The sequence below is a fragment of the Xyrauchen texanus genome, chromosome 29 (assembly GCF_025860055.1).
Source record: "Xyrauchen texanus isolate HMW12.3.18 chromosome 29, RBS_HiC_50CHRs, whole genome shotgun sequence".
Taxonomy (NCBI): Eukaryota; Metazoa; Chordata; class Actinopteri; order Cypriniformes; family Catostomidae; genus Xyrauchen; species Xyrauchen texanus.
In genome coordinates, this window is record NC_068304.1 from 26,269,159 (window position 1) to 26,398,910 (window position 129,752).

The 129,752-nt window shown below is 39.2% G+C and overlaps 3 protein-coding genes and 2 pseudogenes across 3 annotated transcripts; 3 read left to right on the top strand and 2 right to left on the bottom strand.

Moving 5' to 3' along the window:
• Window positions 1-25,249: 25,249 nt before the first annotated feature.
• lmo2 (LIM domain only 2 (rhombotin-like 1)) lies at window positions 25,250-27,642 on the bottom strand. Its single transcript, XM_052097561.1, has 3 exons — window positions 27,146-27,642; window positions 25,879-26,094; window positions 25,250-25,757 (listed from the first exon to the last, which is right to left on the bottom strand). Exons 1-3 carry the CDS (start codon window positions 27,184-27,186, stop codon window positions 25,535-25,537), a joined length of 480 nt encoding a protein of 159 aa, XP_051953521.1. The 5' UTR covers window positions 27,187-27,642; the 3' UTR covers window positions 25,250-25,534.
• Window positions 27,643-38,836: 11,194 nt separating this feature from the next.
• LOC127623289 (caprin-1-like) lies at window positions 38,837-53,627 on the top strand. Its single transcript, XM_052097682.1, has 18 exons — window positions 38,837-38,980; window positions 39,693-39,872; window positions 41,390-41,452; window positions 42,326-42,412; window positions 44,054-44,292; window positions 46,396-46,478; window positions 47,816-47,965; window positions 48,056-48,108; window positions 48,497-48,580; window positions 48,718-48,885; window positions 48,967-49,075; window positions 49,189-49,250; window positions 49,708-49,818; window positions 50,342-50,461; window positions 50,682-50,835; window positions 51,286-51,486; window positions 51,602-51,708; window positions 53,095-53,627. Exons 2-18 carry the CDS (start codon window positions 39,693-39,695, stop codon window positions 53,179-53,181), a joined length of 2,058 nt encoding a protein of 685 aa, XP_051953642.1. The 5' UTR covers window positions 38,837-38,980; the 3' UTR covers window positions 53,182-53,627.
• A 1,009-nt stretch (window positions 53,628-54,636) lies between these two features.
• Window positions 54,637-68,693, top strand: LOC127623035 (RNA cytidine acetyltransferase-like; annotated as a pseudogene).
• Window positions 68,694-69,284: 591 nt separating this feature from the next.
• si:dkey-10o6.2 (uncharacterized protein LOC100124608 homolog) lies at window positions 69,285-81,164 on the top strand. The gene is made up of 7 exons (XM_052097030.1): window positions 69,285-69,589; window positions 69,687-69,811; window positions 69,907-69,973; window positions 78,418-78,571; window positions 78,682-78,824; window positions 78,978-79,088; window positions 79,419-81,164. Exons 1-7 carry the CDS (start codon window positions 69,437-69,439, stop codon window positions 79,593-79,595), a joined length of 930 nt encoding a protein of 309 aa, XP_051952990.1. The 5' UTR covers window positions 69,285-69,436; the 3' UTR covers window positions 79,596-81,164.
• Window positions 80,394-90,082, bottom strand: LOC127623036 (nucleobindin-2-like; annotated as a pseudogene).
• Between the last annotated feature and the right edge of the window lie 39,670 nt (window positions 90,083-129,752).

Sequence of the window (129,752 nt, forward strand, 5' to 3'; positions counted from 1 at the left end):
CACCTTAAGTGTGGAAGGGAGAGACCAGCAGAGAAGCGATCTTGAAGAAACTCCAGAACTGAAGCCACCGGGCAGTTAACTGGATCTAATTCATGTTCTCTACACCAAGTGGAGAACACATTCCACTTGAGGCCATATAATCTCCTAGTAGACGGAGCCCTAGAGCTAAGTATGGTTTCAACCACCCCCGCTGATAGACCAGCATTTAGGTACTGAACCCCCTCAGGGGCCAGACCCACAGTTTCCACAGCTCTGGACGAGGGTGGAAGACTGTGCCCCCCGCCTGAGACAACAGATCCCTCCTCAGAGGAATCTGCCATGGCGGAGCTATCAGGAGTGAAATTATGTCTGAGAACCATACTGGGCCGGCCACATGGGGGCAACCAGAAGTAGACTGATGCCCTCTTGGCGGACCCTTTCCAGGACTCCCGGGAGCAGAGCGATCGGGGAAATGCGTACAGGCGAAGCCTCGGCCAAGCCTGTACCATGGCGTCCAACCCCAGTGGGGCTGGATGTGAGAGGGAGAACCAAAGTGGACAGTGGGACGTCTCTCGAGACGCGAATAGATCCACTTCTGATGGTCCAAATTTGTCCCATATCAACTTCACCACCTCTGGATGAAGTCTCCATTCCCGGGCCTCAGCCCCTGCCTCGACAGGATGTCTGCTCCCTGATTCTGAACCCCGGAATATACATGCTCTGATAGACAGTATTTTCCCTTGGGACCAAAGAATTATCTGATGCTCCAGTCTGCACAGAGGGCGCGATCTGAGTCCTCCTTGTCGGTTCAGATAAGCTACCACTGATGTATTGTCCGAGCGTACTAGGACATGGTAACCTTTGATGTCTGGAAGGAAGCTCCTCAGAGCCCTGAACACAGCCAACATCTCTAGACAGTTTATGTGCCAAGAATGATGATGGTCCTGCCACAGACCCCTGGCAAAGCGGCCGTCCATGACCGCGCCCCAGCCAGTGAGGGAGGCGTCTGTCGAAGCGGTTTTCCGGTGACATGGCGCTCCCAACACTGGCTCTAGGGACAGGAACCAAGGTTTCTTCCATATTAGCAGAGAACGAAGGCATCTGCGCGTTACTCTGATTATACTGAAATGGATTCCCCTTGGGGAAAACACCTTGGCTTTCAGCCACCACTGGAGGGGCCTCATGTGTAGAAGGCCGAAAGGTATCAAGTTGGATGCCGCTGCCATGAGGCCCAGCAGTCTTTGAAACTGCTTTACAGTGATGGCCTGGCCTAGTTTTAACCCGGACACCATCGCAAGAACGGACTCGATACGTGCAGGAGACATGCGTGCCTGCATCGTAACCGAGTCCCACACAACACCCAGAAGCGTTGTGCACTGGGATGGTTGTAACACACTCTTTTGTGTTGAGTCTCAACCCCAAACTTCGAATATGGCCAAGGGCGACATCTCGATGCCGAACCGCCATTTCTCGAGACTGGGCCAGAATGAGCCAGTCATCGATAAAATTCAGTATCGCGGATGCCCTGAAGTCTCAGAGGAGCAGGAGCTGCATCCATACATTTGGTGAATGTGCGGGGAGAGAGTGCTAGGCCGAGCGGAAGAACCCGATATTGGTAAGCTTCAGCCCAAAGCGAACCTCAGGAACCTCCTGTGACATGGAAGGATGGGTACATGAAAATAGGCGTCTTTTAGATCTATCGTGACAAACCAGTCCTCGGATCTGATCTGACTCACGATGACAGGAATGGTAAGCATTTTGAACCTGAACCTCCTCAAAGGCCGGTTCAAAACTCTGAGATCTAAAATCGGCCTCAACCCCCATCCTTTTTTTTTTTTTTTTTTTTTTTTTTTTGGAACTATAAAGTACCGGCTGTAAAGACCGGACTCCCTGTCTGAATGAGGAACACATTCTATGGCCTCCTTCAGCAGCAGAGATTGCACTTCTTGTTCCATCACCTGAGCCTGCTCCGGAACCACTGTAGTCTGCACCACCCCAGAGAATTTGGGGGGGGCGGTGCCCGAACTGCAGTTTGTACCCTGATTTTATTATATGCAGGACCCATGCAGATATGTTGGGAAGACCTCTTTCCTGAAGCTTCAACTAAGGGAACCAGCCTCTCGAGGCTGGTCTCGGGTGTTTTTCAAGCACTGTTCTCGACTTCCTGAAGCGAAAGACCGGCAGGATTTAGTCGATACGGTTTCTGTGACCACCACTGATGCTTGTTTTTTATTTTTTGACACGAACGTCACGGTGTGCGTTCGCTGGAAATTGATGTGGCCCAAAGCGTCAGAGACGGCGGGAACCGACACCCGATTTCCTGAGGACTCGCTGCGAGAGCAACCTCGGTTGCTCTGCAGCGTGAGGGACAGCCCTCCGAGGTTCTACCACCTCGGTAGGACCTCTTTCCTGAAGCTTCAACTAAGGGAACCAGCCTCTCGAGGCTGGTCTCGGTGTTTTTTGAGCACTGTTCCCGACTTCCTGAAGCGGAAACCGGCAGGATTTAGTCGATCACGGTTCTTGTGACCACAATTGATGCTTGTTGTTTTTATTTATTTATTTTTTTATTTATGTATTTTTTTTTTTTGACACGAACGTTCAGCTATGCGTTCAGCTGGAAATTGATGTGGCCCGAGCGTCAGAGACGGCGGAAACCAACACCGATTGTGTCGCGGCCATGTAAGCCCTACTTATTAAAGCAGATGTATCTCTGCAGGGCTTACTAGGCAGCACCGGGTTTAGCCCATATACCGTGCCCCAAAACATCATCTGTAATCAAACACTGGGGCTGGAGATACGGGACGAATCGCGGTTTACCCCACGATCTCGTTGTAGATATCTTTGTGGAGATCGGGAAAAGCGGCAAACCCGGCGCTGAGTTTGTGATCTGTGCCGCAGGAAGCGCGCGTCTAATTGCTTTCAACTTGCGTTCCCTGCTCATTTTGTGGCCAGCTGATATTCAGTCTGGCCACGGCACGCGTCACAACCTCAATCAGCTCCTCATAAGCTTGGCCAAAAACTGGCGTGCTTGGCTCACGGTCGATCCGCATCGATGCTGAGCATATCCACTTCCTCGGAAGCAGTGAGCTCAAGCAAGGGGACCTGATCATGGGCAGAAGAAGCGCGACGCGGGCTTCTGCACCACTCACAGTAGGCTCGGGATCCTCAAGCGAAGAATGAGAACGTGCGCAGCAGTCTCATTCTCATCTGCAAAATCCGCTGCGAACCCCGCGATTTCAATCGCCGCTGCCTCAACAGACGCGGGACCAAAACCGTGGGGAACGCGAGCCTGACCGTGCTCATCGAAGCACGCCAACCGGAGCGCAGCACTCTCATGGGTAGTGCTTCACAACTTTCACAGGCAGATCCCTCGAGAGCTGCCTGTGCGTGCTGTGCTCCCAAACAGTTCACACATAAAGCGTGCGTGTCCCTACCCGTAATGAAACGAGGGCAGGAGTGCACGCACTTCTTGAACTGTTCGGTGGCCATAATATTTTTAAATCAGACAAACAACACCAAATAAGACAAACAATTTCAACATAGAGCGCTTGCTGAAGAGCGAAAGCTAATGTGTATGTGTACCGGCGTCACTTTTATGCATCACATGTTACGTCATGACGCAACACCAATCAAGATTGGAATAGTTTCATTCATAATTCAGAGGCGCACGCTAAGGAGCGTTCCCCAAAGAGTCGTTTTCAACGACGCAGTGCGAGTTCCCTCGGAAGGGAACATTGTTTAAACCCTTTACAATAAAGATCTGTAAAGTTATTTGGATTTTTACAAAATTATCTTTAAAATACAGTGTCCTGATAAAGGGAGTTATGCATATCCCTTAACACAGCTATGATCCTTCATTCAAGTGGTCCCTTTAAATCGACACATTACAAAACACAATTTTAATCTTGACTTGGAATGTGGAGGTGTATGAGAGGGAGTCTCAGAGATCTGAAATTGAATTCACATGAGATGGGGACACTCTGCACTGGTCATCTGATGCACTGATCGAATTAAGCAAGCACTAAAAAGGGAGTGCAAAGGACTAGTGGTTGTACTGATCCTTAATTGAATAAGAAAAATACAAGAGAAATTTGCAATATTACCATCTTCTGAGCACTGAAAAACAAAACACCCCACAGCAAAAATAAAAGAAATATAAACACATTTAAAAAAAAAAAAAAAAAGCTTTAAAAAGTAATATTATCATTTAGTTTTAAATTTGAATAATCCATGTATTTAAATTCATAAATTGTTTTTGGACTCCAACCAGAGATGGGGTACTACCAACCAACTACATGCTACTGGAGAACCATAAACCTCTCTGATTCCAGGTCTAAGATTATAGCGCTCAAGATGTCTGGTACATTTACAATTTGTCGTTTTTACACTTGTGCTTCAATAATTTCTCAAACCAAGCAGCATGAAAACAAAATTACCAATAGCTGATCATAAAAGTATGATGAACTGTAATTAGTTTGGATGCAATGTGCGGTTTGCTCAGTGGCTTGAGATTTGAATGACAGAGAGACAAGACAAGAGAAATATGGTGCTAATAAGACTGTTAGTTAGCTTTATCTTCGGGCTGAAGCAGGGGGTCCCTTCTTAGGGTGATCCAATCCCTGTATGTCCAAAGCGATGTCACCAATCTTGTTTTTGATATTCATGGACAGGATATCGAGGCGTAGTCGGGGTGGGGAAGGAGTGCAGTTTGGTGGGCTGGGGATCTCATCGCTGCTTTTTGCAGATGATGTAGTCTTCATGTCATCTTCAGCTCTCACTGGATTGCTTGGCACTCTAGTGTGAAGCGGCTGGGATGAGGATTAGCACCTCTAAATCTGAGGCCAAGGTTCTCAGCAGGAAACCAATGGAGTGCGTACTCCGGGTAGGGAAGGAGGTATTGCCCCAAGTGAAGGAGTTCAAGTACATCGGGGTCTTGTTCAGGAGTGAGGGGACAATGGAGCGGGAGTGGTATTGCACTCGCTCTGTCGCACTGTTGTCACGAAAAGAGAGCTGAGCCGGAAGGCAAAGCTCTTGATCTACCGGTCTATTTTCGTTCCTACCCTCACCTATGGTCATGAAGGCTGGGTCATAACCGAAAGAACTAGGTCGCGAGTACAAGCAGCCAAATGAGCTTCCTCAGAAGGGTGGCGGGCTTCTCCCTTAGAGTTAGGGTGAGGAGCTCAGTCATCCGTGAGGAGCTCGGAGTAGAGAGCCCCAAAACACCTCAGATCTTTGAGAAAAGGCCAATGAGAATTGGCGAGTGGAATTTGCATGCCACTCCCCCGGACATACGAGATCGCGTGGCTATCACGCCGGTCTGCCACCACTCATTCAGCCCTTGGACAGACATCATGTTTTTGCGGGCTGGAGTCCACCTACAGCAGGTGTCCAGACATATCAAGGTCAACACAAACGCTTCCAAGTTGGGCTGGGGCACCATGTGCAACGGGCACGCAGCCTCTGGCTCCTGGACAGGACCATGGCTGTGTTGGCATATTAACTGCCTTGAGTTGCTGGCTGTACTGCTCGCCCAGCGGAGGCTACCGCCATTGATCTGGGGCAAGTTTGAGTTGGTCTGGTCTGACAGCATAGCAACAGTAGCGTATAAAATCGGCAAGGCGGTGTATGTCCTCAACGCATGTAGCAACTCGCCCGCCATCTCCTCCTCTGAGTCAGCAGCAGCTGAGGTTTCTGCCACTCACATCCCGGGCAGCCTCGACGCCACAGTGGACGCGCTGTCACGGCATCACCTACCCTGATGCCCCAGCTGAATCCAATATTCTGTTGAGAGAAAACATAGAAAGAAAAGGCCGTGGCTGGCGTGGCTTGCTCCCATGCTAGTCACATCACTCACAAACGTCTTGTGGGGCATTAGGGGAGGTTACGTGGACATTAGGGGAGACTGATGCACCTGCTGTTATGCACATATCAGCTTGATTGCACCTGCATCGGCAGTTCACTTAACACGTTTCAGATATTATTGTGTTTTTCTATAGGGACCACTAGTGTCACTACATCGACACAATGTCGAGTGAATGACAGAAGGGGAATGTCTCAGTTACTGTCGTAATCTCCGTTCCCTGATAGAGGTAACGAGACGTTGTGTCCCTCTTGCCACAACGCTGTACTAGCCGATGAAATGGACGGGACCTTGTCTCGGCTCATCAAAACAAAACCTGAATGAAAGTGGGCATTCCAGCTCCTTTTATTCCCATATGTCCGGGCATGCAAATTCCACTCGCCAATTCTCATTGGCCTTTTCTCAAAGATCTGAGGTGTTTTGGGGCTCTCAATAGTGACCCCTAGTGTCATTACATCAACACAACATCTCGTTCCCTCTATCAGGGAATGGAGGTTATGACAGTCAGGTTAAATTTTTTTTTAAATACACATCATTTTAAAAACAAGCCCAGAGTAATTATGGGATCTTAAATGAGTAGAGAAATCCATGACAATGTGACACAAAGCTTTTGTACATTTTATACAGATGCTTGTCTATCTACAAGGCTCCAACACACCATTCCTCCCCAGTAATACAATAGCAAGTGCAGAGGTCAACTTTAAATTTCCTCTAACTTTTAAGACTTCATTGAAGTCCACCTTGTTCAAAAACAGAATATTGTCTTTTTGCCATCAGGATTGAACGTTTCTGCATATTGGCCATGGGCTGCAGTAAAATAAAGAAAAAATTTAAATAAAAACATAAGTACATAAGCATAAGCATGTCAGCACAGATAAGTTGCATGAAAAACAAACATCTCTCACCTGACATGTAAATTGTGTGTGACAAGTACAATTCATTACAAGCAACATGAACCAATAGAGAACACTATTTATTTATTTGAAATAAAATCCAAATCTTGTACTTTATCCATGAGAATCCTTGGGGAGTTCTGGTTTTCCAGTTTGAGGCCTGAAGCTTCAGCTTCAGTGTTACCTGTAAAGAATTCAAGTATCCAGGGTTGGCCTGTGGGTTTGTGGGGCCCTTGTTGAAATTAACTTTAAATCATCCATAGAAGGTTGGGAGGGTTACTTTTGAAATGTATTCCACGACAGATAACAGAATACATGCTGTAAAATGTAATTCCATTAGATTACTCAAGGTCAGTAACATATTCTATATATTTTGGATTACGTCTTCAGCACTGGTATATTTTTTCACTTGTTTTGACTATAGTAAGACAAAATGCACATGTTAAAAATACGTTCTCTGAAAAAACTAAATATCTTATGCAGTGTTGTTTCTAAAACAAGATAAATTAAATTGATCATGTTTTAAGGATTTGTTTTTATATTTTTACAGGAAAACAATACAAAAATGATCAACAATATGATTTTTGCCCTTATATCAAAGGTCTTACTAGATAAAAAGAAATAATGATCCAAAGTGAATTTTGTTGATAAAAATATGATCATAACCTGGTAACATGTGCATGATAAATGGCTAGAAATAGCATTTTAGCTTAGTGTAAAGCTGACAATTTACACAAGGTATATTACTATTTCTTCTGCTCCAAATTTATTTCAAACTTACTTCTCTGTCTGTAGTGGGCTAAAGCACATAACTGTTAATCAGAAGGTCACTGGGTTTTTTTTCTTTTTTGCTGAGTTTATTTAGAGTATATAGATAGATTCTAATTTAACTGGTTTTAACTGACTAATCTCACACACATGAAAGTTATTTTAAAGGGATAGTTCACCCAAAAATGGTGAAGAAATAAAGTCACACACACCTGTGATTTCATGAGGGTGAATAAATAATGAGAGAATACAATTTTTTGAGTGAAATATCCCTTTAAAGGTTAAAATCAGGTAGATTTCTTTTTAAGTTGACTTCCTGTGTTACATTTTTACAGAGAAGCACACATCATACTGTTTTTCAAACACCAGAGTAAGAGTTTTACTGTTGTTCATCTGGACGCTTAGCATGTTTTTCATAAAGAGTCCATTTCATGTTCTCTGTTTCTCACAGCATTTTTTTTCAGGTGGTTCATCAGTACTGACCGTTGGGACTGAGGTCATATTGAAGTAGGAACAGAGGACCTTCTCAATCTGTAATTATCTGGAATGTCCCACCAGAGACAAGACTGTGGCTCTTTCATACACTAATGAAAGTCATACTCCCTGTCTTCTTAACATGGACAGGACACTTGTTAAACTAGTCTCCATTCGACAGGATGTAGAGGGTAAGACAGTGGGGTTGACACATCAGGTTCAACTCATATTTAACTTTAACCATCATTTGTGCACAGATATGAACACATCATTCTTAATTCATTCTTCTTCATTCGTCATTTGTATCATAATTCCAGAGACAAATATTAGGCTTCAGGAAGAGGTGAACAGCACATATTACTTTCAAGGGAGTGGTAATTTGGTCTAAATTTGCTTTGATAAGATCACATAATGTAAGATAATGGAGCATCCAGGCTTTTGCCTGAATTCGAGAGTTCTACACATTGAAGAACATATAGAAGAGACAAAGAATCATTTATGATGCTTGAATCACAATATTATAGAGTACTTTGAAAAACAATATTTTTTATTGTTGATTTGATTTATTTGATTGAATTGTTAGGCCTTAAATAATGCTCTCCTGAGTTTAAATGTCTCTTGAGTCAGGAGTGATATTTACTGTCATCATGAACTGTTTTGTTAAAAATTAATTTTTATTGCTTGGTGGTTGATTCAAAGAAAAATTCTAGTTAATATCCAGAAAGCCACATGATTCAGGCTTTAGGTACCGGTTCAAGTGTTGAAGACAATAATCCCTCACAACCATTTTTTACTTTATGCCTTGGGCTCACGCACCCTGCCCACAGACGGCTTATTGAATTACAGCTAATATCTCAATTGATGTCATATGGAAGGAGAAACTTATTCAGCCAAGCCTCCTGGCTCTCAACTGAATGCTTTCACTTTGATTTGGATGAAAAGAAAGAAAGTTTGCCTTGATTTCCAGCTGTTGTGCTGTGATCTTAAACTCTCTTATCCAGGCCTTGACTGTAGAAGACAGTAACTGTCATATTTTGTTTATTGTATTGTATTCTGGCCTATGGTTTATGATTGCAAGAATAAACAATTAATTTATGATTGCGATACTTGTAAGCGAAGCTCAATTTTTTCAAATATTGTATCATTAGGTTCTTTAAGGGGTCAATGTAAAAAAAGATTTTGTCAGATAATCTCAAAAATCTTCAAAATGCACTTAAGTCACTTATATCTACTGTAAGTGAACTGTTTTTATTCAAGGCAAAATTATTAAATAACATGACTTAATCAATTTAATTAAATTAAGTTCAGTCAATTTGACTCTCAAAATAAATGTAAGGTTTTATTTTGGATGTGACAAGTTGTTAGGTTTGGTTTTGGACTTGATCTTATGCTGATGCTGCTGTGAAGCTTTGCTACTGCAAGAACATACACAAACATGCTGTGTTGAGTAAATAAGACACACGGTTAGACATACATAAAATCGCAGTGAAGTAGATCTAGACAGGTGGTGCTAGGGAGAAGGAGGGTTTCATAGAAGAACTCGTAGTGCGCTTCAGTGACACTGGCTTACCTGCAAACAACTGAGGCAATTTAAATGTTAGATACCTTGGACCATGTGAGCCAAATTTCTCAACAGATTACATTTCAACGGAACAATCATCTTGGCCGTAGCATATGCAAGCTGATTGACTAACAAAAAAACATTTTCAATGGACCTGTCAACGTGTTATATGGTTTCATGACTAATCTTCATTTTTATTTTGAATCATATACACCAACATAACATTTGTTTTAGGTTTAGATCAGGTAGAAAGAGATTCTTATGGTAACAATTGGATATTTACTTTGTAAAATGTAATTAATAGTACCTGGATAAAGCAAAACCTGACCGCCTTATACTTCCCCTGAGTCTTACTATATATTGAGCTATAGACACTTTCTGTGGAGTCTGCTAAGAGTGTAAAGAAGAAGGCTACATGGGGTCTGTCATCTTGACAAAGAGGAAAATTACTGTGGCACAACTAAACTTTTCATGTATTCGTTTGCCAGAGCAAAGAAGGATTATGGGCTATAACAGCTAGCTAAGCTTGTCCTCACCATGAAGACATAATACCAAGGATGTAATGAAGTTTAGAATTCAGAATTATTCTGTTCAGTCTCCCTTCAGTTTTGTCAATATATAATGGCTAAAATGAGTACTGTACAGCTAAATGGTTTCTATTGTGTTGAGAAAAATGTCTTATTTTTGTTATCGGACTCATAGACCAATGTGGGTATTTCTGTGTGTTGTCACAAGAACATGTTTTATGAACACTGACAGCTCTAAATAAACGCATCTCTCTGCTCTTATTTGTGGGGATGATAAAAGATGGAATTTATCATCATGTTAGAATTTATGTTTCAGATTTATTTTAAAGCTTTTTTACAATGTGATTAAGAATTCAAAACTACATAGAATATGTTCTCGCTGAATATTTATTTTAGAGGCTGGCTTTCCATTTCTTTTTAATAGTAGTAATGTATGGTCCTAAAGAGACCTCAAGTCAATTTTAATAGCTCAATAGTATGATTGAAATATCCATTTGATTTTTCATAAATAAATGAGAAATGAAAACTGATTGTAAAAATGTCAACTTTATAACTTGCTTCAACTGTCAATGCATCAAGTTCTCAAATACTAATCTCTAATTGGTGAACATAATGTAGGATGTGGAGTGTCCTACACTCTGGCCAGTTGTTTATTTTGAATTATGTATTTATTTTCCTTCTAATACAAAATCTTATGTTTGACCCCAAACAGAAACAACATTACTAGAATAGATACCAGTCACATTTCTGAAAATTGTGTGCCTACAGAGTGCTACATATTTCACAATCTGTGACTTTTCCTTCTATGGCATCAAGCCTTGTTTCAGAGCATTTAATTTAAGAACATTTTCAAAGTCTACATAAAAAGACAAATCTAAAACCATCACAGGCTCCCTTCAAAAAGATGCCAAGACCCCTCTGAAGGCCAACCATTTCAGAGCACAAACTAGTGCTGCTTTGACTTGATGGAAAGCAGTCCTATGATGAGAAGGCAATTACTGAGAGAAACTTGATCAACAAAGATAGTGTATCCAAACTGTTGCCATTTCTCATCACCTACCTGAATAAGAAAAGTCCCAGGCATCCCAGCATGTGTGCATGTTTTGATGGCAATGCAAAATGTGTTGGTTTTCAGTCTAATACTTTCTGCATCCTCAGTCCAATTATTGTTACAATGCAGGGCCCTTAAGTACTTCAAAGAATACATTACACTGTTTTATGGAATTAGTACTGTATATTAGGTTTTAATTGGTTCTAAAGAATTTTCTTTTATATTTGTGCATTTTGAAATCACTCAGATATTGGTTTAAAAGGACATAAGCAGGCTGAGCATACATGTTAGTTCTCATGTATTCTTTTGAATATCAATACTTGTGAGTATGGCACACATGAGCTTTTCCCCAAAGATAATAGATTTATAGAGATAGTTTACCAAAAAACATTCTGTCATCATTTACTCATCCTCATATTATACCAAACCCATGACTTTACTTTTTCAGAGAAACACAAAAGCATTTTTTTATTTCCGATAGTTTTTTTTCTTTTCTTTTTTCTATAACAGTGAACGGTGACTGATGCTAACATTCTGTCTAACACCTACTTTTGTAGTCATACACGTTTGTAACAACATGAGGGTGAGTAAATGATGGCAGAATTGTCATTTTTGCATGAATTACCCCTTTAAGATGGCTCTCTATGCATCTGTAAGTGTTCTCTATATGCAATTAACAAACACTGCACATTTTTGATGGACATAAAGGTTAGAGTATAATTACAATGAGACCACAATTGTCATCAACTATATTCTCAAATTATAACGGAATTCTCAATGTGAACGGCATTATTGGGGGTGTATGTTTTGTACAGCAGGTTAATAGATCTCATAAGTTCATGTCAGTTCACTTAACAATGTTTAATGTCCACATAAGTGAGATGCTTTTTTTTCTTTATAAATAGAGTTTCCAGGTACGGCACAGGACCCATCTTTATGATGGTAGCCAATGAAAGGAACAGTGGTACGTGCCTTCATGCTAGGGTCTTCTCCTTGGGCAAGAGAGATCAACCCTCAATCCTCCCTTGCTAGGGTTACAGTTATAAAGGTTTTTCCATCATTCTGTCAGGACCTGGAGTATAATAGATCCTTATTATCCCATTTCTGTTATAAGAAATAATAAAAGGAAGGACCCATTTGCAGTGAGTTGCGACCCGTGTTGGTGGAGGAAGAGGTCCTTGTTCCTGAGAAATGTGGTTTACTGCGGCTTCCATTATTTCAGCACAGCACTTTGGCTCCTACTTCACCTAGGCAGGAGGTTTGGCTCAATCCAATCAATCAGCTGGAAATACTCTATGATAGCTGAACATCAAATCTCTTTCAGATTCACAGTAGGTGTTGGCTAAGTGCCAATCAAGTAAATTGAGCATCTTGTTGCTTATTTTGCTTGAGAATGTCATCCCTGTATCCAGCATAATCTGCTGGAGATCTGCAGCACTGTGCATCCCTTGTTTTTGGGCTCCAAGGTGTGTGGGGAGTAGAGATGATGAAACTGAAAACTCAAAACATGGCTACAAAACACACCTCAAAAAAGTTTCTTAGACCTGGATACTGAAAATACCTCAGAAAATAGATGTGCTCCTGCGCCGAGTAATGATGACTGGCCAAAATGTATGCTTTCCCCTTTTGCTACACAAAAGGGTATTGCAGGAATAGCAGGAAAAGTGAACAAACTATGATCTGGACAAATTCTTGTGGAATGCAGTAAAAAGGCCAATGCTGAAAATCTATTACATGACAGCATGTTAGCTGGAGTACAAATATAGAAATTTCCTCATCCAACTTTGAACTACAGTAAAGGAGTACTAGAGAGTTGGATGATGTTGATGAAGAAGAAATAATGCATGAGCTCAAGACTCAATGAATAATGAGAAGAGCAAACAAATAAAACTAGTACCTATATTCTAATTATGTATATTCTATAATTCTAATTGTATATCTAAGTTTCCAGTGGACCTATTTGTACCCAACCCTCTGCTGTGTTTCAATTGTCAAAGTACTGACATGGGTCTAATGGCTGCAACAACAAACATACCTGTTGTAACTTTGGGGAGGAAGGCCACAACAAAGGGAGTTGTGAAAACCCATCTAAATGTTGTAATTGCTATGGTGACCATTCAGTTGCATCAAAACAATGGCCCATTTGGATCAAAGAATAGAAAACACAGAAGATCAGAAAATACAGAAGATCAGATGTACTAAGAGAATCAGTTACCTCAAAGCAAAATAAAGGTGGCTGCTGTCCCTGTTTTTACATTGAATAAAGCCTTCGTCTCTGTTGCAAAAAAAGCTGTGAGAACAATAGATTGCCAGACAGATATCACCTGGATGCATATAGATAAACCCCAAACTGTTAATTATAGTAATATTTCCTCAAAGACAATGAATACAGGAACTCAGAGTGAAACTCTTCTAAATTACATTCATTCCAGTCAGAGTTTAATAACAGAGAACCAAAAGGCAAATACAAATTATAGAAAGGTAAGGTCTTCACAATCAAATGTATCCCAAGATGAAAATTCGAAGACAAGACAAACTAAAGATGTGGAAATGAAAGAGAGCGAACAGTATAGTAGAAGTCCATCTCATATAGGCAGAACTTGGACAACTGTTCATATTCTTCCTAATAGGTAATGGAAAATTGTATCAGTCAATGGAACTGTCGTGGTGTCAGGGCTAATTTTTCGGAGCTGCAGCATTTAACTTCAATCATGAATCCTCTAGCCATATGTCTTCATGAAAAACAATTACTATCAGACTCTACTCTCTCTTTTAAAAAATTTAAAACGATATATATATTCGGTCCCAATGACATGCAGGCTTCTGGTGGTACAAACATTTTAATAAGAATTGATGTGATCCATAATCATATAAATATTAATAACAACAACCTACAGGTGACAGCAGTCGACTGACTTTGCAGAAAACCATTACAGTCATTTCTATTTATATTCCTCCAAATACAAATTTGACACAAATGGACCTAGATCACCTTTTTGCTCAGCTCCCATCTCCCTTTATTCTCAAGGGAGATTTTAATAGTCATAACATTATGTTGGGCTGTAATCACTGTAACAAAAAAGGAAGGAAATACAGAAGATCAGATGTACTAAGAGAATCAGTTACCTCAAAGCAAAAATAAAGGTGGCTGCTGTCCCTGTTTTTTCTTTGAATAAAACCTTCACATCTGTTGCAAAAAAAAAGCTGTGAGAACAATAGATTGCCAGACAGATATCACCTGGATGCATAAAGATAAACCCCAAACTGTTAATTATAGTAATATTCCCTCAAAGATGAAAAATACAGGAACTCAGAGCGAAACTCTTCTAAATGAAATTAATTCCGGTCAGAGTTCAATAACCAAAAGGCAAATAAAAATAATAGAAAGGTAAGCTCTTCACAATCAAATGTATCCCAAGATGAAAATTCAAAGACAAGACAAACTAAAGATGTGGAAATGAAAGAGAGTGAACACCATAGTAGAAGTCCACCTCCTAAAGGCAGAACTAGGACAACTGTTCATATTCTTCCTAATAGGTAATGGAAAATTGTATCAGTCAATGGAACTGTCGTGGTGTCAGGGCTAATTTTACAGAGCTGCAGCATTTAACTTCAATCATGAATCCTCTAGCCATATGTCTTCAAGAAACACAATTACTATCAGACTCTGCTCTCTCTTTTAAAATGTTTAATACTTTCGGTCCCAATGACATGCAGGCTTCTGGTGGTACAACCATTTTAATAAGAAATTATGTGATCCATAGTCATATAAATATTAATAGCAACCTACAGGTGACAGCTCTGCGACTGACTTTGTAGAAAACCACTACAGTCATTTCTATTTACATTCCTCCAAATTCAAATTTGACAAACATGGACCTAGATCACCTTGTTGCTCAGCTCCCATCTCCTTTATTCTCATGGGAGATTTTAATAGACATAACATTCTGTGGGGCAGTAATAAATGTACCGGTAATACAAAATGAAAGAAGATTGAAGATTTTATAGATAACCATACATTATGTATTTTAAATAATGAATTGAATACCTATTTACATCCAGGACATGGAACATACTCTGCAATCAACCTAACATTATGTCAGCCTGAAATCTTTTTTAGACCTATCATGGAAAGTTACATGACCTCTGTGGAAGTGACCATTTCCCAATCAATGTAACAATCAAAGGAAAATTGGAAGAAACAAACACATAGAAATACATACAAAGATGACAAATTAAAAAAGCAAATTGGTAGCAGTTTCAAACCCTCTGTTATGAGAGACTTCACGGTTTCCAGAAGACAGTCCAGATGCTATGCAGAAATTCACTAAAATACTTATATCTATAGCTAATGATACAGTCCCAAGAACATCTTTAAATGTAAGACATAGATGACTTCCATGGTTTGATGATAAATGTAAGGAAACTATAAACGAGAGGAAAATAGCATAAAGACTTTTCTTTAGACATCCATCAACTGAAAATCTTATCAAACGCAAGATAAGTTGAGCACATGCAAGAATTATTATAAATGAAGTCAAAGGAAGGCTGGAGAAGATTTGTTTCCAGCATGACAACAAGCATACTCCATCAAACAAAATATGGAACCTGATACGGAAAATGAAGGGAAAAAACTTCTCTCTTGGGAGCCCCAAACACCTCAGACCTTTGAGAAAAGGTCAATGAGAATTGGCAAGTGATGGAGTGAATGAGACGTTGTGTCGATGTAGTGACACTAGGGGTTGTTCTTAGGATCCCCGTACACCTCAGATCTTTGAGAAAAGGCCAATGAGAATTGGCGAGTGGAATTGCATGCCACTCCCCCGGATATATGGGTATAAACGAGCTGGCTTGCAACCATTCATTCAGGTTTTGTGCCGAGACAGGGTCCCAGACATTTCAGCGGGTAGTACAGCATTGTGGCAAGGGGGACACAACATCTCATTCCCTCCATCAGGGAACGAAGATTACGACAGTAACCGAGATATTCCCTATCTGTCACTCACTCGACGTTGTGTCAATGCAGTGAAACTAGGGGTCCCTATGCAAAACGCCACAACAGCTGAACTGTGTTATGTGGACTGACGATGCAGGCGCAAGCAGGCTACTGCGTGTAATAGCAGATGCACTCTGACTGCATGTAGCCTCCCCCAATGCCCCCAAAAATGTTGTGTAGTTCCCCACTATACAACATTTGGGGGTGGAAGAGACATATCTAGTATGGGAGCAGCCCGCACCAGCCGAGCCATTTTCTCTCTTTATTTTCTCTCCACAGAATACTTTTCCGGCTGGGGCCTTTTAAAGCTCAGAGAAGGTGTTATTTTCCTTTCCTATTCTTTCTATACTGTGGAAGATACATCACAGGGGGTTACCGGGGTAACCGGCACCTGTGGAGCACCTACTCCAGTACAGGGCATGCTAGCACATGTACTGGGTCTGACTATTAATTCTTCCACCAAATTGTGAGCCAGAGGGCTAGGGTGGAAGGACATCCAGGGTTCATGGGTTTGTGAACTCACATTTGGGGAAGGAGCACACGTCTTTACCTAATGTAGGGGAAAGGCGCTATACGCATTCGATACACCTGGCCAGCTGACCGTATTAACCAACCTTAACTGTTCATACCTGAGAAAACACAGGACGAAACCGGCTCAACCCGGAGATTGTAAAATCTTGCAAAGGTATCTGGTGTTGCCCAGCCTGCTGCCCTGCAGATGTCGGCTAGATTGGGCAGTGCCCACGAGGATGCCACACTTCTTGTAGAATGTGCTCAAATTCCCAAAGGGTCGGGCACGGCCTGGTATGCCAAAGTGATGGCATCCACGATCTAGTGGGCAAGCCTCTGTTTGGAGACAGCGTTCCCTTTCCGCTGTCCACCAAAGCAGACAAAGAGCTGCTCAGAGTGCCTAAAGCTCTGCATGCGGTCCAAGTAGATGTGCAAAGCAGGCACTGGACACAGCAACAACAAGACTGGCTCTGTCTCCTCCCGGGGCAGCGCTTGCAAGCTCACCACCTGATCCCTGAAGGGCACATAGCCCGCTCGGGGTCTCAGAATTACGTGAGAGTCTTCCGGACTGAACTCCAGGCAAGTATCACTGACAGAAAATGCCTGTAGGTCCACGAACCTCTTGATGGACGTGAGAGTGGTCAGTGCTATCCAATAGCAATTAACTTCTTAGAGGTTAATGGGCAGACTCTTTAGAGTAAAAATAGCAAACACCTAATCTATCCTACATAACAAGAACTTGGGTGTACCTTAAGGAAGTATTCTATCAGTAACTCTATTTAGTATTAAAATAGATAGCATTGCAAAAGTCACTGGTTCTGATGTTCATTGTAGTTTATATGTAGATGATATCTGCATTTGCTACAGAAGCAAGTACATGAATACTATTGAGCAAAAAATCCAACTGAAGATAAACAAAATACAGTCCTGGTCAACACAAAATGGTTTCAAGTTCTCACAAACAAAAACTTTCTGTATGCATTTCTGTCAGCTTCGTTTGTTGCACAATGAACCAGAGTTGTTTATGGATGGAGTCCCCATTAAAGTTGTTAAAGAGAACAGGTTTCTTGGTATCACCTTTGACAGAAAATGGTCTTTTATTCCTCATATTAAATTACTGAAAAATAAATGTTTTAAAGCTATGAATGTTTTAAAGGTTTTATCCAATACTAAATGGGGAGCAGACAGTTGAACTCTTGTGAACTTGTACAGAACCATGATTTGCTCAAAACTGGACTATGGAAATATCATTCATGGATTAGCTAGGAAATCATTTATACAACTTTTGGATACTGTACATCACCAAGGTATACAACTGGCTTTGGGAGCCAACAGAACATCACCAGTCCAAAGTTTATATGCAGAAGCCAATGAACCTTACTTGGGAATCAGATGCCAAAAGTTGGCCTTACAATATGCAAACAAACTTAAAACAAATAAAGAAAATCCAACCTATCCAGCAGTTTTTTCAATTCAGCATTCAACAATATATGAAAGAAGCTACGTACATCCGTCCAATTGGCCTATGTATAAAAACACATCAGGAGAATTTTAAAGTGTATTTTGGAACAGACACATTTTTGCAAAATTCCTCCATGGGATCTCAAAAATCCCCAAATCCATCTGGATTTAACAAGAAAACAAAAAAATCAAAAACACATCTGAATGATTATCATCAACAATTTCTGAATATAAGAGCATTGTTCCCACAACATATCCCAATATACACAGATGGATCTCAATCTGGATATCAAGTGGCAGCAGCTTTTACAACAAATAGTTGTGTCAGGGTCTCCGCATCCCTGACCAAAGTTCCCCCAGAAATTGTTTTTTAATAATAACTGATTCAAAATCATGTCTTGAAGCATTGGAATCTATAAAAAAACAATCACCCAACAAATGTGAAGATTTTAATCAAATTGTCATCTCTTGAATCAAATAATTTTTGTATTATTCTCTGCTGGGTACCTGGTCACTCAGGAAGAAAAAGGTAATGAACAAGTGGCCAGAGCTGCCAGAGAAGCACTATCTACTGACCCAGTAAAATGCTCTATACCTTTCACAGATCTAAAACCGACATTAAATGTTTACATTAAAAAGTCGGCAGTCGGAATAGGATCAGTGTTTAAACAACATATTACGTGAAATAAATCTTGTTGCTGGGACAAGATATGCATTCCCTTTTAATAATCACTATGATCAAGTAATTTACACATGATGCCGGATAGGAGATACAAGACTCAAACACAAATTTTTACTATCAGGAGAAAATTCACCAAAGTGTTCATCTAGTCAGCATCCACTATACATTAAACATATTTTACTGGACTGTAATACTTCTACACATTTGAGGAACTTGTATTATTCTGTTGATATTTTTGAAAAGGTTTTTAACCCTGTGAAATAAAATTTAGTTTTAAGGTTTTTAGAAAAAATGAATCTTAAACACCTTATTTAGCTCTATTCTTGAATAACTAAACCTGGCTCTCACCATGAATATAGCCATAGAATCTGGCATGGCGTAAAACAATTTAAAAAAAAAATAGAGTTTGAAACATTGAATAAATATCTAAAATAAAGTGCAAAGTTGAGTGTTTATAGATGTCACTTAATCACAGCTTTGTGGTGTCACACAATTGCACCACTGAGAATGGCACATCCTCCTCAACGTTTGCTCCAGATTTATTTTAAGAGGTGGTTTGTTAACTGTAAATCATAATAGATGAGGAAAATAAGGCTATAAAGTTAAGAGCACTGATTGTGTAGACAATTGCATATTGTGCAAAATGTGGCAAGCTTACAAACAGAAGAACACAATCCATGCATACTCTGGTATCACACAAGCTATGGATACACAGTGAAGTAAGAAAGTTGTGGTAGAGATGGCAGATGGAATAGATAATGCATTGTAAAATAACTGCCTGGATAATGAAAACCATTTCTTCCCTGTGTTGGCCAGGGTTTGGTTTATTGATGGTTTATCATCCATCTGTTGATCCAGTTCCATTTTCCCTAACCATTGACCTATGGCAATTTTCTCACAGAACATTTACCCTGTCATTATAGGCTTTTCTGGAATGTTTGAAAGTCACGTAAAATCATTTTGTTACTTAATCTACATATGCAAAATGATACCCAAGTGCTTGCCAGACAAAAATAATTGCTGCAAATAACAAATCTATGGATCACAATGGGCACATCAATACGTACTTTTAAAAGACTATGTGACAGCACCTTTGAACAAAGCATTGTCAGTCCCATAATGAACTGCACATGTAGATTTTCTTTGTACTGTATGTTACATTTTCCATGCACCGATTTGTAAGTTCCACTGCTATCTATTTCATGCTGTCTTCTACAATGTAGATACTTTAGACAGAGATTTGTTCTCAGTTTTGACATTTTCTAAGCGCAGTCATTCTTTATATTTAATCTGGGGACCACAGAGTCTTCTTCTTTATGCAAAACAGCACCCTGATTAATCACAAAAATCCATAAGTATGAGATCAAACATGCTTTTAAGTTCATAATCATTTGGAACTATTTCACTCTTCATACTTAATATTGTACATTACCACATAGAAGGACAGACTCTTCAATCAGCAGCTAAGACCTGATAGAAATTCAAGCTTTAGGCAGCTGGACTCCAGACCCAGTCTTTTTTGACTGTGCCTGTGAGTCTTACTAATATGTAAGACTTTGTAGGTTTTATACTCTAAAAGGAATAGTTTACCCAAAAATGATTTACATTAATGAGTTTTTAAAAAATGATTTATTCACCCTCATGCCATCCCAGGTGTGTATGACTTTCTTCTGCAGACCACAAACAAACAATACATTTTGGGTGGGAACAGACCAAAATGTTACTCCTTTTTACCATACAATTTGATATCAGCAGTCTCCTTGGCTATCATGATTTCAAGATTGATTACACATCCTGGTACCATCTAGCGCTCTGTGCATGCTTCAAGCACTAGGAAGTGTAATGAAGCTTGAAATCATGATCGTGCCATGAGAGTGCAATGGATAAATGTACAGTGAAAAAGAAGTTACATTTTGTACCGATTGGATCACTTCAGAAGTCATGGGTTAAACCTCTGAAGTCTTATGGATTACTTTTATGCTGCCTTTAAGTGTTTCTAGGAGCTTAACATTTTGGTCACCATTAACTTGCATTGTGTGGACCAACAGATCTGAAATATTATTTTAATAATCTTTGTTTGTGTTCTGCTGAAGAAAGAAAGTCATACACGTCTGGGATGGCATTAGAGTGAGAAAATGATGGGAGGATTATCATTTTGAGTGAACCTTTTCTTTAAGTGTCAAGTCCAACAGGACTGAAAATCTTTTTAAAGTCTCAAATGTTCATGTGCGGGCATTTAAGACCTTAAAGCTTCACATCAGGCAGTGCCTTACACAAGAAGCTCCAGTTGTGGGACAGTCCAATCCAGAAACATTCACATATGGGGAGCATTTCATAATAAATTACAACTCCAGAAACATGTGTAAAAGCCATTGATGGAATGGAAGAAGATTTATGTCCCATAGTAAAGCTGAATCAGCATCTCTCCTAATAAATTCTCTCATACACAGTAGTTTTATACAGTACTTTCATGGTACTGATATAATTATAGTATGTGCTATACACAGTTATACGTTCATATACTTTAATCTAATGTGACCAAATGTCACGAACCCCGCTCCCTCGCTCCGCCCCCTCGAGCTTCCACACTCGTTCCGCCCCCTCGAGCTCGCACGCTCTTTTTGCTCGCTCGAGCCCTCACGCCCACTTTGCTCCTACTCGCTCACATGCTCGTAGGCAATCTCCCTTCCTCGAGTTTACCCCTTAGCTTGCCAGCTCCCCTTGTTCCCCTGTCTTTTGCTCCCTCTAGTCCCGTCTCGCTGATCCTGTTTACCTCGGCTTTGACCCTCGCTCCCCTCTACTACTCTCCCGGATTTGCCCCCTTTACTCTCTCCGATTCCCCGGCTTCGACCTCTCGCTCCCCTTGACTACTCTTCACTGGATTTGCCCCTTGATTGTACTTTTGCCTGCCTGCAATAAAACGCAGTTTGACTTACATTGTGACTGTCTCTTCTTGTGCGGGTTACACCAAAACGAATGTGTGGATGTCTTGATGAAGATTTAAGGCAATGATGATTACGTTTGTTCTGTAATTGTTCAGATGTTTATATATATATATATATATCAATTGTTTTGTTTAGCCCTCTGCTGGACACATGTGATGAGCAGACCTTGAGCTATTGCGGATTTGGTCATATAACTCAAACAAGAAACAGAAGAGTGATTCAAAACTTTTCAGCCATTATGTTGCATATATAATTTAAATCATGTGTTCAGGATGTGGTCTCCTGGTTGTGGATTGTGAATTTATGATAGTTTAATATTTTTTTATTTTATAAAACGACAGATCTTGTGGCACAGAGAGGATGTGGAAACAAAAATTGTTATCAGATATGGGTATGTTAAATTCATGGCAAATTAAGTGATTGAAGAGGTTTAAATTCCACAGCTTTGCAGAGAAATATATAAAAATTCTGTTGTTTTGATAAATACAGCAACAATATTTACTGAGGACAATTTTCGGTTATATGTATACAGTATATGCTGCTCATGCTTGTTGTCCAGTGAATATTTATCAAGGTTGGTTCGTTTTCAAAAGTCAATTTCTGTATAGGCACATACCTTAAAGTTTTGACTACAAAACAACAACAAAAAAGCTATTGAAAATTTCTACCGTTATTGCCCAGAATAAAAGATCCAGTTAATTTATGACATTTTATGACAACTTGCTCCACAAAATATGGGGTAAGTTGTCACAATGGAACCTGCTATTAAATAACCCATAGTTGGTTTTCCAGATACATTTTAAAAGTATAAATATGAAAAAGGAACTAATGAAACAAAAATTATGTATAAGGTAACATTAAAATGTATATATGTTAAAAATATTTTGGACAACTTGCCCCCAACCTAACATCTAAAAAGAAAAGAAATAAATCCTGAGAATATAATCTACCTTTCAGTTAAAACTGCCTTCCTTGTATAGTCGAGCCCTGACTGAATGTTTTTAATGCCTTCAGTCTTTACCCAGCCGCTATGGAAAAAATATGATGAAATTAGAATTTTAGTTTGGAGGACAACTATACCGCCCAAGGTATATTTCTATAACAATTAGTCACTCTGTCTCCCTAGCATGAATGTGCACTTTTTGGGATATTTGGCGCCCTCCCCTGTTTATAAACACCAAGGATCAGAAGCTCCACAGAAAACATTAACAAAACATAACATTTAACAAAAACAGCCTGCAACAGATTCATGAATGAGTGGAGACACATAGCAGAGATGGGACAACAAACAAAACGTTGGCTGGAGTTGAGGTGCTCAGAGTGACCAAGACAGGTTGCTGAAGGGCAGCATTCATTGCTGTTCTGTTAGGACTGGCTGAACACTGACTTCTGGAAAAGCTCAGCACCAGAACTCTTTTAAAGCTGGACAGTGGGATGGAAAACACGTAACAGTTTCTACTTCTGTTTTGAACCTGTGGCTTTTCGACATGTATCTGTGTCGTGACAAGGCTGGTCACATTTTCCCCACAAAACAGGTCTCTTAAAATCCTGTGACCCCAGCAAGGTAAAAGGTGCCTACGGTGGTGTTTCTTCAATTATGGGCACTTTTAGCACTTTTGGACTTCATGCTCCTACTAGTTTAGTATGAGGGGAAAAATAGAAAAAGTCCTGTCATAGCTTGCAAAACTTTTATTTATTTATTTATTGTCTAATTAACGTTTCAATCAGGACTTATAAATATATCTTTAAAATTGTCAAAGAGTGTGGGCCTACACACTCTTATGGCAAAATCATAATGATTCATCCTTTTTTTAAATTTGGCTAATTTGTATGTACCGTATTAATTCATACGAATGAACTCGTGCAAAATCATACAAAACAGCCAACTCATAAAATATGTAAACATTTTCATGAGACTGAGTTGGTCTGGGCCTAAGGCCGCATCATTTCAAATATTATTATTATAATTTTTATTTTGGTAGTGACTTTGTCACTGTATGATTCATACGAATAACCTTATTCTTAAACTGCTGTCTTTTAATTTTGAGCTGATCGAGCTACATGACTGAATGTAAATGAGGACATTCTCTCTTTATCATCCAGCCTTAATCTGGCTTTGATTAGATAGTATCTGACCAGTTCTTCTCATGTCTGCCTTTGAATTAGGAAGAGCATCTGTGATGCTGGAGTTTACTTCTTTAAACTGACTTCAGCTTCAAATTTAATGTCTTCAAATCTGCCTCGAGTCACATGTGGTCAAATGTGAAAAACAATGTTGTATAAAAAAAAAGGTGTTGAAGGTCAAAAGCTGCACTTACCATCGGACGCTTGTTTTTCATCACTCAGCCTAATGATTTTATTAACTTGGGACTCCAGCTGTTTCTCAAATCAAAACATGGAACATGCATTTCATTGTTAAAATGCTTTGTCAGATAACCTAAAAATGTGTGGTAATATATAAATGGTTTATATACCTGTTATATCACAATAACAGATTGTATTATCAAAATATTATTAAATATGAGGTTAGACATTAACATCAGATCAGATCAGGTAAAAAATAGCTCTTAATATTAAAACAATGACCATTATAGAGTACCGTTTATTTGGACCATGAAACTTATGATTGAGACTTCCTTATAGTGCTTTGTGATTACTCAGACTCCATCTTTTTAATTGTTTTGGGGCTTTTATTTCATGAACCCAGGACACATGCATTTCTTAATTGTATATTTTTAATCAGACCAAGGTAGAAAAATAGCATTTATTGCATTTATTATTTACTTAAGTTATTGCTGTTATTATGTTGTTGCTGATGTTATCAGTAAGTGAGTATCTTTCCCTTTAAAGGGTAACTAAACCCTAAACCAACTTTTTTTAGTTAATGATCTGTAAGCATGGGGCTTTATTAGTACTGGTCATTGATTCAAGTAATTTTTTTGACATTTGTGTATAAAGTGTTTTAATTCTACAATATATGGTGTTAAAAACGTCTGAGTGCTGCCCTCTTCAGGTTGAACGGTGGCTACTGCAGTTGAATTTTCCTATTGGCTGTTGCGGTACTTCGTGACGTAAGCGGTGACAGCTGGCGTAAGCAGGTTCCAGCTCACCACGCCAGATTCATGTACATGTCGTCTTGCGACCGTGTGAGGAATAATAATAACATAGAGTCTGACAGCAGCTGTCAATTAATCCGTCACTACGAGTCTCAGGTGCCCCCACCCCCGCTCAGCCCCGCACTCGGTTCGTTCCCTCTATCCCCGCATTAGCACATCCTGCATTTTCAAATATTTCTAGTGGGTGGAGTCAGACTCTGAGCAGGTGTTTAGTTACCCTTTAAGTATGTAAGGTGTGATTCTGCCTGACTGCCTCACATCAATTTGTTTTTGAAAGAAACAAAAAACATGAGTAAATTAGTTGAACACTAAGAACTCTAAGAAATTGTGCTACTTCACAAAAATACCACTTTTTTTATAAAGTTCAAATCTAACTTTCAACTTACACGACTAAAAGGGCAACACCACCCCCCCCCCCCCCACCCCACCCCACCCCACCCCCAGATTTAAAAAGTAAACAAATAAGAAGTATTATATAATTCATAAAATATTCATGGTGGTTGCTGGTGGCAATGTTTTTCCATGTTAGATTAAAAATAATTTAGACCAAAAAATAAGAAGAAAAATATATAATTCATAAAATGTTCATGGTGGTTGCTCCTTAAGCCAGAGAGATATCCCCCCTCCCCATTGTTTTGAGTAAAAATATGAATAGATTGAATAAATGGTTTGTTGCAGATGCTAAAAGATTGTTTATGATTTAGGAGAAAACTACACCATGCTTCCATTAAGTTTGGTCCACTCGAAAATGTCCTGCTCACACACAATGTCCGAATTGATGAGCAGGTAGCGATCTCCTACACAGAAGTGTTTCTGACAGGCAGCACATTTGAAGCATTCCAGGTGGTACACTTTGTCTCGGACACGCATGGTCATTTCAAAGGCCCGGATCCTCTTTTCGCAAGAAGCGCAGAGCCCATCCTGACCAAACAGTCTGCAGAGAAGAAAAATATAAATTGAGTTGTGAAATATAAAAGGGGTATTAGTCAAATTGTATTAAAAATGATTTAATGATGAAGTTCATAATGTTATCAATCTCTTTGTGTCAGTCTCACCTGAGGTAGTCTCTCCTGCACAGCTTCCTGCCAAGTTTGTAGTACAGCCTGCGGCCCACCTCCCCTAAGCGGCAGCCGCAGAGGTCACAGCTCAGGCAGTCCTCGTGCCAGTACTGCTCTATAGCCTTGAGGAAGAAACGGTCCCCGATGCTCTGCTGACAGCCGCCACACGTCAGCAAAGATGGGGGCATCTGAAGCACCTCGTCAACTGGTTCCCTGCAATTTAGCATTTGGTTACAATGTGTTTTCAGTGCGCTACACCTTTTTGAACAACAGACAGCACTACTACATGCTTTATTGGGGAGACAAAAAAAACTCATCCTGCTCCTTATTCCATTCTTCTAAAATTGATGCTGATAAACGAATGGGCTTGTTTTTATTTTATTTCATATATTGATTTGGATATATGGCATACATTTCCCAAGGGAAAAAGAAAAGTGCGGTTGGCAAATGAAGCCAATGCACAGAGTTCATTTTAAATTAAGACTAAACTTAAAAAAGTCATAATGCTACTAGATGTCTAATCACAGTTTATTGGTCTTCGCTGTGTCTGTTTAAAGGGATATTTCTCCCAAATTCTCTCTTTATTTACTCATCCTTATGACTTCCTTTCTTTTGCTGAAAGGAAGTCATAAGTTTTAACACAAATTAAGATTTTTAGGAGAAAATCTCAGCTCTGAAGGTCCATTCAATGAAACTCCAAAAAGCATATAAAGGCAGCATACAAGTAATCCATATGAGACCAATCATTATATCCTTGACTTTAGAAGCATTTTAACAGGATTGAATGAGAAAAAGATAAATATTTAAGTCCTTTTTTACAGTAAATCTCCACATCCACTTTCATCTTCTTCTGTTTTTGGCAAATCGTACTCTTCGTGCATCGCTTGGCATGCAGGGAGGAAAAATTATAGTAGAAAAGGACTTAAATCTTGAGAATGTCTTCAGAAGACATGGATTAAACCACTGGAGTCATATTCATTAATTTTATGCTGCCTTTATGTCCTTTTTGGAGCTTCAAAGTTCTGGCCACCATTCACTTGCACTAAATGGATCAACAGAGCTGAGATATTCTTATAAAATCTTAATTTGTGTTCAGCAAAAGAAGAAAAGTCATACACTTCTGGGAACTATACCTTTAGTCACAAGAGAGCACTGCACACATGCAGTCCGCATATTGTGTCTGTCTAATTGTTGTCTCCTACAATCAAACAAAATAAATAAAGCCAAACACAAGTAAATAATAGATATACAACAGCGTACTTACTCGTTCGTTTCCAACGTCTTCCTCTCAATTGTAGATGCCATATTAAATAAGTCGTTCAGGGATTATTCCCGCATCTGATATGCGCACTTAGTCGTCAAATATGCCCCACATTCGCCGTCTGTGGTGCTTACAACTGAAATAACATCAGTTTTCTGCAAAATTAACTGCGTTAAAAAAGCAATTCAAGCGTGCGCAAAAATGCACCTGCCTTTTGGTATACTGAAGACGTCAAAATTTGTTTCGCCAAATTCCAAGCATGCTCGTCGTCCAAGTACACAGAATGTGGCTTCTTTACGTTACATTATATTTCTGTCTCCGTGCACTGAGTCCTCATATTATATGTTGTTTATAAATGATAAGTGGTGACAGGCAGATGTTCCCCAACCACGTTGTATAATTAGTAGCTACTCCAGAGCACAGAGCATCTGCATAATAAATATAGTCAGAATTTACATCAAGCAATGTATCTCCACAACACGACGTCACTGTAAGGGTTGCTGTCTGTGGTCCTGTTATTGTAAGGCACCAGGTATTTTTATATGGCCCTGCCCCCTCAGTTTCTGCTTTCTTTTCTGACTTCCTGCTCACGACCGCTCAACAATGACAGGAAATAGCGCTCCTAGATGCCGCTAGTCGCCAGTCAGTTATAAAACCCGGGGAATCGTCGTGACTCAAAGGGTCACGAGCACAGTGATAAACTCTTCATATCAAATAGGCTACGTACTCGAGGTCGAACTAATGAGAACTAATGAACTGTCCAAGCAATAAAGATATAGGCCTATGGGAACAACTTAATAGCTGCAAACTATTAACAGAGCGCTAATGGATGCATTGAAAACATATTAAAGGACACACTGCATCAAAATAACATCACAGTTGATTAATGCAAAAATAATTATTTCACGTGAGCTCAGGAAGTGGCCAAACAGAATTATTGTCTTCTTTAATTTAGTAAATTAGTTGTCTGCTTAGGTGATTGTAAAAACGTAATAGATAGCGCCTATTTTCTTGTAAATCACAAATAAATCATCTGGCAAATACAGTGAGGTCAAAATGTACATTTAAAATTCTTCTGTTTTACAAAAATCTTCATAACCTATTTTCAAAGGTTTTATTTTTATGGAAAAACAAATTAATTTCAGATGTATGTAGTAGATTTGATATGTCCCTTTCGCATGCACTGGAGCTGGCATGAACTTTACAAGTGTGTGCCAAACCTGATGATCCATGTTATCCCAGCACGAATTTATATTGTTCCAAGAGCATCTTGTGCTTCAAAAAAAGCAAGGAAATCTAACCTGTTGTACAAAGGAGTCAGCAAGGTCAATGTCACAAAATTGACCAAGAAGTAGTGCAGAATCTTATACATGTCTTCTTCATTTCACACAATACTGTTTCTTTTATATATATGAGATTTTTTTGCTTAATTCCAAGTTTTTGAAGAAAACAAATCCATAAGTCTCAGACTTGACCCCAATGAATGTAAATTGAGAGATGGACCAAACTGCTGCATGGTATCATACCTCACTGAATGAGAACGTTGATTTTGGATTTATGCACCACCCCACATCACAGTTGACAGCAGCAATGCATTTAACAACTATTGTAAAGTCATAGTTGTACTGAAAGCACATTGTACTTATCATGCAGCTAACAAGGACAGAAAATGGCCCCTTTGAACCGTTTACCCCTGATCTATCAGCTCACACCCATCTATGCTTGATGTCATTGGAGAAAACTCCTCTTATCTCCTTCCAGAGCTTGAGGAGTGTCAACTACAGTACTGGCGCTGGCGATAAAACACTGCTTAACTGTGGCAGAGGCTTTAAGGACACTGAATGGGACCCAAAATTCATCATGGCAATGCTTATAGTGATCCAACTCATATTGGAGCCAAAAGGTGGCTGCATCTATGTTAATCTGGCCCTGGAGCACAATAACCTTTTGAGGTCAATGATTGCCTTTTAGCAAGGATTTCACTATTCACAATTGGAGCAGCTGAAGCAAACTACATTTCATCCTAATATGTAAATGACCAGTTGAGAGTGGAAAAAACATATTTTGAGTGACCACATTTTTTATGTAATTTTGTTCATAATTTAAGATGCAGAATGTATACAATTGTATTAATTCACTTACAGCTTCAATGTTATTTTTTCTTTTAAATATTAAAATAAAACAAAAGAGAACCAGTCAGGAGAGCATCAGTTTTCATAGTTCCTGTGGCTCAACTGGTAGACTAGAGCACTGACTTTAAAACACATAGAGGTCATGGATTCGACTAACAGATTACATGTGTACTGATGAAATATATCTAAGCTGCTTTGGATAAATGCATCTGCCAAGTGAATACATATAAAATCATCTTCACTGATAACACTTCACAGCTAGATGGTAATTTCTTGTTCACTTTGTTGAAAAAAGAATACTCACTCACAAATCAAATTGTTATTACTATTTTATTGTTGTGTTTTAACATAACTGATACATTTCGTTGTGTGCTCCAGCAGTTTGTTCAGTACAGTTAGAACTGCATGTGTAAGGCATCCAACTGTTTCCTGTGGATTGGACACAGCAAACCCAGAGGATGTACAGCAAATTATCACATATGAACCTTAGCAGAGAGTGGTATGAGCCACGTTGGCTTCCTACTTGTTTCACTTGATCACCCTGCTGGACTCTGATTGGTTGGATGACTCCAGATGGCCCCCTTTGATAGGAGAATGGCTTTTGAGACAGTGCCACGGAAACCACAGATTGTCAGCTCAACTATTTGGCAGGAAAACCTTTCTTAACCCAGCATAGGTTTCCTTCAAAAATGGTTATGGACAGCTTGTGACATTTAACCACAACTAGCTGTTATTGAAAAATGATATGGGTCTTATGTATCATGTGTCATACTGGCATTAATATTGCCTCCATTCCAATGGTAAAAATATATGAAACCTGTGTCGTAAGATAGTGCAAAATGATTCTGTTTTTCTTCAGAGAGAATTACTTCTGCAATTAGTAAAACTAAACTAACTGAACAAGTTTCTGTTGAGGAGTGATACATTCTGTAAAGAGATTTACAGAGGTTTTCTGATAAAATTAGAAGTAAATTAATTCCAAGCTTCCTGTAATGAGATTGAAATAGTACGGCACTTGAGGGTATGGCTTAGGGTTAGTAATGATGATAAATAACTATTAGTAAGAATTAGGGGAACATTTAAGAATCAACCACTGAAAAACCCTTCCTGGTTGACCAGTAATCGGAATATCAGGGGGAAAGCATGCAGTTATGGTGGTCCCTAAATGTCTATTACGGATATGACCAGTAACATTTTCAAATGAAATGCGAAATTATTTGATTTAAAATGGCACATTTTCCAGAGAAAGCCACAGAAACTATCCCTAATGAACCTCAGGGCTTACAAGATCCATCTTGTTAATCAGATTAGAATTTTTTAATTACTTACAATTATGTAATATCAGTTAGAACAATACTCATATTTATGAGTATTGTTAGAAACAATAGAAATATTTAAAAATATTTAATGTAGACTGCTTTGTACTTCAACTTAAATTTGATGACATTTGAGACATACAGGGTATCTGCAGCACATAAAGGTAGAAAAACATCTAAAACCTTCTACTTAATATCTAAAGATTATAAACGCTAATATGAAAGTAATTCTGTTCATCTGAAACTATGGACCCTTTCAACATTTCCAGGTTTGGAATGTAGAAGTAGCGCCATCTTTGATTTTATTTTTAATGGGAAAGACACAGAGACTGTGACGGATCGACTTACCATCTCTTCAATGGCATGAACCGTATAATACAATGCTGTAGCCTATAAAGCTCCTAGATAATATCAGATTTTCCACAACTCACATTGTCTGGAGTTCTTTGCATACTGAATGTTCTTGGACAAATATTTTATCAATATTTTGTCTGCAGAATGATCAAAAACACGTTAAACTGCAGTACAGCCCATTGAAGAGACTGTAAATCAATCCCTCATGGCCTAGTTGTCATTCCTTTTAAAAATCAAGATCAAGATCAGATGGCGCTAGCATGAATAAGGTCTATCCACTGATCATATATATATATACATATATATATATATATATATATATATATATATATCCTTTTTCCTGAATGCAGAAGTGTTCCACGTTTTGAATGTTTTCAGTTTTCAGTCTCCAGTGTATTCACTTGCATCGGTATATATTCTTAGTGGATAATGTAATGTTTAAAGTGTTACATTTGTAAAAGTTGACAAAAAACATGCCGATATTCGCCATCTACACACCTCACCTGAGTGTGTAGATGACATGAAGCGATGGTCAGGGGTTAGTTACGTTGATATCGTTAATTATTTTGAGGTGTTATGACAGCCAACAAAGGCACAAGTTGAACCTGAAATTCATTTTTACGCCAGGTAACACTTAAATGGTTGTTGTTCTCCTCTGGATCGCTCATTTTGGTAGTTTTTACTTGGTGTCTGGAGACCAGAAATACAAAAAAGGCCATTAGAATCATCATGGCGGCCCCCGTAGTTGTTGGTCTGAAAAACTGTGGATAGCAGTGTAAACTTCTATAGCGTTGAAAGGGATACACTAGCGAATATTATTTTTGCATTTCCATTTGCTCCAACAACAACAACAAAAACAAAAACCACTGATTAATTTCCATGACTTTCCAAAAGAGGAAGAAAATAGAGAGACATGTAGAGACATTAATACAATATATAAAAAAAGTTTGCTAGATGTAGCCTGCAAAATTAAGGCAGAAATGCATCATCACAGTCTGAGAAAAGGGTCTATTCTCTTCTCATTGTGTCTGTCATATGAATGATTATAACTGCTACTTATAGTATCATGAAACAAAATCTGTCCGTGTCTAAAAGGTAACAGTCCAGCTGGGAAAGTCTTGTTAGAGTCTTATTTTCTAAGGATAGGGTTAGATTAAAAGGTAGAGTTAAAGTTAGGAATGTGTGGACAAGTAATCGATTAATCGAATACTCATTCAGCTTTAAAATTTGACTAGTAAAAACACTACTTGAGCATTTTCATTTTTCTTTGTGCCTTTGCTTACCATGGGCAACAATGAAACTCCTCTCACGTAAATATTGCCATTACAACTCAAAGTTCAAAAGTTGATGGTTGAACTTAAATTCTAAAAGTAATCGATTGTTCTTTTTTTTATGTACTTGAATACAAAATTACTGTAAATACCCATCCCTAGTTAAGGTTGTGGTTAGGTGTAGGGTTTTTTTTTTCTGTGGTAGTCCAAATCCAACACAAAAAACACAGTGTATGTTGCTTGCGAGTCTTGCAAGACTTTGCCCAGCCAGATGGTTACCTTTTAGACATGATCCTAAGTTCTCAAAGCATTTTTAAATGTTGCCTTGAACACTTTGTTAAATAGGAAATGCCATTCCATTGACTGTTCGCTTACCATTGAACATGCATGGAAAAATTGTGACACATCTGTAGACCTTGTCTTACTGTATATGTTGGATCAACATGATCACATGGGGACATGTTCTATTTTATTTATGGTCCAAGCGGTGTTGTGGTCTACTAGAGAAGTGATCCATCAAGCAGCAATCAGAGTAAGGCCTATTTTCCTGTAAGGAGAGGGTCTGTTTGAATTGTTGACTCTCTGATAGCATACAGTACTCTGTAACAGGAGTCTGCTGCTTCCTTTCTAATCTCAGCTTTAACTATTGTTTGCTTTCTGAGCAGCTTGTGTGAACACTGTTGTGTGGACTTATTCATACATTGTTGTGACTGTTTTTTTTTTCCTTATTCTTTTTGCTATATTCATTGTAAACTTAAGATGATATGTGATTAAAGGAGAATCCACTCTACAGCACATTGTTTTACTGTATTAAAGGACTTTAAATGTTTATGTGGAGGACTGCCCATGAGTTACCAGAACAAGAAGCGGAAATTAGTCACTCGTTGAAAGGGAGCTTCACCCCCCTGTGGGATATTCCTCTAATCAGTATTATTCTTGAAAGAAAACACCCTTTCAATAGAACATTGCTATCAAAGAGCAGAGCAACCATGTTAAATGCTTCCTGTATTTGTCAAACAAAACCTAATGCTTCTCACTGCATTAAAGGGATAGTTCACCCAAAAAGGAAAATTATCTCAACATCACCCTCATGCTATCCCAGATGTGTTTGACATTCTTTCTCCTGCTGAACTCAGACAAAGGTTTTTAGAAGAGTATCTCAGCTCTGTAGGTCCATACATTGCAAGTAAATGGTGTGCCAGCCCTTCTAAGTGCTCTTCTCTACTAAGAGTTCTTCTTCTTTAGTTTTTGCGATTCACATTCTTTGTGCATATCGCCACCTACTGGGCGTGGAGAAAAAGTAATAGCAAAAAAGGACTTTAATATTTGTCTGTTTGTCACCCACACCTATCATATCACTTCTGAAGATATGGATTTAAAGGTGCACTCAGTAACTTTTTGTTTGTTTCATCTTGGACTTACAGTGACACCTAATGGTGTGGATGAAGCATCATTCAAAATCAAAAGTTTTCAGTTACAGATGCCATTGTAGAAATTCACAATTTACAATCAGCCATGATGAATTTAATCCATGATTGAAAGTGTCTAATAACTAAATGGTTACTTCCATACCTTGGTACCTTCCATAAGCAATAACATAATATGGGTTCAACACCAAAATACCTAATCTTGTGTTTCTTGTGTAGATGCAAATTGATAGGTGGGTGGACAGAAATTTGGAGTTAAAGGAATAGTCAACTCAAAAATGAAAGTTCTCTAATCATTTACTCACCCTTGTGCCATCCCAAATGTGCATGACTTTCTTTCTTCAGCAGAACACAAACAAAGATTTTTAGAAGAATATCTCAGCTCTGTAGGTCCATACAATGCAAATGAATGTTGACCAGAACTTTAAATCTCCAAAAATCACATAAAGTCAGTATAAAAATAACTCCATATGACTCCAGTGGGTAAATACATATCTTCTGAAGCAATATGATAAGTGTGGATGAGAAACAGATCAATATTTAAGTTGTAAGTATGATGAATGCTTTTGTCCCCCCAAAAAAAGAGGAATGTGGAAGTAAAATTGAAATGGACATTTATAGGAAAAAATGACTTAAATATTTATGTTGCTCACCCACACCATATTGTATATATCATATTGCCTCATGAGATATGGACTTAACCACTGGAGTCGTATGGGACTTACAATTGGATAGATGTTTTATGCTGACTTTATGTGATTTTTGCAGATTCAAATTTATGGTCACCATTGGCTTGCATTGAAAATAAGACCTACAGAGCTGAAATATTCTGGGATGGCATAAGGGTGAATAAATTATGAGAGAATGTACTTTTTTGAATCTACTATTCTTTGAATCACTCTGCTGCCATCTGCTGACCGATTGCGTGTTTTATAAATTCAAAATGATTTGTTTTGGGCGTTTAAATTTAAAATAAATGCACCAATAAATGAACATTGAAGTTTAAGTAATTACAATAAATAATGTCTAAAAATATTAGTACTAAATAATGTGGGCAAAAAATAAATAAATAAAGATGAATAAAACAATAACAACTTAACAGGTCATGCAATAGTAGCCTATACTGTTGAACTAATTTAAATAGCACAGTCTAGAAAGCAAGTTAATTTTGGAAAATATTATAATACAATAAATCAAAACACAGTACTACAATGCTGTACAAAATCACTGAAATATATTATCTCTTCATCTTAATATTCTGTATCTTTTGTTTTCATGTATTTTCATATCAGAGCCTTCTACCAAGCTTACTAAAATGTTATTAATAATAATAATAAAAAGAGGCATAAACGGGGCGGTCACGTTCACATTCCAGTGGTGGTTGAAAGCGAGGAGATGTCTATGGAGGAGATGCTTGAGGACCCGGAATGAGCTTCTTTTGTGAGAAAATTGCTCGTCACTTAATGAATTGACCCCCTGTCCGCTAATCTACAAAATGTTTTTACACTAAAAAAATCCTTTTGGAGTGAACTATGTGTGGAGTTATACTACGATAAAATTGTTGTTTATAAGAGAAGACACGGATAATTATGCGACAGGTAGGTGTTGGTTTATGGCTTTCCCTATCCATTTGTATGGTATCCGCAAACGTTGATTTACTGTCGTAACACTAGTTGACCGTTACGCTCTCTCACGGAAAAAAATCTCTGGCATAAAACCAGCAAGTTGGTTTCACACGGCACGCGTTCAGTGGCAAATTAAAAGAGTGAAATATCTCTTGCCTGTTGAACGACCATATAACAACTTTGACTCTTTCTTATGCGTCGCTTACGCTGTGTTTAATTTTAGTCGCACAGTTTTTGTTATTATCGAGTCAAGGCCGTAACCAGGATTTTTCAAATACCGAGGTTAAAAAAAAAAAAAAAAAAACACTTGAGAAATAAGTTTGGCTGACAACATATTTATTTTCAATAACAACATGTGCAAACTGTGCACCGTGCGTGTGTGTGTGCGTGTGTGAGCGTGTATTTATCACTTTGTGGGGACCAAATATCCCCATAAGGATAGTAAAACCCGAAATTTTTGACCTTGTGGGGACATTTTGTCGGTCCCCATGAGGAAAACAGCTTATAAATCATACTAAATTATGTTTTTTGAAAATGTAAAAATGCAGAAAGTTTTCTGTGAGGGTTAGGTTTAGGGGTAGGGTTAGGTTTAGGGTATAGAATATAAAGTTTGTACAGTATAAAAACCATTATGTCTATGGAAAGTCCCCATAAAACATGGAAACACAACATGTGTGTGTGTGTGTGTGTGTGTGTTTTCCTGTATCTGGGTGTGAACTGTTGAACTATAACCTATAGGTAGTTGTCGCTTCTTGTGCAACCTCTGAAATGGTGGAGATACATTTGTAGTGTACACTACATTATATTATATAATATACACTCACCTAAAGGATTATTAGGAACACCTGTTCAATTTCTCATTAATGCAATTATCTAATCAACCAATCACATGGCAGTTGCTTCAATGCATTTAGGGGTGTGGTCCTGGTCAAGACAATCTCCTGAACTCCAAACTGAATGTCAGAATGGGAAAGAAAGGTGATTTAAGCAATTTTGAGCGTGGTTGTTGGTGCCAGACGGGCCGGTCTGAGTATTTCACAATCTGCTCAGTTACTGGGATTTTCACGCACAACCATTTCTAGGGTTGACAAAGAATGGTGTGAAAAGGGAAAAACATCCAGTATGCGGCAGTCCTGTGGGCGAAAATGCCTTGTTGATGCTAGAGGTCAGAGGAGAATGGGCCGGCTGATTCAAGCTGATAGAAGAGCAACTTTGCCTGAAATAACCACTCATTACAACCGAGGTATGCAGCAAAGCATTTGTGAAGGCACAACCTTGAGGCGGATGGGCTACAACAGCAGAAGACCCCACCGGGTACCACTCATCTCCACTACAAATAGGAAAAAGAGGCTACAATTTGCAAGAGCTCACCAAAATTGGACAGTTGAAGACTGGAAAAATGTTGCCTGGTCTGATGAGTCTCGATTTCTGTTGAGACATTCAGATGGTAGAGTCAGAATTTGGCGTAAACAGAATGAAAACATGGATCCATCATGCCTTGTTACCACTGTGCAAGCTGGTGGTGGTGGTGTAATGGTGTGGGGGATGTTTTCTTGGCACACTTTAGGCCCCTTAGTGCCAATTGGGCATCGCTTAAATGCCACGGCCTACCTGAGCATTGTTTCTGACCATGTCCATCCCTTTATGGCCACCATGTACCCATCCTCTGATGGCTACTTCCAGCAGGATAATGCACCATGTCACAAAGCTCGAATCATTTCAAATTGGTTTCTTGAACATGACAATGAGTTCACTGTACTAAAATGGCCCCCACAGTCACCAGATCTCAACCCAATAGAGCATCTTTGGGATGTGGTGGAACGGGAGCTTCGTGCCCTGGATGTGCATCCCACAAATCTCCATCAACTGCAAGATGCTATCGTATCAATATGGGCCAACATTTCTAAAGAATGCTTTCAGCACCTTGTTGAATCAATGCCACGTAGAATTAAGGCAGTTCTGAAGGCGAAAGGGGGTCAAACACAGTATTAGTATGGTGTTCCTAATAATCCTTTAGGTGAGTGTACTATATTAGTGTGTATCCTCTGAAATGGACTTGCGTTCTCACCACTAACTGTTATTGACAGAAAAATATTTCCATTATCAGTTCAGTTGACTCAACTGTTGGTTGATACAACACCTGTACTGCAATGCATACATACAATAAAGAATAGCGTTTTTCCAGTCCCTAAATCCATCCCTCTGGAATGTGGTGTTTGACCCTTTCTGACTGTTGAACAGTATACACACACAACAATATGCTGCATCCTCAGATGGAGAGTACCGTAGCCAGGGGTATTTATTTTCCCACTCCACACTATACTTCAACCTTCACTTTTCCCAAATTGCCTTTGGGGATATATATACTGGTCCCTGCTCCATTTGTTTTGAAGGATGCACTGCCTCTCCTCATCAGAGTAGTGGCTTCTGCATTTATATATTGCAGGGTCATTGGCTGCAAAGCTTGAAACGTCTGACACAGTGAGTGTCACATCTTGACTGTCTTGGGAGGGCCCTTCATCTATTATTTCCCTCTTTTCTCCTTCTAACTCTTTCTCCTCCTCAACTGCCTGAATTCTCTCTCCTGTCTCCTACATTAACATTTACGCATTTGGCAGACACTTTTATCAAAAGCGACTTACAGAGCACTTATTACAGGGACAATCCCCCCGGAGCAACCTGGAGTTTATTGCCTTGCTAAAGGACACAATGGTGGTGGCTGTGGGGATCGAACCAGATCGACCTTCTGATTACCAGTTTACCAGTTATGTGCTTTAGACCACTACACCACCACCTATTATTATTATAATACTGGCAATAACTGACCATAATATCATTAAACAATAGGCTATGTTTGGGCCATGCTTATTAAAAGGATAATATCCATCACTTCACAATTATCCATATAATATTTAGCTTAATTGTCAGTGCAGATTAGCTATATAGCTGCAACTCCACTGGATTTCAGCATTTCAGTAGGATATAGGTTTGAATCTCATTGGTAGCCCTATTGTATCTCATATTGTAGGCTATTTGCTGCATAACCATTAACTTCTTCACCTTCCCTCCTTCTCTTTGTCTGCTCATCTTCTGCTGGCTTTCCAAACGATAATTTAGTTTGTTGCAGCTTTTCATTTTTGGTCATTTGAATGAAAATCACAGGGATAAATTAACATGGCGTCAAGTTTATTTTGAACAATGGATTTGTGGGTATAGAAGTTTATGTGAGCTGTGCGAGACACTGCGTTGCGTTCTTTAATTGGTTTAGAAAACACTCTATAGAAATGTTTAGAAATACAGCCGACTACTTTCGTTTTGACATGACAGCGGTATCTGCAAGTATGTGTCACGTGACGGTCCGTTGATGCAAGGATAATTGTCTCGTCGGTTATTTTCACTTCACAATGAAACGACACTTCAAGAAAAAAATACCGAGGACATGACCTCGGTGTCCTAAATGGTAGTTACGGCCATGAGTGTACATAAATGTCAGTGGGTCACAGGCAAAATTATGGGCGTCTATAAACGGGGCCCTTCCTTAGTATAAACCCTTTCCTTGCCTTTCAGTCGCTCTCAATTGTCGGTGAGGCCGGCGGGGCGGATCCCATAGTAAATTGAAAAATAAAATAGAAAGCAACATAATCAACGCTTCGAATTATTTACCACCTAACTGATTATTTTTTTTCCCCCTTGTGGATATATTGCGCATAAAGGTGAGCACGTGTACTTCATCCAAATCACTAATGTCAGTGTTGAATTGTCTGGATTCGGTGATTAAATGGACTGTTTCTGCCTGTAATGCGGACAATGTGTTTTCCATGACAATTTTCTGCTCTTCTCATCTGTGGAAAAACATTTAATCTTCTAATGTGTAGAGGTTGTAAATATAATGCTTTTAGCTGGCAATGACGGAGCAGTACTGCTGTGAATTATCAGGCAAAATCTAGACTATGAAGTTGGTCATAAAGTGTAATTGCAGGAATAGAAATCTGTCATTTCTTTTTCCCAAAACAAACAAACATTTGGACACCTATAATTTATTTTGTTACCAACTAAAATTGAGTAACCAGTAGGTCGACAGAAAGGTTCTTTTGATTTCTCGCCAAATCTCTCGCCCAAACGGCAAATTGTCGCTTCTGAAATCTGATATGATCGAATATGAAACCATCTTCTTTCAAAGCTCCAGTCGTGTCACAAGCAACCTACGTTACACATGTTCTGGTCCGAGTTGTGGTGATCTTCTCACTGCCATTCAGACAGTCTTTTCAGCATTTTCATATGGACCCTTAACGTAATTTTGGACTGAGCACTGTTGACCTCAAATGGCCGTATCTTTGTGTGACAACGCAGTACTGATTTTAAGACGTTATCTTACCACTACTGTGTTATTATTTACTATAAATCCTGTTATTGACCCTTGATCAGATGCCTTCGGCAACAATTTGCACCAGGACTGTGAAGTCTGCCAGCCCGGACTTGGGATCCGCTCCCGGATCAATGAACCAAATCACAGCCTGCAACCAGCTGACTGGAACCCAATCGGAAGCCATGAAGCAGGTGCTGGTGGTTCTTGAAAAGAAAGTCCGCAATATGGAGAAGAAAAAGGTACCAATTCGTCTTTTCTAGATTGTACTACTATTTATAAACATAATAGCTGAATTGGTATCACCTAACATTGCCACATGAATGGACAGTTAAAGTACATTGTAACTGTCCTAAGAGGTCCAAATGTCCCAAGTAACTATTCCACTTATTCAGATATTTTTTTTTTTATATTCAATCATTGCTCATGCAACTCTCCAATAATGGTACATCTTCGCAACATGACAGATTCTGTTATTTGTATAACAGACTGCATTAATACACACCACACACTGACGCAAGTTTTCACATTTAATATGTAATCGACGTAAATGAATGTAGTGTGAACTTTGAACGTATACATCTCGTGTGTAATCGCCAACTTTTCACTAGAGAAAATCCTCTCGAAACGCTGCCAGCAAGGCCAGCTATAAAAAAAAAAAACCGCGACACTATGATTTTGTTTGAGACCTTTTGAACGGAACGTATTTGAATGAACTACCATTTAACGTCTACTTTAAATCGTTTATAAAATAAAATTTGAGTCACTGATGTTCTGTGTCAAACACCGATGCTAACCGGTTAGCATTCCGTTTCAACACAAGCTAACCCATGATGTATTTGAGCTAACCGGAAAACCTTTGAAGTTATTTCAGTTCTCTCGACAATTTTGTTTGCATATTTCTTGTTTACATATGCTAGTAGCTCGTTGTGACACGATATGAATTCCACGTTATTCCTTAAAGCCTTTTGTCAGTTACTGTTATCACGAAGAGCTTCACGCGCACATTTAGATGAAACAAACATGGCGACTTAAAAGAGGCTTGGCAGGGTAAAAACGGGGATATTGCCGGTGTTGTGTCGAAGTTCGTTTCCCCATTTATTGTTTCCCTTAGTGCCGTTAAATATTGAGTGAACAGTCTGTTCCTCCTGTTTAATATTTAACGGCAGTACGGGGAACACTAACCGGGGAAACATAGGGGTTGTGTCGAAGTCTGTTTCCCCTTTGTCCAAGTCGGTTCCCCCCATGATCCTGATGGGTATTATCTGCCTGACAAGATGTGCTACCAAGGTTTTTAATACTTTTCATGCTGTTGTAGCAAATACCGACAGGTTTTAATTAATCCGTCAATATTCCATTTTTTGAATAATTCACGATTTGTTAGAACTTGGTCTCTTTCCAACTGACCCTTGACATAAGATAATCCTCATAATTCAACCACATGCCTTTTTGGAACAAAGTCCTCTGTTTTTTGTTCTTTTATCATAATGAACAGAACATTTGTTCCAACATTGCAAATTGGGTTATGAAGAGACACCCTTTCATATCCCATCTTTTCTCTCAAACAAAATTATGCTGATTTAATGGCTTGGATAGATACTTTAACTCAGAACTGTTCTTGTGGTGACTACATTAGCAGTGTTTTGAGAATGGGAAAGGAGTACATTTAAACTGTCAAATTACTTTGTAATAATCTAGTGCTAATTTTAATTATTCATTTCAATGTATTTACCTTCACTTCATACTTGTATGTCTTCAGAGCAAGCTTGATGAGTACCAGGCAAGGAACAGCAAAGGAGAACGCCTCAACCTGGACCAGCTGGTGGGAAAACTGTCTTTATTTTTTTAATTTAATATTCTATTATATAAATGCCCAAAAATGAAAATTATTATTTACTTACCCTCATACCATTCCAGATGTTTATGAATTTCTTTCTTCTGCTAAACACAAAGATTTTTAGAAGTACATCTAAGCTCTGTTGGTCCATAAAACGCAAGTGAATGGTGACCAGCATTTTAAAGCTCCACAAAGTATATAAAGGCAGCATAAATTTAATCATTACGATGCAGTGGTTTGTTGTAAATTATACGATTGGTATGGGTGAGAAACAGATAAATGTTGAAGTCTCTTTTTTTTTTTTGTTTTTACTATAAATTTTCACTTTTACTAGCACTCATAAGCACTCTTGCCTCAGAGTTCTTTTGTTTTTGGTGATTCACATTCTTTGTGCATTCTTCTGCAGAACACAAACACGTATTTTTGGAAGAATATATCCACTCTGTAGGTCCATGCAATGCAAGTGAATGTTGAACAGAACATTTGAAGCTCCAAAAATCACACAAAGGTAGCATAAAATTAATCCATACAACTCCAATGGTTAAATGCGTATGTCTTCTAAAGTAATATCATTGGTGTGGGTGTCCTTTTTGCTACAAATCTCAGTTTTCACTTCCATACTGGAATGGCATGAGGGTCAGTAAATCATGAGAGCATGAACTATTCCTTTATTATTCTTCAGTATTATTATAATTTTTTGACTATCTAGCGATCTGTCTATATTTCAAGACAAAATTGAAATGGCTTATACTATTATAATGGTGTTGAGTTGCTAGACAAAATGCTAATGGTATTTTACTGTTTAGAACTGGTTACCTTTTTCCCTCTAAAATATCTCCCATTACATAATCAATTTAGGAAGCCCTGTCTAAGTTCCAGGAAGTAACCAATAATCTTGAGTTTGCACGAGAGCTGCAGAAGAGCTTTTTGGCTTTGGGTCAAGAAGTGAGTATATGAAAATTGGATTTGCTATTTTCTTGCTTGAGGTGCCACATTTATATATGCATGTTATATTGTTGAGAACATTGTAGAGTTCCAAAGCTGAGTTTTGACATGAGTGTGAGGTAGGGCTGCACAATTAATCGAAAAACAAATCGCGATTACTGCTGCCACGATCATGTAATCATGAAAACTGAGAGTGTTCAATTTAAGTCTGCTCCTGTTGCGTCAATGGTTTCTATTTACTACATGTTTTCGCAGCAGTTAAGTATTCTTACCAATCGCTTAACATGTCCGATGAGCAATGAAGCGGCAATGGCCAATCAGAGCTGCTTCGATTAGTCCTCCAGCCTATCAGTACAGACAACTGATCCTAATGCACAAGTTTTAAACAGTCTGAATGCCCAGATGCTTGCTTTTATGTTCTTGCTCTGTTCGCGCAGCACACGAAAATGAATACTGAAGTAACATCACCTGACACTTGAAAAGAAGCTGTAGAACAAGAGTGAAAAGGACTTCGTAAATATTTTGGAATCATTGCATATTGCACCGGTCGCTTTGAACGTTGATGTTAAATACACTGCAAATGAGCATTGTGTGAAAACTAAAACAATCCTGTTCTAATTAAGGCAAGACACGGTGTAAATAATGTATTTATTATGCTGATTAGACAGCTTTGTTTTTAATGAGGGGATTCGCGAGAGTGCAGATCTTTGTGCGGATTGAGCGTCACTGAGCGTGGTTCGAAATGCAGGTCTCAAACAGTGTTAAACTGCAGTGAGTGACAGCAGTAATTGTAAAGGGAGACTTTGTCACGTTGCTCGATTTCTGTGTACAATTTATTAAAAATTTAATAAACAGTTTTTTGTCACGTTATTAAGTAGGCCAATGTGAATTTGATTTTTTCAAAATAGCAATAAAATAATTCAGCTTAACTGTTCTAAGTGTGTTTTGGAGGTGTAGCAAACATAAATAATATGGCATGAATAGCATATTTCAGGAATCACCGCCATTGTTATTGCGTCTGATCTTATAAGACCCATTTGCCACGCAGCTGGTATTGGTAGATTTAACATTTTCGCAAATCACAAACTCTGATCGCAAATTACTTTTTAATTTCCAAAGTGCAACCACTGAGGCCGAAAATTATCTAACGATGATCTTGCATGAACAAGATCACCATTAAAGATCTAACGGGATGAATGGTCCCCTGACTAGCCACCTAAGGGCTTACTGAACACAGAAACTTGGTTGATTTAAATCAGCTGTTAATAAGTTTGAATATTGATTATGACATTTACTGTACGTGGACTAATAATTGAAGCAGTATTTTGGCAATAATTCAATTTATTCTATACCATAGATATCAGTTTACAATAATTTTAATTTGTCTTACCTTAACAAACATTATTACAATATAAAAGACAATATCATGCTTAAAAGAAACTGGAGCGCAGCTCATATCCACCATTAAAATCTGCTATTCTGAAGAACCACACGTTTGCTTGCTTTGTGACATGAACATTTTTAATCGACATTAATAATCACGATTGCAATAATCGACAATTATGATTTTTGCTATAATCGTGCAGCCCTAGTGTGAGGTGCCTGTAGGATCAGTGTGATGGGAATTTTTGCATTGGACAGATCCAAAAGACTGTTAAGAAAGCAGCGCGACGGGAACAGCTCCAGCGAGAAGAGGTGGAGCAGAAAAGGCTAAAGAGGGTTCTGAAGCTGCAGTTCCTCCTTTACCGACTTGGAGATGAGAATGTGCGGCAGGAGCTATTGCAAGGAGCCAAAAGTCCCTCACTGCTGACTGAGAGTGACCTTACTGCCCTGGATGAGTTTAACAAGCTGGTGGGGCCTGAATATGACCAAACCATCAGGTAAAGTAGGCTACGCTGATGCATATTAACTGCTTCAGTGTTTGTGGAAGTGGGCAATTTTTATGGTGTTAATTTACTTTGCTTTTAACATAAGTGTCAGTGTTTTCAAACTGTAACCTGAAGCATGGCACCGTGTTTCCCAACCTTTTTTCTTCCACGGAACACTTTTTATGACAAATTAAACGGCACACACATAGGCTAACCATCGTTAATATTTTTCCTTTTCAAGAACTTGTCCATGTTTTCTGTCTGTCTTAGTAGAGTGTTTACTTGTAATGGTTGAAATGTGGCTATGCAAAAAAACAAAAAACAAGTCCCATACAGTGCTTGCATTAGACTTTCTCATCATCCATCATTTTGACAGACAGGGTTGTAAAAATTCCATCATAATCTATTACTCGTCATTTTAATAATACATTTAATAGCTTTTATTTTCATTCACATATTAATTTTTAATCATGAACTTAAAGGACGTGCATATAGCAGATTATGCTATTTATTTATTTATGAAGAGGAATAGATGAACAACAGAGACGCCACACGAAGCAGATTAATGTTTTTTTCCCCGGAGTGACAGCGGAGGCCACTAAAACACGACATATGAACAACGCAATATTACAAAAAACAAATATGATTAAAATATGAACAAAACACGTAAAAACTGAACTGAACAGAACTCAATCGACAACTCAAACCTTCCTTCTGGTCCGCATCTGCTTAAACTGTGTGCTCACCTGTGTGGAATCAAACGCATCAAGGGAGAATGAGGCAATTGTCATTAGATTTTGCATCTTTGCCTCGGACAGACGACTTCTCGTGTTAGTTCATTTGGTTCTAGGTGGTATTTGGGAGGCCAGCAGGGGGTGCTCACCCTACGGTTTGTGTGGGTCCTAATGCCCCAGTATAGTGACGGGGACACTATACTGTAAAAAAAGCACTGTCTTCGGATGGGACTCCAAACCGAGGTCCTGACTCTCTGTGGTCATTAAAAATCCCTAGGGCACTTTCTCGTAAAGAGTAGGGGTTTAACCCCGGTGTCCTAGCCAAATTCCCCCATTGGCCCCTATCTATCATGGCCTCCTAATAATCTCCATCCCTGAATTGGCTACATCACTCTACCATCTCCTCTCCACCAATAGCTGGTGTGTGGTGGGCGTTCTGGCGCACTATGGCTGCCGTCGCATCATCCAGGTGGATGCTGCACACTGGTGGTGGTTGAGGAGATTCCCCCTATACTATGTAAAGCGCTTTGAGTTTGAGAAAAGCGCTATATAAATGTTTGTTGTTGTTGTTGTTGTTGTTCTGGAGGCTGAACCCTACGTCAAGCACCGCATTGCCCTCCACATGTCAAGAGTTTCAGAAAGCATCACAGAGGGGCAATTTTATGAGTTTGCCACGTAAAAAAGCAGGAGGTATGCACAATAAACTTTGAAAACATGTATGTGTACATGTACAAAACATGTACATTGCTTTTATAGCAGAAAGTATTAAAAGGACTCGTTTAGGTTTATGCATTTTCTTTGTGAATTTAAATTATTTCAATAACTGGGGTCTCTGATATTCGTAAACGATAAGGTCATATTTAATAAAAAAAAAATTTATTTAAAAGAAATTAGATATTCAATGTCTCCACAAATTTGGACACTTAAGACCCTTAATGTGTATAAATATCAGTCACTTTTGCACATTAATCATTGCTCTTCACAATCACAAAAGTGATTATGGTTTCAAATCAGTGAATTTCTCAGAAAGGTGAGGAGTTTGAATCCCTGAAATGTTTTTCTTTTTTTCTTCATGCATTTATTTATTTTGTGGAATTTTGTAATTTTCCACGCCACACCTAACAATCTTTCACGGCACACTAGTGTGCCGCAGGCACAGTGGTTGGGAAACACTGGCCTAGCAGATGGTTTCATGATATTGGTATTAGCATTCATTTGGATCTCCATCAAAATAAATTTGAGAGAAGTTGTGGTCTCAACATTGATCGTGCATGCTTTTTAAATTTACCAAACCTGCATTCATTTTTGGGTGAACTAACTCCTTTAATTGATTTTGGATTTGTACGGTGTATTCATGAAGGAATGCTCTTCTCTCACACAGGTTGACTGACCAGTATCAGGAAGCATCACAGCACTTATGGGAACTCTTGGAGGGGAAGGACAAGCCTGTAGCAGGAACAACATGTATGTCAATTGACTTAGAGAGTCTGACAGTTCATGAAAACTACTATACATGAGGATGTTTAAAATGTTTTAATGAAAGGGTTCTAGATAGAAATCGTAATAGAATTCTTGACGTAGACATGTCAGTGACTGACAACTCCATCAGTGATATCTGACAAATGCCTGAGATGGGATCAGCTTTTTGCTGGTGTTAAAAGTATGCTGTTGTTCAATCATCTTTTTCAAAATGTTAACGAGTGTCTTCGGGTTCCAATTGCAAGTCTGATACATTTATATTTATGCATTTGGCAGACGCTTTTATCCAAAGCGACTTACAGTGCTCTTATTACAGGGACAATCCCCCCGGAGCAACCTAGAATTAAGTGCCTTGCTCAAGGGCACAATGGTGGTGGTCTTGGGGTTCGAACCAGCGACCTTCTGATTAACAGCCCTGCGCTTTAGCCACTATGCCACCACCACTCAATTTTGGAAATTATATAATTAGAAATGTACGCATGCATTGTTGTAAGTTTCCAAAAGCATTGTGTTGATTTAGAATGTTGCATGTAGGTTGGGGGTGTTTGAAGGCAATCGTGTTTAATTTTAGAAAGGTTTTACCTCATGATATTGATATGGGAAAGGTTGGCATACACTGTGATGTTCTGCTATGAGGCTAAATGGTGGAGGCCTTTCCTGACTCAGCAGTGGGTGGAGTGGCAAGATCCATGTACTCTGCCTTCCAAATCTGAATTGTTCTTGCAGCTGTGGGTTGGGTGACTCTCCAAGGAGACACTGCCTTGGATAGTTAAAAAAAAAAAAAAATCACTCTTGATGATAATAAATATGTATTGATGAAGATCTTTTTAAATGCGTTTATGAAATGTATTTAGATCCTCATCAAAATTTTGGTTTGCTAAAATATTTTGAAATTATAATTGGCGCGTGCTTGCCTTCTGTTATCCTTTTTGAGTGATGACGTGAATGCTTTGAAATGATTTGTCAAAACGGACAGTTTTAAGTGACCGTACCTTAGCTCCCAGCATTCAGTGCTTTCCTCCCATGGTATTCAGCCGGGGATCAAGTGGCTCATGGCATATAAATACATCTATTGGCTATTCACCAGCTGGGCTGTTATATGGTGGATGGTAGCTGCTAGCTAAATTATAGTTAACCACACACAAATAAGTTTAGAATTTTTTTTATTTTTTTTCTCTCTGTCTCTGGCAGAACTAAACACTAGCCAGTTTTGGAACCTAAAACCTGCAAATGAGAATTATGAAGAGATGGTGTTATAATCTTGGATAACTTAGTAGACCGGTCATTAGAAGTCTAATTGGATTTCTTGCCTCATCTCCCAGATAAAGCACTGAATGAGACATTGGAGCGGGTTCTGCAGAGTGGCTACTTTGATAGAGTGCCATCTCATCAAAATGGAGTTTGTGCAGAAGTGTCTGAAGTCGAATCCGCAGTTGAAGTGTCTGAAGCGGAGGAGCACCCTGCAGACACTGGTATAATGTGTTCCCTCTCATTTCATATTACATATGTGATTTTGTATTATTCTGAAACTGTAATCAACTGATTGTTTTGTCTCCTAACAGAGGTTGAAATTATGGAAGAGTACGCAGAACCCATTGCGATTGAGTCAACAGAGGTGAGACATGTTTTAAATGTGTTAAATATGGACCTTGCGAAATGCAGGCTTAAAAAGGGGTCACAAGGACTCAAGTTTTGAAAATTAACTCAAAAATGAGTTAATTCTACTATAAAAAAAAAATGACTTTCTGTCAGCTGTCCAAAAATAGTCATTTCAATTAAGGAAGAATAACTCATTCTAAACTTGGGTTACCAGAAACTTTGCTTGTACAGATTCATTCTAAGGGTCAGAGAGATAATGGTGGCGCAAAAACTTTAACATCATAAATGGGACCTCAGGAACAAAATAACAAATAATGTCATGACCATAATAAGCACACCCAAGTTCGGTTTCCTCAACTTTACCCATCTTATTCTTTTGTTTTAAGTTGGATTATTTTCTTCAGTTTGTAAATAGGCAGTTAATTTCAGAGAGCCCCATCAAGAGTGGATACAAGGAGCAAGAAGAGGAATGGATTGCTGAAACGGAGGTAACCAACTCTATAAACCATCTGAGGTTTACTTAACCATTTATGTGGCATCAAGTTTCATAATTTGTTAGTATGGATTAGTGTGTAATTGCTTTTTTTCCGCAAAAGCATTGATCAGCTACTTTGGTCTGTGACAGGTGGTTAACTCCATGCAGCAGCCAGTTCTGATGGCTCCCTCTCCTGTTGTCCCAGAGCCCCACCCACTGACCATGGTGACTCCCACACCCCCTTCAGACCCTGTGGTTAGAAAGCAGGTGGTTCAGGATCTCATGGCACAGATGCAAGGACCATACAACTTCATGCAGGTGGGCTTTTTGAAAATGTGTTTAATTTGACAATAGACATATAATATGTTTATACATTTGAAGTGCATTACTCATTCACAGGAATCCATGCTTGATTTTGATGGCCAGTCTCTTGATCCGGCTATTGTTATGGCACAACCTATGAAGCCAGGGGCAAGTATGGATGTCCTTTCAATGGTGGGTCAAACATGTAAGTTCATACTATTCACATGGTCTTTCTTTTTTAAATGTGTTATGGTTTAAGCATTTCAGTAATTGTCCTTAACTGCTGGATTGTTTTTAATTGGATTGATCAAACTATAGCTCACCCAGAATCTCATCTAGTGCTGCCTCCAGCAGTTGCCATTCAACCTGAACCCCCACAAGTAAGTGTAGTTAATTTGTTCTGGATGAAAGTCAGTGGTGAAGAACATCATCTGCTTTCACTGATGGACAACCAATAACATTAGTGTACTGAGCTGGTCTAAAATGAAAGGTGAAATCATTAAAGGGATAGTTCACCCAAAAATTAAAATTTTCATGTACTCACCCACATACTGTTCCAAAACATTGACATTCTTCTGTGGAACACAAAAGGACATGTTAGACAAAATGACAGTCTCAGTCACCATTCATTTTCATTGTGTGGAAAAAAGATGCCATGAAAGTGAATGGTGACTGAGACTGACATCCCTAACATCTTCCCAGCTACATGGGTTTGGAACAACTAGATTGTTATAAAATGATGACAGAACTTTCATTTTTGGTTGTACTATCCCTTTAAATTATTGTTTTATAATGATAATTTATATAGGAATATTTGCACATATATTTTCTCCCCAGATCCCCATGGTCACTCCACCACCCGAAACCTTCTCCACTCCACCACCAATGTACCAGTCCTATCACACAGCTGATACTCAACCACAGACAGACTCCATTGATGCTATTCAGGCAAGATGTCAATCCTCTGTATCACTTTGATTTCAATGAATCCTGCTTGGACGTATTTTTTAATTGCACAATGTTTTGTCATGGTCCAATGTTTCTACAAAGCAGTGCTGACAGCTTTGGTTTATGTGTAGGGTTATCAATGTTACTTAAAAGCTTATTTACGCATGTTAAGTCAAGCATTTGTCTATGAAAACGGCAATCGCATGAATATACACATACTGACTTGTTATATATGTTTGAGTGTGAAACGGTAGTAGCGAGGCTAGTTTTCTGTTTTAGTTTCCGATTAGGATAGGGCAAGCCTTCATGAAATTCATTAATATTAACAGAGTGATGCATTCCAGTGGTTCTGTTCAGTTCTCAATGCATTGTTTGGTTTGTTTTTCAGACCATTGTTGAACACACTTAAATGTGTGTCAAGTATGCAGTGTACATTAGCAGTAGTTTTTAGCATCAAAAGAACTTTGACATTTGTCAAAATGTGAAAATAAACTTTTTGTAAATTTGTGTGTTTTTTGTGTAGGCTTGCATGCCCCTGACAGAGCACTCCCCTTCACAGACGCAGGTGTTCAAGTCCAGCTCTAAACCCCTGCATGGCAGTGGCATCAATGTCAACGCAGCCCCATTCCAGTCCATGCAAGCGGTAATGTGCCTCAATAACCTTTTTCTTTTTTTTTTTTTGCTATGAAAAGCTTCATATGGGGCATACCATGAAAACATCATCTTTAGCTTCTAAACAGAATGGGTGTCATGTTGATTTACAGTGAAAGACTTGTTGAATGTGTTATTAAAAACTTTTTCCATAATTTGTGTCATGGAACATTTAAAACCATTTTCATTTTTCTTCAATCCATTCTTCACAGGTGTTCAACCTCAATGTGCCTGTCCCACCATCTAATGAAACTGACTCAATGAAGCAGGCCAGCCAGTACCAGAATGGCTATAACCAGGGTTATAATAGCCAGTTGCAGCACACTGTGGAGCAAACAGACTTGCCACCGGAGCAGCTCCAGTCTGGTGAGAATCTTCAGAATCCCTCTGTTCATTCTTTAATACTCTCCATATAATCCTGTAAAAAAAAATGATCCTTTCCCATACACCCCCACACAGTTCTTCTTAAATGTATAGTTCACCAGAAAATGTGTTATTTACTCAACCACCCTCATGTTTTCCAGACCTGGATTATTATTTTTCCTTCCAACATAAAAGGGGATTTTAGGCAGAAAGAGAGCCTTCGTCACAATTTACTTTCATTGCATCTTTTTTTCTGTGCATTGGAAGTTTATGATGACTTATGCTTATGACTTAACATTCTGCCCAACATCTCTTTTTGTGGTCCACGGACAACAAAGTCATAGGTTTAGGACAACATTAGTGTGACAATGCATTTTCATTTTTAGGCGAGCTATTTCTGTTAAGGTTGGGGTTTGAATCAGACTTTCAGCTGTGTTCCTTCTGACTTAACAGTGGTTGGTGCCTTCCATTCTCAAGAACAGTCACTCCCAAACTCCACTGGCCACCAGCCCATTTCCCAGCAGCCGAATGGCCAGGGCAACGGGTTCGGCCACCATACTCAGTCATTCAACAGCAGAGCTATGTCTCGTGGTGGCCCTCGAAACTCACGTGGTATGATCAATGGCTACAGAGGACCATCCAATGGTTTCAGAGGTACAAGACAACACTGTGATGTACTTTAGATTTTGTAGTTGTCCCATGGGTTTGAAAGGGAGGATCATTAAAATGGTTAATGGATGAATCATAAGAGATTTCCAATATATTCAAGGGGGATATGATGGTTATCGGCCACCCTTCTCCAACTCTGCAAACCCTGGATATGGACAATCCCAGTTCAGTACTCCACGAGATTATTCCAACAGCAACTACCAACGGGTAAGCCATGAACACAGTACTTGTAGTTGTGTGTTATAATATATATATTTTTGACATGAGTGTTTATGGACGTGACTGTTGGGAGTAATGCTGGCTAGTGAGAATAATAAGCAATTGGGCTGGACGATATACTGCGTGTGTGCGTGCAGTGGCGAGAGAAAGTATGTAAACTCTTTGAATTAGCCAGTTTTCTGCATTAATTGGTTATAAAATGTGATCTCATCTTCATCAGTCACAAGTATAGACAATCAATGTACTTAAGCTAATAAGCCATTCTGTAGAGGATTTACTTCAATGTTTAGGGTTATTGTCCTGCTGAATCACACAACCTCTACTGAGCTTCAGCTGGCACACAGCCACCATGACATTATTCTGTAGGATATCTTGATAAACTTGAATTCATTTTTCCCTCAATGATTGCAAGTGGTCCAGGCCCCGACACAACAAAGCAGCCCCAAATCCTGATGCTCTCTCCACCGCACTTCAATATTGGGATGTTTTCATGTCGGTACTGTATATGGTGCCCTTTTTATGCCATATATGGTGCTGTGTTCTTCCCAAACAATTCAACCTTAAGTTTCATCAGTTCACAAAACATTTTCCCAGTAGCATTGTAGAGTGCCAAGGTGGTCTTTGGCAAACTTCAGGCATGCGGCTTTCTTCATGGTGTCCTAGACACCATGCCTGTTTAATGTTTTCCATATTGTAGACTCGTAAACAGATGTTAACCAGTTTCAATAATTCATTAGCTGTCACTCTAGGGATTTTTATTAAAAAAATGTTTACCTCCATTGAGCATTCTGCGATGTGCCCTTTGAGTGATCTTGGCTGGACGGCCACTTCTAGGGAGAGTAGACACAGTACTAAATCATCTCCTTTTATAGACAATTTGACTAACTGTGGACAGATTAATATCTAAGCTTTTTGAAATTACTTTGTAACTCTAGCATTTTTTTAAAGCAACAATTCTAGGGAATAGGTCTTCTGAGATCTGAGGCATCTAGATCGAGGCATCTAGATCAGCAGATGCTTCTTTGAATAGCAAACTCTAAATGTATGAGTGGTTTTTATGAGTCAAACTAGCTCTAACCCACACCTTTAACCTTGTTTCATTAATTGAAAATTAAAATTAGTTTTTGTTGATATCATTAGCCTAGGGGTCATAATAGCCAAATTAAAAGCACATTAAAATCATGAGATATTCCTTGTGTACTTAAATATCACTAACAAAATTATTGTGAACATTCAGTAGGAAGGAGTCTAGACGTTATGCATGACATCTGTACTATCCCAGTACCTACTCAAAATACTGATGAGAGTTCCGAGATACCTTTTAATGTTCAAAAGAGGTGTTTCTCCTTAATGGTTCTGTTCGCCTTTCTACAGGATGGATACCAACAGAACCATAAACGTGGTGCTGGACAAGGTTCTCGAGGGGCCCCTCGAGGAAATGCTCCAGCCATGCGGTCTTAAGCCTTGTAAACTGACCTTACATCCTGGAACACACTGAACATTGAAATACTGAAGTGCATATCCCAGCTCTTTTGCTCCCTGGAATTGATCATCAATTGATCCCTACACTGACACGTTAAAGAGAAAATAGTTCACTGATTCTTAAAGCAAACTGAAAACTGTGTCAAGATTTTAAAGCTACCCTGTGTTTTTTACAGATTCCTGTAAACTTGAAATATTTCACAAATTTATTTTTTGTACAAAATAAAGCTCAAGTACCTTCCACAGCTGGTCCAATACTGGGAGTTCTCCTTTTGCCCCACTTATTTTTTTCTTTCTTTTTTCACGCATCAACTAATTTGGGTTCTGAAAAGGTTTTTTCTTTTGGTATATTTTAAAGATTTTCTCACACCCTTAATTTGTAAAGTGATGTTGCTTCATGAGTTTCAATAAAGATGTTGAATTACTCTTTGCTGCTGCAGTTCTTCTGCTTCAGTTTTAAGTTCTGCTGCAATAGAATGGTTCTCATCTTAAAGCCATCAGTAACACATTATATTTGCTTTTCTTCTAATGAGTTTGAGGCTTGTGTTTTGATTTTTCATACTTCATGTCTGACCTAAAGTACCTCCCATGAGAAGCAGCTTGTACAGGCTTGTTCTAAAGCTCCATTACATGGAAATAAATTCAGGGGAATTATCTATTTTGATTATCAGACACCTGACAAATGTGCTAATGAAAGGACATTTAAAGTAAATTAAGTGGGGAATTCAAGAAGTGCCCAACTCAATGAAAATGTAACCGGAGAGTATTTTTGTTTTTTAATTCTTCTTTTTCTCGATGTGTGATCACGATTTTATTGTCACTTGTTTAATTACACAATTTTAGGAAGTTGTGAAAAATGTATAGGGAGGAGGATTTCGAAAAATGAATGAATGCCATGAATAAATGAAACAGTTTAATCAATTAACTTCATAACTGCAGTAAACCTAAGCTAAATCAATAATTGGTGTGACCACTGTATGCCTTCAACACAGTATTACATGTTCTAGAGCTGAGAAATATTTCTAAAAAAATTAATTTCTTCAGATTTTTAATTTGTAGGTGAGCTTTCCTTTTAAGATTGACTCCCAGCCTGACCAGCTAAAAAAAAGTTTCCAAAACACTGGTCGACCCCCACAGCAGGGTTTACATTTCTAAATGTCTTGATTCTAATTCATACACTTAACTTAATGGCACAGACCTTTTTTTATATACATTTAAGATCATGATTATTACACAAAAACGAGGAACACCATCAGAGTCAGATATGTGCTTGCCCTAATATCACTTGGATTTTTTATTGCCTAAACGTCATTCTGAATGAACAGGCGATATCACAGACAACAGTATATATGTGTCGGGGGTCCTTCTTCCGAGGCGTTCCCACGTGAATGTATGAGCGTGATTATGTATTGTAAATTAGATGGTTTTATTTCAGTCCATGTCACAAATTTCATAAGTAAATCGGGTTTTAATTGCTGTCCTTGTTTCACTAATTGTGGTGACAGGGTAAAGCGTTAAAGACATGGCAACTTTTCGGAAGAAGGTGGACAATCGCATTCGTGTCCAAATAGAAAACGGTGTCGCACTACAACATGTTTGTACACTATGTTTGTTATAGTTGGTGATCGTGGACGAGATCAGGTAATGCATAATATAATTGTTACACTGTGCGATTTTTGCTGAACCAGACCTAATCGTCATTGCTGCACTGTGAATCCAGGTTGTCATTCTGCATCACATGCTGTCAAAGCTACAGTTCGAGCCCGGCCATCAGTCTTATGGTGCTACAAAAAGGAGCTGGGCTTTAGCAGGTATGATTACGCTATGAGAACACTTCAGCTCTCCAATTTTATTTTTCATGGACCCCTCTGATGACAGATCCTTTCCCATCTGACTAAACCGTCAACTCATAAAATTGCCAGTTAGGTTAGTTTTGAGGACCATTCACTGTAGACCAATGTTTCCCATTAGATTTTTTTCAGCAGCGGTGCTGTTGTGTCTATTCCGACTGCTTTTCTGGAGCCTGCCCCACTTCACGGGCACGCACACAGTAACGCTCTGTTTCCTCTAAATGGCAATGAAAACTCGGAAAATTCGTTCAAAGGCTTCAACTTGTTCAGCTGTTGGGGAAATCACGTTGATGGCACCATAGACTCATTGATTAAACTCAATGGCTTTCAAACCACATCGTTGCCAAACGTGTGTATTGCCACAGTTAGTGTTTTTACAGCCGTGGCCAAAAGTATTGGCAGTGACATACATTTTGTGTTTTGCAAAGTTTGCTGCTTCAGTATTTGTAGATATTTTTTTTTTTTTCACATGTTTCTATGTTATACTGGAAAACAATGATGAGCATTTCACGAGTTTTAAAGGCTTTTATTGGCAAAAACATTCAATTAACATTCAAACGGGTCAATATTTACAGTGTTGACCCTTGTTCTTCATAACCTCTGCAATTCGCTCTGGCATGCTGGATATCAGCTTCTGGGCCAAATCCTGACTGATGGCGATCCATTCTTGCCTTATTAGTGCTCAGAGTTTATCACATTTTGTGGGCTTCTGCTTGTCCACTTGCTTTTTGAGGATTAATCCACAGAACCACTGGTTCTTTATGGGATTAAGATCTGGGGAGTTGCCGAGTCAGGGTTCAAACATTTCAATGTAATGATCTCCGAACCACTTCATTATTACTCTTGCCTTGTGACATGGTGCTTCATCATGCTGGAAAATGCACGGATCATCAATAAATTGCTCCTGGATCGTTGGGAGAAGTTGCTCTTGCAGGACGTTTTGATACCATTCTTTATTCATGGCAGTGTTTTTGGGCAGAATTGTGAGAGAGCCCACTCCCTTGGCTGAAAAGCAACCCCCCCCTCCCCTCCCCTCCCCTCCACACATGAATGGTCTCAGGATGCTTCACTGTTGGCACGACACAGGACTCGTGGTAGCTTTCACCTTTTCTTCACCGGACTATCGATTTTCCAGATGTCCCAAACAGTCGGAAGGGGGCTTCATCAGAGAAAATATCTTTGCACCAGTCTTCTGCTGTCCAATCCTTGTACTTCCTACAGAATTTCAGTCTGTCCGTGATGTTTTTCTTGGAGAGAAGTGGCTTCTTTGCTGCCTTCTTGACACCAGGCCATTGTCCAAAAATCTTTGCTTCACTGTGCATGCAGATGCACTCACACCAACCTGCTGCCAATATCTCTGCTCTGCACTGGTGGTGACATGATTCCGTAGCCGAGTCCTCAGGAAGAGACGGTCCTTGCGCTTACTGCACACTCTGGGATGTCCTAAAGCCTTCTTCACTGCAGTTGAAGCTCTCTCCTTGAATTTCTTGATGATCCGGTAAATGGTTCTATTAGGTCCAATATTCTTTGCAGCAATTTCCCTGCATGTGAGGCCATTTTGATGCAAAGCGATGATGGCTGCACGTCTTTCTTTAGAGGTAACCATTGCTAACAAGAACACAATGATTGGAAGCACTTCTTCCCTCCTTTTATAGCAATCAGTCTGCTCTTATAATCCAATCAGAATGATAGAGTGATTTCACCTGACTAGTACTCATTCACATTTCCAGGTGCTGCTGATATTATTAGTGAAATGAGTTAGCAGGACATTTTGTGCCAGGGCCAAAAAACAGTGAAAGTTGGGTTTTTTGCGATAGTTAATTTTTTTGGCCAATGAAGCTTTTTGCAATTATTTAAAATGCATCCGATCACTCTGCAAAATAATCTAGAAACAATGTGAATCAACACCACAACAACTGAAGCAGAAAACTTTGCAAAACACAAAATTGATGTCACTGCCAATACTTCTGGCCACGGCTGTACACAACTCATGTAATTTAACACATTGATGGTCATTTGAGTTCATTTTCTTGGTCTGCTTGAAATTACAATCAGTATGGGTAGAATATTCTACAGTGTCAGCTGCTCACAAAATGGTTACATATTAAAAAATAAATAAATAAATATTTTGTCATTATTACATTTAACTAACTCGTGCAATCCATATTAACGCATGTTGGTCAAAGAATAGATTAAGACAGGGGTGTCAATCTCAATTTCAGCCTGAGCCACATCAGGGTTTATTTGTACGCTCAAAGCAAAGGTCATGGAAATTCATTGGTCAAAAATTGTGGGAAATATTGTGTGTAAACAAAGATGTTATTTTACAGTAATCGAAAGAAGAGGATGCGCAGCTGCAGAAAAAGATCAAATCAGGCACCTTGAATCTAAAACAGGATGATCCCTTCGAGCTCTTTGTTGCTGCAAACAACATCCGCTACTGTTACTACAATGAAACCCACAAGATCCAGGGAAACACATACGGCATGTGTGTTTTGCAGGTAACAACAGTGACAAACTACTCAAAGATGACCGTCTTATTACTCTAAACTTTATTGCGGATGTTAGGGCTGCCCCATGATAGACAACCAAACGTTAGTCGATGAGAAGGGTCTTGGTCAACCAAGTTTTGATTTGTCAGTTTGTCGCAGGAAAAAAAACTCATCAGGAAACCGACACAATAAAGTAAGACACCTTGATTTCAAACTTTGAACTTTATTTATTTTAACTAAAAGTTTAAATGAAATTGAAAATAAAGAAGCACAATTAAAACTTATGTTGTTCAACAATTTGAAAGATGGTCTTTACAACAGTTGTGAAGGGTAACATCTCTCTGGCAAAGAACCAAATTCATCTGTGCATTCTCTACCTGCCGGGTGTTTAATTGTGTGGGAAAATATATTGTGTGTGTGAATAAATTAGTTTTGTTCCCTCCTTCTCGAGATATATATAAGAAACCACCTTTCCATGTGTGTACCACGAGACTACACGCCTCCATATCAGCACGTCATACACGTGCATAGACGGCTTTTCTGTCATCTGTTCTTATTAATATAATAAACTGTTTCTTTAAGCCTGTGTCTGTGTCTACAAGCAAATCATTGTTAAAAAATTTGATAGTAATAGCCTAATAATAATTGAATACATGTGAAAACTAGACAAATATTGTCTTGACATTCTCAAAGGCATCAGCTATTGATGACCACTCTGACTATCGCCGATAGCCGAGATCATCGTCTGTCAGCACAACCCTAATGTGCATTTGTCTTTATAAATTAACAAAATGTTCAGACAGTCTCCTTGCTGGTTTTTCCTACACATTCAGAATCATTACCACTTTTGCCAGTGTCACTGCCTGCGTTTGCTTGTAAATTTTATATTTTAAAGGTTCATTATTATGGTGTAGTATTTCTCTGTAATGTAGAACAGTGTTAGCAATGTTACTTATAACATTCTTTCTCAGCCCTGGAACCCAAACCATTTTCTGATGCCCCCCAAAATATATATATTTAAGTAATTCAATTAATATTATAAACATGCGACGACCTGTCGACTAATGACTACTAGTCCGCTAAGAAAATCTTAAGTTGGGGGCAGCCCTAGCGGAAGTTCATCTCGCTTTCTTCCTGTTTTAGGAATTTGAAGCACTCACTCCTAACCTCTTAGTTCGAACCATTGAGACAGTGGAAGGTGGAGGCATTGTGGTCATTCTGCTGAGGACTATGAACTCACTGAAACAGCTGTACACAATGACAATGGTAAACATCCCCTTTAATGCTTGTTAAACAAATATGAATCTGCAAATCTGTGTAAACACAAAGCATAATTATGTAAGTGTTACTGTTGTCTTGTTCTCTTTCAGGATGTTCGTTCTCGCTATCGGACAGAGGCTCACCAGGATGTTGTTGGAAGGTTCAACGAAAGGTTGGTTTTGTTATGACAAATGATAAAACATACATTCAGAAGATAATTAATTAAAAGGAACATTCCGGGTTCAATAAAAGTTAAGCCCAATCGGCAGCATTTGAGGCATAATATTTATTACAATGAAAATTTATTTTGAATCGTCCCTCCTTTTCCTTCTTTTTTTATTTATTTCTCCCAATTTAGAATGCACAATTCCCACAACTTTAGTAGGTCCTCGAGGTGGTGCTGTTACATCAATCCAGGTGGAGGACAAGTCTCCGCTTCTTTGACCATCAATCTGCGCATCTTATCACGTGGCTCATTGTGCATGATACCATGGACACTCCGCATGTGGAGGCTCATGCTACCCTCCGCGATCCACGCACAAATTACCACGTGCCCCATTGAGAGCAAAAACATCCAATCGTTACCACTAGGAGGTCACCCCACGTGACTCTACCCTCCCTAGCAACTGGGCCAATTTGGTTGCTTAGGAGACCTGGCTGGGATCACTCAGCACACCCTGGATTCAAACTCGCGACTCCAGGGGTGGTAGTCAGCGTCAATATTAACTGAGCTACCCAGGCCAACCATCCCTCCTTTTCTTTAAAGCTGCACTATGTTAGATTTTTTTGGATAAAAATGAACAAATTGCCATTATTGATTAAGTACATAAAAAATCAGTATTCAAAACAATGTCCTTACCTTACCCCGATTTACTACAATAAGCTTATAAAAATAATTCGTATTTTGAGCTGTCGGGTCGGATTTGGCATGAAATCGCTGGTTTATATCCTATTTGCATCATGACGTCATGTCCGTAAACACAGGAAAGAAGTGTGGGCTGTCACATGTTCTGGCTGAGGACGCTGTTCAGTTAAGTCAGTCACAATCACACAGTTCAGGATGGCATCGCTGCAGTCTAGATGGATGTTTACCTGTTATCTGTTTGGGCGAAGTTGTTAACCTGCTATAATGCTTGGAATTGGATACAGTATGTTGTCTGGTAGGGGTAATGCTTTTATAAATCGGACATTACTCATGTGTTTACCGATCACGATCCGTTGTCAGGGGAAGTTACTGTACATGTTTACTAATACATATGACTTCTGAAATTGACTTGTACAAAATATATACATGTTTAAAAAATAATATTTTATCCCGATTATTGCTCATTTAATGTTTTTAGTTAGTGTTATTAGGCTAACTGTTTCTCTTGCTTTATCAACTTACATTTTTTTGTTTACGTCTTTTGACAAAAAAAATTTAAAATAGTATTTCGTCATGTTACAGTCATACATTTTAGTCCGTCTTCATGCTTTAGAGATGTATTAAATTTCCGTGAAAGGATATTACATTGTGTGTGGTGAGTTTAAGTTCACATGTTAATTTGTTTTTTGTGCAGATGTAAGTTCCATAAATGTTGTGAATATATTGATGAATCTCATGTATAAATAGGATGTGTTTGAATAAAATGAGTTATTTTACCCTTTTTAAAGCAGTTTGTGTTGCCGGTGTTAGCGTGTTAACTCAAAGCTCAAGTGGAGACATGACAAACACACTATATAAAGCTTCTAATATATTTTTCTATTTACAGATTATCAAGATGTTTCTTCTGTTTATATCTTGCACTATTAAAATATTTTGCAGTATAATTTTTATCGTCATATTTTCGTCAACAGTATGCTTTAATAAAATAATGTAATTATCTTCATGATGCGCCTTTTTCGTCTCATCTTAGTTATCGTTGACAAAATCAAAAAACCTTTCGTCAAGTTACGTTTTTAGCATTGATTTCGTTGACAAGATAACTAATGTAAAAATAATGAAGTCTTACATTGAACTTGAATCAGCAGTCTCAAGAGTTTCACCTCTAAAATTGGTAGTACAATACAAACAATAATAGTCGATAAAACACTTGAATGATCATATTAAAATATACTTGTAACTGGTGGTGATTCAGGAGAGTCCCCTGTTCTCTATGTAAAAGTGCATTGAGTGTAGTGTCAGAAAAGTTTACTATTCATTCATTCAAAATATGTAAATATGAATGTTGTTTATCTGTATAATTTTAACATGTTTCATCGTATAACATAATTATATCAACATGAAAATAGCACATTATAACTCTGATTATCTTCCAGTCATGATCACACAGGTGTTGTCCAGTTAACCTCAAATCATAAGGTTTGTCTAAGCACAATGGACATAATGTATTCTTCCACAAATTGCTTGCAGTTTAAAATGTCAACCACCGATGTCGCTAGGGAGCACAAAGTTACGTAGTGCAGCTTAAAAAAAAAAAAAAAAAAAGTACAAATCGAGGTAACAATGAGGCACTTACAATGGGGCCAATTTTTTAAAGGCAGAAATTTTAAGCTTATTATTTTATTAAAGCACTTTATTTGAGCTGTAAAGTTGTTTAAATTGTAATTTTTACAGTCATTTTAAGGGTTTTAGGGTTTGTTGACATTACACGGTCATTGTAACAATGTTGTAAAATTGGCTATAACTTTATAGAGAAAAAGTTAGTATGTGTTTTTATTCAACTAAAATCATGTTAACATGCATATTGTTTATGTCTTGTGGCTATATCTTTGAAAAAGTGAGTATTTTAACTTAAAAAAATTGGCCCCCATTCAATTCCATTGTAAATGTCTCACTGGAACCTCGATTTTCTTTTTTTTTTTAAAGAAAAGGAGATGCAAGTCTAAATACTTTTGAGGTAATCGACATTATGCCACAAATGCTGTTGACTGATCTTAAATTGTATTGAACCCAGAATATTCCTTTTAAAAGACATTTATTTGAAAACACGTATTTTACGTGCATCAATCCCATTTTTGATTCTGATAAAAATGTCATGCTTTTTTATTTTTTTTAATGAATTTTACATGAAGCCGTTTTGTTCCAAGCTTTGTTCTGAGCAATACGTGGGATTATTTCTGGATTATTAGGCTTTTCTTACTGTGACCAATACCAGTCTTGAGTTAAAGCTTGCTATATCCTATTTCTGCTTCAGCTTTCCAATAATTGTTTAGACAGTTGCTTGACATTTTTGTAGAAATGCCTTTTAATATTGTTTCCCAGATTCCTCCTGTCTCTCTCCTCCTGTAAGACATGTGTTGTTATTGATGACCAACTCAACATTCTGCCAATCTCCAGTCACATTACCAACGTCAAACCTCTCCCTCCTAAAACACAGGCAAGACTTGTCTAGAATCTAATAACATCCTATTTGATCAATAGCTCCATTCTTAATCTGTGTATTTGCTAACAGGATGATGGGCCGTCCCCACGGATACAAGAGCTGAAGGACCTAAAGGGGTCTTTACAAGACACACAGCCGGTTGGTGTTCTAGTGGACAGCTGCAAAACTATGGACCAGGTATAACTAAAATAACAGATAGAAACCTAGATGTTTTGTGTGGCACCATATTACATTTTTTGACAAATTCTTTGTATTTGTATTTAGGCCAAAGCGGTGCTGAAGTTCATTGAGGCCATTTCAGAGAAGACCTTACGCAGCACTGTAGCTCTCACTGCTGCCCGTGGTCGAGGCAAGTCTGCTGCGCTGGGATTGGCTATAGCCGGAGCTGTTGCATTTGGGTATGTAGTGGAGTGAATGCTATCCATGCACATACTTGTTACATATCCTTCCTTCCTTAATAAATGTTTAGTCAATAATTTTACTGAATTCTTAATAAACTAATAAATTGCTAATTGAATTGAGTTCTCTTTCTCTTCTCAGCTATTCAAATATTTTCGTCACATCACCTAGCCTGGAAAATCTGCATACACTATTCGAGTTCATATTTAATGGTTTTGACACCCTTCAGTCTCAGGTAATCGTCATCATTATTATTCTCATATCAGGGTTACTCACCACCTTAAGTAGATACTATTTGGTATAGGGCTGTCTATTGATAACAATTTCAGATCAAATAAATTACATGACACCATTAATCACAGACTTCTCACTTACCATACAGTCTAGCTGATCCCACAAATGCTCAATGGGTTCCAGATCCATAACACTCTTTTCTAATGATCTGTTCTCCAATGTCTGTTTCTTTGCCCGCTCTAACCTTTTCTTTTTGTTTTTCGGTTTCAAAAGTGGATTTTTCTTTGCAATTCTTCCCATAAGGCCTGAGTCTTCTCTTACTGTTGTACATGAAACTGGTGTTGAGGCAGTAGAATTCAATGAAGCTGTCAGCTGAGGAAATGGGAGACGTCTATTTCTCAAACTAGAGACTCTGATATACTTATCCTCTTGTTTAGTTGTACATCTGTTCTTCCACATCTCTTTCTGTCCTAGTTAGAGCCAGTTGTCCTTTGTCTTTGAAGACAGTAGTGCACACCTTTGTATGAAATCTTCAGTTTTTTGGCAATTTCAAGCATTGTATAGCATATGCCAGTCTACTGCATATTGTGGCAACTCAAAAACACAGACAATGTTAAGATTAATTTAACTTACCAGATAGCTTTCAACTGTGTTTGATATAATGGCATGTGATTTTTTTTTTTTAGTACCAAATTAGCAATTTAGCATGATTACTCAAGAATACAGTGTTGGAGTGATGGCTGCTGCCTAGATTTGATCAAAAATGACTTTTTTCAAATAGTGATGGTGCTGTTTCTTACATCAGTCATGTCCTGACTATACTTTGTGATCAGTTGAATGTAGTTGAACTTTGGTGAATTAAAGTACCAATTTCCTTCCGAAACAGCAAAATCTGTACATTATTCCAAACATCTGGCCACCAGTGTACATTTAAAATCTGTTTGTGTTAGCTTTCTTTAATCCTTTATTCCAGTTACTATGTGAATCGAGACACATTGTTCTGTTACCACAAAGCCTCTGAGGCTTTTCTTCAGCGCCTAATGGCGCTCTACGTTGCATCGCACTATAAGGTAAATGTACTGGAGTATCTAGTGTATTGGACCATTACATTATGTCTTAAAGGGATAGTTCACCAAAAAATTCAAATTCTCTCATAATTTACTCACTCTCTTGCAGAACACAAACTTAGTTTGTTTTAGAAGAACATCTCAGCTCTTTAGGTCTGTACAGTGTAAGTTTTGGTCACCATTCACTTGTATTAATTTGACCAACAATGCTGAGGTATTCTTCTATAAATATTAATATGCAAAAAAAAAAAAAGGTCATGGGATGGCATGAGGGTGAGTTAATGATGAGAGAATTTTCATTTTTGAGTGAACTAATCCTTGAACCTCCTGACATCAAACCTGCATCAGTTTAATTTTTTTATTCTTCCTCTTCAGAACTTGCCCAATGACCTTCAGATGCTCCGGCTCATCATCTCTTCTATCTGCTGCCCCCTGTTCCACCCAAACAGAACACTCTCCCTGAAGTCTTGGCAGTTGTGCAGGTATTGCCACAGATCACTTAATTCTGATACTTGTGAATCTGAGTTTAAGTTGTTGTTATTGAAAACCTCTGGATTGTGAAAGAAGTTTGAACCTGTATTTTCACTTGCAGGTGTGTCTGGAAGGAGAGATCTCCCACCAGTCCATCATCAGCAGCTTGTCCAGAGGGAAGAAAGATTCTGGTGATCACTATTCGAACACTTGGTCACTAGAGTCACACTTAAATTCTTTTACATTTTAATGCATTTGAGATTTTTTTTTTTCTTTATTTTTTTCTAAATATTATTATTATTATTATTATTATTATTATTATTATTATATTTTCTTTTTTCTAAGCAAGTGGCATCTGCAAACAAATGTTACTTGACCTTTTGTTTTTGTATTATTTTAGCTTTCTGAGCCATTTTGCTATTAGTTTTATCCAATTGGTCCCAAGTTGTTTTTTAGTGGTTGTGGTTGTAGTGGTTTTATCCAATTGGTCCCCTTCAAGACCAAACAGGGCTCGACAATAAGGACTGCCCGATGGCCTGGGGCCAGTGTGAGAAAGATTCGGGCCAGTTGCTAGAACTGTCACTTGCCCGATCGGGCCAGAGCTGCATTTATAACAGTAGTGCAAGCAAACAACAAGTGAGAGAGCACAACAATTACACTGAGCGAACAAAGTCTTCTAACCGAGGAGCGAGCGTGAGTATATTTATCTCGCAAAGACGGGCAAATGCATAATATACTGGACGCACCAAGACACAGTCGCATGCACACACAAGATTGTGCAGACACAGAGCGCACTCTCCTAGCACTGTCCTCGCTCTTTTCCAAATGTCTTAGCAGCAGCTATTACCAATGTGTAGAAACCCACTTATTGAATTTCGTAGTGGGATTTAACGTCTTGTGCAACATTTTAAGTATCCCGGCACATTCTGTGTCACAGTGTGCAAAATTGGGTGAGAATTAGTAATCCAGACATTGGAACACAAGAAATAAACAGTTTCTTCTATAGGACTGAAAATTCATGTCTCTCCGTGCATGTGTTTCATCATCATCTCTCTCAGTGCAATGTTGTCTGTTTAACATGCATGTGTGTCTCGTAAAGGGACAGAGCGCTAGTGGCAGAGGATGAATCTCAGTTGCCTCCGCGTACAAAACCATCAATTCACGCATCTTATCACGTGGCTTATTGAACGAGTTACTATGGAGACATTGCATGGGCCACCACACGCGCTATTCTCCACGGCATCCACGCACAACACAACACACGCCCCACCGAGACCGAGAACCACACATTATAGTGAAAATGAGGAGGTTATCCCATGTGACTCTCCCCTTCCTAGCAACCGGGCCAATTTGATTCCTTAGGAGACCTGGCTGGAGTCACTCAGCACACCCTGGATTTGAACTCGTGACTTCATGGGTGGTTGTCAGCGTCTTTACTCGCTGAGATACCAGGCCCCTGGGGGACATTGTATTAAAAACATAAGATATATACACAAAATATTTATCTCCAGACATATTTATCTCCAGACATATAAAGCCATGATAGTAAAAACAGCTATTTGTCATTTTTGTGTTGGGCCAGTGAAACTTTTGTCAGGGCCAGTAAAAATCAGAAGCACTGGCCCAACTGGGCCAGTAGAAAGAATTCTTAGTGTTGAGCCCTGCAGGTGTCAGCAGAGTAACTCCTGGTGTAGTTCATCACATGAATAATGGACATGTTCCACTAAAGGCCTTTTCACACCAAACACGAATTTGTGCCACGATAACTTGGCGCAATGACTATTTTGGAAAGAAACAATGAATTCCTAATGATTGAAAACCAGAAAATGTCCATATACTTTAAGTTTTAAAAGTTTGCAAAATGCCCAAATACACCACACAAGAGAGTCTATTAGAAATGATTTTGTGATGCTCTTTTGATTTGCATTTAGTTTCAAGACCCAGATTTTCTGGGGACAGGGTTGTCCGTATCGCAGTGAATCCTGAGTATCAGGGGTAAATGTCTTACTTCAATTCCTCTGATTATATAAAAGCTCAATTAATGTATAGTGAAAAGCTTAAATGTGCAAGTTGCTGCATTATTGCATTGTTTGAATAGCTATGGCATTGCACATACATGATCTATTGTTTTGGTTTGCAGATGGGTTACGGCAGCTGTGCGTTACAACTGCTGCAGCAATACTTTGAGGGACAGTTTCCTCTTTTGGATGAGAAAGAACAGACAACAGCCAGCACGATCACATCCGTGAGCAGTGAGGTAACAGTCTTTAATAAGCATCCCTTTTGGTTCAGTTCAGTGTTAAGCTCTTATTAAATAAGCTGATTTATGAAGCTGTTTTTGATTTAATCGTTACAAATTTGTAATGATCAACCCCAAACTGATGTGCTTTTGTTGCGATCCTTTTTTTACAAAACTGGAACTAAATTAGCCCTCTCAATCAGCAATGCACAGAATATAGTAAAGGGGAGTCAGTTGTAATATGCGCCATTTCAAAAGAGTATTGAGATTATTGCAAGGAGTGTTCAGTAAGGATTATTTTTGATCCATGTGTATGTACAGACTGTCAGTCTCCTGGAGGAGGTGGTGTCACCCAGGAAAGATCTGCCACCGTTGCTGTTGAAGCTGAATGAGAGGAGAGCCGAAAGGCTGGACTACCTAGGGGTGTCATATGGTCTTACTCCTCAGCTGCTCAAGTGAGTTTCAGATTTACAGGGATATGCACAAATGGCCTACAACACTATTCCGAGGCATATACTTAACTATTTAATCTCCCTGCTTTCCAAAGGGCTGGATTTGTGCCGGTGTATTTAAGACAGACTCCGGTAAGGATGCAGCTTTATTTTTAAGTATGGTCCTGGACTGTTGATCTTTTTGTAATAAAGATGGTATAATGGGGAATGTATTCTTGTATTGTGATTCCTAGAATGACCTGACAGGGGAGTACTCATGCGTTATGCTGAAGGAGCTGAATACTGAAGAGTCAACAGAGCAAGGCCAGTGGCTATCTGCCTTCTGGAAAGGGGAGTATTCCCACTCTCTCGCATTCATCCTGCTGCAAGCAAGAACACATACACAGTCTCTAAATTCAGATTTGTTGTAAGTTATATTTTTGCCACTTTTTGCCTTAGATAGCACCTTAGATTAGATAGTGGAGGGGTAATGGGATTGGGATAAGACCTTGTGCCAGTACTTAAACTTGGGTTGAGAAAAGAAAAGGACAGTGCAAAACAAGGGATGTACAGTAGAGGTCTTCTCAGGTCCTAAGATCTGTACCCGACCCGAATCATTTCTTACCCGAACTCGACGAGTATAAATACATTTTTAAAATTGAAAAACCTGACCCGAGACAGACCCGATAAAATTGGAGCCGAATCTGACCCAACGGCAATTGTTTTCTAACCCGAATGGACCCGATATTTGCAAAGCCTGCACACACCAGTATCCAGGAGGGTCTGGTCATTTAAACATAAGCGCGGATTGACAGACAACAGAGAAAAAGTGAGATAATAACATCATAGAATTATTAATATGTATTTTTTTTTAAATAATAAAATATTGGTAAATGTCCGAAATGAGTAATGGAACGTTTTTTTTTTTTTTTTAAGAATTTTGGTCTTCTCTGGTCCATTCAGTAAAAGCATATTTATTTAAAATTACTCGAGACCCGAAGGCTACTAATATCAGTCCCGACCCTTGTCCGAGGTACTCGTCAGAGTTTTGGACCTGAACCCGTGTGGCGTCAGACCTCAGGTTTTCAGATCCAAGTGGACCCGCGAAGATTTCTAATGTACACTGAGTAAAATAAATGGCGATAGGGTGATCAAAATCATCACTTTGATCTGGTGTCTACGAAATATTTCAAATATGAAATATTTTTGATATTACATCTAATACCATCTAATATGATTACTAATAGATTGCTATTATTTTATTATGTGTGAAGAACTAGACTGACATCAAATTGTTGCCTTTTAATTATACAATTTAGCAATCATTATACAAACATTTTTAACTGCAGAATATTTGGACAAATCAGCATCAACTATTCTAGAGTAATTAAAAAAAAAAAACATAAAATGCTAACTCAGCCATGCTTTTAAATTCACTGTTTGATTTAAAATGTTTCATCACCAAATTGCTTGTGGATCGTTGGGAGAAGTTTCTCTTGCAGGAATAGTTTTGATACCACTTTTAATTCATTCTTTATTTTATCCATTCACTCACCTTTTCTTCTCCAGCCTATCGATTTTCCAGATGTCCCAAACAGTCGGAAGGGGGCTTCAGAGAAAATAACTTTGCACCAGTCTTCTGCGGTCCAATCCTTCTACATCCTGCTGAATTCAAACAAGAACACAATGATTGGAAGCACTTCTTCCCTTCTTTTATAGCAATAAGTCTGCTCTTATAATCCATTCAGAATGATAGACCTTACTAGTACTCCTTCACACTTTCACGGGTGCTGCTGATATGATTAGTAAAATGATGTTAGCTGGTCATTTTGTGCCAGGGCCAAAAAACTGAGTTTGCAATTATTTTAAATGCATCTGATCACCCTGCAGAATAATCTAGAAACAATGTGAATCAACACCACAACAACTGAAGCAGAAAACTTTGCGAAACAAAATTGATGTCACTGCCAATACTTTTGGCCACGGCTGTACACAACTCATGTAATTTAACACATTGATGGTCATTTGAGTTCATTTTCTTGGTCTGCTTGAAATTACAATCAGTAGGAGTAGAATACTCTACAGTGTCAGCTGCTCACAAAATGGTTACATATTTATAAAACATTTTTAGCAAACAGGGACAGATCAAATATTACGGGAAAACCCGCCACAGCAATAATCAGATTCTCCTCCATTTTTTTCTTCTTCGGAACTGTTTAGTGGGAACCAATGTTTACACGGGTGTGTTCTCCGCCGAACAGCGTCAAAGCTCATTACCATAATGTTGCCCACACTTGAACCTTCCTCTGACTTCCCGCCGTCGACAGACTTCCGGTCGATTTGACGCCACATCTATCACTAGATAAATATTTAACCTACATTGCTCAACCTGGACGTTTTGCAGTCTCTTGAGAATATAACTCAGTATGGAGATTTCTATACTCGATTTTGAGGTTTACGAACTAGGAAAGAGCCATGTATCTGCTGATAAATTGGAAAAGCTAAGTACGGGACTGAGAACTGCATTCACCGAGATGGGATTTGTTTATCTGAAAAACACTGGAATAGATCAGGAAGAGGTTTGTAGTTTTCAACATGCCCGTAACCGATACGCTTTAACAATACTTCAGCAGTCTGCATACTGGCTTATTTTTTTTTCTTCACTCTGTTTTATAGGTGGACAAAGTCATGAGCATTTCAAAGAAGTTCTTCTGTTTGCCTGAAGATATGAAAAGGCCTTTCAGCAGAGGCAATTTCTCCTGTAATGTTAATCACGGCTGGGTTTCAGTAGAAACGGAAAGGCATGTCAATCTCTAATAAACACAGCATTACTGTTATACTCACGAATGAAGGAAGGAAAAGCATGCCAATGTTCTAATCTTGTGTCATTTCACAGTTTGAATCCCCGACGTCCTGGTGATTTAAAGGAAGCCTTTAATACAACAACTTTGAGAATGGATATCGTAAATGACAATTTCTCATTCATCTCCTGTCTGTCTGTCTGAATCTTACATGGATAGCTTGACTAAATAGCCCTACTATGTGCTAACCGTGTTACTGTTTTACAAGCATGATCATAATTACATGCGCACAACTATTGTTGAGCTGTGGTGTTTACCCACCTGTCACAATTGTTAAACTTAAAAAATAAATAAATAATCTGGTTTAAGATATGGTAATTGTAGTAATCATAAACGGATCATTATACTGTCAGCAAAGAAGTCTAAATATATGGGCTACAGTGCAGTCCGAAAACCACCTTGGCAATATAAATAATAGTTGAATGATAAACTTAAAGACAAAACATGGACATGTCTGTAAACGATCTCTCTCCCGCACCACCGCCCGAAATCGGCCTTTATCCCTCTCGGACTCAGTGGCTTAATCAGCCTGATAAGGGACCGGGTGTGTAATCACGATACGGCCCCGCCCTTTCACAGTCCTCCCTTTTTTTTTTTTTATGTATTTTTTGTATTTTTTTACAATTGTACATTTTATAATTGCATATACAAAAAGGCAATACAATATAAGAAAAATAAATAAAAACAGAAAAAACATTAAATAAATAATAAAAAAATTAATAATATTTGCTCTAGTTCACGGCTCATACAAAAATGTTATCATTTTACTTTAAAAAAGAAGAACATTTCTTATTCGTGAGCAAATTTAAAGATTTAACCAAGTACTCCACATCAACTAAGAACTCGGTGAGCCTGGGTAGCATTTTAAGATACCTCTGCTTGTGCAAATAAAATTTTGCTACAAGAATAAAAAAATTAACAATTCAAACTAATGCTTTATTCTTGTGTTCAAAATAACAGATAATATCTTAAATTTAAAACAATTTTTTTATCAATTGTAGAAAAACAATAAATACTCAATTCACACCAAAACTTCGTATAAAAATAATGTCTTTGTTAAACCATTTTTCCTAAAAAATCTATCTGTTTTTAATCTTAATGTCCATATTTCAAAGAATCGTTCTGTGGGGAGAAAAGTTGTGGTTGTAAACCACCTTCCAAGTTAACAATGCCTGTTGATGGAATTTAGCCAATTTTATAGGTATTTTCCCAAAAGAATAATTACATCTCAATAAGAACGAGAGGCCTCCATAATTTTCTATTAAATATATTATTGGGGATAAAATACCACATAGAGTCATTAACAGTCAAACATCTCTTCAGCCAATTGATTTTAAATGTGTTATTAATGTCAACAAAATTTAGAACTTCGAGCCCTCCCTCATGTCTTTTATTTGCCAACATTTTTTTCTTTAATTTGTGGGATTTATTCTTCCATATAAAATCAAGGAACATTTTATCAAGTTTTTGGGAAGTGTTGCTGTCAATATACACTCACCTAAAGGATTATTAGGAACACCATGCTAATACTGTGTTTGACCCCCTTTCGCCTTCAGAACTGCCTTAATTCTACGTGGCATTGATTCAACAAGGTGCTGAAAGCATTCTTTAGAAATGTTGGCCCATATTGATACGATAGCATCTTGCAGTTGATGGAGATTTGTGGGATGCACATCCAGGGCACGAAGCTCCCGTTCCACACATCCCAAAGATGCTCTATTGGTTTGAGATCTGGTGACTGTGGGGGACATTTTAGTACAGTGAACTCATTGTCATGTTCAAGAAACCAATTTGAAATGATTCGAGATTTGTGACATGGTGCATTATCCTGCTGGAAGTAGCCATCAGAGGATGGGTACATGGTGGCCATAAAGGGATGGACATGGTCAGAAACAATGCTCAGGTAGGCTGTGGCATTTAAACGATGCCCAATTGGCACTAAGGGGCCTAAAGTGTGCCAAGAAAACATCCCCCACACCATTACACCACCACCACCAGCCTGTACAGTGGTAACAAGGCATGATGGATCCATGTTCTCATTCTGTTTACGCCAAATTCTGACTCTACCATCTGAATGTCTCAACAGAAATCGAGACTCATCAGACCAGGCAACATTTTTCTAGTCTTCAACTGTCCAATTTTGGTGAGCTCTTGCAAATTGTAGCCTCTTTTTCCTAATTGTAGTGGAGATGAGTGGTACCCGGTGGGGTCTTCTGCTGTTGTAGCCCATCCGCCTCAAGGTTTTGCGTGTCGTGGCTTCACAAATGCTTTGCTGCATACCTCAGTTGTAACGAGTGGTTATTTCAGTCAAAGTTGCTCTTCTATCAGCTTGAATCAGTCGGCCCATTCTCCTCTGACCTCTAGCATCAACAAGGCATTTTCGCCCACAGGACTGCCGCATACTGGATGTTTTTCCCTTTTCACACCATTCTTTGTCAACCCTAGAAATGGTTGTGTGTGAAAATCCCAGTAACTGAGCAGATTGTGAAATACTCAGACCGGCCCGTCTGGCACCAACAACCATGCCACGCTCAAAATTGCTTAAATCACCTTTCTTTCCCATTCTGACATTCAGTTTGGAGTTCAGGAGATTGTCTTGACCAGGACCACACCCCTAAATGCATTGAAGCAACTGCCATGTGATTGGTTGATTAGATAATTGCATTAATGAGAAATTGAACAGGTGTTCCTAATAATCCTTTAGGTGAGTGTATAAGGATAGGGAGGGGTAAACAAATCTAGATAAACCTTCTGCTTTTGAAAATAAAAAATCTCTTTGAAGCCAATTATTACATTTATTCTTAGTTTTAACTAATTGTGGTGAAAAATTCAAGTGCTGTCTGCTCATTATATTTTTGGTTATCTGAATCCCCAGATACTTCACTTCACTTCTAATTGGTATGCAATTGAATTGGGTTTCTGAGGTATTATATAAACAAAATATTTCACATTTAGATAAATTGAGTCTAAGTCCGGATGCATTTGAAAAAGAGTTGATTGTATGTAACACCGGTTCTATTTGCTCTTTATCTTTCAGAAACAAAGTTGTGTCATCTGCTAATTGTGAGATACAAAACTCTCTATTAAATATATTAATACCTTCAAAGCTACTTTTATGCAAGATATCAATAGACAAAGATTCTACTACAAATAAAAATAAAAGAGGGCTTAGCGGGCAACCCTGACGTATTCCACGACAAGTAGGGAACCTTGATGACGTACCAGAGTTCAAAATTATACTACTATCAATGTTTTTGCATAACATCTGAACAATATGAATAAATTTAGTAGGAAAACCAAAAGCAGCTAATGATTTTAAAAGGAACTGGTGCTCCACAGTGTCAAAAGCCTTATAAAAATCCAGGAATATTATAATAGCTTCTGAATCAATTTCGTCCCTGTAATCAATAAGATCCAAACCCAGACGGATATTACAGCTAATATGATGTCCCTTCGTGAAACCAGTTTGTGTTTCACTAATGACATTGTGTATTATTTGTTTTAATCTTTTGGTGTATATGGAAGCAAATAGTTTATAATCAAAATTCAGCATAGTAATCGGTCGCCAATTATCGATCAAGGAAGCATCTTTATCTGGTTTAGGGATAAGAGAAATCACTCCCTGTTTCATTGTTGGAGTCATTGCACCATTCTCTATGCATTCCTGAACCATTAATAGAAAAGGTTTCTCTAACAGTTCCCAAAACTGCATAAAAAATTCAAAAGTTTAGCCATCAGAACCAGGCGATTATTTTATTTATTTTTTTCCTTTTTTTCATTGACTTCATCGCATCTTTAATTTCTTGTAAAGTTAGGGGAGCTTCACACAATAATTTAAAGTCATCACTTAAATTTGGTATAAAGTCCTTAAGTTGTTGCAAATATTGCTCAGAAAGGTTTGCCTGATGACTAGAAGAATATAATATATTTTTTTTAAAACTAGTCACATAATTTTCTATCTCTTTGAGGTTTTTTATATTGAACCATTCATTTGCAGCATTGAAATATTTTTTTCTTTTGAAATTCCTTTTTCAAGTGAGAAGAAAAAGCTTGAATTTTTTTCTCCTTCCTCAATCCATTTCGCTCTTGATCTCACAAATGCTCCTTTAACAGTTTCAATATATAACTGGTCTAATTCTAACTGCAATACTTTTAAGTGATTGACTTCCTCTACAGAAAGCTTCTCTTTTTTAATTAAAGAATTAAATCTGCCTAGCAAGTTAGCTTCTCTATTCGCTTTAATCCGTTTAATAACTTTAGATCTATGTATAGTCAACTTTCTGGCTTTAAATTTAAAATATTCCCATTTACTGCTATGTTAAGAAAGCTCATTATCTATAAAAATCTCACCGATTAATCCCTTAATTTGGTCATTAAACGTCTTATCATTTAGGATATTATTATTAATTTTCCAATATCCACGGAGGGAACTCTTACCTTGTTCTGTTCGCAAATTTAACTCAATCAGCAAATGATCAGAGAATGGTGCATATTGATGAATAACGTCAGCCACATATTGCACTTTCGAATGAGAAATCAAAAAGAAGTCTATTCTTGATTTACGTGTAAGTAAATTATTACACCAAGTGTATTCCTTCGCACCTGGATTATAATAACGCCATGCATCTGTTACTTCTAAGTTGTCACCCAAATCAGAAATAAGATTGATGTTAGAGCCCATCCTGGGAGGGTATCTATCAATAATGTTACTATATACCTCATTGAAGTCCCCAGCTATAATAAGAAAAGCCTGCTGGTATTTAACTTTAAGGTTCATAGCCCTTAAGTTCTTAAATTTTGGCCCGCAAAAATAAAAACAAAGTCTTATTGGCAGAACTTAAATTGTGACCATATATATTACATATTATGAATGAAGCATTTTCCAGTTTGACGAAAAGAATAACAAATCTCCCTTCAGTAGAAGCAATCGAATCGAGATTACTTTGAACTTTTTGACTAATGTAAGCACACCAGCAGAGTGACTGGAGCCGTGACTAAAATAAGCACCATCCCCCCACTGAGTTCTCCAAAATCTAACATCCCTTTTACAGGAATGAGTTTCTTGTAGTAATTTCAAGTCAGCATTTGTTCTTCTGCAATATAAAAATAAGGCTTTCCTTTTCATAGAGTCTCTTATGCCGTGAGTATTTAGCGAAATAATATTCAAAGAATGAAACTCAAATTCTTGCATTGTAGGAAATAAAAAATTAAAAAAAGCTTAAACAGTGATCAGAACAGGATAAATTCTAAACTAAGGAACGTAGTAAGAATTAAGCTTACCTCTATAAGAACAAACAAACAAAGAGGTGGTTAAAGCTAAATATAACCTTAATAAATTGACAAAAGTGCATAGATATATCTGGGCCTAACTTGCAAGTGGAGGCACATATACATCTTAGGCATCACAAGATACAGAATATTCCTACTGCCCCATGAAAGACAGCTTCTTTAATATTCACCTTCAAGTTTATTCTTCTTCTCCTCAAGGGACTCAAGTCTTTGACCCTTTATAAAAGCATGGGGCCCCTTCCAAGAAGTTTTCTTTCCTTCGTCACGTGCCTTCTTAACTTGCGGCCAAAGTTTGGCTCTTGCATCCAAATCCCGTTTAATCAGTGCCTCCTTGATGCGAATTTTGTTTGTCCCTTAAGTACCTGGAGTCCTTCGCTGCTCGCCACACCATGTCTCTGTAAAATCGCAAATTGAAACGCAAGATGATGTTCCGTGGTGATCCATCAGATCTTCTCTGTCCCAGTCGGTGAACAACGTCAATTAGATCATTCAGCCTGTCTTGAATATCAGCGACCACTTTTGCTATAATATTAATTGTAACATCTCTCACATTTTCTCCATCGCGCTCAGCAAGACCTTGTAGCTTAAGGTTCCATCTGCGTGAATATCTGTATTTCTTCTAGGCTTTCTTTCAAATAGTTGTTTTCACCCAGCAGTCCCTTAACATCCTTTTCCAGCTGTTCGATCTTATTGGAATGCGCCTTGACATCGTTACTTATCTGGGATACCTTCTACAGTTTGTCTATTTTATCACAAGATGTTGCAGTTGTCTTGTCGATAGACATTATCTTCTCGTGCGTTTCGTCGAGCTTAGCAGTTCGCTTCTGGATCGCACCATAAAGTGTAGATAATGTGACATCATCTTTGCTTCTAGCTCCGACAAGATTTTTTGAAGGAGTAGAGCAAGCAGGTGTTGCAAAAACAACTTCATTGGCTCCAATATCTGTTTCCAGATTGATGTTCTCTGAGCCGGCCACTTCCATCTGCAACTTGCTATCTTCATCCACGAGGTGACCGGCTAAGATGACACGTTCTTCCTTTTTTTGCCCATTATTGTAGATCAGTGAGCCAAGTATTTGCCAAAAACAAATCTTCTCAACACAGTTATTTACTTATATCCTAAAGACTAGTTTCTTTATTTCAGTCTTTTAGCTTTAACCTCCTCGGGGTTTAGCACACCACTAAAACACTACCATTCACTCCGCCGCCATCTTGGCTCCTTCCTCACTTGTTCTCTCAGGCTGGAGAGCCCCCGGCACGGAGGAGGGGCGTTGCCTGGGGAGGGGCGTGCCTTTTGCTCCGTCTGCCGGCAAGTCATCCCCTTCTACCTGGACGAGGGAGGGGACAAGGGGAGGGAAACAGAAATATTAAATAGGCGGGGTAGTTTCTGTAACAGTGAGCTCCGCATTGGCCTTTTCCCTCTCGTTTAAATTTTACAGTGTTTTTTTGGAGGGTAATACACTGTTACAGGAAGTACCCCCCTATTTAATATTTCTGTAGTGAGAGAGAGAGAGAGAAAGATTGGGAGAAAAAAAAAAAAACTTACTTGCCGGTTCTCTGATACACCGTCGCATGGTCCCCGATCACTCCTCAACACTCTCAGGCGAACGAAAAATGCTCCTACCCGGGCGGACAGGAGTCAGACTGGGGGATGGCAGGGCTCTCCTCCGCCCCTGGCAGCCGCTCCAACGCCCCAGGCGGTCGGGGAGTCCAGTCCCCACTCGCCTCGCGGACGGCGGCCGTTCACCGCGTCCGGGCCGTCGGGCTACTCCCTCCCCCGGCGGAAGGCAGCGGCGCTCCCCCGGGTGGACAGCAGTATCGAGGACTAAGCGACGGGCATTCCTCCTCCTTCCCGGATTTCGGCACCAGTGTAACGTAGTTCAATGGAAAGGAGGCGGCGAGAACCGGCTTGGCAATATAAATAATATTTTAACGATAAACTTAAAGCAAAAGACAAACACACACATGACGGACATGTCCGTAAACGATCTCTCTCTCCCGCACCACCGCCAGCAATCGGCCTTTATCCCTCTAGGAGGCTTAATTAGCCTGATAAGGGACCGGGTGTGTATAATCACGACCCGCCCTCCGCCCTGCCACAATTATGTTTACTTTTCTAATCTAATAAACACATTTTAGTTATAAATTATTTCAAAGCATTATTTGGTGCAACTAAAAGATTTCTTAGTATTTGGCATGCATCTCTTTTGCTTCAATGGCAGCATTCACTCGAGCTGTATTCTGATGATACATGTTATCCTGGCATCTTTTTTTAGCAATCCAAAGAGCATCATGTGTACCTTAATGCAAGTAATTCTGATCTTTTGTACAAACAAAAGTATTTGTATAAACTCTGTCAGTGTCACACGTGTTGAGAAATGAATTCTGCTTGATGTTAAATACTTATTAATTTTATGTCATAACTTTTCTACTGTTTTTAACCGTTGAAAATCCATAGTTTACTTCCAGGTTAAAAATAAATAAATCTTAAAGTGACCCAAAAAGGAAAATTCTCTTATCATTTACTCACCCTCATGCATCCTAGAGGTGTTTGACTTTCTTTATTCAGAACAACACAAATGAAGATTTTTAGAAAATATCTCTGCTCTGTAGGTTCATACAATGCAAGTGAATTGTGATCAGACCTTTATGTAAAAAACACATAAAGGAAAAATAAGTAATCCATATCTTTAGAAGTGATTATAATAGTTTAAGACCTTTTATCAACTAAATCTCCACTTTAACTTTCACTTTCAGGTGTGAATGTGAAACTAAATGAGCACCACATGGGACTTTCAGATGTAAAAGTGAAAGTGGAGAATTAGAGTAAAAAAGGACTTCAATTTTGATTCTGTTCACCCACAGCTATTATTTTGCTTCTAAATATTTGGATTTAACCGCTGGAGTCATATGGATATGTTTCATTTGTTCTGATCACCATTCACTTGCATTTTATAGACCTACAGAGCTGAGATATTCTTCTAAAAATCCTTGTGTTCTGCTAAAGAAAGCCACAAATATGGGATGGCCTGAGGGTGAGTAAATGTAGAGAGAATTTTCATTTTTGAGTGAACTATCAACTTGAATTTGATCATCAGTTTTCTCAGACTTTTGGAACTATATATTTGAAAATGCTTCTGAATTCTGATTATTTTATATATGCACTTTCTCTTGTTGTAGCACAATGGGAGGATACTTTCAGAAAGCTTTACATTTGTGATCGTAAACCTATCTCTCTACACACTCAATTTGCTTAGAACTGGCCCTCAGAAGGAGTTGATGATTTCCGAGCTGTCCAATCGTCCTTTTTTCTACGCTGTAAGGAACTCTCTCTCAGAGTGCTGAGAGTGATGGCTATCAGTTTGGGTCTGGATCCAGAGGTCTTCCTCAATGCACATAAGTATATTGGAAGTAAGTAAAATGAAATGCACTTCCTCATAGTGACCCTAAGTTTGTATGTTAATAATTCCCCTTTTTTCCTTTGTCTTTAACAAGACTTGTATAATGTGGGCTCTTTAAAGGTGAAAATGCAAATGGCACCACACTACGGTCGTTGTACTACCCCCAGGTGAAGTCTGTGAAGGACGGTCAGTTGCGCTGTGGTGAACATTCGGACTACGGTAGTATCACTCTGGTCTTCCAAAGCCCTGAAGGTGGACTGCAGGTGAGTTGTACCAGTATAGGAAATGAGGAAAAAAGTGCTTTTTTGCGTGAATTGTCACAGAGAAATACAGTAAGCTCAGTTACCATATACTGCATGTCTCTCTCTCTCTCTCTCTCTCTCTCTGTCTCTCTCTCTCTCTGTGTTGTACTCCAGGTTCTTAACCGGAATGGAGAGTATATTTCAGCGCCATGCATTCCTGGAGCAGTTCTAATAAACATAGCAGACCTGATGCAAAGATGGACTAGTGATGTCTATGTGTCTGCCGTAAGTGTCACAGCTGTTATATGGCATTTCATTTAATTAATCAACAGTTACATCTCTGCAGAAGAAAAATTGGCTTTTCCCCAATCAGTGGGCATTGAGATTCCCTTCTTTCATTGGTTAATTTAGAAACTTCCATCCTGGTTTGGAAACGCCCACTGATTTCTACACTGAGATTCCCTACTTTCATTGGATAGTTTAGAAACGCCTATCCCTGTTTGAAAAGGCCCACAGATTTGAAAACACCCATTACGGTTATGCAGAGGCCTACCTATACTTGAATTCATCAGGACATTTGTTGATTCTTTTCTTACCTCTTGCTTGCTCCCTCAGGTTCATAGGGTTTTACTGCCACCTGATGGTGACACCAACACACGTCAGTCTTTGGCCTTCTTTGTACAGCCTGATGATGAGGCCATTATTTCTTGCTGTGATGGATCAGACAAATATTCTCCAGTGAAGTCAGTTGATTACCTGTTGTCTAGGTTTAAGGATTCTTATAGCAAATAAACCAAAAAAGATCATGTCTCATGATGTTATGGTTTAAATGAAAATTGTTTTCATATTTAGGAAACAATAGGATTTTATATGTGTATGTTTAAACAAAATGGCATTTATGTTGTAATGTTATCCAGAGCACACAATTGGTGAAGCTTAGATCATTTAATCATTTTAAAGAAATGTAAAGCACAATCATTCACGCATTAAATCTGAAAGAAAAGTCAAACCAAATTGTCTCATATACACACTATTTTGCTTGGCTTACATAGTTAGGAGTCACATCTGATTAATTTGTATTATTATTATTATTATTAAATCAGCTTAAATTAAAGGTAGCACAACAAATAATTGTATGATGAATGAATACTTGACAATTCAATAATATATAATTATTGTTTTGCATTACAGTATTGATAATGACACTTTTTTAATTACAGCAATGAATATAACATCACAGCACAAACAATTGTAATAATGGTCTTTTTAACCCACATGTGGTGTTTGGGTCATTTTTGACCCATTTTGATTTTGTTTATTCTTTAATAAAAATGTAATTCTTTGTCTGAGTGATACAAGACTTGGTGACTTTTCCTCCACTAGCTATCTAAACACACACACAAGAATCTAGACGAATGAATTGGAAATAATAAAATACAGAGATTTTGTTTTTTTATTTGTCAAATAAAAATCAATAAATCAAACACAATGCAGACCACATAATGATAGGGTGAGACTCTAAAACATCCACTATGCAGAAAACACACCCACACACACACATACAGGTTTGTTTGACTATATTAGTGATCTCTAATTGGCTTCCATTGACTTCATATCATACTCTACCACTAAACCTAAACACAACCATCACACAAGCATGTGCACATCATTAGATTTGAAGATCACCATCATCTGACCCATTTAAGAGCTTTTATTTGTTTTAGTTTTTTTTTTATAAATGTAGAGAAATCTGTTTATATACACCGATCAGCCACAACATTAAAACCAGCTGCCTAACATTGTGTCCCCCTCGTGCTGCCAAAACAGCACCTGCATATCAGAATAGCATTCTGAGATTATATTTTTCTCACCACAATTGTACAGTGGTTATCTGAGTTACCATAGACTTTGTCAGTTCTAACAAGTCTGATCATTCTCTGTTGGCAAGGCATTTCCATCCACAGAACTGCCACTCACTGGATGTTTATTTTATTTTTTTGCACCATTCAGAGTCAATTCTAGAGACTATTGTGTGTGAAGAAAGTTTAAATGTTGTGGCTGATCTGTGTAAAGAGACTGAATGGCAGCCTGAGAAAATAATAGTTTTGAGATTTAACTTAAGCATTCAATTTGTTTTATATCTTTATGTATATAGTCTAATACTGCATCGGCAATGTACACTTAAGTTGTTCTTGCCAATAAAGCTTGATATGAATTGAATCAAAAGTCCACTGTAAAATGGCAGAAGATTTTAATTACAGCATGTCCACTGATTTTGTGTCTGATAAACTCTATCTGCAAAAAAACTTAACACTTAACTTTCTGTTTATGCTAGAATTTTGACGTTTGAAATAAATGACAGGTAACAAAATAATTACTCTGTCTTTTCTTTGTAACACAATAGATTTTGACTACGACATCATGGTCATGTTTTACTGCATATTGGAGTAACATTGCAAAATCTGACACTTCAACCCAAGTAGCTTAGAAAAAAGGCTACAATTTGACAAATAATAGTTTTTTTTATAATGTCTAAATATATATTCAATGCATAACAGTGATAATATCTAGAATTTAATTTTGTATGTTCGCTTATAGAGATTAGCCAATGCATAGAGCACTGAAGCCATCTACTGAACATGTAATTGTTTTTTTTTTATTCCAGTGGATGTCTGAGACCCCCAATGCATGACAAATTGTGAAGTTTTGACACTTTCAATTTGCTGAAATGAGGGTTTATATTTAAGTGAATATGACATACAATGTGCTTATTTGTATGAAAATGAATGGTGTAATTTAGAGATAAATAAGGTCTAAATATCATAAAATCACTCCCATAATGCACAACTTTAATGTTTTTACTTTAGTAAAATTTGCATTTTACATATCTTTAAAAAAATATTAGTATTATTTTAAAGTAAAATTACACATGTTCGAGTAATTTCTGACCTGCGAACACCACGAGTGTGACTCCTAAACAAAAAGGGGTCCTAAAATGTTTAATTTTGGGCCTGCAAGTTATTGTATGCTAGTTTCTATTTCTTTGTTCTTTCTTTTCTTTCTCATCTCACACTCTCCTACCCTCTGTAACTAAATTTTCTGAGCATTAAACTGTTCCTGCTGTCTCTCCAGCTCTTCTCTCTGTTTCAGCAGATCATTGGTCTCCTGGTTAAGGTCGTTCTCCTTCCGAATGCTCCTCAAACTCTCTCAACTCTTCTTCATTGTAGACTGGATTCTGATCTAGAATATCAAGAGGAAGCAGACAAAATACATTTTTGGTAGAATATATATATATATTTTTTATAGAATTTACATTCAAGGAAACAAAGTAAAAGAAAAATAACCTCCCATCCATCTGGTTCTAGAAATTATTGCAGCCATAAATTCATCTAATGATACAAGCCCGTCTCTGTCAGTGTCAACCTATGAACAGACCATACAAAGAAATAATAATGTGACGCAGTGAACCACTATAGCCATTATAGCATTAGTAATACTGTACATTTTCAATCGAAGAACTGAATGCTCTACTATGATGCCCCCACCTCATTCATTGCATTCTCTCATCCATAGTCTCTCCTCCTCCATTTCCACCATGTTGTCCTCATGTGTAGGGTCATAGATCTTCTCTATCTGAAAAGGTTTAGAAAAAACATCTGGTTTATCTCCATCACATGTGTGTGTCAGAGTACATAATTATCATAGCTACAAATTGAAATGTTAATGCAAAACTCTTTTTAAACAGTGCCTCAAGCTCTTGCTCATCAAAGTAGCTATCTCCATTGTTGGCTGTGAAAGCAAACAGATGTCACAGTGATATCATCTCCAGCTGGTGAACAAAATTAAGCAATGTTCAGAACAGAATGGTTCTCGTATCTCACCATGCAGATTGAAGAATATCTTTGGGTAAAAGTCATTGTGATCCAAACCATCAGCCTCTTCCCAGACCTCTATTAATTGGTCTCGACTGCCCCATTGACACTGACATTGACCAAACCATCAACAATAACAGCTTAATGCACATTTCATTTTAGATTTTATGGTTTAAAATTTTAATTATTCAAACCTTACTGCAATTACACTAGCAATATTTTAACATGGCAAAACAAACATGTAGGAATTGCAATGTACACTGTTTACCAGTGTACTTAATGTAAAGTATGTTGTTTGCCTGTAATTGAAAGAATTTCCTACTAAAAAATATTTACATTTATGCATTTGGCAAATGTTTTATGTAAAGCGACTTACAGTGCATTCAAGTTATACTCTATTCCCATTCTTACTGGGAATCAAACTGTGATTTTGTAGACCTGGGTACAAATTGGCAAGCATCCACTAAATAGCTCACACTAGAGTACATCATTAGTTTACAGTGTGAGTGATTTTGGGATGATCTGCTTTTTAACCCTCATCTCTTCGTAGTGTTCCCCTTCTTTCTTGAGTGATTCCTCGTCAAGCTTCTTAAGGTATTCCCTCCGTTTGTGCTCCTTCTTCATCTCGTACCTCTTGAAATCTGTGTGACTTTCCTTGTCATAGTTTTCCAGGTCATTATTGGCCTCGGATTAAGCAAATTAGAGAACAAACAAAGATGAAAATGTAAATGCGAGACCAGTGAAACCAACAAAAAGTCAAATTTGGAGCCTAACGATTTAATGAGGTGATCCAAATCTTCCACCTCGAATGTATGCGGATTCATGTGATTCAGATGCTAAAACTGTTTCAGAAGGGCTTGGTGGTCCACTATCATACATTGGGGGAAATTAAGTACATCAGATTTTTTATATATTTGTTTCTTGACTATGCAGCAGGCCAGGGTTACGGGTACACTACATATCCAAAAGTAAGTGGACACCCCCTTCTAATGAACAGGTTTGGCTAGGCCCCTTAATTACAGACGCATCTTCGGAAAGGCTGCGGAATATAATGACATTCTAGAGAACTGTTCCAATTTTGTTGCAAATGTTTGGGTAAGGCCTTTTTTGGTCCCAGCCTTGCAATGCACCTGTGCACAAAGCAAGCTGTAAAAACAAATGTTTTACTGGTGTGGAAACCTTGACTTGGCTTCACAAAACCCAGACCTGAACCCCACGGATCACCTTTAGAATGAAATGGAGCACCCACTGCGAGCCAGGCCCTATTGCCTAACATGGGACCAAATCCTTGCAACCACGGTTCACCATGTAGACTCTGCATTGCAGAGCAAAGCTTTCCCAGACAAGTGGAAGCTGTTTGGAAGAACTAACTCCCAATTAATGCCAATGGTTTTAAAATTAAATGCTCAGCAATTACATATGGCTGTGATGTTTCTGTGTCAACACACATTTGGCCATATAGTGTATATAAAATAAATTGTGATATTAAGGCTTTGACGAATGAGTCTCTCAGACACAAAAGGGCATTTCACAATACAATTTTGTGCAAATATGAACCACGAGCCAATGACAAAAAACACATTTCCTGTAAAGCGTTATTTTTGTGATAACTTTCTCCATTCATGTCTTGTTGGCTTTAATTAGGGTGCGCAGTCTGTTCACCTCCGCCTCTTTAGCTCGTCAAGCTTAGTTTGCACTTGATGGCTGACAAAGTCTAACTCTTAGCCAGCTTCCTTTGCTGTTTTGCCAAAAAAGGGATGAGAAGTAAACAATGGAGTGTTAACATAATCTGATTTCACATCTAAAAAATAAGATTGGGAAATAAGGTGCTGTACTTCCTTGATGTCATCATTGTCTGTGTTTTGAAGTTTCTCTCTGAAATGTTGATCCTTTTCCAGAAAGGCAATAACCTCGCTGAGATATCGGTCATAGTGCAGTCCGGTGTCCTAAACAAATTCAAATGAGATGTATGCATTGAAGTGATGAATGAGACTAGAGCAACCACATCTTTTGAAACATACATGATTTTTAAACAGATTGAACAATCAGAACCAGTCTGGATTGGCACTTCTTTTAAGCCACTTAACACAAACGCAGCTTATTGTAACAGTCACTATTAGTATTACTCTATTACTCTATCCATCTCCAATCTTTCTAATGCTTTCATACAAGCAAGATTACAAATTCTTAAATTGAATAGCACAACTGGTAGTTATCACAGCTATCAAATTACTTACTGCACTTTTAGGTCGGTTCAATGACAAGCCCAAAGACACAGCATCAAGCAGCAGTGTGACAGACCTTTTTGTCCCCACATCTATATAAAGACAACAACACCATTGGTGTCAATATGGGTGGAATTACGGCATCAGCCTGTTTGCTTATGGGATAGCTACATTATCTTAATTCTATGAAATATATAGATATAATCATATCTAGAATTGTATTATTTTATCCTTGGATATTACATTTAATATAAAATAAACAAAAGATAAATAATCTACATTATCTAAACATAAAGCAATCACTCGTATTCCATTCATGACATTTCAAAAACAACATGGTTTATTTCTTCTTAAAAAAATAGTTTACCCAAAAATAAAAAAATTCTCTCATCATTTACTCACCTTCATACCAGCCTAGTCTTTCTTTCTTCTGTTGAACACAAACAAACATTTTTAGGACTTTTAAAAAAGGACTTACATATTGATCGGTTTCTCATCCACACCTATCATATTGCTTCTGAAGCCAAGGATTTAATCACTGAAGTTGTATGTATTACTTTTATGCTGCCTTTCTTTGCTTTTTTGGAAAAGCAAAACTTACATTGTTTGGACCAACAGAGATATTTTTCTAAATTTGTTTTGTTTGTGTTCAGCAGAAGAAAGAAAGTCATACACATCTGGGATGGCATGAGGATGAGTAAATGAGAGAATTTGTTTTTTTGGGGGTGAACTATCCCTTTAAAGCGAACTCCCTCCAAGTTATGTGACGTCAAAAGCATGCATAGGATAAACCAGCGGTCAGTCAGAGGCTTGTCAAATCCCTCTGCAACATTCAAGACAGTCTTTAATTACTGAGCTCAGTGGTTGAGGCTCAGGGTTACTGACCAGAAGGTCAGGGGTTCAAGCCCCAGCACCACCAAGATGCCACTGTTGGGCCCTTGAGCAAGGCACTTAACTCCAGGTTGCCCTGGGGGGATTGTACCTGTAATAAGTGCACTGTAAGTCGCTTTGGATAAAAGCGTCTGCCAAATGCATAAATGTAAATGTAATTAGGTTTTAGAATTTTGTGTTAAGTTCAGGGCTGGACTGGGAAGAGAAATCTGCCATTCCACCCCTGATCGGCCCCAAAGTGCGTCGGCCCACCGGGAAAATGCCAGGTATGCCAGATTACCCGTACAGCCCTGGTTAAGATTGTAAAAATAATTAAAAATGTTGCACTGAATAACATGTATTTTTGATTTCTTTTACCCCCGTAAAAAATAGATTATTCCCAAATATGGTTGTAATAAAGTCATGATAAAGTCAGTTGTTAAATGAAATACGGTGGACATTGTCAGGAGCAATATTAGAGCACTTGAATTTAGGTACCCTGAAAGTACTGTTTACAAACTTACCCTAGCTGTCCTCGGCTCACTCAAGCATCACAGAGAGATTATCGCGGTGACAGTTCTGCACCCCTAATGAGTGCTAAAGAGTTCCTCAATGCCTACAAACCTGCCTACTGCGGTGTAAAAATACGCCCCTCGCATGGATGATTGGATAAATCATCTCACTTTCTCATTTGAGGTTTGCATGTTGGTCTGTCATTGGACTTTACTCTGTCTGTAAAAGGTTCGCAGGGTAACTTGTGTGAGGTTTGTTACGTTGATATCATTAACTACTTTGAGTTGTTATGACAGCCAACAATTGCACAAGTTGAGCCTGAAATAAATTTTTACTCCAAATAACACTGGCTGTTGTTTTTCATCTGGATAGCTCATTTTGGTAGTTTTTACATTGTGTCTAAAGACCAGAAACAGAAAACAGGCAATTAGAATCATCATGGCACCACCCAGTGGTTCCTCAGGAAATCTGTGGATATTTAAGGCCTTTTTAAAAACAAATATCTTTTTATTATAAATCTCCACAATCTTCTTCTTTAGTTTTTTTGGCGTTTCACATTCTTTGTGCATTTCGTCACCTACTGGTCAAAGGTGGAGATTGATAGTTTTATAGATTTATAACTTCAATATTACTCTGTTTCTCACCCACACTTATCATATTGCTTCAGAAGATGGATTTAACCAATGGAGTCTTATAGATTACTTTTACTGCCTTCAGGGCCGTTTCTGACCATTTTGGAGCCCTAGGTGAGATTGCCATTGTAGCAATAATGGTGGTGGATGCAGCGGTTCATTAACGCGGTGACCCTGCCACGAGCGTTATAAAGATGGCTGAAAGTGGATTGACTGGCTAGAAAGACTTTGGCAACTGCCTTTATATGATTTTTGAAGATTCAAAGTTCTGGCCACCATTCATTTGCATGGACCAACAGAGCTGCGATATTCTTCTAAAACCTTAATTTGTGTTCTATAGAAGAAAAAAAGTCATACACATCTGGCAGGGCTAGACTGGTAATCTGGCAAACCGGGCATTTTCCCAGTAGGCCGACGCACTTTGTGGCCGAGCAGGGGTGGACTGGCCATCGGGAGAACCGAGCGGGCCTGTGGGTTGGCCGCGAAACGGGCCGAATAGGCCATCGCGTTATGCAGAACTGACCATAAAACCGCTCCGCGATATGCAGAAAAGGACAGCGAACTTTTGGGCCAGTTACTATGTAAAATCCAAGTCCAGCCCTGATATCTGGTATAGCTAGAGTGTGAGTAAATGAGAGAATTTTCATTTTGGGGTGAACTATCATTTTAAGAGGCTCAGAATCCACCAAATGCCAGGGTCATTTGAATCAAATACACTTTTTTGTTCATTTTAAAATGTGTTTGGTATAAATTGTGAAGAGTCAGTTTAGTGTAATAGAATTCAAGCTTAAAAATTTGAGGTATGAAGCACCAATAGTCTTTTTTTATCAACAAAAATGTAATTACATGAGCCTTTTACACTCTAGTCTTTACACTAGTTTAAAATTGAATCATTGTAGTAAAGATAATAAAAGGTTCATGGAACTCTTTAATTAAAGCAAATTGTTTGAGATGCTATTAGATAGGCTACGTACAGGTTGCACACCATCAAAAACAATAATAGCACTCATTATGTTTATAAATATGGGGAGTTGATCATAACCTTAATTACGGACTAGCTACTCATCTGATGTTTTGAAACATTTCAGAAATAAACTCTTATCTATCACTTTACAATGTATATATGTTGCCACTAGATGACAGTGAAACTCCACCAATAGAATACCAGAGCCTTGCATAACAAATTATGCGATATTACAGTAAAGGTGATGTGAAGCGATTTTTTTTTTTTTAAATGAACTGGCAAGCAGAAAATGCCTCATTCCCTGAAAGATGAAATATGTGCAATAAAATATCACACCTGTCACTGTCTGTGACAGCGCTAGTATTCCTGTTAAATGAGGAATTTGTTTTTGGACGGTTGTCAGTGTTGGAGCCATTTTACGTTTGAAGTTTATTAGTGTAATGTTTTTTGTTGTCCACTGGGTTGCATTGTTGGAACGTATCCAAGGATACAAGGAGCATCTGGGTAATGGAAGTCAGGTGCCTTGGTGATTAGGGCGGCATTCCATATATCCCCTTCCCTTGCAAACCTCACTCAGTCTCAAGGACTCGGATGTACGTCACTGCTTATGTTGCGCGAGTGCCACTACTGGCAGAAGATGTGCAGTGGGGTTAGCTGGAACACCCTTAATGATTGATAACTTGGAGCACATTGAAGGCTGATGTCAATTTGTGGTATATATATATTTTATGTGATTTTTACACCTGAGAAAACAATATTTTCTGAGATTGATTTCAGAGGCTTCATATATAAATCTTGTATGTTTCATTTTTTTCATTAGAATGAATTGTTAGAAAAGATTAATCAAGATTTACACAAACCAAAATGTTAACATAAGGTAGCCATCGCAATTGGGCTAATTGCGGTTGAGTGTTGGGTCACTAGGCTGTGCGACGGCTCACCAAAAATGAGCCAGCTCTGGCGCAGTAATGGTTGCCAGATTTTGCTGGATTTTGATGTGCGGACTTAGGCTGATTTGGGCTGAGACATGGCATGTTTAGCCACAAAGGGCCTGACTATGGACCATAAGTGATGGCCTCATTTTGGGTGAGATGTGGCTATACAGACCTGGACATTTTAGGTTGCGTGCTGGGAGGGGAATTAACTAGGTTGACTTAATAAAATGATAATAATTAATCTTAAGATCAGTTGCAAAGCCCTTTTACCTGTCAATTTTATGTTATTTATTGTATTTCATTATTATTTTAATTCCTATTATTTGTTTATTTTTTAGCTTTTTCACCACATTCTCCTTTTTCCTTCTTAACTTTGGTGATTTCATCATGGAGGTTGTTTGTTTCTTAAATTTTCTTAATTTTCTTTAATCCGTTAAATTGAACTACATTTAGTAATTAATTAATTCATATAATCAAACAAGCTTAAAGTGGTTAAGGGAACTGTGGTTTTGAGAAATAAAAAAACACCATCTCTACTGTGAGTTTCAAGACATGCGCACTAGCTGCGACATCTAGTGAGGACACTTGGCAAGCTTTTGGAGCTGCTAGATTAACCGCCAGAACAGCAGAAGAAAGTCTCGGTTATGTTCGTAACCTCGGTTCCCTGAGTTCCCTGCTTATTAACGCATATGGGAGTGCCTTCATACACAATCTATCTGAAACCTCTCTATAATAATGCCAATATTTTAATATTGGCTTTGGCGTTTGAGCCCCACCTGTTTTGGCGCGAAACTGACCGCTATAAAAACAGATGCACAGACACCATTTCCTCAGAATTTCTGACTGAGAACAAGGATTCGCTCATGTCTCTCATGTCTCAAGAACTCAGAGTTTTGTAGTGCGTCTCAGGGAACCGAGGTTACGTACGTAACCAAGACATTCCCTTACGACTCAGTTAACTTGACATTGCATATTAACGCTGGCTTATAAAATGGTGTTCATGACTGAATGCGTCAGTTCTGGCGCATGTAGAGCGCCCTGTTCAGGGGCCACACATGCAGGTTCCACAGCTGGGGCTGGGGATGCCAGATTGTGCCCCGTGCCTGAGAGAGGAGATCACTCCTCAGTGGTATTTCCCATGGGTTGGGCCATTTTGGTGCAACTAATAACACCATTTTCTTGTCCTCTCGGACTTTGTATATGACGGAGTGGATCAGGCATATTGGAGGAAGCGCATATTTGCGTTTCGCTGGCCGTTTGTGTGCCATTGTATCCATTCTCAATGGGGCTTGGGACTTCGAATACTAAAGGGACAGTGGGTATTCTCCACTGAGGCAAATAGGTTGATTTCTGCTTTGCCAAATATTTCCCAAATCCTCAACACCTTTTGAGGATGAAGTCTCCAATAGCCCGGTATCACCCCTTGGCATGACAGTAGGTCCGCGCAGTAATTTAGGCGGCCTGGGACATATGTCCCTCTCAGGGAGAAGAGATGACGCTCGCTCCATAGGAGGAGGTGCCGTGTTAATCTCAACAGTGGCAGTGAATTAATTCCACCTTGGCGGTTTATATATTGCACAACTGTCATGATGTCTGAGCGAACCAGGACGTGACAGTTTGCTATTTCTGACTGAAAAGCCGATAGTTCCAGGCGATTGATATTCCACACCCTCCTCGGACCTGTCCAGGTGCCGAAACCACCCCCCCAACCTGTGTTGGAAGCATTCGTAGTCACCACTTTCCACCTGATAATTTGCCCCAGCGTGACACCTTGCTGGTAAAATGCAGGAGCTGTCCATGGTACCTATGCAGCTATACAGCGGTGGGATATAGTGATGAGCATGCACCCTTGGCGCCAAGCATGTTGTGGCACACGGCGCTTCAGCCAGCACTGAAGAGGTCTCATGTGTTAGAGACCTAATGGGCTGACGGCTGATGCTGTCATATAATTGAAATTAGGTATTTAATTGAATTTAATTGAAATTAGGTATTTTTCAAGTTCTTTCATAAAAACAGGAAAGAGTGGTTTAGCATTTAGATTTATGAATGTGGAACTTGGTGAGTAATAAGATCAGATTAATTACATAAAATTTACCTTTTTTAGATTGATCATAATCAGCAAAGTCTAGTACCACATCCTTCCAATAAAACGTCTCGGGTTACATGTGTAACCCTTGTTCCCTGAAAAAGGCGGAACGAGATGTTGCGCTGCTAAGCGCTACGGGGAACAGCTTTCGCTGTGAGCCGAGCTGAATAATGTGTGGAACACGTCAATGAACATTGACCGGAATTTATAGCCTCGGCTGATGTAATCATTAGATGCACCTAAGGCCAGGCTATAAATGGATACGTCACCAGGTGTCGTCAGATACTTCTTTTTGAAGAGCAGTCCTGGGACGTCCCAGTGTGGCAAAGCAGCGCAACATCTCGTTCCGCCTTTTTCAGGGAACAAGGGTTACACATGTAACCCGAGACGTTCCCTTTACAAAAGGCTTCACTATGATGTTGCGCTGCTAAGCGCTACGGGAACGCAATACCCACGCCGCCGCACTTGGGGCTGTCCGGACCCCTATGGTTGTGCAGTTTACTCACAAAAACGCGAGAGGTCTCAGACATGAGCTTGAGATGTCGACTCAAGGGCATAAGAACCCGGAGTAGCATAAACATCAAAAACAATTAATTTTTTGATGAATGTGTGCGGAGAGGACCAGTCTGCCACATCACAAACCTGTTCAGGCATGAGCTGAGATGTCGACTCAAGGGCATAAGAGCCCAGAGTAGCAAAGCATCTAACCCACAAGGTTCGATGAATGTGTGCGAAGAGAACCCTATCGCAACACAAACTTGTCATAAAAACTGATGAATGTGAGCGGAGAGGACCAGCCTGCCGCATCACAAACTTGTTCAGGCATGAGCTGAGATGTCGACTCAAGGGCATAAGAGCCCAGAGTAGCAAAGCATCTAACCCATAAAGTTCGATGAATGTGTGCAAAGAGAACCCTATCGCAACACAAACTTGTCATAAAAACTGATGAATGTGAGCGGAGAGGACCAGCCTGCCGCATCACAAACTTGTTCAGGCATGAGCTGAGATGTCGACTCAAGGGCATAAGAGCCCAGAGTAGCAAAGCATCTAACCCATAAAGTTCGATGAATGTGTGCGAAGAGAAACCTATCGCAACAGACTTGTCATAAAAACTGATGAATGTGAGCGGAGAGGACCAGCCTGCCGCATCACAAACTTGTTCAGGCATGAGCCGAGATGTCGACTCAAGGGCATAAGAGCCCAGAGTAGCAAAGCATCTAACCCATAAAGTTCGATGAATGTGTGCGAAGAGAACCCTATCGCAACACAAACTTGTCATAAAAACTGATGAATGTGAGCGGAGAGGACCAGCCTGCCGCATCACAAACTTGTTTAGGCATGGGCTGAGATGTCGACTCAAGGACATAAGAGTCCGGAATAGCAAAGCATCTAACCCATAAAATGTGATTAGTGTGTGCGGAGAGTGCCAACCTGCCGCACCACAAACTTGTTCGGTGTCAACTCAAGGGCGTAAGAGCCAAGAGTGGCAAGAACATCCAAACTATAAAAGTTTAATGAATGTGCGCGGAGAGGACCAACCTGCCGCACCACAAACTTGCTGCAGAGGGAGACCTCTAGCCAAGGCTTTAGAGGAGGAGAGCCCTCTGGAAGAGTGCGCCCTAAAACCTACTGGCGAACCTTGAACGCGCACCTCGTAGGCCCGGGCAGTAAGGTCCCTCACCCAAAGTGACAACCCGGTCACGGCTTCAAAGTGAAGAACTGCTGCCCTGACTTTACGCCACTAGCAAATGCGGTGGACATAATTCTGAAGGGCACAGACTGGGCAAAGTCTGAGTTGTCTTTAGCTGCTCCGGCATTACAAACGGCAGGGAGCAGAAGGCTTAGAGAATGACTGGCCAAGGGTCGAGAAAGGCACCTTGGGCAGGTAGTCAGGGTGAGGGTGCAAAGAATGCTCTTGGTCCTACCTGGGGCAACTCAAAACAGGCCGGCAAAGAGACAGAGCCTGTAGGTACCCAAGTCTCCTTAGAGACGTAATTGCCATATGAAAAACCATCTTGAGAGTCAGAAGTCTACCAAACGCTGACTCTAGAGGTTTTAAAAAGGGGGGTCTTACCCTATGAAGAGGTCCTAGCAAGGATGCCTCTTAGAGGGCACCCCGCCCACCAAGGCGTGGCAAGCCGAAGTGGGAGCCACATAGAACCTGGCAGTGGTGAGGCAAGTGCCCGCTGACAGTTCTTTCCACAGAAAATCCAGAACTGAAGCAAACTGGCAGTTAGCTGGTTCTGTAATTTGAACTTATTAGAAGGAAACGCATGCAGGAGCATTTGTGCCATGTATGCGCCACCACGATCAGCACCCCCGAGGGGGGCTGGGTGACTCGGGGAGAAGTAGAGGAGACATTACGCTATCAACAGAGGCTGAAGAGGTCCTCTTCTGCCCTGTAAAATCTACCCAGATCAGTTCCAAGGGAGGGAGCCCTAGCACTTGAAATGGTCTCGATAACTTCAGGAGAAAGCCCTGTGAACCTCAGTTGGTACCCTACAGGGGCCAAGCATGAAAGGTTTCATAATTCGGGCCGGGGATGAATATGTCCCCGAGCCTGAGAAAGAAGGTCCTACCTGTTCGAATCGCCCAAGGCTGAGCCATCGAGGAGAGATATTAACTCCGAGAACCATATCCTGTTCAGCCAGCGCAGCCATTAATAGGAGGCAAGACCCTTGCTGGTGAACATTGCCAAGACTCCGGGAGCAGAGAAACCGGGAAAGAAATGCATACAGACGCATTCTGGGTCATGTATGTGTCTTAACGTCCAGACCCAAGGGGCTGGGTGATTTCAGGGGAAGTAGAGGAGACATTGCGCTATTCATAGAGGTGAAGAGGTCCTCTTCTGCCCTAAGATCTCACCCAAACTTGTTCCAAGTGGAAAAAGCCCGGCATTTAAAAAGGTCTCGATAACCTCAGGAGAGAGCCCTGTGTTCCTCAGTTGGTACCCTTAGGGGCCAAACATGAAAGATTCCACAATTTGGGGCAGGGATGAAATATTGCCCTGTGCCTGAGACAGAAGATCCTTCCTGTTCGGCATCGCCAAAGGCGAGCCGTCGAGGGAAGAGATTAGCTCCGAGAACCAAGCCCTGTTCGGCCAGCGCGGTGCTATCAGTAAGAGGCAAAAGCCCTTGCTGGCGAACTCTGGGCAACTACTACCTTAGGGTGGAGTTCTTAACTCCCCCGTTGGTATTTTCTGTCTGGACTGTAAATCTGCTCCCATATACGGGCATCCAGGGATATAACTGACTTGAGTGACAGGAGCTTGCCCTGGGCCCTAAGGAGAACCCAACGTGTCAGAAATACAACTGACAAGAACGTGGGTCTCCTTGATGATTTATGTAAGAGGCTACCGCTGCATTGTCCACCCGCACCAAGACATGGCAGCCTCAGGAGGAGGTATTTCAGGGCCAGAAATATAGCCATCAACCCGAGACAGTGACTGTGACAACCGAGCTGACGACCCTCCTATCCCCTTAAGCTGGACGACCACTTAAGGACGCTACCCCGCCCATCAGGGAGGCGTCTGTCTTTAGCAGCCTGCGACAACAAGACGCACCTAGAGTGGGACCCAAGGCAGAAAAGCGGGGTCTGAACCACATAGAAAGGGAACGAAGCCTGAGGCACGTAACCCTATTTAGCCTAGGGGTTTTGGCCCTTGGAAGAATCCCCTGGCTTTTGGCCACAACAAAAACGGTCTCATGAGTAGAAGGTCCAGAGGGATCACTGTGGACGCATTCGCCCTGAGACCTGGAAATCATTGATACTGATAACAGTGCAACCTTGACCTAGCCTGACTTTGCTCAGGGTGATCTAAATGGACTCAATCCTAGCGGGAGACAGTTGTGCCCGCATTGAGATTGAACTCCATACGATGCCCCGATAGACAGTGTTCTGAGTGGGAGAGAGGACGCTTTTCTTGGCGTTGAGCCTCAACCCCAGAGAAACAGATGAGCTAAGACGATGTCCCTGTGCTGAACTGCCAGTTCCTGGAACTGCGCTAGGATCAGCCAGTCGTCTACATAATTCAGAATGCAGATGCCCCGAGTCGCAAGGAGCCAGCTACATCATGCATTGTGAATGTGCGGGTAAAAATGGCTAGGCTGAGTGAAAGAACCTGACCCTGGAAGACTTCAGCCCTGGAAGTGAACCTCAGGAACTTTCCATGTTGTGGCAGAACTTCTAAATGAAGTATAGAAGTGCGTCATAAGATCGATGGTGACCAGCCAAACGAGTTGTAGGGCTTGAGACATGACCGTCTTGACAGGCATCATCTTGGACTTGAACACCCACGGGTAGTTCAAGCTTTAAGATCTAAGCCAGACGCCACCCCTCACCCTCCATGGGTAACGGGAAGTATTTAGTGTAATAACCTAACTCTCTCTCTGGAAGGGGAACACATACCATGGCCCCTTTAACCAGGAGAATGAGTTTTTGTTTTTACAAAAAAGAAATCCGGTTTACGGTAGTGAGAACACGCCGTTGAAACACGGAAAAACGGCGAGTGAATTAAATCCTGACGCCCTTATAAGACCCACAAAAAGAATATATCTGGCAGGAGTTTCCACGCTGCCAGGATCTCTGAGATGGGTATTATATTTAACACTTCCTGTTGAGGGGTTGTCGGGTGTTTTGCGTACTGAATAAGATGTAGGAACAGCGAAAACACCCAATTTTGATGGAAGCCTCTGCAACCCGAAACACCAAGAGGTGGCGGGAATGGGGGGCTTCGAGGGGGTACCGGGAGGGGTGAAGTGAAACACGCGCCCCGTCCCGAGGGGAGCTACCCCCTAATCTAGGTGCAAGACCGTCAGGGTTTTCTCTTGGGTCTTGCTTCGGGGCTGGCGAGGGCGGCAAGACTGTCCCCAATCCCTGGGAGGAGGAGCACGACTCGCCACGCTTTGTTTTTGAGCCTCCCTTCAGTCAGGACCGAGGCGGGTCTGCGGCTTGCTCGTCAAGCGCAGAACCCACACTCAGGTCATCCAGGGGGTCAGCCTGGTACGCCTGTAAAACAGCATAGTGTGCAGAGCAGCACCAGCCTGACCTACTGCTTGATAAGCCCTTCCCACTAAAGTGGAGGTTGTCCTACAAGGCTTTGAGGGGAGAGAGGGCTTCCTAAGTGACGATGCCGAGCCCGGCAGAGATAGCCCATAGCGTCTCTTGACCGGCGGCATCACTGAATACCGCCGTGCCTCAGCACCCACGATAGTCAAATATAATGACGTCGAGGGTATGCGAACATGGGAAGGATATATATATATATATATCCTTCCCATGTTCTGATTTATATATATATATATATATATATATTATATATATATATATATATATATATATAAAATATTCTTTATTTTTTTGGGGGTTCTCCATGAGCTGAAAAAGCTCTTCATGGAGGTTATCAAAGAAGGGAAGGGACCCATGAGGCGTTCCCTTTCTTAGACTGGAAGATAAAATATATCCCCTAATTTGGAGCATTTGGGGGTCTCTTTTTCGCGTGGCCAGACCAATCTGGCAACCGCACGAGTAACAACATCGAGCAATTCCTCCGTAGATTTTTTATCGCGGACGGAAAGCTCGGAGGCGGGAAGAGAATAGCGATCCACCTCATGATCCGAGAAGCGTCGAGATCATGTGAAGAAACAGCTGGGTTTGGGGAGAGAGTGAGAGAAAGGGATCAACCTGTCTCTTGCTCCTCAGCCAAAACCATGCAAGAGCCCCACGAACGATCTTCTTTTCGAGAGTGCTGACTCCCGGAAGCAAGCGAGGCGAGCACGACGCACTCTGCCTGTTAAAGCAAATCGCAGTGCTCGCGCCCACCCTGCTGCAACGCGGACATGCGTGCTCCCAAACAAACAGCAAAAACTGATGTGTGTCGTCTTCAGCTATAGAGCGAGAAGAGGGGAACATGCACCGTTTGCGGCTTTCAGTCATTCTCTCTTTTTTTAGAAATATATATATATATATATAATATTTTCTAAACAGAAGAGAAAAAGAGAACAAAGAACAAAGTTCACTGCACACTGTCTAACTGATTCTAACTCCTAACAGAGGAAAGAAAGTTTTGACAGGGTGTGTGAAACACACAGAAACAGAATCGCTCTGAAAAAAGAGTTTCTGACGACACCTGGTGACGTGTCCATTTATAGCCTGGCCTCAGGTGCATCTAATGATTACATCAGCCGAGGCTATAAATTCCGGTCAATGTTCATTGACGTGTTCCACACATTATTCAGCTCGGCTCACAGCGAAAGCTGTTCCCCGTAGCGCTTAGCAGCGCAACATCGTAGTGAAGCCTTTTGTAAAGGGAACACACATTCATTATACATTTAATTCCTAATAAATCCTAAAACATCTTGCCAGAACATTTTAGTAAAGGGACAATACCAAAAAAGATGAACTACAGTTTCGTCAGAGTTGAGACAGAAAGAGCAACTGGAGGAAAATAATTTTTGAACTTTTTCCACTGACATTGGTGCCATTATATGATTGATTTACATGACGTCATCCAGCTTGACATTACGCTTTCTCCAAAGGTAGAGCCAGTTGTGAACTCTGCTCAAATGAACAAAATGAATTAAATAAACATTTGTTCATTTTGCTAAACGAGATTCAACTATCCAAGTCAGTCTGGAGAACTGATTTAGTATTTTATACGTGTAATTCATTTTGATAACTTTGTAGACATCTGTTTTCACTTTGATATTAAGGGATTTTTCCCTGTTAATTATTGTCATAAAAACATATTTAATCTACTTTGATTCTGTGCTGTAAGACATGAAAACATCTTAGGAAGATGAATACTTTATCATTTATAGTCACTGTACCATTTGTAACGGACAATATTGTCTTTCATGTCACCTATTTTGGACTGGCAGGGGGTCTGAAAGAAACTGTCTGGAGAATAATGTCAAAACTAATGACGAATCAACCAACTGTTGAAGCAAATTAACTGGCTTGGAGTGAATGGAAAGTATGGTTTTGAACCACTTGCCATTAAAGATGTTGTCCTTGGTAAGTTTTAATTGTGTATCATAGTGTTAATTCATTTTCATCATTATAGGAATCACATTTACACTTTCTTGCTGAGAGTTAGATGAATAGATTGATAACACTGTCATGTCAATATGCTAGATATGAAGCTGGAACTAGGAGATGGTTAACTTAGTACAGTGTAAAATAATAATACATTTATAAATAATAATAATAAAAACAATTTAGTAATGAAAAATAACCAATAAGAGTATTCGTAAAGAAAAGTATAAGGTATATCAATAAAATAAAGATACAATTCTAACAATATACACATCTTTTTAATAACTTAAAAGTATTTCTTATCAGATTACTTGGTTAATCAATATAATAATCGGCAGACTATTTGATTATTAAAATAGCTGTAAGCTGTACCCATTTACACGCTGTGATACTTGCCAAAGTACTGACCATGCAGGGTGCCCAAACTTTTGTTATGGGCCTTTTTCTTTTTTGTCATTTTGAAACTATAAAATATGTAAATTGTATTAATTTAAAATTAAATCTACAACACAATAAAATCTGCAAAAATTGAAGGGGTCTGAATACTTTCTCAAACAACTTTTTAACCCCGTAAAGTGCTAGATTTTCCCATCTTTTCCACTCTTTATACTAAGTTAGAATAACCAGCCTCATGTTTAAACAGGCAAACATGGGCCATATTCACCTGATTGATCAATTCTTTTTCTTTCTTTTTTTTTTTTAAAGAATCTGTGCAAAGAAATGCAAGTACTGTCAGTGCGTCGGACGGAGACATTGAAAAGTTCATAAAAAGATGAATGTAGCTTGCATCTGACAGAGATGGGGGAAGAAGAGAGCGAGCCCTAAAGCAAGCAAATTCTTTCTAAGATATTTTCCAAATGTTGTTACCGTTTTCCAGAGTTACCATTCATGTCTTCAGTCTGAAATTTCTGAGATCTATCAGACTAACTAACCTTATGTGCCATTATCTGTGCTCCCTCTTATCTCTCTCTTTCTGTCAATCTGTCTTTCTTTTAGGTATACACTTACTTGAGGAGGGCCCTGAGGTTTTCTAGTTTTTTGTTTTGCATTTGTTCATGCCAGTTTTTGCTTGTTCAAGTAAAGCTGTATGTTAATGTTAGGGTTCAAATAAATTCTCCTATTTTCATGGTGTCATTTTTACATGGGGAAAAGGACAACATATGATGTTATGGGGTAGGCATGGGGTAATACATGGAGTAGTAGGTGGGGATGCCATGAAAAAAAAGAGGATGAAAGGTCCAAACCCTCAATCATTGTAAACTTGTCCAATTTTCAAAATCCTTAAGGCCAATATAAACTAATTTGTTTAATATTATAGTCCCCCTCCACACCAGTTTGTTTTGCTTATTGTGTCTTCATATAGATGTTTAAACTGCTGAAATGTTCATTGTTGCCAGAAGGCTCTGAGCTCACCTAAAATCTGAGTTTAAGGCATGTATCTGCGAGTAGGATTTGATCGTCACAAATAGTTTAGAGCCAATCACTGCAAAGCATAACACGCACAGTACGCAAGCGTGAAACTTAAAGCCTCCATATTTAAAGCCTCACAAACACTAAGAATAGATTTTACATTGAAAAAAGCTTTCATTCTGCAGTTCAACGTTTGAAATGAAAAACATTTGCATATTAAGTTTGGTTACAATTTATTTTAAGGTGTCATTGTTGCAGTGCAATTATACAGAGGAAAGCCACCTCCAAGAACATCACTTGAGAGCTCTTCCTGCTGTTCAGCCGAGTCGGCATCCCAAAAGTGATCCTCACTGACCAGGGCACTCCGTTTATTTCCCGGCTCATGGCAGACGTGTGCAAGCTGCTGCAGGTGAAACAACTATGCACCTCGGTTTACCACCCCCAGACAGATGGATTAGTGGAGCAGTTTAACCAGACCCTAAAATGGATGCTGAAGCAGGTGATAACTGAGGATGGGCACGACTGGGACCTCATATTACCCTACGTGCTGTTTGGCATAAGGGAAGTGCCTCAGGCATCCACTGGATTCACACAATTCGAGTTACTGTACAGATGCCAGCCCTGGGGCCTGCTAGATATTGCCCGGGAGGCTTGGGAGCAACAGTCCTCACCACACTGAACAGTGATTGAGCATGTACGGGAGATGTAGGGGAGGATCGTTAAAGTGATGCCCCTGGTGCGCGAACATCTGGCAGAGGCCAAGCAGCGCACGTACGACCGCCCTGCCCAAGCTCGTGAATTTCACCATGGAGACAAAGTCCTGGTGCTGATCCCTTGTGCCACATACCCTAAGTTCCTGGCCACCTTGCAGGGTCCTTACACCATGATGGAACGGGCAGGTCTGGTAATCTATCTCATTCGGCAGCCGGGACGAAGGCGAGCGGAGCAGATCTACCACATTAACCTCCTTTGTTTTGGGAATCAACTCTCTGCAAATCAAAAGAAGGAATTAGAAGCCCTGGTCGGACAGTATAATGACATGTTTTCGAGTTGCCCTGGGCAGACCAACATGATCATTCCTTAAATTCGCACACTAAAGATTGGGGTCATTAAAGAATCCAGAAGCCCCGATCATGATGGTTCCAAAGGGCGATTGCACCCTCTCTGCTTCTGCAATGAAAGTTGAATGAAGTCTCCACCTTCGACGGATACCCCATGCTCCTAGTGGACGAGCTCATCGAGTGGCTGGTCTGAGTGTGATATATATGCACCCTGGAGCTGACCAAGGGATACTGGCAGGTACCCCTAGCCTCATCGTCCAGACAAAAGACAGCGTTCAGCACCCCTAGTGGCCACTGGCAGTATATGATCATGCCCCAGGATCAAAAAGTGGAGGCAGTACGTTCCTTCGGCCAGTCAACCACCAAAACCCAGGTACGTGCATTCCTTGGGTTGGCGGGATTTTACCAGTGCTTCATACCTCATTTCTCCACTATAGCCTGTCCCTTACCAGACCTGATCAACACGGGGCAGCCTGAGTAGGTGCAATGGAGCCGCCCTGCAGAGGAAGCCTTCCAGAAGCTGAAGAACGCCCTGGCCTCTGCTCCGGTCTTACATGCCCCAGATTCCAGCTGCCCCTTCCTCCTACAAAAAGATGCCTCAGATACGGGTTTTGGGCCATCCTGTCCCAAGTTCAACAGGGCGAAGATCGCACCATAGTGTACATCAGCCGGAAGCTGACCCCAGCCGAAACCCGGTATTTGGCAGTGGAGAAGGAAGTGCTGGCCATAAAGTGGGCCATCCTAGAGCTACGCTACTACCTACTGGGCTGAAGCTTTACTCTGCTGACTGACCGTTGCAATGGATGGCATGAGCAAAGGACTCTAATGCCAGGGTAACCCGCTGGTTCCTCTCCCTCCAGGACTTCCATTTCAAGGTGCAACATCGAGCGGTGGCAGCCAATGGCAATGCGGAGACCTGTCCAGGATGTTCAAAGGATGGTAAGTTCTGTGTAAAAGTTTACCCCCACCCCTCTATGTGCTTCCAGGTTCACGACGTCACTTTGATGTGGTGAGAATCCCGTGCATTTCAGTGTTGCCCAGGAAATTGAGCTCATTCGCTAATCAACCGTGGAATGCAGACGCTGATCGGCATCACCTGCAAACAATCAACTGGAGGGGATTTAAACAGTGAAGGAAGAGGAAGACAGTGAGCATTAACTCTGAGGCATGACACTAATCCTCTTCTCTCTCTCTTTCAATTCTAGAATCCAGCAACACGTGAGCGCCGATCACCGCACGCATTCTGCGGAAGCTACACTAAACACAGGACTCACGATCACAGGTCACCCTGCCCTTGCTTATGTTCCTTTTCCATCTATTGTCACAATAAAACACACCCTTTGTGAGACTGCACTTAAGAATAATTGTCTGTGTCTTGTTCATCCTGCCACAGATGATAATCTGGACTAGAGGGGTTAGACTGAGATTTTATATTTTTCCCTCATCCCATTTTTGGTCACAATATTGCTTAAATACAGTATATTGTGCTTGTCTCTCATCCTGTTTGGATGATTGAATCATGTAATCTTGGCATTTTTAAAGTCCACTAAGCGCTATTGTTTGAATCTATTACATGTATTTTGTACATGTTTTGCATATTGTCTATAATGTTGTACTGTTGTTGATGCCACCTGCATGTGCACTTTTAGTCACTTATAAAATGGTTATGATTACTGTAGTCCAGACTTAAGTACCTACTCTCATTACATCTGCATTGAGAAAAGTTATAAAAGTCCAGGTACTGCTTTCACAATATTGCAATAGGACATCATCTAGGTTAATATGTTGCATTCTTATTTGTTCCCACCTTCACAAATCCTGAGCATCTGTTTTTCATATAACCTTCTCAAAACAGCTGCTGATTAAAGAACCGTTTCTAAGAATGAAGTCAATAGAGCCATCTGGTGGATTTAGTTCAATCTAATCCATGAAACAATAAGGACAACATTTGAGCAACATAACTAAAGGGATAGTTCACCCACAAGTGAAAACTCTCTCATTATTTACACCCAGATGTGTATACCTTTCTTCTGCAGACCACACATTATGATTTTTAGAGTCCATAAGATGCAAGTGAAGGGGTGCCAACATTGTGGTGCTCCAAAATGCACATAAAGTTATCATAAAAGTAATCAATTTTACTCCAGTGTTTTAATCAATTTGTTCAGAAGTGATATGATAGGTGTGGGTGTGAAATATCAATATTTAAGCCCTTTTCTGTAGAAATTCTTCTCCCTGCTCTGTAAGGGGTGATATGCATGAAGAATGTGAATCACCAAAAACACAAGAAGAACATGAAAGTTAAAGTGGAGATTGACATAGAAGGGAGGAGAATTTATAGTAAAACACATAATTATTTATCTGTTTCTCACCCACGCCATCATTTAGCTTCAGTAGACATTTATTTAACCACTGGAGTCTAATGAATTACTTAAATGCTGACTTATGTGATTTTTGGAGCTTAAACATTTTGTGGACCAAAAGAGCTGGGAAATTTTTCAGAAAATCTTAATTTGAGTTCAGAAGATGAAAGAAAGTCATACACACCTGGAATGGCATATGAGTGAGTAAATGATGAGAGATTTTACATTTTCTCTCATCGTTTAAAAAGTGCGTCAGCCCACCGGGAAAATGCCCGGTATGCCAGATTACCAGTCCAGCCCTGAGTGTGAGTAAATTATGATAACCTGTAGTTAAGTGCATTGCTCAAGGACACAATGGTGGTGGCTTTGAGGATCGAACCAGCGACCTTCTGATTACCAGTTATGTGCTTTAACCCACTACTCCACCACCACTATGCCACCACCATCTTGTATCTCTAAATGATACAATATATACACTGAGTGCCCAATTATTAGGCATATTGTATTCCTCAGGATTCATTTTATTGTTGAACAAACACAATGCTCTCAGTCAATCCAAAATGTTATTGAACCTCAAACCTGAATGGTTAACAAAGAAAAAGTGAGTTTTGTCTTTCTAATGGGAATATGTATGTGTGCACAATTATTAGGCAACTAAATTACAATTATAATTTCTCCCAACTCAATTGTTTATTCTCAATTTTTAGAGTAGGTGCAACAAATAAGTAACACAAAATGACATTTAAATAAAAAAAATTGTTTTTCAAAAATATTCAGTGACCAATATAGCCACCCTTCTGCCATGGGCTTTCCATTCAAGGGGTCTGTCAGTTTCTTGAACTGTTCACGATCAACATTCGCTGAAGCAGCAACCACAGCCTCCCAAATGCTGTTCAAAGAGGTGTATTGTCTTCTCTTACTGTAAATTTCACATTTGAAAAGGTTCTCAGTAGGATTTAACTCAGGTGAGGAAGGGAGCCAAGTCATTATTTGGGCATCTTTGAGGCCCTTGCTGGCTAGCCAAGCAGTGTAGTACTTGGATGCATGTGATCATACCTGGAAACATTTGGGTACCAGATGTACGGGAGACCTCTGAAGGGGGAGTGTGTGTGGGGGGGGGGGGTGTTGCTGGATGGCAGAGGCAGACTAAATACATACAAATTGTGCCATTTTATTTAATGTGCTGAGTAATGTAATTTTTTCCACCGTGTCAGATTTTAACACCAGTGCGACACACCCACACAAAATGTGTGGGCATTGGCGATATGGCTTCGAAATATTAAATGTAATTATTCCATCCAGCTGTTGTCAAACTAATTGTTTAGTTTTTTCGCAGTAGTACCACCTGAGTTCTCCCATCTACCAGTGATGCTTGATTCAACTTCCCGCATCTACTACCTGTGCAGATATCAACAGTGCAACTGGGTTGTAGGTTGCCAGATTGAGGTCACAAATGGGTTGAAATTTGTATGATGTCGATTGTGTGAGTAGGATGCGTTTCATACAAGATCTGGCAACTGGACAACCTTGGAATAATATATTGATGTGATTATTCATATAACAAGGTTTGGGCCATACAAATTATGGGAGTTTCCCTGGAGAAATAACAAAACGGGAGGGGGGTGGGAGATGCGTGTGAAATACGGGAGACTCTCAGGAAAACATGACAGGTATGCATCTGATTGAGCATTGTCCTACATAAAGATCATGGCCTTCTTGAATGCTGAGGACTTCTTCCTGTACCACTGCTTGAAGAAAGTACTTTCCAGAAACTGACAGTAGATTTGAGAGTTGAGTTTCAGTCCATCTTCAACCATGAGATCCAACTACCTCATCCTTAATGATAGCAGCCCATAGTGGCCCATACCAGTAACCCTCCTCCACCTTGCTGGCACCTGACTTGAAGTGGTGCCCTGTGTCATTAGTGATCCAGCCACGGGCCCATCCATCTGGTCCATCAAGAGTCTCTCTCATTTCATCTGTCCATAAAACCTTTGAAAAATATGTCTTCATGCATTTCTTTGCCCAATCTTGACACTTCAACTTGTGAATATATTCAGTGGTGGTTGTGTTTCAGCCTTCTTGACCTTGGCCATGTCTCTGAGCACTTGACTCATTGTACTTCTGGACAGTCCAGGTAGGTTGCAGTTCTGGAATATGGTAGCATTGGAATATAATGGGTTCCTGGTAGCTTCATGTTTAATTCTTCTCAAGTCTTTTGCAGGTAATTTGCGCCTTTTCTTCTCCATGCGTTCTTTGCGCCCCAGTTGACTATTCGCAACAAAACGTTGATTGTCCGGTGTTCACACCTCAATATTTTAGCTATTTCAAGAATGTTGCATCCATCTTAAAGGCATTTTACAATATTTTACTTTTCAGTGTCAGTTAAATCTAAATCTCTTTTTTGGCCCATTTTACCTGAGGTAATGAAGCTGGCTAATAATTATGCACACCTTGATATAAGGTGTTAGTCACTTTCGCCACACCCTCCCTCATTACACAAATACATAGCACCTGAAAAGGATTGAATCCAATGAGCATTCAAGTTTATATGGTTTGGAGTTGGAAAATGTGCATGGAAATATACTCACTTGTATAATTGGGCACGCAGTTATATTATGAATGAATAGGATATAGGCAGTAAAATGTTTTATAAATCATCTCTGAACTCAAGTGAGAAAACCATGGGCTGAGTATTTTAATGATGACATAATTTACTAATTATGTATGCCAAATATCAATGAGTGGCCTCTCCCTAGCCTGCAGAAATGTAATGGTCTTAGGTGAAGGCATCAACCCTTGTTTCCAACCCTGCTGCCTCAGTGATGTTGCATAGCTGTAGCAATTTGCCATTAAACACCTCACACAAATGCTAAAGGAACGTACTGTGCAGCCCTATAAATAAGGTATAATAAGCCTTTGGAATTAATATACATGTGGGGATGAGGAGTCGCAGGAGTCGCTCAGTGTGAAGTGCTGACAAGGCTGTGGGACCAAGCGGCCAGCAAGAACTCCACAATGCAGATGGATACTGGAGGCATACTGCTTCAGCTCTGCTATGATATATAGGTCCTGAGAGGAGAGTGCACATCTTTATGTATGTGTGTGTGTGCTTTTGTGTTTATTTTGTGTTGCTGTGAGAGATTTATGGATTCTGACTTGATTTCCATGAGGTCTATATATGAAGAAGGTTGTTTGTTTCTCTAAGCTTTCCTATGAGGACATCAGGGGTGGATACTCTGCAGGTACACTGTATGTATGTCTGTTAGACTAAAGGGACTCTTATTTTTTTGTTTACTTTTTTATTTTTTATTTTTCCAGTACTCTGGGATTTGTGAATGGATGATGAATGGATGCTGGTATGTTAAGTTGTTTATAATTTTAGGTGTATACAATATTAGTGTGTATTAGTAAGTATATTGATTTTTTTTTTAAAGGAGACCTATAAGCCCCCTTTTACAAGATGTAATATAAGTCTCAGGTTTCTCCAGAATGTGTCTGTGAAGTTTCAACTAAACAACAAAACTGGGTGGTAACAAAAACACACTGATTTCGTGTGTCTCTTTAAATGCAAATGAGTTAATTTGAAAAATCATTGTACAGCAGCATATTTATTTACTGTTATATATAAATGTGTTGCGGTAATAAGAGTCATCATTGAGAACAATGGGGAAATTAAAAGTAAAATGCTCAGATGCATTGCAGTATGAGATTTGGGGGTAACATACAGTATGCTTAAGTGACCTGAAAATAATGTCACAATGCCAAAAAAACTTAATGGTCCCTAGTGTTAATTTATGCTATATATAAATTAATATTCTTTTTATATTGATTTTGGTTTAAATATGACAATGATATTTTTTTGACAGGTGCTTTTATATGCACAGCAATAACTACGAAAAATCTGCTAATTAAAACAATCCAAAAACACAAGAAAACTTGCATGAGATTAGAACTCAACAGATTATTCTCTGTTTTTGATATCAAAACCAGGGACTAAAAACGGTTCAAAGAATGAAAACAAAAAGTACAAGTACACACATTTTAGCAGAACATAACTGAAAACAGGAACAAAGTGATTTTCCATTGTTTACTTTTAAATGCTGGTAACCGGTTAATTTAGTTCCGATAGTTTTTCATGAACTCAAAGGCCAAATGGTTTATCACAGTACATTTTTGGAACTAGACCACTTCATCTTGCCTGAATTGATGTGCTTTGATCCTGAAGTTAACTGCTGCATAACACATATTTATAAGTACTACATATATATGCACAGCTAATCCAGAATCAAGGAAAACATTATTAGAGGTAAAAAGTATACTTCTCAGTTCTTTCCAAGTCTTCACTGAATTATTTTTAGATATGATGCATTAATACAGATTTAATGCTGTCAGGTTTTGACTGAGAAGCAGATTTGCAATTAAAATTATACTTAACTGTTAATTAACTCTATGATTGTTATGATTTGTAAATTATTTCTAAAATGATTTCTAAGTGGCTTATTTAGGGCTTGTTTTTTTTCCAGACTAGGTAACTTGTTTCTCTTGTGAAATCTGCATCTCTGCAATTGGTATTTCACCCACCACTTAGCGAATATACTGTCATTTTTAAAAAAAATGATTAACCATTCTTTAATTTTGTTCTAACCAGCTATCATTTGGAAAGGAGGCTGCGGAACTTCTGAACCAGAACAACAAAATACAGTTTTTGCTCAGAACGAACTGAAATGAAAAACATTTAGTTTTTTGTCCCTGATCAAAATATAAACAGGCATGCACACATTTGATAAGCTGGTAAAAACACAGTTAAAGGTGTTAACAAGTACATGTGCCAAACGGTTTTTGCTTAAACAGTTTATGACTTTTTATGACTGTGCTTTTCAAGCCACTTTACGGGGAATTTAAATGCATTTACATAACCATAAACATTATTGGCTTATTGCATATAACCATGCTACTTTGAACACAAGATGGTAATTCTGGGCGTGCCATTTCTCAACACTGCAGGTTTTTCATTTCTGCCTACTAAATGTTATCTCTGTCTTTAATGGACTTCATTTGTGTGCCAAAAGGTGAGTTTTTCTACCATGCATAAGCTGTTCTGTTTGGTGTTCCGTTAAAGTACACTCTTTCTGCTTTCCCAAGCATTACCTCAAACAAGCCCTGTCAAATTCAATACTCAAAAGCCACAGTGGATGCTGTTTCCTCATTATGTGCCAGACCATGATTGACCGTTTAAGGTAATTGATTACCGTGGATCTTCTTATTTAGACTGCTTATTCAGCAGGGGGTGGAAAAAAGTTGCCGTTAAAGGCGAAGTTCACCCAAAAATTAAAATTCGATCATCATTTACTCACCCTCATGTCTTTCAAAACCTGTATGACATTCTTTCTTCTGTGGAACATACAAGGAGCTATTTATAGCAGCATTCCCATAGCTGGTCTTTTCCATACATTGAAAGTTAATGGTGACCACAGCTGCAATGGAAGATTAGCGTTGAATAGCAAATTAATTTCAGTCTGTTCCTTACACAAAGCTATCATGTCTTAATAAAAATTGCAATATAGTGCATGAGCTGAACAGAATACATTTATAATGTTTTTATTGTGCTTTTTTGTCATATCTGGTGCTGTAAAAATGTGATTTGGGATCAACAATTTGATTTTATTTGTTCTGTCTGTTCTTCATACAAATTGATTGTATGCCTTCAAAAACTTGTAATATGATGCATGATTCACTTTTGGGTGCTTTTTAAAACTTAAAATGAGTATGTTTTACTCACATGTCGGTATCTCTAGGTTGAGCTGAAGAGCCTTGCCGTAGAATTCATTATCAGCTGCCGAGGGAGGTATCAATACAACTTCAATGAGAATTTCAAAGGCACTCACAAATAACTGGTGTCTTAGTCCAATGAAATCAAAGAGCTTTTGAAGTGTCACTATTCAGATATGGCACTCGGATTTAAAAAAATAATTGTGTGAATGTTACTCTCTAGGAAAGAATTGCAGTGCATTTAATATACATGCCTTGACACACTTGGAAATTGGTAGAAAATAGACAGACCCTTTAGTGAGATGCACGGTGGCTCGCTTTGCCAGTAAAGAGACAAGCACAGTTTCACCATTCTTTTTGTGTCGCTATGTTTTGTTGTAGTGTGGGTATTTCACCACCATTTGACACTGACATCCAGACAATAAAGCACTGCTTGTGATTTGAGATGAGAAATCTTGGTACCGTCATTGTGTTTTATTCATTGTCTGGTTCTTTTGACAAATTTTCCAGCATTTTATGCTTTCTATCACCCCACATCTTGCTAACTTAATGGGCTGGCACTCCTCTGCCCTAGAGCACTGACTGTAACGTTTGTCTCATGGTACATTAGACCTGGCACTGTTAGCAGTGGGTGGAGGAAGAGCGAGACGGAGCACGCGTGCATTGTTTAGTTGGCTCAAAATGGGTCAGAGTGTGGCTTTGTTTTATTCCATGTTAGTTATTTTTTAGCTGCTGGCAATAGATTTCAGGCCTGCACTGTGTCACAGTTTGAATCCTGATTGTTCCAGACAATAAAACAATTTCAAGCCATTTGCCATTGTAAAGCATGGTGGACACACCTGGTCACACTCACACACTCACACGCTGCACTTTACAAATAAACACCTATGTTCTGTTCATTACTGTTCTTTCCAAATGCTGTCAACACATGCAGGATCAGCAGTATCTGCCACTGCTCCACTCATTATTATTCTACTCAAAAACAACACTAACCTCACATCATTCCCTTCGAATACAGCCAGTCAGCTTACAAAATAGGTTCAGGTCTCATAAATGGAAGGCCACGTTCTAGTCTCTCTCCTGCACTGCCAGCATTGCCCAGTGCAATTTGGCTGTGCGGTTCTGGCTGTCCAACTGACCACTTGCACAGACTTTGAGATACAACATCTAATAAAACACCAAAGTGATTCTAGCATATGGGAAATGTAGCTTTGGCAGGCGTTGTAATTAATTCAGATTCCTTCCCCCCTACATGTAATTTTATGATGATCAGAGAACTTTGCAGAGAATTATCTAGTTGGCAAAACTTTAGAGGAAGGTATTAAAGAGAGACTGTAGACAGCTAAATTGCTAGAGGCCCTGTGGCCTTCATTTTAAAGTATGTGTCTGAGTGTTTTAATGAGATTCCCATCTATTCGTGGCTCTTGATCTTCATTGCACCTTAGTCAGTTATACACTTCATTATATTGTAAATTAATGTCATTTTTCACCCTGGGAAGTTTCCTCTCTCAATGAAGATAAATTAGTTCCATGATGAGTCAGTTTTCATGACTGTATCAATATCGGTCTCTCACCATCTGTTTTGCAATGTGCAAGGAATGAGTCTGCTCTCCTGTGAAGAGTATAGTAATAGGGGACAAACTGGAGGATAATTTTAACAGTGGAGCCATATTTTATTGTTGAGGAGGTTTGCTTTAGGTGGCCTAATGATGTGTAAAATATAACATTGTGTCTTTGTGAATCTCTCACATTACGTAACCTATAATAGTGAGGATACAGTTGTATCACAACTAATTTAGGACATCCAGGGCATCATCAGTACCGGGGTCCCATGAAAAGGTACAAAATCTTATGAATTAATAGTCTTTTGAGTTTTTGTAGAGTAAAATAAAACAGGCCTGTCTATTGTAATCAAATATATCTATTAATGCAAAAGAATGGTACCTGACATACGCATAGAAATCCAACCAGTAATCTCTATGAAATTATTTAAAAGAAAATCATAATCCAATAATTATGAACAACAGGAGATGTCATGAAATTGCATTGGTCAAAAGGTGCAAGAAACAGTGTACTCATAATTTGTAGGCCCAGATGGAATCTATAGAGTTGCATGTCCTACATTGAATTTGAGGGAAATTCATGATGAGTTTAAACAAAGCAAAATGTCTTGGACAGAGGCAGGGCCACATAAACCCAATGGGCAACATGGGCTGCAGCCCAGGGCCCTGCCACTGGGGGTGGTGTTTACACAAGATCAAATATTAATTTAAAAATGAATTGTGTAATTTCAGCACCAACAGCATCACCAAACTATGTACAAATGTATAATTATTCCTAAAAAATTTCAGAACACTCTTGCCACTCTTAGTCTGCTGTTGTTTGCAAAAGTTACAGTAAATTCACAGCTAAACAGTGTATTACAAGTACTCCCATCCCAAAGTCATGCAATTGGTTGAGCCAGAAGTTGACATGTCACTCAAACTAAGGGAACAAAGTTTTGAATGTGCTACATTCTTCAGGGGAAATCAACCTACAAATGGCTAACTTACTGTAGGCAATAATTGTCTTTGCGATAAGAGACATTATTTTAAAATCGGAAAAAAAAAAATCACACAAGGATGTTGATTCACTTAAGTAAATTTCAGTAAACTTAAGTAAATTTCAGCTCTGTAGGTCCTCGCAATGGAAGTGAATGGGTGCCAAAATTTTGAAGCTCGAAAATCCACATAAAGGGAGAATAAAAGTAATTTGTATGACTCCAGTGGTTAAATCCATGTGCTCAGACACAATATGATAGGTGTGTCTGAGAAACAGATCAATATTCAAGTCATTTTTATCATAAATTCTCCTCTCTGACAAGTAGGTGGCAATATGCACAAAGAATGTGAATCACCAAAACAAAAGAAGATTAATGATAAAGTGATAAAGTAGAGATTGGCTGAGCAAGGAGAATTTTTTGTAAAACAAAACAAAGACCTTTTATTATATTAATCTGTTTCTCACCCATACCTATCATATCGCTTCAGAAGACATTGATATCACCACTGGAGTTGTCTGTAGTACTTTTATTTTGCAATTATGTGGATTTTGGAGATGAAAAAATTTGGCACACATTCTTTTGCATTGAGTTGAAAGAAAGTCATACACATATGGGATGACATAAGGGAGGGCAAATGATGAGCGAATTGTAATTTTTGGGTGAACTATTAGGTAATGTAAAGCTGCGTACACACTGCCAGCGACACCGCGCAAGACAGTGACACCATCCCATTCATTTTCAATGAGAGCTGGCGACTTCCAGAGACACGAGCTGCCGCGACCGTTGGTGACCAGATGTGGGCGTGTCCCACTCACATAGTTGAGACAACTTTAACTTTATTCAAATGAAGAGCGACTTACGGGAGCGACAGCCAAAACCAGAGAAGACGGTAGAGCTCACGTGATCCTTCTCTCTCTCTCAGCTCCTGCAGTAATGGAAAGATCAGAGGACCCACCCTCTGCAGCAGCTCATCAAACTGGGTCCTGTTTAGCCTGAAGTACTGCTGGAACTTCGCCGCAGATAAACAGCCGCTATGGCAAAGAGAATGCCTTGTTTCTCGTTCATATTTGATATAAAGCATTTTATGTACTGATTCCATTTATATTTAGTCTTTTCCCTCCAAAATGTTTGTTTTTAGCGGCAAGAAAAATTATTCACTGTCAACAGCAATGGAATGGAATCCATGAATGTCATTTATAAACGTTACTAGGCAACCAGTAGTGGGAACACCCACTAGCGACCTATAACACACTGTCACAACGCAGCTTAATACAGATTCTTTGACAAATTTGTCAAATGTGATGAATTTTTGCAGGTGTCTTGACTGAAGCACAGTTCCTTTGTGCTAATTAGAGAATTACAAATTAATTGACAGAGATGCTGCTAATTAAAAACCTAAATGTGCACTGAGTTGTAGAACTCCTGCCAAGGTTTACTGTTGTGTGTTGGCTGATGAGGTGCAGTAAGTAGCTAGTTTGAAATACAGAGCCACAGACTTGGGCTTTGATATGAGTTTCATATCTAGGTGTCACAAGCTCTCTGCCTCTCAAACTGTTTGATTAGCACTTGCAAAATGTTCTTTTAGATCCTCTGGCTTCACATAATCAAAAGATCTCTAACTACCGCAGGGAAGTTAGCCAACCTTGTGGGAAGATGAACTACCAATAAATAGGTGCTATTCAAGGACAAGTAAAGCAGGGCCATTTATATCTAGAGAGAAACCCTATACATGACTTTACAATTGACCAAATTTGAACAAAGGCTTCTACAACATGCTACAAAAGTGACTCATGTGCCTTTGAATTATATCTCACTTTAGCAGTTTAGAAGATGCTGCTCTGTGACATTAAACTCTCAGAGAAGGTTCAGTGTCAGTAAAGCCAGAGAATTTGGATGGTATAAATATTTACTTTAGATTTTGTATTTTAGACCAAAAATCAATAATGTTAAATAGAAGTGTGTATTTTTCTTTCTCCCGATGATAATATTCTCCTATCCCAGCTTAATGTGGATAGGCAACAATATTATAAATTTTGTAATAAAATATTTTTATAAATCTGCATTTTTCCTGAGGTGCTATTTAAGGCCCTAAAAAAATAAGTTTTTCTTTTCTTTTTTTTCTTTTTTTATTTCACAACATTTTTCCCCAAATTTAATATTTTCCATTTTGTTTTTTATGAATTCTGTTTTAAATTTTTTAAAACAAACAAATTAAAAACAAAATGAAACAAACAAAAGAGCCAAACAAAACTGTCTAATAAAATTTATTAATATAACTTGAATCAATTGAAAACTACTTTTCAACATATTGTTTCATTATTTTTATTAAATAAAGTGCTGAAAAGCATCGCATAACAGTATTAAAGCATTGTTGAAAACTAAAAAACAGTAGCACTCTTGCTTGTGAAAAATTGCTTAAATATAATGTAATTATTATTATTATTATTATTGCTACATTGAATAATACATTTACTATACAGTAGTAATACATTTATTTTGCAATTTCTTCAGTTTCATGCATCTAGATTAATTGAGCTTTTATTTTGCCAGAAATCCAAAAGAACCGTTCTCTGTTTATATGTTTTTGATGACAGCTTCTCATCTCCAGATAAGCAGTTCACTACATGGTTTAATGTGCTTATGAAACTGCTAAATTAAATTATATAAATATATAGTCTGCATGTGCTGCATACTTTAAGGTTAATAGGCGCTCTGCCCTCTGTTAACCTTACACTCACAGCATGCATGATGATCATCAAGTGTTGTCAGTGTATGAGCTGCTGCCTTCACACATTAATTTAGAATATTTATTTATTTATTAAATAAAATCTCAGCCTTTTGTGGTTTAATCATCTTACTATGACTTATCACGATTTAAACTTGATTAATTGTGCATTTAAAAAGTCATTTTATGACATAAAGCATTTTATAGTTAATTAAACTTTTATGAATGGATTTCACGATTCTGTCCATGTTTTCCACATTGGGAATCATAGGGCCCTGCTGTGTGTTGTGCAAGCAGCCTCAGGGGTTCTGGTCCTGTTGAAAACAGGAGGTAAAATATTAATTCCTGTGGATTGGACTACATAAAACTAAAAACAACTTGCTTTTGGCTGCATTCTGTGGGCATTTCATCTGAAAACTGGAGCTTATATGTACCATAAGTTCAATAACATTTCCAGCTTTGGCTACTGTAACGCTGGGAAGAAGTCAAGAGAGCTGGATCTAGGTGCAGCTAAGGATTTTAATGAAAATGAACAAAAGAAACATCCACGATGGGGAAAAACACAGGAACAGAAAAAACAGGAACAGATAGGGAACAGGAGGTCAAAACACATACAGGTACATACATTCAACCACTGACCAAGTACAAGCAACCAACAGGGCATAATATACAAAAAGACTAATGAGTAAACACAGGTGAGGACAATGGAAGACAGCTGGCAGTGATGAGGGCAGGGAATTATGGGAAGTGTAGTCCATGGGGAACAGATGACAGAGGCAAAACATAGGGCAGACAACAGTGAATCGTGACAGCTACCGCGTGCACTGGTTCAGAATTCGCTAAGCACAGACTAATTTTAGCTGAAGAACTTTCAACCTTTTTGACAACTGTCATTATATGTGCACTTCCATTTTGTGCCTCTAGTGATGCAGAAATGACACACTTTGCCTTAAATTGTTGAGAGAAATGTAGTAGTACTATATCCCACTGGAATCTGAAAAACAAACAAAAAATATTTTTTTTTTGATAGTGTTAGATGTTAGTCATTTATGAGTCTCATAGAGTTAGTTCTCTGAACTCATACAAATGGGGATGAATCTCTCTTTTGACACTTGCGCAAAAAGAATAAAGGAGATTGTCCAAAGAAGACCATGCTTTTACTGTTTTGTTTCATGATAACGATCTTTACCTCAAGAGCAAAAGGAAGAATTGACCATAGGAAATGACCTGCAGTTGTTCTCTAAATGGATGTACCATGAGTGTTCCTCTGGGATATAATGAATCTTTCTCTTCAAAGCTGACATGGCACAAACAACCACTGAGCTGAGCTCTATGTAATCAACCAAGATATCAGTTATTTAAACAGACAGTCAAATTTAGGCATGCCATGACTACATAAACTGACCTCTACAGTGACCAGACCTTGGCCCAAACTGTACCTTAACACAAATATTTGTCATTGTTATTCAGGTCCTTGTCGTGAAATACAAGATTATATATATATATATGTCATTATAGGTCATGCTTAAAACGCAACATTCAATTTTCTCAGATTCGTGTGACAATGTGGGTGTGAGCTCATCCAAGATAATAATGCGTAAAATATATATGATATATAGTATTTCCAAATAGAGCAGCCTGTCACAGTGACAACATACAAAGATAATTTAAAATGATTCATTTATGACCTATGCGTATAGTACCATATTAATTTATTTCCATGAAGTCTTTGCAAACTGTTCACTCATTATGCTAATATTTGAAAATATAGCACATTTATTGTGCTGGCATGCAATTTTTGTGCAGTTATTCTAGAAAATTCTGACATACTATCAATTTATCCTCATTCAATTCGCAGAATATCAGAAGTGTCCCATGCTCTTAGGGCAAACAAATCTCAATGTGACATTGATTTATTGACTGAAACTGATGCACTCAAACAACTTTCAAAGGCCCAGTCAGGTGCCCAGTATAAAGAGGCTTTTTGAGCATTGCTTCAATACAAATATTTTTTTACAACCAAGTAAATTTGTTGCTACTGGTAACAATCCACACTGGATAATGGGATTTCAATGCACTTGTTTGGACAGGGCACTCCCTGCTCTCTGCTTTATCCCTGTCTCTTTCTTCCTTTGAGTTTTCAGCTGAATATCACTGACTGTCATGGCCTTGCTTCTTGTGTGAAACTCTTGACTTCAACACAGTTCGTTTTTCATGCATTTCAGAGCCTTTAAAGCAACAAAGAATAAAGCATAACTTAGGTTAACATTCAGGCCACTGAATCTGCAGATTTCAAGCTCTGCTGATTTTCATGCTCCCTAAGGTGCATGTTTAGTGTGAAAGATGATCATTCCCTAAATGTGTGAAGGTAGCATTTAGATACCACACATGGTTACACTACCATAAGGAGGCAGGATTCTTTTTTATTCAGAGAAAGTGACATAAGTTCTTCCAAAATAAAAAGAGGAATGCTAGCCCATGAACAGACATAAATACATTATGCAGTTAGCTTGAAATAACATTAATACAAATATTACACATTATGCACAGCTTGCCAACATTTGACACATTATGCACAGCTTGCCAGCATATGATAGAGTTTAATTTGCATGAAATAGAAATCAAACAGAAGCATAATTCTTTTTCAACCCAAGGATTTTGAAAAGGGAACATAAATCAAGGAGTACATATTGTTGAATATGTCATTTTTACAAATGTATCTGGAAGATGACTCATTGTAATTTTGGACCACCCACCTCCATCGTCTTACTGTAGATCAGGGGTCTTCAAACGTTTTCCAAGTGCCTCTTGGTAGCTCGGTGGAGTGTTGCGTTCTTAAGACTGTCTTACAAAAACATGCGTATAATATTATATGAATGTATTTATATATACTTAATTATTATGCATGTCAAAGAAATTAAAATAGTCATTAATGATGAACAGAGACATTATTGTGCATTTCATTGTAATTTTAATATGAGAGGTACAATAAAAAATGTAGCTGAACTTTCATTTCTTAACTTTTGCTTTGCTTGAAGTTAACTTGAGATAATAATTTTGGTTTAACGATTATTAGGTTTTCCTCAAAGAAATTAGTTTGAAATCAAAGAGTAATTGGTGGACCCTGTGTTGAAAAACCATTTCCTATGTATTTCACCCCACCTCATGCCATTCGTTGATTTCAGCGAATGAATCTTGGTTCTGCCCAGTTACAGTCAAAAAGATTAGATTTATGACTGTGATCAGTAAATACATGGAACACAAGTGGAAATGAGAATTTGACTTCCTCATTACAAACTGTTTGTCACCTAATTAATGAAAAGCTTGATTAATTATTGAACAGACAAAATATCAGCCATTAGTAATTTATATGCCAATGCCTTAGACATTCATCACCATTTTTTTTTTTAATACATGCAAACTACTATGTGGAATAAATATATATTTATAAAAATGTACTCATTGCTAAATCACTCAGTAGGAATAACACAAAGTGACTGTAGATTTTTCTACCTTTTCTCCCATTTGTGTTCTTTGAGTAACTTAAAATAATTGTGTTAATTTTAGTGAATGATTTATTCAGGATGTCATGTTCTCTTTCTGCAATGCAACTTCAACAGTGTATTGAGTTTGGGAGACATGGAAATGCCTCAGACAGGAAGAGTAGAAAAGGTGTTTAATTCATGACTTTACTCTTGTGGAGCACTCTCAGGGGCAGCATGTAATGCTGATTGCATTTCCTGCACCTGTCAGAGAAGAGCTGTCCAGCGATGGCTTTAGATTAAAGCAGCTCTCTAGTGGAGGTGAGGAGAAGACTTCATTAAATCATTGACGCACCTCCTCTCTCTCTACTGCATGGCATTAGATTCAGGCATGCCGACCTTCCTCTGCAGCTCTCCAAAGCACTAACCATCTGTTTCTTCTGCCCACTCTGCCTGCCTTTTTCACTGCCACTATTAGGACTTTATCTCCCTCCTACGTAAACAGCTCAGTATTTATAACCCAATCTGGTCAAGTAAAGGGTAATGTGTTAGAAGATGAAACATGCTTTAATTGTAAATGTATCATGTTTTATCAAGTTGAAAAACAGATTGTGAACAAAGATTGCTGCATGTTCCACTGATGGTAAAAAAACCCTGGAATTTAGTAGAGACACTTGTTTGAATGAATCTTGTCTTGTAGTATTGTAAGGCAAAACTCTTTGCTGTATATTGATGTCATTTAACTTAAAGAGTGATGAGATCATTGATATTCTGTGTTAAATCATGCACACTATTACACAATCTTGTTTAGTGCCTTCCATTTTTTTCAATGTGTAAATACTTTTTCAAATTGCAACTTAATCTGGATAGAACATGTATAAATCTATCCAGATTTAAATACACCTTTTGTTGGTTTATTTCCTCAAAGTGTATAAAGAGGGCTCTATAGCCCATCTGGCCTGACACAGCACCATTGACTCAACCACTGCCATGGGTTTTGGGGGTGGGGCTATTTGTTTGTTTAACTATTTCTTTGTTTGGATAACCTGTTTTAAGACAATCATTCTTTTTGCAATTCTGCTTGGTGTCCCTAGTGGTGCAGAAATTACAAACATCAACTTTAACAGTGCAGCAGGCCTACAATTTACCTGCGTAAATACAAAATAGACAACAAACTGTACCTATCGAAGCAAAACGGCACATAACAGAAGTTCACCACAACACCAGCCTATTTATACAGATTGTTGAGGGATCCAGGGTTAATAGCCAAGTTAAGTGCAATTTTAATGAAATCCTACATGGCCAGTGATCAATATGTGATTACCCACAATTTAACAAGTCATAACTTGGACGCCGAAGCAGCCAAGAGCCCCTGAACGAAAAATAGTTTAGTGTTTTTAAATTACTCATGCATACCAAGTGTTTAAAATCAATAATGTAGCTAGAAGTAACAATGTACACAGGAAGACAAAGTTTACTGTATACCTAACAGATTATTAAAATCAACCAACTGGCCTTTTCCATCAGACTAGTTTCAACTTTGTTTGTTATAGCACAATGCACATTTCTTCAAGAAGAATAGCATATACGGTACTACATTAAGAGATTAATACAAAATCTACTTCAGACTATATGCTTTAAGCAGGTTTCCCACAGTCATTCAAAATCTGGAAATATCAGGAAATTGTAACATTTTGATTTCCAGGCCTGAAGAGTCATGGAAATTTCTATAGTATTAAAAGGCAACTGAACCAATTTCAAACCTCAGGAGTTTTTACTTTTTGGAGACATTTGTGCACTAATAAGTATAATCATTTAAATCTACGTGAAATGTGAAATGTTTTCAAGGGTCAAGGGAAAAAGGGAATGGCCTACGAGGCATAGCTGTGCATTGGCCTGCTAAAAACAGTCATCCAAGATTGACTTACAATCCTCTGACTGTGTTTCATCTGGCCAATCCCATTGCAGCTTCTCCACTGCATGTGTAATAACTTCCAGAAATACCTTATAAGTAGTGAAGGTCTGGAAATCTGACCGCTTGGAGGCAAGGCTTCAGCCTGACTGCTGGTGAAATTTTCGGAATCCGACGATGCCATAGACAGGGTGTCCTCATCCTCAACGCCTTTATGGAGCCCAAGACACAGCTCCCTAGAAGCATAGCTTAAGCGCCATCAGCCAATAAATTGCTGTGATTGTATAAGGGCTTCAGACCACATGACACTCAGACAGTGTCCCATTGTGAAAACGCAGCTCAAGTTGCTACGAAAGGAACACTGCTGCTCTAGTATGGATAAGAGGCATAAACACTAATTTGTGCATCAGTGATTCATCGTAACCCGTGTTGTGGCAGTACCATGACACAGTGATGTATCAGAAGGAAATATCATAGTTCTGACATACAGTACTGTGGCAGGGCGGAGGGCGGGGCCGGGTCGTGATTCTACACACCCGGTCCCTTATCAGGCTAATTAAGCCTCTGAGAGGGATAAAGGCCGACTGCGGAGGATGGTGTGGAAGAGAGAAATAGTTTACGGATATGTCCGTCCTGTGTTCGTTTGTGTCTTTTGTTTAAGTTGAAACTATTATTTATATTATCAAGCTGGTTCTTGCCTCCTCCTTTCCACTGAACTGCTTTACACTGGTGCCGAAATCGAGGAGGGATACCCATCGCAGAGTCCTTGACACTGTTGTCCACCCGGGGGAGCGCCGCTGCCATCCGCAGGGGGAGGGTGTAGCCCGATCGCCTGGACGCGGTGACTCCCTGACTGCCTGGAGCGATGGAGCCGCTGCCAGGGGCAGAGGAGTGCCCTGCCATCCCCCAGAAATGTGGAGAGGTCGACAGAAGACAGCCGTCCGCGAGGGGAGGAGGGAAGTGACTCCCCGACTGCTTGGAGCGGTAGGGAGGCTACCAGGGGCTAAGGAGTGTCCCCAGGAGTCGGCGTGAACGTGAAGGGGCGCTCTTTCTGCCGGGGGTCATGGGTCTGACTCCGGTCTGCCCGGGGAGGAGCGGCTGTCATCCGCCTGAGAGGGTGGAGGAGTGATCGAGGACCATGCGACGGTGTATCAGAGAACCGGCGAGTATGTTTTTTTTTTTTTCATCTCTCTTTCCTCTCTCTCTCTCACTGCCGCTCCGCATTGGCCTTTTCCCTCTCGTTTAAATTTTACAGTGTTTTTTTGGTGGGTACTACACTGTTATTTAATTATATGTTTCCCTCCCCTTGTCCCCTTCCTCATCCATGGTACTTCAAATTATACAGTGGTATTACCATAGCCCCCCCTAACACTGACATTTTTACAAACAGTAATTACCAAATTCATAATTACTGAGATCATAATTGTATACAGTAAATGTGTTGTTTGAAATGCAGTTGGATCAGTAGAGCTCAAAGCAGTTTGAAATATTAAGACAAATTTAGAATAAATTGACAATGCTTGTCTTCTTTGGTATCAGAAACTTTATACAACTCCACAATAGCATCTTACTTCTTTGCCCTTCTAGCAAAACTCTGTAATGCTGTGCTCTTTATTCTGCAACACCAGCTGTTTGGCCTCTCTCTCTCTCATTCTGTCTCACAGGGATGCTCTTCACCTCCTCTTCTGCGTGTCCTCACACTTCACTTAACATTCTGCTGCCTCTGCTTTCCCTGCATCATTGACATTCTTGTGCTGTTTATAAAAAGAGATATTGCCTTATGATTCATTAGTCATCATTGCAGTCATTAAAGCATGTGTTACGTCAGTTGTCTGCCAGTGTTGGGGAGTAACAGAACTCATGTAATGGAATTACATATTTAAAATACAAAATATAAGTAACTGTATTCCACTACAGTTACATTTTAAATAATTGGTAAATTGAATACAGTTACATTCAAAAAGTATTTTGATAATGACAATTTTATTGTCATTTGTTTCATTTAGTATTTAGTCCTTTCAGATGGAAAACGTTTATAGATATAAATGATGTGATCAAAAGTGCATTAGAACAGTTGTGAAAAAATGTCCTATGATGTGTCTCATGATTCATACAAGCAGACAGAGACAAGAAGAAATAGAAATAAACCTTGTGTAAATTGTCAGCGTTATGCTTAGCTAAAATGCTATTTCTAGCCATTTTACACGCACATGTTACCAGGCACAATAATATTTTTTTTATCAAGAAAATTCACTTTGGATCATAATTTCTTTTTTCTAGTAAGACCTTTGATATTAGGACAAAAATCATATTCTAGATAATTTTTGTATTGTTTTCCTGTAAAAATATATAAAAATCCTTAAAACAAGATCAATTTGGATACCTGACAGAGAACAAGTATTGTGTTGAAGTATTTTCTCACGGCTTGAGACTAAACACTTTCCTAGCTTTTTTGAGCTCAGTGACCTTCATGGCTATTTTACTAGTTCCTAATAGATAGACTAGTGGAATGCCCTGAGTGCAATGCCCTGGTAATTTACTATTTTCAAGCAGCATAATTTTCAATGCAACACATTTCATACCACTAGGAGCACTGACGTGCGGTCTAGGTAGGCAAACTAGGCACTGCCTACCCTGCCAAAATTCAAAAATAAAATGTTTATTAAATAATAAACTTGTATTTGTATTTTTACTTTTTATTCTTGTGATTTATATATGCAATATGTGTGTTATTCCAATTGTTTAGACGTTATGATGACAAATGTAGCAGTTACGCATAATCAACTAAAAACAAATGGTAGAATAAGCAGTGCTTTTACGGTCCATTCATTGCAGACGACACGCGGAAAACCCATGTTGCGCATGCGCACTTCGATCCTGTATTCTTTAACATGTACGGCAAAAAGCACAAATCTGCTGTGCCTTTTGACGTAAATATGTTATGCCCGTAATCATCTCCGTTACGTATCAGACATGGACCATTTAAAATCGAGATATTCCTGGACATTTGCGTAGCTAACGTCATTACACCACAGCTAGCGTACATGCCTAATCCCTGCCAAATTCAAAATCAAAATGACAGCACCGGCCGTCATCACGGAATTAAGAATTTTTTCCAACTTCCAAGCTCGATTTTAATTCCAAATATGAGTTAATTGCAAGAGGGAGGTCTACGCCAGCCTTAGATGGACTAGTACAGCAAAAGGGCCCAAAAATTATCCGATCATTTCAAACTGATTGGTATGAAAGAAAAGATTGGCTATGTGGCTGTGATAACAATCAGCATCCCTGCCTGCTTTTTTCAACCAGTCAGACAGTTTGGACTTCAGCGGGATATTGTGATTTGAACAACCTGCCCGCAGCTTTAACCAAGCATGAAAAGTCGTCAGCTCACATCCAGTGTCAAATTACACTGAAAATCTTTGGAAAATCTCGGATCGACCTTGCACTTGACGAGCAAAGGAAGCTGTATATAACCTACCACAATGAAAAGGAAAAGGATTGTTGTATTGTATCTTCTGTTATAAAGATGAAGATTGCACATAAAAAAAATAAGCACATAATGTTGTAAAAAATAAACAACTTATGTTCTGTTATATGTTCTGTGTTTTGACTACTGAATTTTGTATAATAATATCTAATGAAGATATATTAACAAAATCGTATATATTATATATAAAACATATATAAAATACATATACATTTCTTGATATTCCGCGCTTGTGCGTAACGTTCACTGTTTACGCGCTTGCGTGTGTGTGTGTGTGTGTGTGTCTGTGATAGAGAGAGAGAGAGAGAGAGAGAGTACACGATATACATCCTGATTTTTACATTTCTTGATATGCCGCGCTTGTGCGTAACGTTCACTGTTATTACGTATTATTAGCTTAAACAATAAATCAGGTAATCTGGCTTTCATAACTCAGTGCCTAGCCTCTTTAAGACATCACCGCACGTCACTGACTAGGAGCATAATGCTTAAAGGGAAAGTTCACAAAGAAATGATTTACTCACCCTCATGCAGCTGTGTCTGATTTTTAGAAGAATATCTCAGCTCTGTAGGTCGACTCGAGTTACATGACTTGACTCGAGTCTGACTGGAGTCGCAAATTTAAGGACTTGTGACTTGCTTGACTAAATTAAGAAAATGACTCGAATTTACTTTGACTTGAGAACCATTGGCTCGATACTTGACTCGACTCGACTTGAACTACGTGACTCAACAATGACTTGAATGATTTTTATTATTATTATTTTCAATAACTTACTATAAACAGTAATGAAATGTTGTCCCGAACTCCAGTTCCCGAATCCACCCCGCCCCTTCTCACACTCATTCCCAATCACCCGAATATTAGTTTCACCTGTACTGTTTGTATTCTCTATTTATACCCATGCCCTTTCACGTTAGCTTTGTTGGTTATTGCTTGTTACTCTCTTTGCTTTGCTAACGCCAGTGTTTCGCTTAGTTTACCTGTTTGTTTGTTCTAGTGCTTTGTTTTTGTATAATGATCTCCTGGCTTTGACTTTGCTCTCGTCTCAACTACGCTCCTGGATTTGCCCTCTGTACTATTACCAGTCTGTGATTAAACCTGTTTTCTGCAGCTTAATCCATCTCGTCCAGTTTCGTCACAAATGTGTTTAAAAAGATATTGCTACATCAACTAATTAATATGCAAAAATGTGGGCCCACCAGCACCACTGATCTGCATCTGCGCAGTTAACGCTGTGCTCAAAATTCACCAAAATGACAGATGATTGTTGAGTTCCAAAAATGATCTCCTTTGGATATAAAGATTTCTAATTGGACCATGTGTATAAAAAAAGTATGAAAATACGCAACACAAAATTAACCGATACAAACACCACAACCTTGAATTTCATCAGACATTTAAAAAACCACAAGAAAAGGTAAGTAAATCATTTCATTATCATTTCATTATCCAGAAAGATTAATATGTAAAATTACTGTTCAAACGTTTGAGGGTTGTCAGTAAATTAAAAACGATTCACGATTAATCTCATGTTTTGTACCGCGACAAGTTTGAATTGACCCGACATTGCCTCTAAATGTGTTTGCCTTTTCAAAACCTTCCCAACAGTCAACATACATCATACCAAAACCATTTGTTGGCAATATAAAAAAATAACAGACAGATTTGCAGTCACAACACTTTATTTAAAACGTGACAAGTAGTATAAAATATACAGAATGACTAGTGACGAAAGTGCTCTCATAGTGATTATGACTTCTGAAGACTTTAACTAAAGCCCTTGAATGCAATACCTTTATGACTATTTTATGTAAATGTACCTCTGAATTAGGGCTGCTCCCGACCAGAGATTTTCCTAGTCGACTAGTAGGCGCTAAGTTAAGCCATTAGTTGACTAGTCACATGTTTATGATATTAATTCAATTACTTACTATATATATATGTATGTATATGGGGCATCAGAAAATGGTTTGAGTTCCAGGGCTGAGAAATAATGTTATAAGTAACATTGCTAACACTGTTCTACATTACAGAGAAATACTAAACCATAATAATGAACCTTTAAAATATAAATTTTACAAGCACACACACGAAGCGAACCTCAGCAACACCGGAACAATGCAGTAATGAAAAAAGCAGCTTGTTTTCCCATTAATGTATTAAATTATTATTATTATTATTATCAGATTAATATTAAAAATGATTTGCCGCTAGACATACAGGCTTCCGCTTGAAGAAACACTTTATTATATTATCAAGCACAGCTGACTGAAAAGCCATATATGGGCATATATGACGCGCTGATATGGAAACATGCAGTCTCGTGGAACATGCATAAAAGGTTCTCACTCTTTTTGTCTTCTGAATATTTTTTTGGGAAAGAACAGTATCATATATGAGTGCTGCAAATGACCTCAGACATCTCAGCTTAGGAGGGGCTTTGAGTTCATTTAATTTTATTTCCACAGAGCAGTTCACTGTGACCACAATTATGCAGACTATACATCTGTGATTAAAACATAAAATAATAGAACAACACGTTCACATCGAACCATGATTTATATTTCAGTGATTATTATCATTATAATTGTATTTTTACATTTAGAATTGTTCTTATGTCTTCATTTGTTAATACTAGTAATAGTAATTTCCCGCCTGCATGTTTAGACGGAGTCTTGCCTGATGTTAAATGGAAAGGTGGTTAATTAAAAAAATCAAAACAATTCAGATAATAAGGTATCTAGAAGTGTTCTCAGGATTTTTAAGTGCCCACGATAAAAATACCATGCATGTTCATTAACGCAATTTACTAATATATATACATTATATATATATATTACATTATATATATTGCATAACACATACAATTCATATAAAAAAAGATATAAAGATATGTATATAAGTTCATCTTTTCAGAGATGTAAATGCAAAAATAAATATTTATAAAAAAATGTACCTCTATTTATTTTAGTAATGTGGCTTGAATTGACTTGACTTGAAACTCATCAGGACTCGACTTGTCTTGCTTGAGGTGAGTCACTGACTTGACTTGCTTGATTTGTCTGCACTGCACTTGAGACTTGACTCGAGACTTGATGGTTAAGACTTGAGACTTGCTTGTGACTTGAACATGTGTGACTTGTTGAATTGTTGAATGGTGATAAGTCTAGGTTACTGATGTAACCCTTATGGAGGAAACGAGACGTTGTGTCGAGTGAAGCGACACTACGGGACTTCTTTGAAGTCCTCGGTTACCTTCTAGCGGCTGAAAGGACCACGGAAAGATCCCATGAGGGGAACAGGCATGGCCTGGGAGGGTTCAGCCTCGGGTGCCTCTAAGGAACCTGATAATCAGATTGTGATATGGCAGCTACATAAACCTTTAAGGTGGAGGGGGACAGCCTCCCCTCCAACCTCTCTTGCAGAAATGAAAGCACTGACCTGACTGTACATCTCTGTGGGTCTTCAGATTGGGAAGAATACCAATTTGCAAACAAGCGCCACTTTAGGGTGTGAAGTTGCCTCTTAGAGGGAGCTCTGGCTTGGTTGATCGTGTCTACGACAGCAGGTGGTAGGCCACTTAGATCTTCCACATCCCGTCCAGGGGCAAGATGTGGAGGTTCCAGATGTCTGGGTGCGGATGCCAGAGGGTGCCCCGTCCCTGAGAAAGAAGGTCCTTCCTCAGGGGAATTTGCCAGGGAGGGGCTGTCACGAGGAGCGTGAGAGCCGAGAACCAAGTCCGTGTGGGCCAGTTGGGGGCCACCAGAGTGACTTGTTCTTCATCCTCCCTGACCTTGCACAGCACCCGTGCAAGTAGGCTCACTGGGGGAAATGTGTATTTGCACAGCCCCCGGGGCCAGCTGTTGTGACATATAATGTGAACGTACGCCACTTTGCCGATTTATTTACGCTATCGTAGCGGTGCTGTCTGATCGGATTAAGACGTGCTTGCCTCATATTAGTGGGAGAAACCTCCGCAGGGCAATGATTACAGCCAGCAACTCTAGGCAGTTGATGTGCCAACCCAGCCGGGGCCCCGTCCAGGAGACGGGGACGGAGTGGTCTGCTTACCAGCTCTGGAGCAAACATCTCATTCCCTGGGTCATCCGTCTCAGGAACGCTTGGGAGCCTTCCAGGTCCTTGAGGATGTTCGGGAGACAGGGGCGTGCGCTTCCTGTGGGACGCTCAACTCTGGGGCAGAGAGCTGGGCCCAGATTGAGGCAGAGCTGCCTGACGGTTGAAAGCCGCAGGAGGAAGCCCTCAGCGAGCAGACAGAGCACGGCCTGTGCTGGTGCGACGGCGGGGCAGGATGTGGGAAATGGCCTCCATCTGTTTCTTCACCGCTGAGAACTGCTAGGCGAAGTTGTCAACAGTGTCGCCGAATAGACTGCACTGGGAGACGGGGGCATTGAGGAAGTGTGCTTTGTCTATATCCCGCATCTCCACCAGGTTCAGCTGTAGATGACCCTCCTGGACCACGAGGGTGGCCATTGCCTGCCCGAGTGTCCGCGCTGTGACCTTCGTGGCCCTGAGGGTGAGGTCAGTCGCAGAGCATAGTTCCTGCAACACATCGGGGTCAGGACTACCAAAGTGCAGATCTTTGAGTGCCTTGGCCTGGTGAACTTGCAGGAGGGCCATGGCATGCAGGGCAGAGGTGGCCTGTCCAGTGGCACTTTAGGCTTTGGCGGTCAGTGACGATGTCATCCTACAGGCCTTGGAGGGGAGCACCGGGCGATCCCCACCATCCCCGCTGTCGAGGGTAGTTGAGAGCGGATGATGGAGGAGGTCGGTTGTGAGCAGTGAAAGGTGCCCTCCATGACCTCGTCAGCTCATTCTCTGGGAAGAAAGGAACAGTTGGCATGGCTGTGAGTGGCGCCCGGACCAAAGGAACCAATCGTCTACATGTGAAGGCTGTGGGGAGCCCCGCGCTGATGGCGGCCCAGGAAGGAATGTCGGCCATCTGGGCGTCAGCCTCAGAATGGGTGTGCCGACCTGAAGGCGGCAATCCAGTCGAGCCTTCCGCTTCAGACGCCGGAACGCTCTCTGATGCAGCGGCGAGCTCATCATCTAGCTTGGGGGGCTCAAGGGAGTAAACAGCCTGACTGTGAAGCGAGCCACTCTCACCTCGAGCCTGGACGGAAATCAACGGATGTGCCAGGGTGGTGAATGGGGCAAATTTTTGGAAAATTTAAAGGCAGAAATGTGAAGCTTATAATTTTATAAAAAGCACTTCCATTAATTCTTCTGTGTATACAACTTGTGTATTATTTGAGCTGTAAAGTTGTTTAAATTGTAATTTTTTTACATTAATTTTAGGGTTTTAGGGTTTGTTGACATTTCATTGTCATGGTAACGAAGTTGTATAACTGGCTATAACTTTACACAGAAAAGGCTTGTAAGTGATTTTAATAACTTAAAATGTGATTTAAGTTATTCCACTAAAACAATGTTTACACACATATAGCTTATGTCTTGGGGCTATATTTTTGAAATGGTTTGTATTTTAATGTTCAAAAACGTAATTCCATTGTAAGTGTCTCTTTTTTTTTTAAAGAAAAGGAGGAACAAGTCAGGGCCGTGGGAAGTAGGGGTGCTGCATGTGCTGCAGCACCCCCCGTTGGAAAATGTAGACATTACAGCACTCTCTGACAGATGCAAAAAATAAATAAATAAACATATTAAAAAATATTTTAAATGCTCCTGGTTGTTATTAACCTAAGAAGTTTTAAGCATGAGGAAGTTTTGAGGAAGTTTTGAGGAAAACTAAACAATTATTAATAATTAAAATAACGCAAAGCATCATTGTCCATGTCAACTGACATCACGTTGCAACCGTTGCAACAGTGAAGGTATCTAAATATCATAATGGCACAGAAACGAATTTTGGATTTCTTTTGTTCACCAGCTTCTAAAAAGAGCACAACGGAAGTCCAGAGAATACAGGAAAGCATCCCGACACCGACCAGCTCTTCACCAGCAGCACCTAGTAGGCCTGCTAGTTTTGCCTCAGAGACCTGTGGTAATGACCCTCATGAGCCCGCCGCTCGCGGTGGTGGATTTAGCACGCTAGCTGCATTTGAGGAGCCTTTCCAGCCATCTAACTTTGTTTTTCCTAGTAGACATTTTGGAACAGAAACTTTCAGTCGTGCATTCACACCAGCTTGGTTTAACAAATGGAAGTGGCTGCATTATGTGACTGAGACCAATCGAGTTTTGTGTTTTACTTGTCTGAAAGCAATAGAAACAAAACTTATCAATCCAGACAGTTTTAGGGCAGACAACCTATTCGTGTCAGGCGGCTTTGGAAACTGGCGTAAAGCCACTGCAAAATTTAAGGAACATGAACGATCAAAGTTACACATGGATTCAGTTCAAAGACGCGCTGCTTTGGGTAATGTGCCTATCAATGCCCTCCTGTCTGCTGCTCTTGCCGAACAGCAGGGGACCGCTCGACATGTTTTGGAACTACTGTTTAGATCCATCAGATTCCTGGGCAGCAAGGGGATACCGTTCAGGGGTGACACCACACGTGATGGAATCCTTTACGAACTGATGATGGAACGCACCTATGATCTCCCTAAAGAACGAGAGTGGGTGATGAGAAGAGACAACTGGATGTCCAACACCATACAAAGTGAAATTATCCAACAGTTTGATCATGCTATTCAGAGGGATATTGTCGCCCGTTCATCGGAATCCAGATTTTATGGATTAACAGCTGATGGGACTACTGACGTGAGCACAACAGAGCAGTTCTCATGTAATTTGCAATTTGTTGACGGCAGCCTGGAGTCTCACTGTTTATTTTTAGGATTTTATAATGCACAGGACAGCACTGGACAAACTCTTTTCTCCTGCATCAAGGATGTGTTTTTGAGACTGAACATTCCAATCGAACGCCTTGTAGCATACTGCTTTGATGGAGCCAGTAATATGTCCGGGTGCTTTTCAGGAGTGCAGGCTCACCTCAAAGAATTGTGCCCTCAGTCAATGTATGTACACTGTAACAACCACGCGCTGGACTTGGTGCTTCAAGAAGTTGCAAGTGAAGTGAGA

Excerpts from the sequence above, each read along its gene's own strand:
- lmo2 (XM_052097561.1), bottom strand. The coding sequence starts at position 27,186 with ATGGCATCTACAATTGAGAGGAAGACGTTGGAAACGAACGA. Across the intron at positions 26,095-27,145 it reads AAGACGTTGGAAACGAACGA|GGAACCAGTTGACGAGGTGC; the intron begins GTAAGTACGCTG and ends GCTAAATTGCAG. Across the intron at positions 25,758-25,878 it reads TGCAGGAGAGACTACCTCAG|ACTGTTTGGTCAGGATGGGC; the intron begins GTGAGACTGACA and ends TCTTCTCTGCAG.
- si:dkey-10o6.2 (XM_052097030.1), top strand. The coding sequence starts at position 69,437 with ATGGAGATTTCTATACTCGATTTTGAGGTTTACGAACTAGGAAAGAGC. Across the intron at positions 69,812-69,906 it reads GTTTCAGTAGAAACGGAAAG|TTTGAATCCCCGACGTCCTG; the intron begins GCATGTCAATCT and ends GTCATTTCACAG. Across the intron at positions 69,974-78,417 it reads CAACTTTGAGAATGGATATC|AACTGGCCCTCAGAAGGAGT; the intron begins GTAAATGACAAT and ends CAATTTGCTTAG.
- LOC127623289 (XM_052097682.1), top strand. The coding sequence starts at position 39,693 with ATGCCTTCGGCAACAATTTGCACCAGGACTGTGAAGTCTGCCAGCCCG. Across the intron at positions 49,251-49,707 it reads TTCAACCTGAACCCCCACAA|ATCCCCATGGTCACTCCACC; the intron begins GTAAGTGTAGTT and ends TTTTCTCCCCAG. Across the intron at positions 50,836-51,285 it reads ACCGGAGCAGCTCCAGTCTG|TGGTTGGTGCCTTCCATTCT; the intron begins GTGAGAATCTTC and ends CTGACTTAACAG.